The sequence below is a fragment of the Mustela nivalis genome (genome assembly GCF_964662115.1).
Source record: "Mustela nivalis genome assembly, chromosome: 4".
Lineage (NCBI taxonomy): Eukaryota > Metazoa > Chordata > Mammalia > Carnivora > Mustelidae > Mustela > Mustela nivalis.
Window position 1 is genome coordinate 147,387,076 of NC_139023.1, and position 144,179 is coordinate 147,531,254.

Here is a 144,179-nt window from a genome sequence, read left to right on the forward strand (position 1 = left end):
GCTGTGGTCAGAAGACCTTCCCAAGGAGCCAAGTGTGACCCCCAAAGCCTCTGGGGACCCATTTTAACAGGATCCAGTGCTCTGGCAGGGATGTCAGATCAGCTGTGGCCAAATGTCACCCACCGGTTGTTGCGACTCATGGCGTCAGCTGGATTGTGCTGGGAGATTTTTAGTGGGGTGAAAAGATGAAAGATCCCACCCCCACACCACCGGTGGGCTTCTGCAGCCTGCCTGTTCTACAGAACCTAGCAGTGGTAAGGGGTGGTGTGTGCTCCCCGTTTGTCCCGATGCTTGGGTAGAAAGTTACAATGAGGTACTAGAGTATGTCTTTTGGGTGAGTGGGTTATATGGAGCAGCCCCCCAACCCCGCCCCAGGTATGAACTTGTCTCTTCATCTAACAAATCAAACAGCTTGGAAATATTAATGTGGTCAAGTAGAGATGTGACAATGGCATATTTTAAAAAAGATGCTTTTAAGTTGAACACCAAAATCCACTGCTTAGCAGTTATTACTCTTATACTGTAAGCTTGAGATGGCCTAGATCAAGGATGGTGAATTAAGGCCCATGGGCTGTTTGCTTTTTTGTTTTTGTTTTTTGCTATGGCCTGTGAACTAAGAATGGATTCTACATTTTTAGAGGGTTGTCCCAAAAAATGCAAAAAATAAAACCAACAAAAAAGAATGTGTGACAGAGAGCATATGGCCCACAATGCCTCAAATATTTACTCTCTAGCCATTTACAGAAAAAGTTTGCCAACCCCAGGTGTACATTAAATAGATCTTTATTTTTTTTTTTACTTGTTTTGGGAGCACCCTTCCCCTCCCCTTTCTGTAACAATGCTTCTTGGAAAAATGTGTTCTTGACTTGGAACCCACCCAGCTCCCAAGCTGGGGACTGTCTGTGCCTCTTAGCATTTTTTGGTGCTGAATGCAGTGCCTGGTGAAGGAGAGGAAGCGAGCAGCTTGCTGACAGTGATGAAGGGGCTCACTGGAAGAGGAACCTCCCAAACTCCCTTTGCAACCTTTGCAATCCCAAGGTCCTTAAGGTGTTTACCACTTCTGGCTTTGCCTGTCCTGCCACCCTGTTGACCAAGCCAAGCGCCTGCGGCCCTGCTTACTTCTTTAGCTCTGGTGCTGCCTAACTAGGGAGAAAGAACAGAATGACATCTGTTAGTCCTTTAGCCAATGACAAAAGCACAGGCAAATATGCACTCCGAACAATCTTACATTGCCCAACGCGGGCAGGGATATAATATGAGAGAAGGTGCCAATGGAGCTGAAAATAGGGATCAAAGATGAACGAGTGACATATGAAATTCATGGTCTTAAGAAACAGTGGACCTTGGGGGTACCGTGGGTGTCACGTAAAACAGAGTCAGAGGCTGGATTTGGGGCTATCTGAAGCATCCTCCTTAAGTCTCTACATCCCCTGGTTTCTTCAGATGTTAAGAATCGATGGCACACCCTTCCTTAGCTTTGTCCCTCACAGGGACGGCTTGAGTTAGGCGAAATTACTTGGGCAAGTACAAAGTGTTCTGTAAATGGGAGGATGTGCTAAGCTCATGTTGGGACATCCTGTCTTAGCTTCCTTTCTACTGCATCTGAAGGTACTTTCTGTACTCGGGCTTCTTAATAGGTTGGCGCCTTATTTTTTTCCTATAAATACAGTAAGAATTTGCTCTTGGAATTTTTTCTCCCCTAATTAAGTCTGTATTTTTCATAGTTTAGTTCTAATCATTACCAGCTTCTAAGGGGCTCTGTTGCCTGTAATACAGAGGACAGTGCTGTAATGACTCCTGGGCCCCACGAAAAGGAAAGACAATCATTTTGTGTTTGGAAATGAAGAAGTGAGCGGCTTCACGCAGTTCCTTGCTTATCAGAGGCAGCCCAGTGCTAGGAAACCACGCATCCTGCTTTGAGCGCCGTCCAGGGTAAGCTTTCCCCTTCCTCCTCAACACCGCCCCCTGCCCACTTCCATAAACTGCCATAACCTTCCTTTTAGGTGGGAGACTCAGGAATCCATGTTGGGGTAGCACGGAAGAAATGATATTTTCTTGCACAGAGCAGATGGGCTCCACCGTCATCTGGGTCTAGGGTGAGGGGCCTGAGGGAGGCCATGCTGATGGGAATAGTGGCAAGGGGCCCGGTGTCCTCTGTCGAGATCCTAGTCTGATTTTGTCAGCCCGCCCCCAAAGTCATTTCCACTCACTCATCCTGTGGGGACTTTGGAGGCCCAGGAGGCCACGCTGTCATTGCTTTTTGAAGACGGTGGACCCCACAGCAGCCTGGGTTCAGCCCTGCTCCCCAGCATAGTGTGTAGACAAGGAGCAGGTGCCAACAGTGTTCCAACCAGGCTGGACCGGAGCCGTGTGCAGGTGGTTTCAGGGTTAAAAGTCCTAGTAGTATAAAAAGAAATCAGAGTAACAGTGAGCACACCTCTGATGCCTTCCTACTGGCCACCATTGCCTTCTTTTTGGTCACCCTATTTTTGCTTGCGGATTTTACCTTCCACGGGCTTGGGCTCCCTTCTCCCTTTGCTGACGAGCAGAGCTCTTTCCTTAATTAAGTCAACAAGTACTCATACGCAGAGGCAGCATCCCTTTTGGCAAGAGGACCTGTGCAGAACCAACCCCAGAAGCAAATGAGAATGTTTGTCAAGCTCTGATTGAGTAGCTGTGATTAAAGAATGAAATATTACCTGCCCGAGCAATGAGTTCCTAAAACCTTCTCTCTCCCAGGCCTTGACCATGGGACCCATGGAGCCAGAAGGTCTATATGACTTTGAGGGGCTGAGGCAATCCGAGATACTCAGGGCATAAAGCTCTCATTTGCAAAAAAGAAATCCAAGAACGAGAGGATACTAGCTAATCCACAGTCACAGTTGCCAACTGGTTCTTCATTTCCACAGATTGCCTACATCTCTGGCTACCCGGGGATCAATTTTGTGAGCCAATCCTCTATGGGAATGCACATGAAATTCACATGTCTGACATGCTCTCTAGGTTCGGTGTAATTCCTGGTGAAATGTCTATAATTCTTTCTTTCTCTCTCTCTTTCTAACTCAAATTAAAAAAAAAAATAGTGTTGGAGTATAGGGGAGAGTGATGTTGTATTCTTCTTTGTTTTAAAAAGGGATATACTTCCTGAAAGTGCACCAATTAACTGGTTAGTCAGTAACCCCAACATCCTACGCAACGTGTTTCATACCCACAACTGGATTTTGCATTTCTAGTCCAGTGCAGCCTCTTCTGCATTCTCTTGTATGCCCATCTGCTCCCAGTTTGATAGAATTTGTCTTTCTTGCAAGGCCTGGATAACTTTCCACATCATTGTCCTCTACAAAATGGTGCAGTCTGAAACGTAGAAGTGCAGGCACCAAACCCTTCTGATCATCATCTGTTTTGGGGATTTGGTTGGGCTGGAGTTAGGCAGCGTTTATGTACGGAGGTTGACTGGATGGCAAATCCCCAAGAAACAAAATGTTAAAATGTTGTATGGTTTCCTGTCCTCAGCATCTCCAATTCAAACTGGGGAACATCCTCCCCTCCCCACCCCCCAACTATTTAGGAAGCAGAGGAACTGGGAAAGATGTGTAGACTTTAGTATTAGGCAAATCCAGGACTGAATCATGATTCCTCACTGGCCTAGGGCGAGTCCTCCAACTATTAGATTTTTACCTTTGAGAGAGAAATGTGTAATTGCTATGAGGCTTAGAGCTAATGGGATATAAAAACGCCCTGCCGATGCACACAGAAGAACCCAACCAAAAGCCTTCCGAATGGATTTATTTAACCAAATATCACTTGTCCACCATGGCTGGACAAACCCAGGTAAGCAGTGAGAGTCTGAAGCCTTCGTGTTTTAGAGAGTGTTGGCGTACACCAAGTGGTGACAGGCAGAACGGTTTTGGACAAGACAGGAGTGAAGTCAAGTGAAAGAGAAGCGACAAGCAAAACGCTTTCCTGAAATCCTGGCAGTAGCTTGGGGCAATGTTTAAGTAGAGCGCTTCAAGGTCTCTCTGAATGCGTGCGATTTGAACTGCAGAAGAAACAAGTTTTGCCTACCCCACAACGTCAAGTTGATTTTTTTTTTTTTTTTTTTTGCAATGTTTCGACAGTCTCAAAGCAACTGCTTTTTATAACACATTAGAGAAAACATTTGGACCACTGTTGCTCTGGGTAAATTCTTCAAACTCCAAATAGAAGCAGTAAACATGTGAGTATAAATATGACAATCATTTGTTTAACTGTGACAATTTTAGAGAGTTTTTGGCATGCTCAAAGGTACAGAGATTTTTGTGGATGAGTAAAAAATAGCTCAAGTATTGTTTATCCCACTTTGACGAAGTCTTGGGTGATATTATCAATTTCTTGTAAAAATTGGCGTGTTTGTACCTAATATCACATTATGGGAAAGGAAATAAATGTTAAAGTTTGCCTCCCTGGAGGGAGTGGGGTTGGTGAATAGTATAGCAGATAATTATTTACGGACAGTCTTACATGAATAAAATTGTCATGGCTTTTATCTGATGACCAAAAGATTTTCAGTTGTTTGTTTTGATTAGAAGTGGCATCAATCCTAGCTCTTTGGTAATCCTTAACTTTCTAAAATCTAAAATTTAAATTTGTCTGGGAATGTGTTTCAAGGGAGACATATTCTATGGAAGCAAAACTATTACTATTCTTTTCACGGGGATGCCCTTCCTGTAAAGGGAAGCCTGACAAAAGGGGTTATTAAAATTCAGATCCTGAAAGAAACTCTTCTCCACAATGAAACTTATCTCTCCTCTCAAGGCAGAAGACAAGAGAGTCCTTCCCTGATGCTTACGTCCATAATAGGACACCCACATCTCGTAGAGCTGTTATGGGACATGCAGACAGAGTAGAAGAGTCCAAAAACCCAGCCAATATCTAATGCCAGAATCAAAGTTATAAGCACAAGTCACAGCGCCTGTCTGGTCAGCGAGAAGACATTCTCTAGAAAAGGCTGAAAAAGGAAAATATTCAATGGCCAAGCAGGACCAACAACAGCCTCATTCACATGCAAACAACCCCCCCTTCCCACCCCCAAAGCAGTGTGCAAAGATATTAGCCTTCAAAAAGCACTTGAAGAAATTTTCGTTTTTCTGCATGGGAAGAAGACAAGATAATGGGCCCCAACCTTGGCTGTGAAGGCTAAATAGGGGCTGCGATCTACTTTGAAATTCTTACAGGAAATTACTCAAACAGGGGGAAGAGGCTAGAGAAATGGTCAGTCAGTAGGTTTAGACCAGTGATTCTGGCCAGGAATTATGCCCAAACCACAAATCTTATTTTAAATTCTTATTGCAGAATATGAAAAATATTTTAATTTTTTACAGATAATCCTCCTCTCTTTAGTCATATACGGAGTTATATTTTAAGGTTGACCAGAATTTGGTATACAGAAAGCAAAAGTAGCACGTTCCCCAAGTTCCCACAGAAAGTGGGAACAGATGAAGTGAATGGGCTCCTGGATCTGTCACCAGAATACATGGGTTTCTGTCGAAAACTATTCGCAAATTCCGGCTTTAGATGGTTTTCTGGTGACCAGTCGGTATCCTCCCAAGCTAAGCTGGTGTATCTTTCCGAGTTCAGGAAGGATACACCCGGATCCTAAGGCTTGTTCGGCCATTGGCTACCTGTGCATTCGGGACCTTGAACCTCACTCCTCATGCAGTAGCGAAGCCGTGGAGGAAAAACAGAAGTCTAGATGCGCCTTCCAAAACATGAAAAGCTCTGGATTTTCATAACGGTGTTCTAGAAAAGGTAAGCGATTTGCCAAGAAAAGCCTTTGTAGGCCACATCGAAGCGGCTGTGCCGGAAGTCTGCAGCCTCTTAGCATGAAATTAACACCCGCCCCATACCCTTGATCTTTAAATATGTTTCACAAGAAGCCTTCCTCGATTTGATCTTGGAGCCGCTTACAGGAATTTTTTTTTTTTTTTTTTTCTGTAGAAGTAAAGTTGAAAACACGGACCTTCACCTCTAGCATCTCCCATCAGGAAAAGCCATCTTTTTCCCCAACCGTCTAGACCTAAGCATAACCTATGTGCCTCCGCTAGTCCCGAGGCTCCACGAGCACCCTTCACCCTCCTCTTTAGGGACTCGGGAGCAGGAGCCAGTGAAATTGCAGCAAAAGGTAGATCTCACTGTCGAGTTGCACCCAAGTGAAGAAACTGGATATGGTCAGAAATGGTGGAGTTTAAAACGTGCTCTAAAAATAACGTGCCTGGATAGTGGCCACCGTCTTAAGGCTCTTCCTCTCCAGGCCCTCTCCTCATAAATATCCACCATGGCTGTCATTAAGTTTAGCCTGAAAATAAAATCCCCTCACTCCATCAAGAAATAGCTCCAAACTTAGAGTGTGTGCTCAAAATATTCATGATGAAATCATAACCTTATATTTATAGTCTTTTGGATTGTGTATGACATTCTGTTTCCCATGGTGTTTTTCGTTGCGAGGGCCAGACGTGGAAAGCGGCCTCGGAGGATGACCGCGAGAGCACTAGCCTCAAGGAAATGCTGCTTATCGTCATTTAAAGCTGGATGGTCGTGTGACATCCTCCTCCTTCCCTGAGCCCTATCCCCTGCCCCAGAGTCCGGTCTCTTCCCCTACCCCATTCCCAGCTGGTTCCCCGTTTCCTGGTCCTGTTTCCTCATCCAAGAAGAGTGAACTGGACTTCCAAGTAGGAAGTGGGGTGTGTGCCTGAGATCATCCCCTCCCTCCACAACCCCTTCCTCTTTTCTGACCTTTCCTGTCCTCTAGACTTCCTCCCCATTTTCACTGAGGGAGATGGTGTGGATCTTAATGGTTGGAACTTGGTGGGTCTCTCCACCGCTGTGGGTGGAGGGCCCCGCACAGCAGCACACCTGCAGAAAGCTTTTACTTCTCACCCGGGCTGTGGTGCAGGCTGACTGGTCTTTGGACACTGTAATCCTGGCAGATTCACGGGGCATCGAAGAGAAAAATTTCCATTCACAGACCCCATCCGTCTTGGAGATCTTATAGAAGGTCTCTCCAGATCCCACTGGGATGCGAACCAGGTCCTTGTGTTGCCCCTCGAGGGCGTGGCTGGGCGGGTGCAGTGTATAGCCCAGGTTGTGTTTCGAAGACTGCTTTCGGCGGAGACATTGGATTCTCAAGACATTCTGGAAGGCCTTTTTAAACTCCTGACTGGAGCACGGGTATATAATGGGGTTGATGCAGCTGTTTAGGTATCCGAGCCAAAATGCTATTTTAAAAACGGTTTCCGAGGGCTTGAAATCAGGGAAGAAAGACCCTGGAAGAAAACACAGAGTTGGACATATTATTTGGGAGCCAACAGGCCAACTGGCTAGGAAAACAAGCAAACAAACTGACACACATATTTTTACATCTCTCAGATGTCTCATGTGATTCCGAGTGCATCTGTGTTTCTCACATCTACTGGATAGCCCGTGTGGACTGTCCTCCGAGGCCCTTCTCACCTGGTTCACACGTGCAATATCTAATATGGGAGCCAGACCCACTGGATAGGTTTGTACCAGTTCTCATCGACATCACTTGATTGCTGCGATGAAGCTTTAAATAATAAAAAAATGAAGGCTGAGTGTGCATATGTGAGTTGTTTTGACTGCATTTAAAAACAAGTTAGGGGGGTTGCATGGGTGGCTCAGTCAGTTAAGCATTTGTCTTCGGCTCAGGTCATGATCCCAGGGTCTTGGGATAGAGCCCCAGATAGGGTTCCCTGCTCGGTGGGGAGCCTGTTTCTTCCTCTCCTCCCGGCTTGTGCTCATTCTTCTCACTCATGCTCTCTGTTGCTATCTTTGTCTCTCTCTCTCTCTAAAATCAATAAATAAAAATAAAATCTTGAACAAAACAAAAAAATAGAAACCAGTTGGAATCCATTAAATAAGCGACATTAAAATGGGGTTACCTAAAAATTCGTTGTTCTTTGATATGGGGTTACATAGACACAGCCTAAGTTATTATGAATCTCTTCCCTCCCGCACATGGGAATTGTAATTTTTTTATTTTTATTTTTTAAAGATTTTATTTATTAATTTGACAGAGAGAGATATATCACAAGAAGGCAGAGAGGCAGGCAGAGAGACAGGGGGAAGCAGGCTCCCTGCTGAGCAGAGAGCCCGATTCGATTCGGGGCTTGATCCCAGGCCCTGGGATCATGACCTGAACTGAAGGCAGAGGCTTTAACCCACAGAGCCACCCAGGTGCCCCAAGAAATGCTTTTCAATATTCAATTCAAAAATATGTACCACCAACATAGAACGTAATTGTATTTCACCCTCCCAAACATGTATTTTTATATCAGCATCCTCAATTATCTATGCAAGAGACTGACATTTCAAGAATAAATGATTCATGGGGTGCCCAGCTGCCTCAGCAGATAGAGCATATGACTCTCGATCTCAGGTTATGAACTCAAGGCCCAGTTTGGGTGAAAAGCTTACTTAAAAAAAAAAAAAAGAAGGGGGGGCACCTGGGTGGCTCAGTTGATTAAGTGGCCGACTCTTGGTTTCTGTTCAGGTCATGATCTCAGGGTCCTGGGACTGAGCTTCAAGTTGAGCTCCATGCTCAGTGGTTAGTCTGCTTGAGGATTCTCTCCCTCTTCCTCTGCCCTACCCCCTCCACCAACTCTCTCTCCCAAATAAATAAGTTAATTTAAAAAATATGCATCTTACAGTGCATGAAGATTGCAATGTTTACAATGAATATCTAGAATGTGTACTATAAGTAATTAAAATAAAATTTAAAAAATTATTCTAGAACATTCTCAGTGCTTACAGTCAACAAACAGATAAGCAGAGGAAAGTCGTAGTTACATTAACTTTATAATAATGTACATATAACATAGATTAAATGATCAAAGAAAGGATTAAACTGACAAAACAATGGAAACTTACAGCATGAGCAGTTTTAGGAATTATCATTACTGAGGTTTCAAACTGAAAAAACAATGACTGAAAAGGCTGTCACAAACTTGATTGTTACGGTGAGAGATAATTACTGCCATGGTGATGGGTAAAGGCATACAGAGCTCACAGTGTTCTTTAGTCTCTGGACCCCTCTTTTCTTTGGCATCAACCTAAGGTCTTGAGTTCACATCTCTTTCTCTCTGCTCAACAGACCCATCAGAGTCATGACAAGCTGTTGAGGGGTGCTTAAGATCCACTCTCGAGAACACTGCCCTGAAACCCAGCAGGGGATCTCCAAATACAAGTGAGACTGAACTTAAATATTATAGAAGCAAATAAGACAAAATGATACAGTGGTGGCTGGGAGCATTTATTGCCTCTAAAATATGGACACACATATAGATGATTGCTGTTACATGAGAAAGTGAAATTCTTTTAACTCCAAACCATTAAATGTTTTCCTGTAATTTTAATGGAATTGACTTTGTATTGAGTGCCTGGTTTGTGGTAAATGTTTTAAATACAATTTAATCACCATTAGTAACATTGAGAATTTTGGGGTTCTTCTCCATATTCCTATTTTAGGAAGGAAGAAACGGTGATTTCATGGGGTTGAATTACTCAGGTCAGGTCACTCAGGCAGATAATTAATAACTGGTAGACTTGGGATGTGAAACTGGCCAGCATGACTTCAGGATCTGTTTCCTCAGGAAGTACCAAACTATACCGGAATAACAAATCTCTTGGGAAGGAAGGTGGTGTACGGGGAGTGATGAAGTACACAGCTGGCAAAAGTGAAAGTGGAAAGATGCTTTCTCAAACTTTGCTTGAGAGGTGGAGAAAGTGGCCAATGCCAATGTGACTGGTAGCTTCGTGTGAATATAGTCAGTTCTAGAAAAAAAATTATCTTACATTATGACGCCTATATATTGTCCACTATTTCTTTCTAATAGCGACCGTGACACAATTAAGGGACCCTGCTTCACGAAGGCATGCCTTGGCCTGGGCTTAGCAAGGATATATGAGCCAGGCACACCTCATCTGTGGATGTCACCGATCTGTAAATCAGGTAGGCAAGGGAGTGTATTTCTCTTATTTGAAGAATTGTGATAAAAAAGAAAAAAAATATATGAGTATGAATTCTGAATGCAAGTGCTAAGAAAGTGATTTGGGAACCCTGGAATTTCCCACAGTGTTTTCAAGGACATTTCAATGTTCTCACAGAGCCCAGTTTTGCATTCATGAATCTCAAGAAATCTCTTCCTTCCCCTCAAATTTCAGGTCTGGCTGACGCAGAGCTGGGCTCTTGGGTTTCTCTACACTGGCCTTCCTGCTGTGTCCACAGTTTAAGAGGTGAATACCGGTTTCCCAGTCTGTGTGCTCAAAACACCGTCTCCTGCCTGCAGCTAGGGTATGGGGGAGACAGGGAGATGGTTAAAATGAATTTACACCAAGATTGAAATGTCAGACGGTCTCCAGCTTTAATGTTCCAGGGATATTGTCTCAGGTAATCCAAGCAAATCTCTAGATGTTGACTTTTCAGACTAATCGAGAGATACTTCTGGACCACAGGCCTTCGCATAAAATGACTCCCTTTTAATTTATCCCATTAAGGGTGTGACAGCGCCTACATGTGTCAAAACCTAGCATAATCTGCCCATGTCCAGTCTGACCATCCCTAGGGGCAGGTCGTGGGATCCATTTTTCCTTCTGGCATGTTCTTCCTCCCTGGGGGGAGGGGGGGTCCCTTTCAGCAGCTGCTGGCAGATATAAGAGAGGCAGTCGCAATGATGTGTCTTTCAGGAACTTTCCAAAAAGGCGAGGAAAGCCGGCATGGGCCATTTCCCTCCTAATTCATATTCTTCGATGCCTTTTTTTTGTCTTTCATTTTCCTCCCCCAGGTCGGAGAGTTGGAGTGGAATCTGGCTTGGGAAAGCGTTGCTGCTGTCTGGTCCCCAGCAGGATTCCCTCATGCCTCCATCTCCTTCTCTGTCCCAACCTTCCCCCTCAGGCACTGTCTTCTCGACCTGCCCCACTATTTCTATCCCGGCCTCAATTTCTTCTCAGTACTTGACGACGATGATGCTTTTTAGGATGGGAGGGCTGCTGAACCATGCTTCCTCCTGCTTTCTACCAACCCCGGCATGGAGTGCCCGGGTGGAACCCACCTGTTCCAGGATGGCGCCTCTGAGCCGGTCACTGGGCCGTAAACCCCCTCTGAGCCTGCCGGGCTTCCGTGTTGCTCGCTGGCAGAGCTCTAGAACCCAGCACGATGTCGGCATCTCAGAGGCCCCTCCCAGTTACTGCTGAGTGAGGGGCCTACCCCTGACTCTGCTTCCCGACAATGTGGCCTGGCTTTTTTTTCTGCCTGACAGCTGTAGCCCCCATTTCTCTGCCTGCTAGTGCCTTCCTTCTTTTTCTGTGTGTGTGTGTGTGTGTGTGTGCGTGTGCATGTGTGTGTTTCCCTTTCCCTTTCTCTGCCCAGTTTCTGCTCAGTCCTCTGGTTTTCTCTGTGATGGTGCTTCACTGTCTTTTCTTCCTCGCTGCATTATCTGGTATCAAATGCCGATCGTTGTTCCCATCACGCTCATAGGGAGAGCCACACTTCCGAATGAACCGCAGGAGCATAGAGGCTATTTCTTTTGTCACCGTAGGCCAGCTGTGCTCTCCCACACCTCCGGCTCCCCACCCAGACTCTGCTTCAAAAGGAGCAAACAGCCCCCAGCTTAATTCTCTGAACCCCTGAGCCTGCAGGTCATGTCATCCCTTGCCTGTGAATCTGTCTGGTTAAATTCTTGGACTTTGGAAAATCCCAAGCCCCTAGGGACTCATCTCTTCACTGAGTTTCCTTCTACCACGTGTTCTGCTGCAGAATTTCTGGCTTTTTTTTTTTTTGGGACCCTCCAAAACATCTTGGCGAACTAAAACTTGGCCAGACATGGCAGGAACAACACGAGTCTATCCTTGAAGGCCATCCACGCCTTTACCCTTGGGGGTTCAGAACCCTCACCTCCACTGTCGAGGCCTCTAGATTTTGAGGGAAATTGAAACTGATAGTTTCAAATGATGTCCCTTATGTCTAATCACTCCATGTCCTCTCCATTGGAAACACGTGACCTTTCATTTCTGACCCAGGGCTCATCTGTAGGTTTATGATGGGGGCACGCCAGGAGCTACTCAAGTAAAAGCTTGGCCACCTACAGTCATATTTTAGCCACCAAGTGACTGCAGTATGTTCTCTCAATGCTCCCCACACAAGAGAACCCAGTTTTTCTGCCCATGTTGGTCTCCTAAGTGAGTTTTCTCCCCCAGGGTTTCAGTTCACTCTAAAAGGCAGGAAGGATCCTAATGGAGTTCTCAAGTTCTAACCCAGCACTGGTCATGAGAAAGTTCTTCTTCAGTCCAGCTCTCTCAGAATCAGGATGCCTTGCTATGGAAGCAGAAGGCTAGGAGTCCACATTCTTGGCTCTAGCTTTCCAGCCTCTGCTGCTTCATTTCACCCCCCTGCAACCTTCACATCTTAATGACAACTTCGAGAGACACCAGGTTATGATAAGCCTGAATTAGCCAGAATCACAGAATGCTGGAACAGTGGAGAGTGGCAGAAAGTTAGTGCCTAGGCAGCCCTGCTGTCCCTCCTTATAGATGAAGACAGTGAGACCCAGGAGGCGAACAGTTTCCACAAAATCAGCCAGTTCATTTGTGGTCCAGCCAGGCCTCGACCCGGGCTCCGCGTGGCTTCACCTATTTCCGCTCCTGATCTCATGTGCCATTTAGCCACCCCCCGCTGTGGCCCAGGAAGCATTCATGGCCGTTCTGTGCAGCTGCTATCATAGGATGATGACAGGGTTTTCAGAGATCATGAGAATCAAAGGGGAGGAGAGCGGCACCATCGATAACCACAGCACTTAAAAAGTTGTAATGTAGTATTCAGACCCTGGAAAAAAGACCCTGGAACAGCGCCCCCTGCAGGGCGTCACATTCTGAAAACTGGAGTTTAAATGACTCCAATTAAGAGAATGCGGACTCCAAAGGAGAAGCTAATGTTATGTGACAATGGGAGCAAATGACCCTGCATTGTTTCTCCCCGTCCACCCTGTGGTCTCTCTCTGTGTGTGGTACCAGGTCTAATGTGACTGTTATGCATCCAGTGAACAGAGGAGAGACACAAGCTGTTGAACAAAGAGGCGGCCAGCGCCCCAGGCCAAGGAGTTCCAGTGCCACGCAACATTCAGGCCAGATCAGTGGGAATCTTATTGCGAAGAAGAAAACTCTGGCCCACTGAACACAACTTTCCCCAAAAAGAGCTGTTGGAATTGAAAGGTAAGTGCGGGACCAAGTTTCTGGGCGCCCAGTTTGGCCATGTCTGAGTGACATCCCCGAGCCCTCCTGAGGTTCATCCAGGGGCCACCCTTGGGGGGTTCTCGGCCAGACAAGAGTCTTCGGGTTCTCCACCTGAAATCACGGGCAGGGATATTGAAGAATTCTGGCCAGACTGACCATGAGCTAGAGCACTAGGCTCTCAACTCGTGGAAAGACTTCCCATGAAATGAAATACAAGTCCGTGGACCCACAGAGATCCATTTTCCTGAGAAGACGACACCAGCTTCCATCGGCTTCCCACTGTGATCTTGGGGGCATAGCAGTTGGCTAAGCCTGGCTCTCCGATCCTGAGAAGAAGCTGTTCCCCTGGCTGGCACACTTCACTGAGTGCATCTATCTTGACAGCATCAAGCTTACAGAAGGAGCAAGGGGCTGTTATTTCCACACATCTTTAGAAGGACCTGCTCTTTAATTCTATTTATTTAACTGAGGCTTGAAATGGTGTAATTCTGGTCTTGTGCCTGTTAGGGAAGTAATGAGGTTGCTCCTTTCAGAGAGTTAACAGATTGAGTCTTTTCTGAACTTTCTGGCAGGGAGCTGGGCTAGTGGTCAAGGGGAGGAAGCCTGGAGGTGTTCGAGGGTGCAGTGAGTAGGTGGGAAGGTGCAGGCTGTGTGGCTAGGTACACAGCACCAAACAGAACAAACCTGGGCACTACGGGGACCACTCAGTGCGGATGAGAGTGCTGCCCCTTTTCCCTTTTTCGAGGGACTGGGGTTACAGGCCTATGGTTTCCAGTGTCAAGAACCACTGCTTCCTCTGACCCAGGCAAGAAAGAGGTCACATGGAGGGAACATTCTCTCATATTTCACAGTTCTGCAAGTGGGACACACTCTTTAATGGGACCCTTCTGGCTAGCCGACATGGCTCTGCAGATATTAGGGATTTTATTCCAGAAGAGTCCAGGCTGCTCAAAGTGAAGCTCTACAAAGGGTTTTTTTCACCCTTTGTATCAAAGCCCCAGCTGAATTCCTCCTTTCAGAGGGTTTCCCAGAACATGAGTGTGCAGCCCCAGTGTTCTCCATAAGCCGGAGGGAAAAGAACTCCTGCCCAGCTGGGCTAGAACTCCTGCACCTTTCACTCAAGTGAACCCTGTGTGGTATGTTTCCTTTTGAAATGAATTAGTAATTCAAATGCTTTCAAAAGACAGCAAGATTCCTCCTCCCCTTCTCCCCGCTTCCCTGCCGTAACAACGCCCCCCCCCCAACCCCGCCCCTGCTTTACTTGATTTGGGAAAATCCCAACTTGATTTGGGAAAATGCCAGCAATTAAGCCATCATGTTCTTTTACAGGTTGTTTCCTTAAAAATGCTCTCCTTTCATAAACCAGCCCATTTTCCAAACATTGCCACTTTCATCAAGGTCATCACCCTTCCATGAGTCTCCCATTTGAAACATCTTATCATCTCCATTCAAGAACTGTCTCCAGCCACCTGGTCTAAAGAAGAGCAGTCCTCAAGTCTGTGTGGCTTCTTTCCTTTGTGCTACATATCACGATCTGCAAGCTTTTGAAAAATTTTTTCTTGTGATGAGAACTTTGCAGATTTACTCTCTTAGCACCTTTCAAGTATGCAACACAGTGTTAGCTGTAGTTCCCATACTATACATTGTATCCTGTGACTTATTTGTTTTAGAACTCTAAGTGTGTACCTTTTGATCCCTTTGCTCATTTCATATACCTGCCACCCCCCCCCCCAAGTTTTCTCATTTACCACGTTTTCTTTCATCACCTCTTCCTCTAGAGTGTGCAATAAAGTTCTATGGGGCTTGGGCGGGGCGGGGGGGGAGTGGGAGGGGGGACGGGGCAGACTGTCGTTCTCACTGTAGGGCAAGCCCAGGGGTTGGCTCAGTTCTGGAAAGGAGTGTGCATATTTGACTCCTCCTCCTCTTTGTCTTAAATTCCAACCAGCCACTAAGCCTCACTGGTGTTTTCCTTCAAAATACCTTTTTAAGCCTTGCCTTCCCCCACCTCCCCCACAGCCAACCCTGCACCCCTGCATTGTGGCAGAACATGGAGGGTCTCTTCACTTCCAGCCTCACTCAGTGCTGAGCCAAGAGTGCCCGACTCATCACCCTGCAGCCTTGTCAGGATGGTGCCCCTTTCCCCCTCAGAAATCAAGGGAGTTCAGGATGGAGGACCAAGAAGGCATGGATCGTCCTTTCAAGCTGTGTGAGTCAACTGTCCCTCCTGAGCCTCAGTCTCCACATCTGTGAAATGAAAGGTTTGCACCAGGTCATGGTTACCACCCCTTGCTCCCTATAAAAGCTTTCACCTCTAGGAAAACTGAAACAGTCCAAAGTGAACATCAGGCATACGTCAGATGGGATGGTTAAGGAGCCCGGGGTGGGGGTGGGGGATGGCCAAAAGGAAAGAGGGCAGACTGGAAGGAAGGGCCCCCAAGATTTGGGGTAAGGTTTTGAGAAGGACATTCCAATGTCCTTCCTGAAGATTCGTGTCTAAACTGGAGGGGAAGAGGAATGGAGAGGAGACACCCAAGGGCTGTGGTTATGAGCCACTCCCGCACAGGGGTGCATCCAACCCCCTAGGCCCACTGACATGAGTTATGCTGAGCAGGGACAGTGTTTGCTCTTCCTCGTGGGGCATGACACACTCAGGTTTCTGGCAGAATCAGGGCTCCCATGCTCCTTGGTAATATGGGGGCTGCATACATGCACATCTAGAGCCTGAGAGGCTCAGACTCTGGTCACCTGGTCATCTCCATGGGGATAGCACAGAAAGAGAAGAAAGTGTTAGAAGACATGAGGCAACATTTTCAGAAATAACTAGAAGGGAGGGAGACTTTTCAAGGGGCTCAGTAATACAGGGAGGGGAACCTCATCATGGTGAGATCTGTCAGGATATGCGTTGTATCTTTGTGCTGCCCATAAGATAAAATTCAAGCTTATCACCTGTCAGTCCAGGCACTTCATCATTTGGCTTCCCCAGCCTTACACAACTTCCTTTCTCATTACTCATACATTCAACAAAATGATGCCCTTAGGATCTTCGGTGAGGTAGGTGCTGTTGCAGATACTGGACATAGAACGATCAGGAAAATGAGTACGTTCCTGTTCTTGGAGTTCACGTTTTGTGAGTATTTCCAGTAAGTGCCTGCGAAATGGAACTGTGGATATGCAACCCCAATTCTGTCTTTCTTCCGTGATAGACTGTTCGCCGTAACTCTGTCAATCCACCAAGGTGACCATGGCCTCAGCTCATGGGCTTCTCTCCCTCGCTCTCCTGCTCCCCTCTCCGTGACTGAGCCTCTCCCTTGTACCCATTCTAACTGGAGTCCATTCTGGTTGTTGATCTTCAAAGCTGTGTTCAAAATCCAGCTCACCCACGAACCCCTCCTGCCTGGCGGTCTATCTCACTTTCTCTCCATTCCCCCTAAGCCCTGGACCTTAGCATTTTTCTCTGTAGTACTCATCACCTCCCGTTTTCTTGAATATAAGCTCCCTGAGGGGCAGGAGTTTCCATTTTACTGCTGTATCCTCCACACCTATGACAGCATATGGCATATGGTGAGCCATGATAAACACTTCTGAATGAATGACACAGTCCATCCGTACGGTTCTAGCCTCTCCAAGGACACACAGCACTTCTCAGCCCTCACTTGCTCCTCAGTGAGGAGCATGATTCACAGTACTGAATCAGTGGATGCCATTTGTTGATGAAAGAAAATAGCATTTTGAATAAAATTCTCACTTGAAGTACTTAGAGCTGGAAACATACTCGTAAATGGGGAAAGAGGTGCTGTCTTACCTCACATTCCAACACTTTATCTTCCTGATCTATGAGACTCTCGTATTTACATAAAAACAAAACCATTCTGTAAATAATTTTGTACAGCTAAGTCACAGGTACTATCTGAAATTATTACTCCAGTGCTTATAAAAGCATTTTATAGGGTCTTACAGGAAAGGCTGAAGCCTGTAATTAAGATGAAATCATCTTAGGCATGTGGGTGGCTCAGTTGGTTAAGCCTCTGCCTTTGGCTCAGGTCATGATTCCAGGGTCCTGGGATTGAGCTCCACATTGGGTTCCCTCCTCGGCGGAGAGCCTGTTTCTCCCTCTCTTCCTCTCCCTCTCCCTACTTGTGCTCTCTTTGTCAAATAAGTAAAAATCCTAAAAAAAAAAAAAGATGAGATCATCTTCAGCAGCCTCTCCTCTTTGTGGGATGGGAATCCAAGGGCAAATGCCACAAATCCGGAGCAGTGACACAAACAATCAAAACTGGTCACCCAGGGAGGCAGTGAGGGACTTTCTCAGAAGGACGTCCCTTTGCTGTGTGCTTAAAGGTTAAGGCAGGTTTCATCCCAGAGTCTTGCCAGCAAGGACATGGGTGAGTCGGCCGGCCCTTATGTGGTAATAGGTAAACAGGCGAGCGGGCAGATGGACTTCTGGTTCTGCACTGACCATAGAGATGCCAAATCCGAGTTCTCTGGATAATTCTCTACTTGGAAATGACACACCAGGTCCTCTCACCAGGTCACCCAGAGACCTGTTCCCTCATACTATGGCCACCCTCCAGGAATATTCTCTAGTTCTGTTTGAAGTAGAATAGGAGTAGTACTTTGATCTCCACTCCCAGCTCTGGCATACCTCCTCCCCTGCCCAGGTTAAGCCAGGGACAGAGGGCATCTGTGGACTTCTGCTCACCTCACCCCAGTCCTAGGCTCAAACAGGACCAGACCAGCTGAGTGCCTCACTCAACTCCAACAAAAACAGGTGTTGTTCAACTGACAAAACAAGCATGGGAAGGCATCTTAATAGCTTGTTTTCAAAATAAAAATTGTCTTTTTGGAAGCTTGAACACGGCTTCTAAATACAGCTGGGCAAACCAGATTTCAAATGCAGAGAGGACTAGAAAAAATTTCTCCTGAGTTTTAAAAGGCAATAGAGTATGGCACTGTTTTGATTATTGACATCTTTGAAAACAGAGCTGACCCTGCTTCCATCTTTCCACATAAATGCGATATGGAGAAATCTCAGTTGGATAATTGGATGGATAACCAGTTCCCGAGGTATCTTACTGGGGACTCAAGCATCATAAAGCATCCTACTATGATATTCTTGGAGGCGCACTCAAACCCTGAAGTTTTAGATCTTCCTAAGTGAGCAAACACTACTGGGAAAGAAAAGTTGGTTCTTCTGAATGCCTTGCTTCCTTTTTAATATGGCAATAAAGAAATGGTGTGATGGAAGTATTTTTAAGAGGAAAATGCATATAAAGATATGGACATGGTACTGAATCTGACAAATGATATGCTTAGCATGACTTACCTTTTTCTGTGAGTGGGACGAGTCTACGTATAGCTCAACAATACCTCAATTTTATTCATTAAAAACACAGGATCCAACAGACACATTTTTATCCAAATTGTCATTGGAATCATTTATAACCACTCTCCTATAAACCCTCCAGGCACCAAAAACCAAGCTGACATCTGGACTAAATGGATAAGGTTGTAAAAACACAGAAAGGGTATGACACTTGCTCAGGGTTACAGAGCTGGTGAGCAGGAGGAAGAGATGAATAACTTTGGTCTTCCCTTCAAAAATCTTTCCACTATTAATCCATTAAATTTTTCAACTGCAAGAGGAGACCCAGTTATCTAGGACCTTTCAGAGAACCAACTCTTAAATAGGTATACTTTCAAGATTAATATCTGAAGCTAGCATTTAGACATCAAGTGTATAATTTGAGTCCTTGCTTGGTTTTTGAGCTCATGAGCCATATATATATTTCTACTTAGATTAACTATAGGAATTTTGATATTAATGTGTGAAAATGACACACCCTAATCTGCTTGTCTTCTCATGCTCCCGGTCTCTATAAATAATTATTAACATTCACTCACTTGTTTATGACAAAAACCTGGCAGTCAATCCCAATACTTTCTTTCTTATATTTCCAGTAGATGATATCACCTAACATTGCCCAAGCCTTTCCACATCTCTCTAGATCCACTGTCATGGGCTAATTCAAGCTGCCACCATCTGTCACTTCTAAGGTCCTTCTTGTTGGTTTCCTGCATGCATGCATAGTCCTCCCTTTTCTCTAGAATGATCTCTGTGAAATGCAACTCCAGTTCAGTGACATCTCTGTGTCAAATGCTTCCCATGCTCTTGGATGAAATCCACAATCACTAACATGGCTCATCAAACCAAATGATCTGGTCCTCCCTCCCTCCTCTGTCCTGCCTTGCATACCTTCCTTGACTCCCTCCTCTGATCACTCTGATCTTCTCTTGATTCATGCACTGCTTCTGTGCCCCAGAACCTTTGCACCTGCTGTTCCCTTTGCACGGAATGTTGTCTCCATCTCCATCCCCAGTGTGGTGCTAATTCTTCTGCATCCATTAGGTTTTTACCTAAATTCCATTTCTTCAAGGAAAACTATCTGTGACCCCCTTCTATCCATCCACCGACCCAAGATGACAGGCTAGGACAGTTTCTCTTGTTAAATGCTACCAAAGCATCCTAGGCTTTTCACTCACTGCACCTGTCATGGTTGTTTTTGTAAGTTTACATGTGCGATAATTTGCTTAGTAACTCTCCCTATGCATAAAATTTCATCAGGATAGGCATTGTACCTGATGCATTGTAGGTGTTTAATAAATAGATCTATTCATGAATAGACATTCATTGAGCACTTATTACATGCCAGACATCATGCAAATTATTTCACAAACATTATTCCATTTAATTCCCCTGTACAGCCCTATGTGAATATATTATCAACCTCATTTTACAGATGAAGAAATGGAGGCTTAGGGAGTTTAATTCACAACTAAGGGAAATGTCTGAGCTCAGATTCAAATCCAGACTTGTTTGTTGCCAAAGGTCATGCTGATTATGTTATCTAACAGTCAGTCTGTGCTTTACTGGTGAAAATAGTGCACCGTGTTAGAGTACTCAAAGTTCAGTACAAAACCAATCATCCGAGGGGCTATGAAACCTAATCACACATTCCATGTACTATTTTTCAGAAAGCAGAGAAATATATGATTCAAATCATTAAAACAGAAACAAATTCTTGAAGCATTCAAATTTTGTTTGCTCAGGATAGTTGTGATTGGCTGTGTGAAAAAACCCACAAACATTATATTCTGTCAAAGAACCTTTTGACAAAACTCCATTAATAAAATATACCTAAGAAACAATCAGGTAAGCCTACGTCAGAAGGTATGACCGATCACTTAAAAACACTAGACAAAGTCCGGACCTAAAAGGAGAACTGAGATCGGCAGCTCCTGAACATGGAGAGTAGGGGAAACGTGGAGAACAAATGGAAATCATTACCATTTGTCGTGCTGTGTGAAAATACCGATTCCTGCCACAGGCTTTTAGTTGCTCTGTGTTCCCTGGGAAGGAAATCCTGACGGCTCACTTACAAATCTGTTGATGAGAGCCAGTTTCATCCCTAGTCTGGGCCTCAGATCCCACACCCCTGTGGGCACAGTGGCCGGTTGTAAGCATTCATTCCATTTGGACTATGCCTTCTTCCATATGTTTGAGTTCCATATCCTTCAGGGTCTCCTGCTCATTCATTATTGTTCGTCTCATCTCTTTTTAACCATCAGGGATACTTTCGAAGGCCAGAAACCAAATGTTTGGACTATCTGAGTCTCTCTTCGTATTGAGATGCATCTGGAATTCTTGTTCTGGCTCTAAGGCTCTGGCCACCTGTGAGGCCTCCTGATAACCTCAATCATCTCCTTCAACAAGGGCCAGCCAGTCATTTTCTCTGAGCAGCTGCTCTGAGAGTCCTCACGTACCCTGACAGAACTCTGTTATTCAGTGTGCTGGGGAAAAATTATGTCTACCAACGGACCTATGTTCACATTTCTTGGATAGTCTGTGGCTAAAATTTTAGCTGCAAAATGAAATGGTGTAGTTTTGTCCACTTGAAGATTTTCTTGGACTCGGCTGAATTCAATTAGGCAAATGACAGGTGCTTGTCCACGTGGTGCTATGCCCAGACTGAAGCTGGGGCCGTGTAATTATTACACTGTGTTTCTCTCTGGAACTCCTGCTTCTTGAAGGCACACCTGGCCTTTCTACCACACCAGGCACTTTGTTTCTTGTTTTTGTCTGTTGCAGATGAGAAGGCCCCTAGCAGTTAGACAAGATTTTGTTTTGTTTTGCAGGTTTTATTTTTTTTTAATTTATTTATTTTTATTTTTAATTTTTTAAATTTTTTATTTTTTATAAACATATATTTTTATCCCCAGGGGTGCAGGTCTGTGAATCAGCACTCACCATAGCACATACCCTCCCCAATGTCCATAACCCCGCTCCCCTTCTCCCAACTCTCCTCCCCCCAGCAACCCTCAGTTTGTTTTGTGAGATTAAGAGTCACTTATGGTTTGTCTCCCTCCCAATCCCATCTTGTTTCATTTCTTCTTCTCCTACCCCCTTAACCCCCCATGTTGCATCTCCACTTCCTCATATCAGGGAGATCATATGATAGTTGTCTTTCTCCGCTTGACTTATTTCGCTAAGCATGATACGCTCTAGTTCCATCCATGTTGTCGCAAATGGCAAGATTTCATTTCTTTTGATGGCTGCATAGTATTCCATTGTGTATATATACCACATCTTCTTTATCCATTCATCTGTTGATGGACATCTAGGTTCTTTCCATAGTTTGGCTATTGTGGACATTGCTGCTATAAACATTCGGGTGCACGTGCCCCTTCGGTGTTTTGCAGGTTTTAAAGTTTTTAAGGTTTTGTGAGCTCATAATACCTACAAGAATTCTTCAGAATTCCATTAGGATGACAGTGGTGGTTCTAGGGGTCAGATGTAAACTATTGAGCATTTTCAAGTTTCTGGCTTCATATGTACATTACCTTACTGCCTTATCACACCTGTGAGGTATATACTGTTTCTCCCCGTTTTACAGATGATGAAAACGGTACTTACGGAGTTTCATAACTTGCCAAAGAACAGTCAGCCTGTAGGAGGGCAACTGGATTCCTACCCACCTCTGTCTGGCTCCGGATCCTGCTCGGCTCCCCCTGGTACTGAATTTGCTGAGAATGGGCCTTCCCTGCAGTCTGGTTTCTCTCCTGCAGTGCCGGGTGTTTACCGCTAAATGTCCACAGGCAAAGTGAGATCCTGATTTAGACCCCAAATAGAAAGCAGTACTGAATGGGTTAAGAAGTTCCAAGAAACTTCTTAACATAAACATGTATAGTCACTTTCTTTCTGGAAAGCATTTCTTTGTGTTTTGTAACCAAAACAGTTTGAAAAAGATCACAGCAAGTTAAGAAAAGATTGTGTTTTTCTCAACTATAAAATGAACCCCTGCAAAATGGGGATGGTCTGTATCAGCCATGACCCTGGTGCCATATACAAGCCTGTACACACATACACATGAAATAGAAGTCAAGTGTGATGCTATGGTCTCTAAATAAGGATACATTTTAAATAACTGGGATTGTATTTATAACACAAGCTTTTTATTTTTTATTAACATATCATGTTTTATTAACCTCAGGGATACAGGTCTGTGCATCATCAGGCTTCTATATTTCACAGTACTCACCATAGCACATACCTTCCCCAAAGTCCATAACCCAACCACCCTCTCCATAATCCCTACCCCTGCAGCCCTCAGTTTGTTCCGTGAGATTTAGAGTCACTTATGGTTTGTCTCCCTCCCGATCCCATCTTGTTTCATTTATTCCTTTCCTACCCCGCAAACCCACCACATTGCCTCTCAAATTCCTCACATCAGGGATATCATATGATAATTGTCTTTCTCTGATTGACTTATTTCGTTAAGCATAATACCCTCTAGTTCCATCCACATCATTGCAAGTGGCAGGATTTCATTTCTTTTGATGGCTGCATAGTATTCCATTGTATATATATACCACATCTTCTTTATCCATTCATCTGTTGATGGACATCTAGGCTTTTTCCATAGTTTGGCTATTGTGGACATTGCTGCTATAAACATTCAGGTGCATGTGCCCCTTTGGATCACTACATTTGTATCTTTAGGGTAAATAGCCAGTAGTATAGCACAAGCTTTTGTGACCAGGCTTTCTTCACTCAGTATATCATGAACATTCTTCTACTTTATTTTTACTCCAGAGCACTATTTTTCATGGCATCCTAAAGTATTTCACCACGTGAATATAATACGATTCGTTTATCTACTCTTGTTAATTTCAAATTTGGGTCTTTCCACACTTTTTCTATTATAGATAACTACAGAAGAAATTTTCATGGGGATAGATCTGCAAGCACATTATGGAGAATTTTCTCCAGATAAATTTCTAGAAAAAAGAATCTGGGTTATATGGTTGAAAGTTCTGTAAGGTTTTGTTGTTGTTGTTGTTGTTGTTGTTGCTTTTGTTTTTGATCCATTTAGTTCTCTCTGGAGAAGATATGTCTATTTGCTCTTGCACCACTACTGGGAACATAATGACAATATGGAGCTGACGGTGACTGTGAATTATGATGAGTGTCCGCTATGCGCTAAACATCGTGCTAGCTCTTTCCATGCAGGTGCTCAATGAGGACGTGTGCCGGGAAGCCTGTCTCACACAAAACATGACTTTTCCTCATAAGAGTCAAGAAATACATCCCTGCCAAGGACAACAAGGGGGCTATCAGACCTGCCCTCTGCCATTTGGTAAGAAAACATTTCATAGCTAATGCCAAACCTCTTTTTACTTCTCAAACTGCCCCACCCAAATGAGAGACAAAAGAAAAGAAAAAGAAAAAGAAAAAAAAAAGAAGAAGAAAAAAAAAGAGAGAGAGAGAGACAGGAAAGAAAGGGAAGATGAAAAAGAAGCTTCAGCCCAGATGGGCCCCAAGGTATGATTTATGAAGTAGACAAACAAAAAGAGATAAAAAGACTGATACAAGTATATGACAAGAGAAAAAAAATATATATGCAAATAAAGAAAGAACCTCATCAAAAAGAATCACAAGTGTAAAATTTATATGCTATCAGGACAAACACAAAAAACACAGAAACACTGGTGGAAGAAGATGGGAGAGTTCTTATAAATTCTCAGTGTGTGCAAGGAAGGTTGTTTTGATTCTTCCTGGATCTATCTTGATATCTTTGTTAAAGGACTCAACTTTCCTAAGATAAACGGGACTAAAAATTGGTTTACTTATAGGGTTAGTATTGATTGGGGAAAGGGGATTACTTTGAAGTTTAACTCTATATGAATATTAGAGGATAAAATTAAAAAGGAATAAACTAGACTAAACTAAACTAAAATTTAAAAAAAGGAATTCAAAAAATAAAAATGCAAAAGAAAAACATAGGTGTATGTATCAAAAAGTTCAGGTTAGAAAGGTATTATGGAATTTGATGTACTGTACAACTCTGATGGTAAATAGGCTAAAAAAATTACCTATGTGTAAAAAAAAAAAAAAATGAACCGGAATAGTGGGAACGAGTGAACAATATAAGTTTTCCTATGAATTAGTGGTTGTTCTCTTGTAGTCCTTTTTTTTTCCTCTTTTTTTTTTTCTTTCTTGGTTTGTTTTCTGGGGGAGGGGCCTGCCACGTGGGTTGTCAGTCAATGATGTTTCCTGAGTTAAGTCCACCTGCCCCCCTCAAGGGGGTGGGCTCTGAGGAAACTGGTTTTTTTCAGGCTTTTGTTCTCTGGCGGTTTTTATGCGTGTTCACTTTTTTTTTTTTCTCTCACCTTGACCACCTTTGATGGTTTTTGTAGTTTTAGAGGAAAACAAACCGCACCCTGATCTCCCTCTCAGAGAGAAGCCTCAGTCTGGGTACAGAGCCTAAATAAGTTCCCCCTTGGCCGCTGGCAGAGCAGGTTCCAAGTTGCAGACCCTGGGGGCGCAGGATCCTTTGCTTGTACCCAAAGCCAAGGCAGTGGCAGCTGTCTGGGAGCTCCGGACCGCCAGAGAGGTTCCAAGCAGCGATTGCACACTGAGATTTTGCCGCTGGCCCGGGCTGGGAGTGCCCGGCTTGCATGCACCTCTTTCAGAGGCGGCTATGGGTGGGGCGCGTGTCTTGGGCACTGAGAACGGGGTGCTGGTCTGTAAGCACCAGGCTGGGCTTTTGCGCACCTCTGTCAGGGGAGAGTTTGGGGCGCGCGGCTTAGGCTTTGAAACAATGGCGCGGGTCAAAGAGCCCGGCCGGGCCTTTGTAACTCAGGGGAGCATGAGGGATGTGCGCGGGTGTCTCAAGCTTTGTGGTAGGGCTCGCGCGTTCTGCCGACCAGCGTCGCTCCCATCCCCTCACAGGAACTAGAACCCACACATTCTGCCAAGATTTCCCAAACTCAAAGTCTTGATGCTTGGGTTTCTCTTCTTGGTATGCTCTTCCCTTGGGGTCGCGTTTCAAGATCTTTCTCTTTCTCAGTTCCAAGGCTACCTCCTCTGCGATGCCTTTTCTGCATTTAAAGATTACTTCTTTACCGAACTCCCCAACTTCCCTCATCAGCATCCCTGTCATATTACCTCACTTCATTCCTATTTATTCCCTATGAACTATTGTCAATTTGTCATTTTCTAAGACATTTTAAAATTGTCTTCCACCAATGAAATGTAATCACCCTGAATGCAAGGCACACTATGAAAAGGCCTGGTGGCCTCCCAGTGGAAGTTTACCAAAATTTTGAAGAAGAATTAGTATCATCTCTCCTGAAGCTTTTTCAAAAAACAGAGGTGGAAGGAAAACTTCCAAATTCATTCTATGAGGCCTGCATTACCTTGATCCCAAAACCAAAGACCCCACCAAAAAGAAGAATTACAGACCAATATTCCTGATGAACATGGATACAAAAGTTCTCACCAAAATTCTAGCTAATAGGATCCAACACGACATTAAAAGGATTGTTTACCACGACCAAATGGGATTTATTCCTGGGCTGCAAGGTTGGTTCAACATCTGCAAATCAATCGATGTGATACAATACATTAATAAAAAGAATGAAAGGAACCATATGGTCCTCTCATTGGAGTCAGAAAAAGCATTTGACAAAATACAGCATCCTTTCTTGATTAAAACTCTCTGCAGTGTAGGAATAGAAGGAACATACTTCAATATCATAAAAGCCATATATGAAAAACCCACAGCTACTATTATCCTTAATAAGGAAAGAACTGAGAGCTTTTCCTCTAAGGTCAGGAACATGACAGGGATGTTCACTCTCACCACTGTTGGTCAACATAGTGCTGGAAGTTCTAGCCTCAGCAATCAGACCACACAAAGAAATAAAAGGCATCCATATCAGCAGAGAAGAATTCAAACTCTCATTCTTCACAGATGATGTGATTCTCTATGTAGAGAGCCCAGAAATGGACCCTCAACTCTATGGTCAACTAATCTTTGACAAATCAGGAAAAAATATCCAATGGAAAAAAGAGTCTTTTCAATAAATGGTACTGGGAAAATTGGACAGCTATATACAGAAGAATGAAATTTGACCATTCTCTTACACCATAAATAAATATAAACTCTAAATGGATGAAAGACCTCAAAGTGAGATAGAAATACATCAAAATCCTAGAGAACATAGGCAGTAACCTCTTTGACATCAGCCACAGCAACTTCTTGCAAGACATGTCTCCAAACACAAGAAAACAAAACCAAAAATGAACTTTTGGAATTTCATCAAGATAAAAAGCTTCTGCATAGCAAAGGAAACAGTCAACAAAACTAAGTGGCAACCCACAGTATGGTAGAAGATAATTTGCAAATGACATTACAGATAAAGGGCTGGAATCCAAGATCGATAACTCAAACTCAACACCCAAAGAACAAATAATCAAGTCAAAAAATAGGCAGAGGACATGAACAGACACTTTTCCAGAGAAGACAAATGGCTAAAAGACATGAAAAAATGTTCATCATCTTTAGCCATCACGGAAATTCAAATCAAAACCATATTGAGATACCACCTTACACCAGTTAGAATAGCAAAAATTAGCAAGACAGAAAACAACAAGTGTTGGAGAGGATGTGGAAAAAGGGGAGCCCTCTTACACTGTTGGTGGGAATGCAAGTTAGGTGCAGTCACTCTGGAAAACAATATGGAGGTTCCTCAAAAAGTCAAAAACAGAGCTACTCTATGACCCAACAATTTACACTACTGGGTATTTACCCCAAAGATACAGATGTAGTGAAAAGAAGGGCCACATGCACTCCAATGTTCATAGGAGCAATAGCCACCATAGCCAAACTGTGGAAGGAGCCAAGATGTCCTTCAACAGAAGAAGATATAGTCCATATACACAGTAGAATATGATTCAGCCATCAGAAAGAATGAATACCCACCATTTGCATCAACATAGATGGAACTGGAGGGGATTATGCTGAGTGAAATAAGTCAAGGCAGAGAAAGACAATTATAATATGGTTTCACTCATATGTGAAACATAAGGAATAGCACGGAGAACATTTGGGGAAGTGGGGGGATCGGGAAGAACAAACCATGTGAGACTATGGACTCTGGAAAACAATATGAGGGTTTTGGAGGGGAGGGGGGTGAGGGTATGGGTGAGCCCGGCAATAGGTATTAAGGAGGGCACATGCTGTAAAGAGTGTAAAAGGTGTTATATGCAGATAATGAATCATGGAATACTCTATCAAAAACTAATGATGTACTGTATGGTAACTAACATAGCATAATAGTAAAAAAAAGAAATTAAAAATTGTCTTCAGGATTAAAAAAACAACAAAAACAAACAAAAAATAGTTCTAATAATAAAAAAAATGTAACTATGTGAGGTGATAGATGTTAGTTAATCTTATCATGGCAATCATTTTGCAATATATGCATATAGCAGATGGTGTTGTACACCTTAAATTTATACGATATTAACGATATTATATTATTATATGTCAGTTCTATCTCGATAAAACTGGGGTGTCTGCTTTGGAATTTCTTGCTTTTTCTTTCTTTCTTTCTTTCTTTCTTTTTTTTTTTTTGAAGATTTTAGTTATTTATTTGACAGAGAGAGAGACAACAAGAGAGGGAATACAAGCAGGGGGTAGTGGGAGAGGGAGAAGCAGGCTTCCATCTGAGCAGGGAACTTGTGGGGCTCGATCCCAGGACCCTGGGATCATGACCTGAGCTGAAGGCAGACGCTTAACAACTGAGCCACCCAGGTGCCCTGCGCTTTGGACTTCTGACCTCCAGAATTGTAAAATAATAAATATCTGTTGTTCCAAGGCAAAAAAAAAAAAAAAAAAAAAAATTCAGAAAATATAGAAAGAAAACCCAAAAGTTACCTCCAAAGGATTGCTAGAACTGATACAGGAATTCAGCAAAGTCACAGGATATAAAATGAATGCACAGAAGTCAGTCACATTTATATACACTAACAATGAGGCAGAAGAAAGAGAAACCAAGGAATTGATCCCATTTACAACTGAGCCAAAAGCCATAAACCTAGGTTTTTGTTTTAAAAAGGAATAAACCTAACCAAGAGAGGCGAAGGATCTGTACTCTGAAAACTATGGAATATTTATGAAAGAAACTGAGGAAGACACAAAGAAATGGAAAAACATTCCATGCTCATGGATCGGAAGAACAAATACCGTTAAAATGTCTATGCTGCCCAAAACAGTCTACACATTTAGTACAATCCCTATCAAAATACCATCAACATTTTTCAGAGCTGGAACAAACAACCCTCAAATTTGTATGAACCAGAAATGACCCCAAATAGAAAGGAATGTTGAAAACCAAAGCCGGAGGCATCACAATTCCAGACTTCAAGCTGAATTACAAAGCTGTTGTCATCAAGACAGTATGGTACTGGCACAAAGCAGACACATAGATCAATGGAACAGAACAGAGAACCCACAAATGAAGCCTCAACTGTGATCAACTAATTTTCGACAAGCAGGAAAGAATATCCAATGGGGAAAAAAAAATCTCTTCAACAAACGGTGTTGGGAAAATTGGACAGCCACACACAGAAGACTGAAACTAGACTATTTTCTTATACCATACACAAAAATAGACTCAAAATGCATGAAAGACCTCAATGTGAGACAGGAATCCTTCAAAATCCTAGAGGAGAACACAGGCAGGAACCTCTTTGACCTCAGCCGCAGCCAACTTCTTGCTAGACATGTCTTTGGAGGCAAGGGAAACAAAAGCAAAAATGAACTATTGGGGCCTCCTCAAGATAAAAAGCTTCTGCACAGCAAAGGAAACAGTCAACAAAATGAAAAGGTAACCTATAGAATGGTAGAAGAAATCTTCAACCAAGAGGTCCTTCAGTGGGTGAATGGATAAATTGTGCACCCAGCACAGAACATTATTCATTGCTAAAAAGAAATGAACCATCAAGCCATGAAATGATATGGAGGAACCTCAAATGCATATTGCTAAGAGAAAGAAGCCCATCTGAGAAGGCTACATGCTGTATGATTCCAGCCATATGACATTCTGGGAAAGGTAAAACTGTGGAGATAGTAGACAGATTGTGGTTGCCATGGGTTAGGGGGAAGGGAAGGATAAACAGGTGGAACACAGAGGGTGTTAGGGCAGTGAAGCTTTTCTGTATGACACTGTAATGGTGGATGCATGTCATAATTTGTCCAAACCCTACAGGATGTACGAAACCAAGACTGAACCCTCCTGTAGACTATGGGCTTTTGGTGATTCTGATGTGTCAGTGTCAGTTCATCAACTACAAAAAAATGTACCACTTATGGGGGTTGTTAATGGGGAGACTGTGCATGTGTGAGGACAGAAGGTACATGGAAAATCTCTGTATTTTCCTCTTATTTTGCTGAGAACCAAAAACTGAATAAGAAATCAAAAATTTTTTAAAAAAAGGACAAAAACTTTCAGGGTTAAAAAAAATAAGTATGTATGATTTATGAAGGAACCAAAATACAAATGAAATAAAAAACAAAATACCATTCCATGACTAAAGGGATAATATAGTTTGGTTTGGAACTATATACAAAGAAGCCTAGGCAAAAAGAATCTGGGAAAGCAATATTAATACCAAATAAAGAATTCCAGGCATAAGATATTTCTTGGTATAAAGAGGCTTATTTTATGTTGATTAAAGGCACACTTCCCAATACAGCTATATTTGTTAAATTTTATCTATGAAATAATATTGAATGCACATGTATATTTGTATATGTATGTACATTTTAAAAGCCCTTAGACAAAACTGATGAAGCTATACTAAGAGCAGGATGACTAAAATAGAGACACAGCAAAATATTGGTAATTTTTCAGTAGAAATCAAAACTGCAATGACAGGACAACTTAGAAAATACTTAAGTTTGAATTTCATGTAATTTTCATGTGTCACCACATATATTCTTGTTTTGATTTTTATTTATTTTTATTTTTATTTTTTTAAGATTTATACATTTATTTGACAGAGAGAGACAGAAAGAGGGGGTACACAGCCTGGGGAGTGCAATAGGGGGAAGTGGGCTTCCCGCCGAGCACGGAGCCTGATGCAGAGCCCGATCCCAGGACCCTGGGATCATGATCTGAGCCGAAGGAAGACACCTAATGACTGAGACACCCAGGCACTCCATCTTGTTTTGATTTTTAAAAATCATTTAAAAATGTAAAAATCTTAATTCACAGGCCTATAAAAAAAAAAAAAAAGGCAGGCTGGATTGAGGCCATGGACAGTAGTTTGCTCACAACTAAAGCAAAAAAAATTGTCTGAGAGCAGAAGTATTTGTTCTGTCCCTTGACTATTAAAAATGTTTACGATGAACAAAATGCAGATGTCTAAAATTAGAATTAATGAACAATGTTCTAGAAGACTGCATCAATGCCATGACAGAAGAAAAGAAACAGGAGCTACAAATAATGGAAAAGACCATTTATTATTATTTGAATACTATGAACTAATGATTTGTTACCTGGAAAACATATGGTGTGCTTTTATCTTTTTAAAAAAATCATATTTCCTAGTTTTGACTAATAAAAAGACCTAGGAAAAACGACCAATACAGTTTTAATTAGTACTCCACTAATTTGTATCCTCTAAACACTGTTTTCCACTAAAAACAGAATGAAGGGCTATTGTAGAAATGGCTGATTCCAGGTCTGGGCAGGTAACACAAAAATGCACACACAGAGAGTAGTCATGATAGATCATAGGACCATGCCAAAAGTACTCGGATACTAGCCTAAAAAAGTTACCACTGGCCAAAGCTGTTACTGTCTGAGACTCAGTAAGGATTTCAAAAACATTAACCATCCCAATAAGGATTAATAATGAGTTTCAACCGAGAAGTTTTAATGATGCTGGGAGTTGAGGGATCCTCACTGATTACCTTTGAAGGATGTTAAATAACCACCTTATTATTTTTAAAGTTGGTAATCAAGTAAACAATTGAGCATTTATCCTGACTTTCTTGTAACACCCATTCCTCAGTGAATCAAACAGTTGATGAGTAGGAGTTACTCTTCATAGGTGTTTTCAAGCTATAACAAGGGAAGACAGGACGACAGAGTTAGGATGTCACCATTTTACAATCCTAAATAAATAAAGCGAATTGATGGATCTAGGCTGCGGTCTTCCTTACTGAGATCTTAAGAGAGTCGATAAAATATTATGTACTTCCTGATGGAAGTATACATTCCCTAAGAATTAATTTTAAAACAAATAAACAAACATCTGATAGAGGCTTCTAGATCCAAAGCCTGACCAATTTCTATGAGCTATAAGGAGAAAAGGAACAGATTAAGGGATGCCATGGGGATGAAGTCAGCAAAATCTAGACTACGGAAAACTATCTGTTCAAATAAAATAAAAATAAGAATTTCAAGGAAAGGAAATAAAAAAGCAAGATCAAGGGGGACATGTAGGGTAAAAAAGACTTAAACATAAAACCAACCACAATATATGAACCTTTGTGGATCTCAATTTAAACAAAAAGATTCTAGAAAATTAGAGAAACGTCAGCACTAACTGGATATATTGACAATAAGAAATTATTGTTGGCTTCTGTCTTAGAGATGATAATGGTATTATGGGAATGCATTTCAAAAGAGTAATGTTTAGGGGTACATAGTAAAATATTTACAGATTAAGTGATGGGCTGTCTAGAATTTGCTTCAGAAGGATCTGTACTGAGTGCAGAATTCAATAAAACAAAACTGCCTACGTATCTTCTTAAAATTGGGTGATAGGTACACCAGCTTCGTTGCACCTTCTCTCTACTTTGTGTGTATTTGATAATATCCATAATAAAATTTTTAAAAATTAAAAAAGAATAAAAGCATTTAAATATAAAAACTGTTCACTTATTACCCGATTTTTTGGGTGCTTTCTGTCTGTATTTCTAAGTTTCTTAAAATTCTCTTAAGTGAGTTTGGTCTTTGACCCATTTTGTTTAAAGGTCTGTGAGAAACACAGTTGAGACTTTGGTCCTTATCTCCTGGATCCATTCTGAACCCAGACTCATAGAGGATCCACCAGTATTTCCTAACATACAATGCCATAAAAAATGTCAGGGATGGTCAATGAGGTTGGGAAGCCCTCATGGAGGAAAGATGGCAAGACAAACAGTCCTTTTGATTAAAATGAAGAGAGTGGGCAAAGATGAAAGGAGTTATTGGAAATTAAGCAAAGGCATTGAGATTCACACAGTGATAACCCAGCAGCCTCTCCAGTGTGTGATCACAGAGAATCCTGGCATACATACAGCCTAGATTCTATGGTAGATGTGTTCAGGATCTATGGGAGAGGTTTATTCACTCACTGATCAAATATTTGCAGGTATAGGATTTGAATCAAGTGTGAAATGAAGAGAGTCATATGCAACGATCAGTTCTCAAAGCTCTCTTCCAAAAGGGCTGCAAAGTGGGGAACAGATTTTTTAGTAATTCCAAGACATTGTTTGCTTTTTTGCTATCATCCTGCCACAAGAACACAGCAGAATGTTCTAGAGTGGTCATAACGTGTTAATTGTGACAGACTGAATGCAGAAGTGGGGATGAGGTTCCAGCTGTTTTTGAGAGCCAGATATTAAAGAGATTTGTAAAAATACAAAACAATGTTATTTTTTAATTTTTTTATTTTGGAAAATATAATTCCTTTGCACAAAAATATTATTGATAATAACATTCATGGGTTTCTTACTGTTATTTTAAAAGAATAAATATTTTAAAAATTTCTAATATGGCAACATCAACATATGTGAACTGTATAAACAAAAGCTGTTTGAGGGTTTCAATAATTTTTAACCAACTAAGGGTTTTAGAAGGGGGTGAGATTGGGGATGGGTTGGCCTGGTGATGGGTATTAAGGATGGCATGTACTGGATGGAGCCCTGGGTGTTATACACAAACAATGAATCATGGAACATTGCATCAAAAACTAATGATGTATGCTTTGAAACTGGAGCTTAATCACAAGGAAAAGTTCAGAAGGAACTCAAACACCTGGAAGCTAAAGGCCACCTTGCTTAAGAATGCTTGGATCAACCAGGAGATCAAAGAAGAACTGAAACAATTCATGAAAACCAATGAGAATGAAGACACTTCGGTCCAAAACCTATGGGATACAGCAAAGGCAGTCCTAAGGGGGAAATACATAGCCATCCAAGCCTCCCTCAAAAAACTGAAAAATCCAGAACATAGCAGCTGTCTCTACACCTTAAAGAGCTGGAGAATCAACAACAAATCAAACCAACTCCACACATAAGAAGGGAAATCATCAAGATTAGAGCTGAGATCAATGAGGTAGAAACCAAAGATAGAGTAGAACATATCAATGAAACTAGAAGTTGGTTTTTTGAAAGAATCAATAAGATCAATAAGCCACTGGTCACACTAATCCAAAAGAAAAGAGAGAAAGCCCAAATTCATAAAATTATGAATGAAAAGGGAGAGACCACAACTAACACCAAGGAAGTAGAAACAATCATCAGAAGTTATTATTAACAGTTATATGCCAATAAGCTTAGTAACCTTGATGAAATGAATTCATTCCTGGAAAACTATAAACTCCGAAAATTGAACCAGGAAGAAATCGACAACCTGAATGGACTGATATCTAGTAACGAGATTGAAGCAGTGATCAAAAACCTCCCAAAAAACAAGAGCACAGGACCTACGGAATTCTACCGAATTCTACCAAATGGGGAATTCTACCAAACTTTCAAAGAAGAATTGAAATTCTAGGGGAACTCTACCAAACTTTCAAAGAAGAAATAACACCTATTCTCCTGAGGCTGTTTCAAAAAACTGAAGCAGAAGGAAAACTTCCAGACTCTTTCTATGAAGCCAGCATTATCCTGATCCCCAAACCAGGCAAAGACCCTACTAAAAAGGAGAATTTCAGACCAATATCACTGATGAATATGGATGCTAAGAGTCTCAACAAGATCCTAGGAAACAGCACATTAAAAAGATTATCCACCATGACCAGGTGGGATTCATCCCTGGGCTACAAGGATGGTTCAACATTCGCAAATCAATCAATGTGATAGGACAAATTAATATGAGAAGAGAGAAGAACCACATGGTCCTATCAATTGATGCAGAAAAAGCATTTGACAAAATCCAGCATCCGTTCCTGATTAAAGCGCTTCAAAGTATAGGGATAGAGGGAACATTCCTGAACTTCATCAAATCTATCTATGAAAGACCCCTTGTTATAGCTTGAAAAAGCCTGCAGCCTTCCCGTTGAGATCAGGAACAAGACAAGGATGCCCACTTTCACCACTCTTGTTCAACATAGTATTGGAAGTTCTAGCAACAACAATCAGACAACAAAGAAAAATAAAAGGTATCCAAATTGGCAATGAAGAAGTCAAACTCTCTTTCTTTGCAGATGACATGATTCTTTATATGGAAAACCCAAAAGACTCCACCCCCAAACTACTAGAACTCATACAGCAATTCAGCAACGTGGCAGAATACAAAGTCAATGTACAGAAATCAGTGGCTTTCTTAAACACTAACAATGAAAATACAGAAAGGGAAATTAGAGAATCGATTCCATTTACTATAGCACCAAGAACCATAAGATACCTGGGAATAAACCTAACCAAAGAGGTAAAGAATCTGTACTTGAGGAATTACAGAACACTCATGAAGGAAATTGAAGACACAAAAAGATGGAAGACCATTCCATGCTCTTGGATCGGAAGAATAAACATTGTTAATATGTCTATACTGCCTAGAGCAATCTATACTTTTAATGCCATTCTGATCAAAATTCCACCAGTATTCTTCAAAGAGCTGTAGCAAATAATCCAGAAATTTGTATGGAATCAGAAGAGACCCCGAATCGCTAAGGAAATGTTTAAAAACAAAAATAAAACTGGGGGCATCACGTTACCTGATTTCAAGCTTTACTACAAAGCTGTGATCACCAAGACAGGATGGTACTGGCATAAAAACAGACACATAGGCCAGTGGAACAGAGTAGAGAGCCCAGATATGGACCCTCAACTCTATGGTCAATTAATCTTTGACAAAACAGGAAAAAATATACAGCGAAAAAAAGACAGTCTCTTCAATAAATGGTGCTGGGAAAACTGGGCAGCTATATGTAGAAGAATGAAACTCGACCACTCTCTTACACCGTACACAAAGATAAACTCAAAATGGACAAAAGACCTCAACGTGAGACAGGAATCCATCAGAATCCTAGAGGAGAACATAGGCAGTAATCTCTTTCGATATCAGCCACAGCAACTTCTTTCAAGATATGTCTCCAAGGGCAAAGGAAACAAAAGCGAAAATAAACTTTTGGGACTTCATCAAAATCAAAAGCTTCTGTACAGCAAAGGAAATAGTCAAAAAAACAAAGAGGCAACCCATGGAATGGGAGAAGATCTTTGCAAATGATAGTACAGACAAAAGGTTGATATCCAGGATCTATAATGAACTCCTCAAACTCAACACACACAAAACAGGCAATCATATCAAAAAATGGGCAGAAGATATGAACAGAGACTTCACCAATGAAGACATACAAATGGCTATCAGACACATGAAAAAATGTTCATCATCACTAGCCATCAGGGAGATTAAATGTGTTGGAGAGGATGTGGAGAAAGGGGAACCGTCTTCCACTGTTGGTGGGAATGCAAGTTGGTGCAGCCTCTTTGGAGAACAGTGTGGAGATTCCTCAAGAAATTAAAAATAGAACTTCCCTATGACCCTGCAATTGCACTCGTGGGTATTTACCCCAAAGATACAGATGTCGTGAAAAGAAGGGCCATCTGTACCCCAATGTTTATAGCAGCAATTGCCATGGTCCTCAAACTATGGAAAGAACCAAGACGCCCGTCAACGGATGAATGGATAAGGAAAAGGTGGTCCATATACACTATGGAGTATTATGCCTCCATCAGAAAGGACGAATACCCTACTTTTGTAGCAACATGGATGGGACTGGAAGAGGTTATGCTGAGTGAAATAAGTCAAGCAGAGAAAGTCAATTATCATATGGTTTCACTTATTTGTTTAGGATAGCAAATAGCATGGAGGACATGGGGAGTTAGAGAGGAGAAGGGAGTTGGGGTAAATTGGAAGGGGAGGTGAATCATGAGAGACTATGGACTCTGAAAAACAATCTGAGGGATTTGAAGTGGCGGGGAGGGGTGGGAGGTCAGGGTACCAGGTGGTGGGTATTATAGAGGGCACAGATTGCATGGAGCACTGGGTGTGGTGAAAAAATAATGAATACTGTTATGCTGAAAATAAATAAATTTAATTTAAAAAAAACTAATGATGTACTGTACGGTGACTAACACAACATTTAAAAAAAGAAAAAGGAGGTAAAGAAAGCCTGAGACCGAAAGTCTCAGCACCACTGTATTCAACTGTTTATTAAGAATATGGAAAAAAGAAGAGATTTGAGGGGAACTTCAAGGGAAGAGTGGTCAAGACATGATGATTACTTCAAGTAAATGGTCGTTGAGCACTCACTATGTCCAAAGAGCTGAAATGAAGCAGGGGAGTGGGGGATAAAATGTGTCTTCAGATTGTCAGGCTCATTGTCTGTGTGACTGTTTATCTGCACTGACAAATAAGTTAGCTCTGGATAGCTTCTAGTGATGCTCCAAATTATCTGCTCTTTTAGCTGAGTGAGCAAAGTTTTGGATCTCTCTCACTCAGGAAAGCACAGCTTTATTAACCCACATAGAAGTGACATGTTCTAAAAAGGAGTCCTGATATATTAAGCAGATTCTAATACACTTATCCCTCTGCTTACACGGTCATAAACACTGTCACCTCTCACCTGCCTTCTGCTTCTTCTCATTTAATTTTGCTCCAAGGACATTTTTCATTCCCAAATTATTTCCCCAGACAGAGGTAATAATTCAGTTGTCTTGACATGTCATTTAATGTGTGTGTAGAGAAAGCCGACTCATTTGACTAAAGTGTAATGAAAAATAGCAGTTGGATGGTATCTGCCTGCAGAAAAGACACACAGCTTATAAAATATTCTAAAGTTTACAAAAAGAGGGTGGGGGGGGGTTGTGGAGATTACCATCCTTCAAAAGCCAAGTGAAAAGTTACTTCTTCAAGAAACCTATCCAAAACACCACTCACCTACCACCATCCCTGTGTCAAAATTAAACATTCTCATTGCACTCCCCTGAACACTGTGATTTTCATCTTAGGTCTTATTAACTTCTTATAAATGACAGTTTGTTGTATGTTTCTTTCTGCATTGCCTCCCTGCCCAGGGAGATCCCTGGGCAAGTATTTTACTTTACTAATATTTGATTCTTGACAATGCCTTACATGGTGTCAAATTTTAGTAACGGACGTTGATTTTAATAAGCTAAAAAATTCCCGAGAGTTAGCAATATCACACTTAATTATTTTTTCCAGTATGTAGTTTTCCAACATTTTATCACTGGGGTTCCAGCCACAGCACAGTAAACACACTCTCTCACCTTAAAAAAAAATAAAAAAAGAGTTGGACACAATATATGAAGCACTTGTTTTTAGGCATTTAGGGTTTGGATCCTCAAGAGAAGGAAATACATGAGATGTGCTCCACATCCACCCTGGCTGTCTCCCTAGGGGTATTTTCTAAACTGAGGCCCAGGGAAGTGATGCTCAGGCACAGAACACCTCTCTGGGTGAGGGAAACAGAGGTTGTGGCTCCGGGATGTGGAGATGGGCGGAATCTGAAAGACAGGGTCCTAGAGAGGAGAAAGCCATGTAAACAAGTCCCCACAATCTGAAGATGGGTTCCCTTGAACGGGTCCCCAAGTATTGCACTGTGTAAGCACAGGATAGGGGTCTGTTAGAAGACCTGTCAAGCAGATCAGTGTGATTCTGTTGAGAGTTGGCTTTCGGTTTTATTATTTTTTCTAGGGCTAGAGTAGTCCTGCTTCTGAGGCATACTTTCCTGGGGTCTCAGCTAAGCCCAGAGTATGGAACAAGGTCTCCATTGTAGCTGGTTTCACCTTCAGTGTATCCACATGTGTATGATCTCTCAGACTTCTGCTGAACTCACAGCCCCTAGGGATAATAAGTAAATATTTTGGACTTCATGCCAGTGAATTCAACAACCTAGAGGAAAAAGATAAGTTACTTGATATTAATTTTTCAAAACCTGATGTAGAAAGAAATAGAACATCTCCATACATCTGTTTATATGGAAACATTAGTGATCTAAAACTTCTAATACAATTTGGAAAAGAAGAACAAAGTTGGAGGAGTTATGTTACCTAACCTTGCGACTTTTGACACAAATACAGTAATGAAAACAATTGTATCAGTGTGAGAATACAAATGAATGGAAGAGAACAGAGACTCCAGAAATAGACCCCACACATACAGTCAACCGATTTTCAACAAAGGTACAAAAGCAATTCAATGAGGGAAAGGAAAAGTCTTTGCAACAAATGGTGCAGGAACAGTTGTCTATCTGTACGGGAAAAAAAAAGATGAACTGTGACTGATACCTTACACGAGCCACAAAAAAATAATTTGATAATGATTGTGAGCCTAAACATAAAACTAAACTATAAAGTTTTGAGGGGAAAACATACAAAAACACCTTGGTGATCTTAGAGTAGGGAAAGGCTTAGACAGCAAGGCTTCAAAGTGGATAAATGAGCTTCACCAAAATGAAAACTCCTGCTCATCAAAAGATAACATCAAGAAATGAATAAACAAAAATATAGCCTGGGGGCAGTATATGCAATAGAAATATCTGAGAAAACACTTGTATCCAGAATAGAAATAGATCCTACAACTCAATAATAAAAAACAAGGTAATAAGAAATAGACAAAAGCCTTGAATAAAAAGACACAGGAAGGTATATAATGGCCAGGAAGTACATGAAAAGATTCTCAGCATAATTATTCATCAGGAACATGCAGTTTACTTATTTTTTAAAGATTTTATTTGACATAGAGAGAGAGACAGAGCGCACAAGCAGGGGGAGTGGCAGGCAGAGAGAGAAGCAAGCTTGAGCCTGATGCAGGGCTTGATCTCAGGACCCCGGGATCATGACCTGAGCCAAAGGCAGATGCTTAACCAACTGAGCCACTCACGCTCCCCCAGGAACAGGAAGTTTAAAAGCACAGTGAGATATTACTGCAGAACCACTAAAGTGGCTATAATGAAGAAGATAGACAATAGACAATACCACATTGTGGGGTAGTCACTGGAGTTCTCACACATTGCAGGTGAAATGTAAGAACATTCTGGAAAACTGACAGCTTTTTATAATATTAAATTTGTATCTATCATATGACAGCAATTCTACTCCTAGGTATTTCCTAAGAGAAATGAAAATACATATCCACAAAAAAAAAAAAAAATGCTTAGTACCTGAATGCTCAATGCAGTTTTATTCACAATAGACCCCAAACTGAAAACAACATAAATATCCATCCACAGGAGAATGGATAAATAATGACATATTCATACAATGGAAAATAATAAGATGTAAAAAGGAGCAATGATTGGTACTTGCATCCAAAGGATGGATTTCAAGAAATATGCTGAATGATATAAGCCAATCACAATATAGTACGTGCATGGTTATATTTACATGAATTTTGAGAACAGGTAAATCTAATCTATACAGGGGAAAATCCATACCATGGTTTTACTGAGAAGAGCACAGATTTATTAAGCATGGGCAGGATGTGATGATTTAGTTTTTATTTCAGTAGGGTATAGTTTATATGGGTATATACATGGGCCCAAACTCATCAGAATGTGGACTTAAGATGTGAGTATTTTATTGTTTGTAAATAATACTTCAAAAATACAGTTACTCCACAATGAAAGAATAGACAATCAAATTTAAGGATGGACAAAGGATCTAAACAGACGTTCTCCCAATAAGAACAAATGAGCAGTATGCACATCAAATGATGTTCAGGGCACCTGGGTGGCTCAGTCAGTTAAGTGTCTGCCTTCAGCGCAGGTCATGATCCCCAGGTTCTGGGATAGAGCCCCACATGTGTCTCCCTGCTCAGTGGGGAGTCTGCTTCTCCCTCTCTCTCTGCCCCTCCCCCTACACATGTTTTCTCTGGCACTCTCTCTAGTAAATAAATAAAATCTTTTAAAAAACTGAAAAAAAAAGATATGCAGCATGATTAATGATTAATCATGATTAATGATTAATGCAAGCTGAAACCACGATATACCATTTCACACCCACTGGGATAGCTTTAATGGAGAAGATGACTAAATAGAAAGTGTCAGTGAGGATGTGGAGAAACTGGAACTTTCATACATTGCTGGTGGGACTGTAAAATGGTACAACCATTTTGGATAAGAATTTGGTAGTATAAAAAAATTTAAACAGTTACCATGTGACTCTGCAATTTCACTCCTACGTGTGTGTGTGTGTGTGTGTATGTATAATAAGATAATGAGAAACATGGACACACAAAAACTTGAGTGAGAATGCTCAAGAACACCATTATTCATGATAGCCAAAAATTGTAAACAACTGATGAATGGATAAATGAAATGTGGTATATCCATGCATAGAATATTATCTGGCCAGAGAATGAATATACTGATATAAATTATACCATGGATAAACTTTGAAGGAAGCCAGACCCAGGAAGTTATCTATTGTATAAGTCCATTTATATGAAATTTCTAGAATAAGTAAATTCACAGAGACAGAAAGTAGATTAGAAGTTACCAGGATCTAGAGGAGTAGGGAATAGGGAACTATTGCTTAATGGTTACAGAGTTTCTGTTTGGAGTGATGAAAGGTTTTGGAAATAGACAGAGGTGATGGTGATACAATATTGTAAATGTAATTCATGCCACTGAATTGTACATTTAAACAGGCATGTGAATTTTACAATATGTGAATCAAAATCAATTAAAAAAAAACCAGCATGAGAAACAACACAAAAATAAAATGCGACAGAAAATAAGGTGGATTAACAGCTACATAGTGGCATGGGTAGATCTGTGGTAAGAGTAGGCATATGGGCAATCACGGTGTAGGTCTTTCAACTTTTTTCTATGTCTAAAAGTTTTCACCATAAAAGGCTGGGGCAAAAACAGAGAGTTCCTGTCCTGGCATGGCAGTGTAAACTCCTTATACTTCATCCCTCTTGCTGATCAAAACTAAAATTTCTACATAAATATTAAAAGGAAAAACTTAGCTGAAAACTCATAAAAGTAAATAAAACATTGTGGGTGGGTGCCAAAATTTAAAGAAGCAATTTTGGGGGGAAGGAGAGTGTAGGGAAAGTTTCTGATCTGTTTTGTTTTCTTCTTCCTCACTCTTCTGCCTTGAGGGTGGGTCCCAGCTGCAGAGCTGAATGGTGGCATTGCACGGGTGGTTAAATTTGCCATAAAAACCTGGTGATTCACAGACCTGTACCCCTGGGGATAAAAATATAAAAAAAAAAAAAAAAAAAAAAAAAAATTTCTGCTTTCTGGCCATGGCCATCAGAAGGAATCCTTGTGGATCACAGAATGTAGGAAATCCCAAAAAGAGATGACTGGAGAAGTACATTCTCTAATTATGTATATGAACATAGAGCAGGCTCAGGAACTTACCTGAGCCACTATGCAATGTGCACGTGTGGGATCCACCCCCAAAATACAGCAAGGTCTTGGGGAACTGAACTGAATCACTTTCCACAGAAAACATGACACAATTTGCAGTCTCAAAGAACTTGATACTCAGAAATATCAGGGCACCCAGGTGGCTCAGTTACTTACGTGTCCACCTCTTGATTTCAGCTCAGGTCATGATCTCAGGGTTATGAGATCAAGCCCCAAGCTGAGCTCTCATTGGGTATGGAGCCTAATTAAGATTCTTTCTCTCTCTCCCCTCTCTACACCACCCACCCTTAAAAAAAAAAAAAAAAAAAAAAAAAAGCTCCAACAGTTTCCAGAACATTAAAATGACCCAGTATCTATACAGAATAACTTTCACAATGTCCAGGATACAATCTAAAATTATCTAAGATGCAATGAAGAAGATGGTCAAAGGAAAAGACAATCAAAAGATGTCAACCCCGAGATGACCACCATGTTTGAGTTAGAAGAATAGCTTTAAAACTTTTATTTAAACTACTCTCTATAAGACAAAGGGAACCATTTGAAATGAATGAAAAAATATGAATTCCCAGCAGAGAAAGAGAAACTATAAAGAAGAACCAAATGGAAAATTTAGAATTGAAAAAGATGACATCTGAAATTTAAAAGTCACTGGATTAGCTCAGTAACATAACAGAGGTAATAGAAACTAAAGGTAAACCAAAAGAAATTCAATCTGAACAACAGAAAGAAAAAACATTGAAAAAAATGAATGGGAGACTCAGGGACCTGAGGACCAGTATCAAAGAATCTAACACACGTCATTGGGATTCTACAATGAGGAGAAAAACATTGGAGGAGGAAAGAATGTTTGAAGAAATAAAAGGCCAAAAAATACCTCACATTTGCAAAAGCGATAAATTTACAAATCCAAGAAGCTTAATGGACCTCAACCAGAATAAACTTGAAGAAACACATGCCAAATACCTCATTATCATACTGCTGAAAACCAAAAATAAAGACAAAAAAATCTTAAAAGAGCTAGAGAAAAAAGATTACACTAAGCGGAACAAGGATTCAAATTCTTGCAAATTTCCTATCAGAAAGCATGGATCAGAAGACAGTGAAATACCATCTTTACAATTTCTAAAGGTTTTCCAAAAAGGCTGCACCAACTTGCATTTCCACCAACAGTGTAAGAGGGTTCCCCTTTCTCCACATCTCCTCCAACACATGTTGTTTCCTGTCTTGTTAATTTTGACCATTCTAACTGGTGTAAGGTGATATCTCAATGTGGTTTTAATTTGAATCTCCCTGTGGGCTAGTGATGATGAACATTTTTTCATGTGTCTGATAGCCATTTGTATGTCTTGATTGGAGAAGTGTCTAAAGGTAAGAACAGGCAACACAGAATTTTATGTACAGTAAAGGTATCTTTCAAAAATAAAGGCAAATGAAGACATTTCCAGATGAAGAAAAAGTGAGAATATTGACTTAACTTGAGAGTGAAAAAAATAGTCATTTATAGTTACCATTTCTGTCTGCTGTTCCTTCTTTATTTCTGAAGGTTCACTTTTACCTCTGGTATCAATTTCCTTCACCCTAAGGAACCTCCTTTGGCAATTCTTACAGAGTAAGTCCATGGACTTACTCTGTAAGAATTGCCAAAATTCAATATTTGTTATTGTTGAAGACAAAAATGATAATGTCTCATGGAATTTTATGAAGATATAATAAATCTCACAGTTATAGCACAAAGCTCAGGGGTGAGGATTTAAAGACTCCTATCTGATTGCAAGATTTCTACATTTTTTCTATAATATAAACTCTAACTAGATAGTGCATGTATGTATGTGTGTAAGTATAGAGATATGTGTATTATAATCTCTGGAACAACCACTTGAAAGATAATTCAAGGACAAAAAGAAAAATATCCAATAGGTACATTGAAAAGAATACAATAAATATGCAAATAATCCAACAGAAAACAGGAAAAGGAGAAGAGAGAAACAAAAAACACAAGGGACAAACAAAAGCAAATAATAAAGTGGAAGATCTGGGGGCTCCTGGTGGCTCAGTCAGTTAAGTGTCTGACTCTTGATCTTAGCTCAGGTTTTGATCTCAGGGTTCAAGCTCCATGTTGGGCTCCAAGCTGGGTGTGGAGCTTACTTTAAAAAAAAAAAAAAAAGAATAAATAAATAGTACAGCTAAATCCAACTACATAAATAATCACTTCGGGGGTGCCTGGGTGGCTCAGTGGGTTAATCCTCTGCTCAGGTCATGATCTCAGGATCCTGGAATTGAGCCCCACATCAGGCTCTCTGCTCAGAGGGGAGCCTGCTTCCCTCTCTCTCTCTCTGCCTGCCTCTCTGCCTACTTGTAATCTCTGTCTTTCAAATAAATAAATAAAATCTTTAAAAAAACCAATAATCACTTCAGATTTTAACTAGTCTAATCATCCAATAATGAAAAGGCAGAGATTGACAGAGTAGATAAAAAAGAAAGTGCTACTGTATGCCATCTGTAAGAGTCACACCTATGACAAAAACACAGGTACTTTATATACACAGAGAGACACTTTAAATGTACACACAGACATATTTTAAAAATACATACAGAAAATTTTAAAGCAAATAGATGGAAAAAGGTTCCATGGAATCCATAAGGATAAGACTAGAGTGGCAACATAAACAGAACAAGTAGATTTCAAGACAAATACAAGAGAGAAAGGAGGGCATTTTATAGTAATGAAGAAAAATATCCATCAGAAAGTTATGCAAATTATAGATGTGTGCCAAATAACAGACCCTCAACATCCATAAACCAGAAATTGACAAATATAAAGGGAGAAAGAGACAATTCTACAACAAAAGCAGATTTAATAGTCCCCTCTTAGCAAAGAATGAGTAGACAAAACAGCAAGTCATATACACTCTGAATGTTATCAAGCCCCTTGATCTATCATCATTTATATAGAACATTACATCTGAGGGTGCAGAATACCTATTCTCTTTCAGTGCACACATTTATGTATTCCATAAGCTGCTTTTTAAAACAAGTGAATTCACTTAAAAATGTTGAAATCATATAAAATCCAAACACACACTAAATTAGTAACTGTAAGAAATGTAAATAATTCATATTACATTATAGTTTCACATTTCTGAATAATTCATGGGTTAAAGATGAAATTGGGGAGATATTAGAAAATATTTTGAGCCAATGAGTAAAGAAAATAAAGCATACCAAAATTTTAATGGACACAGCTAAAACACCCAAAGATGCAGCTAAAGCTTAGAGGGAAACTTAAGAGCTTTAAATGATATCATAAAAGAAGAAGAAGGGTCTAAATTTACACATTAAGAAGCTAGAAAAAAAAAAGAATAGTAAATTCAAAATAAGTAGAATGAAGAAAATAATAAAAAGGAGAAATCAGTAGATTAGGAAACTGACATAAGACAGAGAAAATTAAAAGTCAAAAGCTAGCTCTTTGAAAAGATCAACAGAATTGTCATATCTCTAGCTAGACTGATAGGAGAGGGGGAGGGAGCTAGGGAAGGAAGAAGAGGTGGGGAGGCAGGTAGGGAAAGAGGGAAAAAGGGGGGAAGCAGGGGGGAGAGGAAAGTAGGGAGACAGAGAGAAAAGGAATCACCAATATCATGAATGAGAATGGTGTTACCACCACATATTCTAGAGACATTAAATGGATAATAGGAGAATATTATGAGTAACTCTAGGTCAACAAATCTAACAACTTAGTTGAATTCAACATGTTACCAACCATATATGGAAAGGATAATACATTATGACCAATTAGAGTTTGTCCCCATAATACAAGATTGTTTCCATCTTTACAAAAATAAAGATAAAATTCACCATATTAATAGAATGAAGAAGGAAAATCATATAATCATTTTAACAGATAGAGAAAAATCATTTTACAAAACTAAACACTCAATCATGATAAAAACTCTCAGTAAACTAGGAATGGTAAATTGAGAAATGGCATCTATGTAAAACCTACAGCTAATGGTGAAATACTGAATTGTTTCCCCCTGATATCTGTTTAGGACACCAGAAAATAAAAGGCATAAAAGTGGAAAAGACAAAGGAAAACCATCCTTGTTTGCAGATGATGATTGTCTGTATAGAAAATTCCAGGGACTCTTAAAAAACTACCAGAACTAAGGAATGCATTTAGCAAAGTCACAGGATACAAGGCTAATATAGAAAAATCAATTGTACTCTTATATTCTGGCAGGTAACACTTGTAAAATTTAAAGTTTAAAAATTCATTTACAGTACCACTTTAAAACATAAAATACCCAGGAATACATTTTAAAAATTGTCAAGGACTTCTATGCATTTTTGTGTGTGATGAGGGCACCTAAAGTCACTTTCAGTATGTCTCCAGTGTTTAATACAGTATTACTAAGGGTAATAATGATGTCTATACATTAGATCTCTAGACTTATCTTAAAAAATTGCAAATATGTACTCTTTGGCCAACCTCTCTTCATTTCCCACTCTCACCAGCCTCCCTCATTACCTTCTGCATCTACGAGCTGGACTTTTTGTAGATTACACATATAAGTGAGGTCATACTGTATTTGTCTTTTCACATCTGGCTTGTTTCACTGAGCAGGATGTCCTCCAGTTAGGGTCATCCATGTAGTCAAAAAAGGCAGTATTTTCTTCTTTCTTGTGGAAAATAATATTTCATATATACATATTTTCATATATACATTGTAAATAATATTAGATAATATATTGCATATATATGTATACAACACACCTTCATTATCCATTCATCTGTTGATGGACTTGGCTTATTTCCTTAGCTTGGCTACTGAAAAAAACATTGCTATGAACATCAGAGTGCAGTGTAATCTTCATGATCTTGATTTCAATTCCTTTGCATAAATACCTGGAAGTGAGATTACTGGATCATATGGTAGTTCTATTTGGAAGAATTTCCAAACTGTTTTCCATAAAAGCTGTATGAGTTCACATTTCCACCAACACTGCACAAAGTTTCCCTTTTCTCCACATCTTTGCCAACACTTGTTACCTTTTTTCTTTTTGGTAACAGCCATTCTAACAGGCATGGGGTGATACCTCTTTGCAGTTTGAATCAGGATTCCCCTCATGATTAGTGATGTTGAGCACCTTTTCATCTTTGGCCATCTGGATGTCTTCTGAGAAATAACTACACAGATCCTTTGTCCATTTGTTAATCAGGTTATTTATTTTCTTGCTATTGAGCTGGGTTTCTGACATGTTTTGAATATTAACTCTGCATAATGGATAGTTTGCAAATACTATCTTCCATCCCATCAGTTGTCTCTTCACTGTGCTGATTGTTTCCTTTGCTGTACAGAAGGTTTTTAGTTTGATACAATCCCATTTGTCTATTTTTTGCTTTTGTTGCCTGTGCTTTTGGCGTTATATCCAAAAAACTATTGCCCAAACCAATGTTATATATACTTTCCTCTACATTTTCTTCTAGCGGTTTCATGGTGTCAGCTGTTACATTAAGTCTTTAACCCTTTTGAGTTGACTTTTGTATATAGAATGAAATAAGGGCTAATTTTTATTCTTCTGCACGTGGGAAGCCAGTTTTACTAACATCATTTATTGAAGAGACTATCATTTCACTATTGCAGGTTCTTGACACCTTTGTGAAAAATCAGTTGACCATAAATACATGGATTTAAGTCTGCGCTCTATTCTGTTCTCCTGGTCTATGTATGTTTTTTTATATCAGACCATATTGTTTTGATTACTATAGTTTTATAGTGTATTTTGGAATCAGGTAGTGTGATGCCTCCATCTTTACTCTTTTTGCTTAAGACTGCTTTGGCTTTTCAGAGCTTTTTGTGGTTCCATACAAATTATAAGGGTTTTTTTTTTTCCTATTTCTGTAAAAAAGTGACATAGCAATTTTGAAATTGGTTGTGTTGAATCTGTAGATAATTTTGGATACTATAGCCATTTTAATAATATTAATTCATCTAATCCATGAACACAGGATATGTTTCCATTTATTTGGTCTACTGCAATTTCTTTCATAAATATTTTATGGTTCTCCGTATGGCTTTTTACCTTCTTGGTTACATTTTATTCCTAAGTATTTTACTGACTTTGATGTTATTGTAAATGGGATTATTTCTTAATTTCTTTTTAATCTAATTCAGTTGGTGTATAGAAATGCAAATTTTGTTTGTTGATCCTGAAACTCGAGTGAATTAATTAATTAGTTCTAACAGTTTTTTGGTGCAGTTTTTCTAAAGATTTTATGTATGTATGTATGTATGTATGTATTTATTTGACAAAGAGAGAGAGCATAAGCAGGGGGAGGGTCAGGCAGAGGGAGAGGGAGAAGCAGGCTTCCAGCCTAGCAGAGAGCTTGATGCAGGGCTCGATCCTAGGATCCTGGACTCATGACCTGAGCTGAAGGCAGATGTTTAAATGATTGAGCCATCCAGGCACCCCTGGTGTAGTCTTTAGGGTTTTCTGTACATAAGATGATATCATCTGCAAGCAGAAAACTTTACTTCTTCCTTTTTTATTTAGATACGCTTTATTTCTTTTTCTTGCATAATTATTATGGCTATGCCTTCTAATACTATAATGAACAGAAGCAATGAGAGTGGGTATCCTTGTCTTTTTCCTGATGTTAGAGGGAAAGCTATCAGCTTTTCATTGCTGAGTATGGTATTAGCTCTGGCCTTCTCATATATATAGCCTTATCATGTTAAGGTATATTTTTTCTGTGACTAATTTGTTGAATGATTTTATTATGAATGCGTGCTGAATTTTGTCAGATGCTTTTCTGCATCTATTGAGATGGTCACACAGTTTCTGTTCTCCATTCTGTTAATGTGGTGCATCACATTTATTGATTTGCATATGTTGAAACACCTTACTATCCCAGATGTAAGTCACACTTGATCATGGTGTATGAGCCTTTTAATATGTTATTGAATTCAGTTCTCTAGTATTTTGTTGAGGATTTTTTCATCTATGTTCTCCAGGGATATGGATCTGTAATTTTCTTTTTCTGTGCTACCTTCATCTGGCTTTGGTATAAGGGTAATGCTGGCCTTGAGAAGACGTTGATAAGTTCCTAAAAACATACAATCTACTAAGACTGAACCATGAAGAAATAGGAAATCTGAACAGACCAAAAGTAAGTAAGGAGATTTCATGATAATCAAAAATCCCCCAACAAATAAAAATCCTTGACCTGAGGGCTTCACTGATGTTTTCTATCAAGTATTTAAAGAAGCATTAGTAGCAAACTTTCTAAGTCTTCCAAAAAACTGAAGAGGAAGAAACACTTCCAAACTCATTCCAATAGGTTTTTGTTTGTAGAAATCAAGAAGCTGACTCTAAAATTTATGTGGAAATACAAAGCATCTAGAGAGAGCAATTTTTAAAATTTTAATTCCAGTACAGTTAACATAGTGTTATATTACTTTAAGGTGTACAATATAGTGATTCAACAGTTCCATATATTACTCCATGCTCATCAAGACAAGTGTACTTTTAAGTCCCTTCATCTATTTCACCCATTCCCCCAGCCACCCCTTTCTGGTAACCATCTGTTTTCTCTACAGTTGAGAGTCTGGTTTTTCGTTCCTCCCCTCTTTTTTCCCCTTTTGTTCATTTTTGTTTCTTAAATTCCATGTATGAGTGAAATCATATGGTGTTTGTCTTTCTCTGATTGGCTTATTTCACTTAGCATTGTACACTCTAGAACCACCCATGTTGTTGCAAATGGCAAGAATTCACCATCTTTATGGGTGAATAATATTCCATTGTATACATACACTACATCTTCTTTATCCATTTGTCTATTGATGGACATTTGGGCTGATTCCATAGTTTGGTTATTGTAAATCATGTTGCAATAAACACACAGGTGCATATATCTTTTTGAATTAGTGGTTTTGTATTCTTTGGGTGAATACCCAGTAGCATGAGTACTGGATTATAGAGTAGTACTAGTTTCAATTTTTTGAGGAATCTCCATACTGTCTTCCACAGAGGCTGCATCAGTTTGCATCTCCACCAACAGTGCATGAGGGTTCCTTTTTCTTCACATCCTTACCAACACTTGTTGTTTCTTGAGTTTTTTTATTTTAGCCATGCTCACAGGTGTGAGATGATATCTCACTGTGGTTTTGATTTGCATTTCCCTGATGATGAGTTACATTGAGCATTTTTTCATGTATCTGTTGGCCATCTGTATGCCTCCTTTGGAAAAATGTCCATTCATGTCTTCTGCCCATTTTAATTGGATTATTTGTTTTTAGGTGTTGGGCTGTATAAATTCTTTATATATTTTGGATACTAGTCATATTTTGGGTAAGTCATTTGCAAATATCTTAGTTTGAAGACTCATCTTACCTGATTTCTAGACTATATTAAGCTGAGAAACTAAGTTTGGTATTGGCAAAAAATCAGATATGTAGGTCAATGATGTGTAATAGATAGCCCAGAAAGCTCCTAAATGTATACCATTGTTTGATTTTGGACAAGAATGCCAAGGCAATATGTGGTAGGCAGAATAATAGACCCCTAAAGATGTCCGTGTCCTAATCCCAGAAACCTGTGGAGTATGTTATAACTTACATGGCAAAAGAAACTATGCAGACATGATTAAGTCAAGGATATTGAGGTGGGAAGATTCAACTGGATTATCAAAGTTGGCCCAATGTAAATTACAGTCTTCATAAGTGAAAGGGAGAGGCAGGTGGGTCAGAGTCAGAGAGAGAGATGTGCTAATGGAAGGAGAAGTCAGAGTGATGAGAGTGCTGACTTTGTAGATAGAAGGGGGCAACGAGGCAAGGCTTGCAAGCAGTCTGTACAACTCTGAAAGGAAAAACACTGTTTCATCTCTAGAATCTTCATAAAGAACACAGCTCTGCTAATACCTCAATTTTAGCTCTGCAAGACCCATTTCAATCTCCTGACTTATAGAACTTGAAGACCAAGTTTTAAATTTGTACTGTTTTAAGACACAAAGCCTGTTACAGCTGCAATAGGAAACTAATACTTTACAGTATTAGTTTACTAATTTACTAAATTATGCAGTTTGCAGCTGCAATAGGAAACTAATACTTTACCTGATGGTAAAAGAACATTTATTTTCAACAATGTTTTTAGATAATCTTATTATCCATATTGAAAAAAAATGAACATTATCCTTTTCTCATACTACACACAAAAGTTAACTCAAAGTGGATCATAGGCCCAAGTGTAAAGCCTAAGCCTATGAAATTTCTAGAGGAAAACATAAGAGAAAATGCTTATGACCTTGGGTAGACAAAGGTTATTTAGATAGAACCCCAAAAGTATAAAATACAATGAAAATAATTGATACTTTATCAAAGTTAAAAACTTGTTTTTGAAAGACATTATTCAAAATATAAAAAACCAGCACAGACTAAAAATATTTGCAATGTATATATTGAAGGATATGTGTCCAAATATATGTGTCCAGAATATAAAAGAACTCCTACAACTCAATACTAAGACCATATGTATTGCAACAAAAAAGATGTGTACATGATTTAAAGATGCACTATGCCAAAAGAGGAGCAAATGGCCAATAAGTGCCTGCAAATATAATACGCATTGTTAGTCATCAAGAAAATGCAAAGTAAAATCATCATGGATACCACTGCCTACTGAGTATAATGGATAAACCTAAAACAAAAACAAAAACAAAAACAAAACTGACAACAGCACTTTATGCTGAAGAAAACAGGAAATGTCATATACTGTTGGTGGGAAAGTAAAATGGTCCAATCACTTTGCAAAAGAATATTTTGGGAGTTACAAAGCTAAAACATACATCTATTCTATGTCTGAGTCATCTCTGTCCTAAATACTTCCTGGTGTGAAATGAAAATGTAGATCCACACAAATGCTTATATACAAATGTTCAAAGCAGCTTTGTTTGTAATAGTCCCAAACTGGAAAGAGTCCATATGTTCATCAGTAGGTAGAGGTATAAACAAATTATAATATACATATTACTTAGCAATAAAAAGGAACAAACTACTGATACACACAATGTAGACACACCTCAAAATCATAGTGAATGAAAGAAAAGAGGGGAAAATGTAAATACTGTGTGTTTCCATTCATGCAAGCTTCTAGAGTTCCAAGCTAACATATAGTGACAAAAACAGACTAATGTTTGCTTGGGACAGAAGTCCATGATTTCGTGAGGGCCCAAGTTGTGTTCTGAATTACTCTAATATTTATCACAGTATAATGAACAAATGATCGGACAAACTGGAAAAATCGCTAAACTTAAAGTTTGTGGTCTAATTCCAGAATGACCACTGAAAAATCAGGTAGTCTCTGTGTGTCCCATCTGAAGAATATTTGATGCTTCGGGAGTTGATTGTATTAGAGATCAAATGAGGTGACATGTAGCATTTATAAGGTCTGATAAAAACTTAATTTATTCTTATTATTTGTCATTAACAGTTAAAGAGAAGCATGAAATTGAGATTTCACAGCTCATCATCAGTAAGCATCAATGGTATGCATTAGAATCAGTTCTAGACACACACATACACAGGTTCCACAGATAAATGGGCCATAGCTTAAAATTCTTTTTTGTGCCACTGGTAATTCAGATGTTCATTACTAGCCAAAAATCAAGTCCTACATGATCAGTTAGGTGGCACCTCATTGTGACCACTGAAAATGGGGTGGTATATACCTACGTATCTCCTTACTTTATGTCACCTTCCTAGTCTGCCCAGGGCAGTCTAGGTATTGGTATGATTATTCACAGTATTTCCTTTTGTTCTCTAAAGTGTGGGGGCTGGATGACAAATTACCAGAGTTTGTATTTACTAGTTAGGACCTCCAAGGTAGGTATAACGGCGCTCTGGTTAACCAAGACCTACATTTACTGCTGGTTCAGTATCTCCTCTGTACTTCCCACGTATTATCTCATTAATTTTCCAGAAATCTTATAAAAGTACTCTTACAGATGAAGAACCAGGCATGAGAGGGTGAGTAACTTGCCTGATACCATGGAAGAAGGAAATGGAAGAAGTGGGTTTGAACTCTTGCAACCCAGCTCTGGAGACCATACTACACCCATGGCCTTACCCCAGGTGGCCACATCCTTTTTGTTCGATGAGTTGCATGTCCACCTAACAGTTTTCTTCCTCTGAAGGAAGGAAGAAAATGTCTGTCATGCCCCTACTTCCACTCCACCTCTGCTCTCTCCCCCAACCCCAAGCATGACCCACTGTGGGGAATTATTACTGTTCTATTTTTAACTGGGTTGCAGTTCATTCAGCCTCCTGTGTTTGTATCAAAATAATTTCCTCACAGTCTTCTCTGGATGCAGTGAAACTGGCCTCCAGAGCTGGACGTTTATGCTAAAGAGTTTACTTCTTAAATTGAAAGCAGGCTACTGTTTTGCTCTCCCCTTGTAATGCAATAGATAAGAAGGTGCAAAAAGCTCTTTATCAAGTTAATATAGTGTCCCTAGGTGGGGGGGGGGGGGGGGGGAAGAGCACAATTCAAGTTTTCTGTGACTTCTGGTTCAGTTTTAACGGAATGCAAGTGCAATGCCAGAGCCTGATAAAAATAGAAGTTCTCCGGTGTCCAGGCTTTTCTCCAGATGGTGCATGGGAATCCAGATAGTAACTCATCACTGAGAAGGGTCACTATTAATTAGTGGGAATATGTCATGCCTCACATGGGGCAGTAAATGAAAATGGCTCAGGGTTTAGAGTGGAAATGCTGATGTTGCCAGAGCATCTGGGTTGCTCCCTAAGTCTTGCTGCTCTGGATTAATTGAGAGTTCAGTAATTACATAAAACATGCCTTGAAGGGTGACAGAGACAGGGCAAGTGCAGTTGGCTCTGGTTAGAAATGGCCCAAGGGAAGTTCTGTAAAAGGAAAAAGAACTGTTCATATATTCACACAAAGGATAAGTGACATTCTAGACTCCTTTTAAGAGAAGTAAATGGAGAAAGAGGGCAGAGCCCACCACCTCAAGTCACCAGAGAAAAGGTCATCTGTGGCTACCAAGAGAAGATGAATGGGAGGGGGTAGGGACGGACTCATATGTCTGACTAAGATTATCTGCTTCTTTACTGAGGGCCCCCGTAGCTTGACTTTGGCTTTGCTCATAGTGTAAAACTTACATAGCAGAAAATGCTACAAAAACGAATGTATCCAATGAATGAGTGAGACATTTTGGTCACCCTTGGCTCATCAAGGTCTTACAATGAGAAAAGAACCTAACCATGGTTTTCACAGAATTATTTAACTCCTTCCCATTAAGCATTGTTTCCTAAGAAGAATTTGCTTGTTGGTCTTGAGCGAGCCACTGACCTATCCACACCTCTCTTCTTTCTAGATACAGTAAGGATGATCACAGCAATGTCCACCAAGCTTCTTTTAGCAATTAAATTGGACATTTATGGAATAAAGGAATGAATATTTGTGTTGGTGGGAAACACTGGGAAAAATACTTTCTTTGGTGGGAATGTGGCACCAATGAAAGTGAGAACATACTTAGAATATTCAAGAAAAGATGGGGGAGACCAGGTGGTGGGTATTAGAGAGGGCATGGATTGCATGGAGCACTGGGTGTGGTGTAAAAATAATGAATACTGTTATGCTGAAAATTAAAAAAATATATATATAAGCAAAAATAAATAAATAAATAAATAAATAAATAAATAAATAAATAAATAAGATGGGGGAGGGTGGCCTGGCTAGGGAACAGAATTGGGGAGGACTAAGAAAGAGATCCACCACAGAGGCCAGAACCACCTGCTTTTGCTCCTCACTTGTAAATTCTGTTCCCTCCTGCCTTTTCAAGGACTCACAAAGTAGCTAATTGTCTCCAATGGCATCTCCTGCTCCTTTCTGGAAGAAGAACTAGTTCCTGAGTCTTTTACACTACACATAGGGCTCTCTGAACTTCCTTACTTTTTAAAGTTCTTCTTTTGAATAACAATACATTAGTTGTTTCAAAAGTCAGAACAATCTAAGAAGGTATGCATTGAAATAGCATACCCTTAGACTCCATCTCCCCAGCCTGCCCTACCCCCCTAAATCCTTATTATTTCTATTAGGAAACCATTTTTATTAGCTTCTTCCTTATTCTTCCAATGTTTTATTTAATGCAAATACACAGAAGTATTTCTACACATCCTATTTGCTTATGTTTCCTACACAAAAGATAGCATACTATTATATACTTCTACACTTGGCTTTTTAAAAATATGCAGACTTATTTATTTTTTTAAGTTTTTACTTAAATTCCAGCTAGTGAACACAGTGTAATATTAGTTTCAGGTGCAGAATTTAGTGATCCAACACTTACACTTGGCTTTTTTCACTTACTACATCTTGGTACTCACTTCCCTATCAATGTGCAAAGACATTTTCTTCCTTTTAACAACAGATTACATTCCGTTGTGTGTATTTTGCATAGTTTATTCAACCAGTCCCATATTGCTGAATACTTGACTTGATCCTTGTTTTCCCAGCTATATACACTGTGGAAATGGATAACCTAGTGATTCTGAAGAGTTTTTCAATTTTTTCTTTCTTGTTGCCTTTTGTCCCCTGGTGATCTCAGTCATTGTTAGGACCCCACAGATGATTTCCACACTGACAATAAAGCCTTCTTGCCATTGCGTGTCTTCCCCTCTGTCCACCTGCCTGTTAGTCCTAGATGTGATCTTACAAACTCAACTGCAACTCTAAAACTGGCCTCATTTCCTTTTTCTGAACCTCTTCTGCTTATAGATTTTCCTAAAAAAATGTATACACCAAGATGTCATGCTTACTCCCCTACTCACTAAGATGTGAAACTTCTGTTGCCTGTGATTTCTTCCCTTACTTGACTTCAACATCCAGGGGGGCAACAAACTCAATTTTTTCTTCTTCTATGAGATTTTGGGCATACATCCTTCTTGTTTGTTTGTTCTGATTGCTACTACCTAGTTCAGGTCATTGCTAATAATGCATACCTAGTCCATTTTTAAAAACAACATAGAATTTTTTTTTTCCTACTCTAACCACCTCGAAAACTTTGGGAGGGAAACCCCCACAATTCTGATGGGATTATTTCCTGCCATCAGTCTATCCCACTCCCGAGTGAAGAAAATTTACATCACTGTTTGTAATCGGAGATTTAGATGTCCATATATCAGTGAGCTCCCTACACGTAAGGACCTGCCTACCTATAAGCCATCTTAACCCCAGCATCTCCCACACTATATGTGGTATGCTAAGCTGCTGATTTTGTTTCTACACTGTAAATCCGGTGGGCGTTCCAATCTTATCTCTCACTAATCACACAAATGAACTTTTTACCAAATCCACCTGACCTACCATTAAGATACATTTTTTTGGACTTCATGACTTGGATTATGCCATTCTCTCTACCTGGAATGTTCCTCTCTTCATGCTGGCCACATACTGAAAACTCATTAGTCTCTAAAACCTACCATCCCTGAGAAGTGTTTTATGGAATCCCCAAAGGAATCAACTTACTCACTAAAGGATATTGAACCAGAATCCTGGTGTTTCAGCTTCCCTGAGCCAAGACACAGTAGAGACTCTGATCAGGAACTACTCATTTCTATTTCCCAGTAAACCATGTCATCCTGCCATAGAAAGCCAGACTGAAATTAGCCTTGCAACTTTTATTATTAAAGAATAGGGAGGATCCCATGGAATAATACACAGTCGTTGTAAACACAATATCTTTCTGCTTCAGTAACATACATTACACACTTAAATAAATAAATATGAGTTAAGCTTGTATCTCCATTATATACTGAACACTGTGGTATATGCATGGAATGCAGGGACGATCTCTTCCCTCAGTGGGCTGAGACACAGTCATGGCCACTGAGTTAGCCTCATAAAACGCAAAATGACATCATCTACTCAAACAAAGACAAAAGAGTGCTAATTCTGGACATGGCTTACCTCTGTGAATGACTTGTTGTATAATTTTGGCAGTCTCTTGAGCAATGTAGTCCTAGACAGTTAATAGAATTTCTTTCTTAGATTGTTACACTCTGTTCTGTGTCTCTGCTTGCAACTTTCATGACAGCAGTGGAACTCTAGTTCTAAGAGATCTTACTGTGAAACCTGGCTGCTCTTCCCCTAACTAAATTCCAATGGCTGGCACATATCTTTCGTATTAACTATTAATGCTTTAAACTCAGAGGTCAAATCAATAAAACCAAGATCTTGACCAACTTGTGGCCAAGTACCAAAGCCATTTTTACCAATGAGTATTCATGCAAGTTCTAGTAATTCAGACAAATTCTACTTTGGGTTAGTTTCCCAGTGCATTTATGAATGGGTAGTTATGAATACCCACTGCAATTTCTAGTGAATGTAGTCATGATTGTGGATTTTTTTCCTCTCTCCATCCTAAGAGTTGGTGACAGGCAATAAGCTTAAAACAGCCGCTCTGTTTCACTAGAGAGACATTCTACATGTATACTCTAAATGAAACCATCTGTTAGAATCTTCCAGCAGTGTGCTAAGGAAGGAAGTGGTAGGGAATCTTTCAAGAAACTCAGTTAAAGCTAACTAGGTATTTATGGAGTGATGTAAAACATCTCAAATAAGAAGTCAAGCCCTTATTAGCATCCTACTCCCATGTCACACTGCCAAAGTAGACCTGGCATGTTCCAGCCTAAAATATGTCTAGTGATCTTTCTTGAATAAAATCAGCTTATTTATTAGAGATTTGGTGCAAAATGTTTGGTGGAGACCAGAACCCATATTTCAGGTCCACTCTCCAAACCCAACATGATTCACTCCCATAGAATCATGCATGGCCAACACATCTTTCTTCTTTGGATGGCCCGTTCTGCAATCATATATATATATATATATATATATATATATGAATGTTTTACATATATATATGAATTGTTTTACTTTCACACTGTCTGGGGGCCAGTCAAGTAGGAAGTATACTAATTTTATGTATATATTATAAAATTAGAATACTAATTTTATAATATATATATATATTATGAAAGTAAAACAAAAGAAAGTAAAACAAAAAGAAGCTATGTTAATTTAAAATAGGATTAGTCAATTATTTGGGAAAATATCTGGAAAAAAAAAGATTTACCTGGCATGACATTTTATTCTTTCATGATTTCTTCTAAATGTGCTTCTGTGCACTCCACCACTTTTTAGAATGAACTAATACGAAATCATGGATTTAAAGGAAATGATATGAACCCAAGTGGGACATTCTATGCCAAACACGAAGTTCACTAACAAACATAGACTCACTCTGGGTGCATTTGCTTGTTCATCATTTCGTGCATGACCCTTGAGGGAGAAAAAAAGGTAGAAGGCTGAATCCTGCCTATGGGGGCTCCCCATCTAGCTGTCTAAAGACAAACTGACTGTTATCCCAATCTCTCTGCACCCATTCCCACTAAACCCCAGTCCACTCAGAGTCCACTCAAAACCCTTCAGCAACCTATGGCACCACATAAATGGGGATCACCTCTCATATTTCTTCCATATTTTTTAAAATGAGGTAAAACTTAAGACATGTAAAATTTCCAGATCTTTACTGTCCAGCTCAATGGTTTTACACAAATGTACTCACACGGGAAATTGTTTCCAGATTCAGATCCAAAACATTGCCAGCACCTCATAAGGCTTCCTCATTCCCACTTCCGGTCAATGCTCCTCATGAAGGCAATAACTGTTTTAACCTCTAACATGATAGCTTAGTTTTACCTGCTTTTGAACTTCATATAAATGGAGTCATGCACTATTGTACTCTTTTGTGTCTGACTTTGCTCACTCAACATCATGTCTGTGGGATTCCTTCATAATGTTATCAGTATCAGTAGTTTTTTTTTTTTAATGCTATAAAGAATTCTACTGTATTAATGTAACACAAGCTACTAACCTATTTAACAACTAATGGACATTTGTTTGTTTCTTGTTTAGCTGTACAAATAAAACAGCTATGGATATTCTTATACTTTGGCAGACACCAGCCTTTATAAATGTCTGATTTGATAAGCTGGATTTATTTTATATATTTTCTTTTTGGAAGAAGATGACATGGGAAGCTGAAAAAAATGAACTCTGGCCAGATGAATCTAGAGATGAATCCTCTGCAAAAGTCTATCTTCTCTGTCTTTGAAACTCCCACTCCTGACTCTTCCTCCCCTTCTGCCTCTACTCCTACCAATGGCAACTATTACTCATCCCCTTCTGTTCTGGGGCTTTCTCCATATTCTTTCAGCTTATATCTATTCAGAAAAAAGTATAATCAAGGAACTAATACTTAAGTTTAAATAATAATGACACTACTTTCCTGAGGATGCATGCCTATTAATAGGAAACAAAGGAAGCACAGTCTACAATTTTTAGGTTTTAATTGCAAACATATTCTTATAAATTTAATTACAACCATATTCTTATAAATTTCCAGCCAGGTATTGAAACAGATAATTAAAGATTATCCTTTTTAAATAGTAAAAACACACTAGAGGATGATTTTTCAGTTAGAGTTTCAGAGTAGTAAAAGTTGTCTAGCAGCTCTGAAGGAATAAAAACCGGTAAATATTGGGATGCCTGGGTGGCTCAGTCAGTTAAACGTCTACCTTCAGCTCAAGTCATCCTAGGGTCCTGGGATCAGGCCCTGCATTGGACTCTGCATCAGGAAGCCTGCTTCTCCCTCTGCCTGTTTCTGCTTGTGCAAGCTCTCTCTCTGACAAAAAATTAGAATCTTAAAAAACCAAACTTGGTAAATATTTGTTTCTTCTCATTGTATCTGAAGTAGGCTACTTATTCTAAGCCACCAAAGGAGCAGGCAAAATGGTTTTCAGTGACAAGACTAGGATGAGGACTCTCTTTTTTTTTTTTTTTTTAAGATTTTATTTATTTATTTATTTGACAGAGAGACACAGTGAGAAAGGGAACGCAAGCAGGAGGAGTGGGAGAGGGAGAAGCAGGCTTTCTGCTGAGCAGGGACCCTAATGTGGGGCTTGATCCCAGGACCCTGGGATCATGACCTGAGCTGAAGGCAGATGCTTAATGACTGAGGCACCCAGGTGCCCCTAGGATGAGGATTTTTAAGGAAAAATTGGAAATAAGGCACAACAAATACCTGGCACCCTTTTGTCTTTCTTTTCCCAACCCTAACCCTCCGAAACTTTCGGCCCCATTGATCCTGCTCCTTAAAAAGAAGTGAATTAACGAAGACTCATCCTAGGAATGGAATCTGTGGCTGAAATATCTGAACTACCCTTGCAACTATCCATCCATCCATTCACCCATCCAACCGTCCACCCACCATGCATCCTCTCACTTCACCTACCCATCCTCTCACCCATTCACTCACCCCCACCCACCAACCCAGTCACCCACCAACCCATCCATTTAGCTACCCACCCATGTACACACTCATCCACCCATCCACCCACTCACCCCACCCATCCATCTGCCTATCCACCCATCCATTCACCCATCCATCCATCAATCCAATGCTTGGATCCTAGACCAGTATTCTACACTGGACATTCAGTCTCTGTTTAATTCTTTCCAGTGATATGGGACTCATACAAGCCAAGCAGCGACTTCATTCTGATAAAGTTACAAGGTGAACAAGCAGTTTTCATGAATTAGTGTTCTTTTATTCTCATTATTTTATTCTCCATTGCTATTAACAGTTGTTTCAACCACCGGGCAATAGGGCCTTAAAAACAAAAACCAATTTCACACACAAAGATCTTTTAAGACTGCACTCTAAAACCTAGACAAATGAAGGCAATTTTGAGAGTTGATTTTTTTTCTGTGAGATTTGAAGAAGGAGAATAATTTTTCTATAAGTGACTAGGTCCTAATTCTTATTTGGTCAAATTTTGCAACCCGGGGCCCACAGATGTATTGTTTGCTCAGCACCATATTTCCAAAATAACCAATCAGCTGCTAAGTTTTAATATTAGACAATTTCACATAAACCTTGAGTCTAGCTTATCATGACAGAAAGATGGTGCTTAATGATTTTCATGCTCTTGTTTCTTTCTTTCTTTTTTATTTTTTAAGATTTTATTTATTTATTTGACAGAGATCACAAGTAGGCAGAGAGGCAGGCAGAGAGAGAGAGAGAGAGAGAGAGAGAGAGAGGGAAGCAGGCTCCCTGTGGAGCAGAGAGCCCGATGCGGGACTCGATCCCAGGACCCTGAGATCATGACCTGAGCTGAAGGCAGCGGCTTAACCCACTGAGCCACCCAGGCGCCCCGAGTCCAATAATATTCTTAAAGAGACTTAAAGATCACAGGTAGACTTCGATTTCTGGAAATAGGTAAGGCAAGATATATTGAAAAACCTCCTATAGAAGAACACCTAGACATGACAGATAAATTTAGTAAGCTCCTCCTTTAAGTACATAGCTAAATGGCAAGATGGCAAAAAAGTCTCTAAGAGCCAGCAGCAAGCAGTAGTTGAAAACTATTTACACAACACTGACCTAAACCTTCCTTATAGGCATTTGTTGTTCTTGATTATCAAGAGATGTGACTTTTATGAACCACACAAAGGCAGAAGATGAAGCCTTGAGCCTGTATAAGATTGGGTGGAATATACACTGAGATCTCTTCAGGAAACCTGAAACCCTCAGAGGCCTAGGCCTTCAGTGAAAAGGTAGATGAGTAGGAACCTTATCAGTTTCAGCTTGGATCCTACTGTGGGAGAGAAAAGTTTCTGCTGGGAACTGAAATGTAACAAAAATTAAATAGATCCAAATTTGTAGAATGCAGCCAAAGCAGTATTTAGAGGGAAATTTACAACAGTAAATACTTCCATTAGAAAAGAAGAAATTTGAAAACTAATAAACAAGGTATCTATCTCTATTATCTGTAAGATAGAGACTGGTGTAAGGATTAAGTCGTAATGCTTTATTTGGAAGGTCTACTTCCAGGGGGGAAGGAATGAGAAAAAGCAAGTGAGGAAGGAAAGGTAGAAACACAATGAAATGATTTTAAAATTCATGTGGGAAGACAAAAAATTAGGGTACTCAAAATAATTTGGAAAGAAAAAAGAATAAAGTTAGAAAACTTACATAATTTGATTTCCATATCTACTATAAAGCTACAGTAATTAAGACAGTGTCATATTGGGGTGCCTGGGTGGCTCAGTTGGTCAAGCATTTGGCTTTGCATGATCCCAGGGTCCTGGAATCCAGCCCTGCATCAGGGCGGAGCAGGAAACCCACTTCTCCCTGTCCCTCTGCCATTCCCCATGCTTGTGCTCTCTGGCCCTACTTGTCAAATAAATAAATAAAATCTTAAAAAGAAAATAAAAAAAGGGTGATGTTGAACTAAAATAGATGTAGGCCAATGCACCAGAATAGAGGATATGCAAATACTTCCATTTATATTTGGCCAATAGATTTATTTACAAAGGTTTCAAAAGAAGTTCAATAAAGAAAATATAATCATTTCAACAAATGGTATTGAAAAAACGGAATATTTATTTGCAACAACATGAACCTCAATCTTTGCCTCTTACCCTTCATAAAAAATTAACTCAAATGTAGACTCTAAAGCTATAGTACATCTATAAAACAATTTTTTTCAATCTACAAAGATATTTTTATCTATATGTTTAAAGCAATAAATTGTTTCTGTAGCATTTTGGTGCTTCCGTTTCTCTTTCTTTTTTTTTTTTTTAGAGCAACAGAAATTTATTCTCTTGTCATTGCCAGTAATCGTTGACAATTCTTGTCTTATAGCTTCATCACAGAGTCTCTACCTTGATCTTCACATAGCCTTATTCTCTGCATGTTTTTCTTTTTTTAAAAATTAATTAATTAATTTATTTTCAGCAAAACAGTATTCATTGTTTTTGCACCACACCCAGTGCTATAAAACATTTAGTAGAAAGTCTTCGTAACTTCGAGTCAGTCAAAGATTATGTGGCCAGGAAAAGATTTCTTAGATATGACCCCAAACCATGATCCATAAAACAAAAAATTGAAAATTGGGTTTCACCGAAATGAAGAGTATGTTATTTGAAAAGACACTGCTAACAGAGTTAAAGGGCAAGCCACACACTAGGAGAAAATACTTGTAAACCTCATATCTGGTAAGTGACATATACCCATAGTATTTTAAAGGCTTTAAAACAATAAAAATATGAATGGAAGACTTGAACAGACACTTCACCAAAAGAGATATACTAATGACAAATAAGTAAATGAAAAGATGCTCAACATCATTAGTCTCTAGGGAAATGCAAATTAAAACAATGAGATACCACTACACACTGATTAGAATGGCTTAATTTAAACCAAATAAATGAAAACCCCCTGACAATTGTCAAAACTTGCAGAACTACACACAAAAAAGGGTGATTTTTACTCTATATAAGTAAACTAAATGTTTAATTTAAAGGAAGGAAAAAATATTAAATAAAGAAAATCCCCTTATATCTTACTATCCAAAGATACTATTAACATGTTTTTGTCTTGAACATTTCCTGGAATCATAAAGAAAATAAACAAACAACTATACTTGCCACTTTCTATACACAAATAACAGGTTCAGAAAATTACTTACAGATGACTTTTACCAAACATTCAAGGAACTAGTAGTTTAAATGTCTTAAAGTGGTGGGGGGGGCAAATTTCTCCAGCTCATTTTATATGACTAGCATTTCCTTGGTACAAGGCCAGACAAGAAGACTATGAGAAAAGGAAATTATGAACCAAATGTACTTGCAAATATGAGGGAAAATTCCTAATCAAGGTACCAAAAACTGAATCCAGACCTACATTTAAAAAATATGAATCATTATTATAATTATACATCTAATAATATAGAATATCATTTAAAAATACATATCATTATATTACTAGTAAGTGTCATCCTAATTAAGCCAGCAATGATTTAATATTAGAGAACTGTTCTATTGGAAAATATTGGAACGATCTATGAATGCAATTCACCACATTAGCAGATTAAAGGGAAAAACAACATATGCCTGTCTCAAAAGATTCTGGAAAAGCACTAATAAAATTCAATATCCATAAATGACAAAACCTCTTAACAAACAGGAAAAAGATACATTCTTACTTTTTAGGTAGGGTACCCACCAAAAACCTATGGCTACGCTGGGCTCAATGGTGAAATTTCAGAAGCATCCTCTTTAAAGTCACAGGTAAGAAAGTCATGGCTCCTGGACACTTGTTTTCAACCCTGGAGGTCTTGGCCAGTGCAGTAGAAGAGAAAGCAACAAATTGAGAAGGAAGAAACAAGTGACCCAGATATACCAATGATGTGAATGTTACATAGAAAGTCCAAGAGAATCCACCGACAAATCATTAGAATTAATACAAACTCAACAGGTTTTCTGGGTATCAGACTAATATGCAAAAATAAATTTTATCCCCATCCTTAGCAACAAAGTAGTAAAAGCTTTATTTATTTAATTTTTTAATTATATTATGTTAGTCACCATACAGTACATCATTAGTTTTTTGAAGCAGTGTTCTGTGATTCATTTTGTTTGCTGATAACACCTAGTGCTCATTGCACTACATGCCCTCCTCAATACCAACCACCAGGTGAAAGCATGTATTTAAATAAATGCACTGCACAATAGCACTGGAAGTATAAGGCATCTAAGACAACCAATAGAAGAGTAAATCTTTCTTGAGAAAATTATAGAACTTTAAAAGACATTGAAAAACCTAAATAAATTGAGAGGTATTGTACTAATCAGGGCTTTCCAGAGAAACAGAAGTAAGAGGATAAAGATACAGAGAAAGAGGTTTACTATAAAGGACTGGCTCAAACGATTACAGAAGCGAAGTCCCACGATCTGCTGTCTCTGAGATGGGGGAACAGGAAAACAGGTGGTATAGCTCCTGTTCAAACCCAAAGGCCTTAGAACCAGGGAGCCAACGGTGTAAGCCCCAGTCGGAGTCCTAAGGCCTGAGAACCAGAGAGACACTGATACAGGAGAAGATATACAAAGCAGCTCACGAGGAGGGAGTGAATTCCCCGTTCTTCTGCCATTTTCTTCCATTTGGGCTAACAGCGGATTGGATGATGCCCATCCTAATTGGTGAGGTCAGTATTCTTCCCTTAGTTTATGACTCAAATGCTTTTCTCTTCCAGAGACATCAGACACAGCCAGAAATGATGTTTTCTCAGCTCTCTGGGAATCACATAAAATTAACCATCACAGAGATAACATGTTCTTTCATGGGAAGACTCATTATTGCAAAGATACCATTTTTCTCCAAATTAACCTATTAGGGAAATCAACAGAAGAAGGTGGGGGAACTCAATTTCCTAAATATCAACATATCATAAAGCTTTTAAAAAATAAGCTGGGGCACCTGGGTGGCTCAGTGGGTTAAAGCCTCTGCCTTTGGCTCAGGTTATGGCCTCAGGGTCCTGGGATCGAGCCCCGCATCGGGTTCTCTGCTCAGCAGGGAACCTGCTTCCCCCCTTCTCTCTCTGCCTGCCTCTCTGTCTACTTGTTATCTCTGTCTGTCAAATAAATAAAATAAAGAAAAAAAAAAAAGAAAATAAGCTGTATTACTTCAGGAGCCCATTTAGGTCTAAACAAACCAAGGAAAAGAATGGAGAGCCCAATGATAGTTCCATATACATAGAATCTTAATATATGACAGATGTTTCATTGCCGATTATTGAGGGAAAGTCAGATGGTTCAATAAATGGCCATGGTAAAGCTGGTTAACCAAGTAGGGAAAAAAAGTTACACTGAATTCCAATCTCATGTCATATGTAAAAATCCTTTCCAGGTGAATCATATACTACAATTTCATGCAATAAAATGAGTGCATCTCAAATGTGTTATGCTAAGTAAAAGAAGCCAGATTCAAATGTCAACATACCATAGAATTCCATTTATATGACAATCTTGAAGGGGCAGAACTTACAGAGACAGAAAGTAGATCAGTGGTTGCTAAGGGCTAAGGGTGGGGAGAGAGGCTAACTACAAAGGAGTTGGAAGAAAGTTTTTGGGATGATGGAACTTTTAAATACCTTAATCATGCTGATGGTTATGCAACTGTACATGTGTGTTAAATACAAGTAAGTGTGAAGCAAAAAAGAATGAATTTCGCTGTATATATATTACAACTCACAGGGAACATTCTATTAAGAACATATACTAATTAGCCATTTAATGAATCTCTTATTATGTGCAAGGCACTGGGGTTAGTGTCTCTACATGCATCCTGTCCTTTAATTCTTCACAATCACCTTATTATGAAATAGATACTATAATTATTTAAGTGAAAAAGATCTGAAGAGACAGAGTCATTCATCAGTTTCTTTTATTCTGGTAAAGTTGTTTAATTCTTTTAAAAAATTCTTTAAATCTCCTCTCAAGGAGCAATTTCTTGATTAAACATTCTTAATCTCCTTTGACCTACAACTCCACTTCCACTCAGTTGGACAGGGTAAACATTAATTTTTCTATTAGACTTTTTGCTATCTTTCCTAAAGCATATACCAAGCAATCTCCTGCTTTACTACCAACCACCCTACCAAGCCATGCTTTCGTGGGAATATGCACACCCCTATACATGAATGCTGCTACAAAAAATAATTGGCTTTGTTACACTGAGATTCTGAAAAGATGCAGCTTCTATACAGATTGGGTGAATAAAAATTGTCACATTCTTTAAAACTTAAGACTTGAGATAATTTTAGATTCACATATAGTTTTAAGAAAAAATAGAGGGGAGTCAGCCAGAAAATTAAAGAAGAGTTGAAAAATTCGTGGAAACAAATGATAATGAAAATACAACGGTTCAAAATCTGTGGGACACAACAAAGGCAGTCCTGAGAGGAAAATATATAGTGGTACAAGCCTTTCTCAAGAAACAAGAAAGGTCTCAGGTACACAACCTAACCCTACACCTAAAGGAGCTGGAGAAAGAACAAGAAAGAAACCCTAAACCCAGCAGGAGAAGAGAAATCATAAAGATCAGAGCAGAAATCAATGAAATAGAAACCAAAAAAACAATAGAACAAATCAACGAAACTAGGAGCTGGTTCTTTGAAAGAATTAATAAGATTGATAACCCCCTGGCCAGACTTACCAAAAAGAAAAGAGAAAGGACCCAAATAAATAAAATCATGAATGAAAGAGGAGAGATCACAACTAACACCAAAGAAATACAAGCAATTATAAGAACATACTATGAGCAACTCTACGCCAACAAATTTGACAATCTGGAAAAAATGGATGCATTCCTAGAGACATATAAACTACCACAACTGAGCCAGGAAGAAATAGAGAGCCTGAAGAGACCCATAACTGGTAAGGAGATTGAAACAGTCATCAAAAATCTCCAAACAAAAACCCAGGGCCAGATGGCTTCCTGGGAGAATTCTACCAAACATTTAAAGAAGAACTAATTCCTATTCTCCTGAAACTGTTCCAAAAAATAGAAATAGGTCAACTTCCAAACTCATTTTATGAGGTCAGTATCACCTTGATCCCAAAACCAGACAAGGATCCTATCATAAAAGAGAACTACAGACCAATATCCTTAATGAACACAGGTGCGAAAATTCTCACCAAAATACTAGCCAATAGGATTCAACAGTACATAATAAATCCCACGACCAAGTGGGATTTATTCCAGGGCTGCAAGGTTGGTTCAACATCCACAAATCAATCAATGTGATACAAAACATTAATAAAAGAAAGAACAAGAACCATATGATACTCTCAATAGATGCTGAAAAAGCATTTGACAAAATACACCATCCCTTCCTGATCAAGACTCTTCAAAGTGCAGGGATAGAGGGCACATGCCTCAATATCATCAAAGCCATCTATGAAAAACCCACAGAAAATACCATTCTCAATGGAGAAAAACTGAAAGCTTTTCCGCTAAGGTCAGGAACATGGCAGGATGTCCATTATCACCACTGCTATTCAACATAGTACTAGAAGTCCTAGCCTCAGCAATCAGACAACAAAAGGAAATTAAAGGCATCCAAATCGGCAAAGAAGAAGTCAAATTATCACTCTTTGCAGATGATATGATACTATATGTGGAAAACCCAAAAGACTCCACTCCAAAACTGCTAGAACTTGAACGGGAATTCAGTGAAGTGTCAGGATTTAAAATAAATGCACAGAAATCAGTTGCATTTCTCTACACCAACAACAAGACAGAAGAAAGAGAAATTAAGGAGTCAATCCCATTTACAATTGCACCCAAAACTATAAGATACCTAGGAATAAACCTAACCAAAGAGGCTAAGAATCTATACTCAGAAAACTATAATGTACTCATGAAAGAAATTGAGGAAGACACAAAGAAATGGAAAAATGTTCTATGCTCCTGGATTGGAAGAATAAATATTGTGAAAATGTCTATGCTACCTAAAGCAATCTACACATTTAATGCAATTCATATCAAAGTACCATCCATCTTTTTCAAATAAATGGAACAAATAATCCTAACATTTATATGGAACCAGAAAAGACCTCGAATAGCCAAAGGGATATTGAAAAAGAAAGCCAAAGTTGGTGGCATCACAATTCCGGACTTCAAGCTCTATTACAAAGCTGTCATCATCAAGACAGCATGGTACTGGCACAAAAACAGACACATAGATCAATGGAACAGAATAGAGAGCCCAGAAATAGACCCTCAACTCTACGGTCAACTAATCTTCGACAAAGCAGGAAAGAATGTCCAATGGAAAAAAGACAGCCTCTTCAATAAATGGTGTTGGGAAAATTGGACAGCCACATGCAGAAAAATGAAATTGGACCATTTCCTTACACCACATATGAAAATAGACTCAAAATGGATGAAGGACCTCAATGTGAGAAAGGAATCCATCAAAATCCTTGAGAAGAACACAGGCAGCAACCTCTTCGAACCTCAGCCGCAGCAACATCTTCCTAGGAACATTGCCAAAGGCAACGGAAGCAAGGGCAAAAATGAACTATTGGGATTTCATCAAGATCAAAAGCTTTTGCACAGCAAAAGAAACAGTTAACAAAAACAAAAGACAACTGACAGAATGGGAAAAGATATTTGCAAATGATATATCATATAAAGGGCTAGTGTCCAAAATGTATAAAGAACTTAGCAAACTCAACACCCAAAGAACAAATAATCCAATCAAGAAATGGGCAGAAGATATGAACAGATATTTCTGCAAAGAAGACACCCAGATGGCCAACAGACACATGAAAAAGGGCTCCACATCACTCGGCATCAGGGAAGTACAAATCAAAGCCACAATGATACCACCTCACACCAGTCAGAATGGCTAAAATTAACAAGTCAGGAATTGACAGATGCTGGCGAGGATGCGGAGAAAGGGTAACCCTCCTACACTCTTGGTGGGAATGCAAGCTGGTGCAACCACTCTGGAAAACAGCATGGAGGTTCCTCAAAATGTTGAAAATAGAACTGCCCTATGACCCAGCAATTGTACTACTGGATATTTACCCTAAAGATACAAACGTGGTGATCCGCAGGGGCACGTGCACCCAAATGTTTATATCAGCAATGCCTACAATAGCCAAACTATGGAAAGAACCTAGATGTCCATCAAAAGAAGAATGGATTAAGAAGAGGTGGTATATATACAATTGAATACTATGCAGCCATCAAAAGAAATGAAATCATGCCATTTGCGACGACATGTATGGAACTAGAGGGTATCATGCTTAGCAAAATAAGTCAATCAGAGAAAGACAACTATCATATGATCTCCCTGATATGAGGAAATGGAGATGCAACATGGGGGGTTAAGGGGGTAGAAGAAGAATAAATGAAACAAGATAGGATTGGGAGGGACACAAACCATAATTGACTCTTAATCTCACAAAAATAACTGAGGGTTGCTGGGGGGAGGGGGTTGGTAGAAGGGGGTGGGGATATGGACATTGGGGAGGGTATGTGCTATGGTGAGTGCTGTGAAGTGTGTAAACCTGGCAATTCACAGACCTGTACCCCTGGGGATAAAAATATATGTTTATTAAAAAAAAAGAAATAATAGAGGGGATCTCTTATTACTTGGTTTCCTCCAGTGGTATCATCTTGCAAATACAGTATGATATTATGTCCAGGATACTGACATTGATAGAGTCAAGATACAGGACATTTCCATCACTGCAGAGGTGGCACCCATACTTCCCTCCCAACTCCACCTCCTCCTTAATCTCTGGCCAGCACAAATCCGTTCTCCATTTGTATAATTTTGTCATTCCTATAATTTTGTCATTTCACGAATGTTAAATAAATGAAGTGATAAGGTCTGTAATCATTTTGGGATTGGCTTTTTTCTTTTTCACTCAGCATAACTATCTGTAAATTCATCCAGAGAATGTCACAGGTGTCAATAGTTCCTTTTACTGCTGAGTAGGAGTGTTATCACAGTGTGTTTGACCATTCCCTTGCTGAAGAACATCTGGATTGTTTCTGGTTGGGGCTGTTACAAATAAAGCTGTTATAAGTATTCCTGTACAGCTTTTTGTGTGAGCATAAATATCCCTCTGGGAAAAATGCCCAGGAATGCAATTACTGGGTTGTATGGTAGGTACATGTTTAGACTTTTAAGAAGTTGTCAAACTTTTCCATAGTGTATCATTTTACAACTGCCACCAAAAATGTGAGTGGTTTGGTTTCTCTTCATCATTGCAAGCATCTGATATTGTCACTATTTTTTTTACTTTAGCCATATCGATGATTGTGTAATGATATCTAATTGTGGTTTTAACTTTGCATCTCCATAAAGGATAATAATGCTGAACATCTTTTCATGTATTTGTCTGCCATCTGTATACCCTCTTCAGTGAAACGTCTGTTCATGTCTTTTGCCCATATTCTACTTGGATTGCTTGGGTGTTTTTTAATGAGTTCTTTATATAGTCTAGATACCAGTCTTTCATTGGGTATATGGCTTGCAAATAACTTCTCCCAGTCTGTAACTTATCTTTTCATTCTCTTAACAGGGTCTTTTACAGAGTAAATTTTTTTTTAATTTTTATAAAATCCAATGCATTAATTTTTCCATTAATGAATAGTGCTCTTGGTGTCACGTCTTATCTAAACCTAGAAGCTAGATTTTTCTTTTGTTTTTTTTTTCTAAAAGTTTTAGTTTCATGTTTTACATTTAAGTCCATGATCCATTTTGAGTTAATTTTTGTATAAGCTATCAGGTTTAGGTCAAGGTTTAATTTTTATCCTTAGATATTCAATTGTTCTTGCATCATTTATGGAGCAGGCTCTCTTGCTCTATTGCTTTGGCATTTTTGTCAAAAATCAGTTGGATATATTTATGTCGGTCTATTTTGGAGGTCTCCACTTTGTGTGTCTGCTCCTGTGTAGACTGCCAATCTACACAGTCTTGATTATTATTGCTAAAAAAATAAGTTTTGAGAGCAAGTAAAGTGATTCTTCTTCCTTTAAACTTCTTTCCAAATGTTTCTGGCTATTCTAGTTCTTTGACTTTCTAGAAGAGTCTTGTGCTGTATATAACTACCAAAAGGTCTTGCTAGGATTTTGGGAGCAACTACATGATAAGTGGATATGAATCTGAGGAGAATTGATAACCTTACTATCCATGACACAATATTTGAGTCCATGATACAATATTTCTCTCCATTTTTTCAGATCTGCTTTTATTTTTTTCATCAGCATTTTGTTGTAAAAACTGTACATACATTGTTAGATTTAAACATATTTCATTTTTATGAGCAATTGTAGGTGGTATTGCAGTTTTAGTTTTGGTGTCAATGTGGTCATTACTAGCATATAAATAAACAACTGCTTTTTATCTTGTATCTTGAGACTTTGCTAAATTCACATTTTACTTCTGGAATTTTTTTTTTTTAGATTCCTTGTAATGCTCAACAGAGATACTTTATGTAAAAATAATGATACTATAACATCTATAATTCATGATGATTTTATTTCTTCATATCTAATTTGTATATCTTTTCTTGCCTCATTGTATGGGCTAGACCTTCCAGCAATGTGTGGAATGAGAGTGGTGAGGGTGGGTATACCCGCAGTCAGAACCTTGTCTTGTTCCTGACTGTAGAGGGGAAACATCTACTCTTTCACTGTTGTGTTTAATGTTACCTGGCATCCTTAGTTAGTTAATACTACCTAACCTGGCACCCTTGGAATAAATTCCACTTCATAATGATATGAAATCTTTCTATATTGCTGAACTCTATTTGCTATTATTTTGTTAAGACATTTTGGAAGGATAAAGATATTAGACTGTAGTTCTTTTTCTCCTCCCTTCCTTCCTTTCTTTCATTTGCTGTCTTTCATTTTGGTACTAGCTCCAAAATCAGTGAGGGAGTATTCCATGCTCTTCCATTTGCTAGAAAATATTGTGTAGGGTTTGTCTCAATTTTTCTTTTGATAGAATTCTTCACTGGAACCGTCTAGGTCTGGAGATTTCTTTTTTGGCAGTTTTAAAGTAATGGATTCAGTTGCCTATATAGTTGTAGGGATATTTAAATGATCTATTTTATACTGGGTGAGTTGTAGTAGTTTGTACTTTTCATGAAATTAGTCTACTTCATCTAAGTTTTCAAACTGATGCGTATAGAGTTGTTCATAGTATCCCTCTCTCCTTTGACACCCGCAGGATCTACAGTGATATCCTGCTTCATTTCTGATATTGGTAACTTATGTCTTTTCACTTTTTATCTGGGTCAATTTTGCTAGATGTTTGTTAATTTTATACCTTTTCAAAGAACCAGCTCTTTGTGTTACTGATTTTTTTGGGGGGAGTGTGATTTCTGTTTTCACTTTCACAAATGGCTATTACTTTTTTCCTTCCTCTTCTTGCTTTGGGTTTATTTAGTTTTTTATTTCTTTTAATTTTTCTAGTTTCTTAAAGTAAGAATTTATATTATTTGAGACTTTTCCTTTTTAATAATGTATTTATAATGTAAGTATGTCCACCTTAGCACTACATTCACTGTGTCCCATACATTTTGATGTTTTATTTTCATTTTCATTCATTTCAATGTATTTTTTAAAGTTCTGTTGAGATTTCCTCTATTACCCATGATTATTTAAAAATGTGTTGTCTAGCTTCTAAGGGTCTGGAGTTTTCCTTGTTATTTTTCTTGTTTGATTCCAAACAAGTATGGTTTTATGTATGATTTCGATTTTACATTTGTTAAAATATGCCTTGGTCTAGAATGGTCTGTCATAGTATGTGTTCTGCAAGTACTTGAAAAGTGTGTATAATTCTGCTGTTGTTGGGTGGGCATATTCTATAAATATCAATTTGACCTTCTTGATTAGTAATGTGTTAGGTTCTACCTGCTTGCTTATTTTCTGTCTGGTTGTTCTGTCTGGTTGTTCTGTGTTGAAATTTCCAAGTTGGGGTGCCTGGGTGGCTCAGTAGGTTAAGTGTCTTCTTTTGGCTCAGGTTATGATCCTAGTTTCCTGGGATCAAGCCCCACATTGGGCTCCCTGCTTCTCCCTCTCCCTCTGTGGCTCTCCTTGTTTGTGCTCTCTCTTTCTCAAACAAATAAGCAAAATCGTAAAAAAAGAAAAGAAAAGAAATCCCCAAGTACAGCTGTGGATTTGTCTGTTTCTCATTTCAGTCAGATCAGTTTTTACTCCACATTTTGCAGCTATGTTGTTTTGTGCATATACATTTTGGACTGCTAGGTCTTCTTGTTGGATTGACCTTGCAGTTATAGTGATTTGCATACTCTGAAGACTACTTTATCTGGTGTTATGATAGCCATTCTTGCTTTCTTTTTTTTTTTTTTAATTTTTTCAATTTATTTATTTTCAGAAAAACAGTATTCATTATTTTTCACCTCACCCAGTGCTCCATGCAATCCATGCCCTCTATAATACCCACCACCTGGTATCCCAACCTCCCACACCCCCGCCACTTCAAACCCCTCAGATTGCTTTTCAGAGTCCATAGTCTCTCATGATTCACCTCCCCTTCCAATTTACCCCAACTCCCTTCTCCTCTCTAACACCCCTTGTCCTCCATGATATTTGTTATGCTCCACAAATAAGTGAAACCATATGATAATTGACTCTCTCTGCTTGACTTATTTCAGTGAGCCTAATCTCTTCCAGTCCCGTCCATGTTGCTACAAAAGTTGGGTATTCTTCCTTTCTGATGGAGGCATAATACTCCATAGTGTATATGGACCATATCTTCCTTATCCATTCATCTGTTGAAGGGCATCTTGGTTCTTTCCATAGTTTGGCGACCGTGGCCATTGCTGCTATAAACATTGGGGTACAAATGGCCCTTCTTTTCATGACATCTGTATCTTGGGGTAAATACCCAGGAGTGCAATTGCAGGGTCATAGGGAAGTTCTATTTTTAATTTCTTGAGGAATCTCCACACTGTTCTCCAAAGAGGCTGCACCAACTTGCATTCCCACCAACAGTGGAAGAGGGTTCCCCTTTCTCCACATCCTCTCCAACACATGTTGTTTCCTGTTTTGTTAATTTTGGCCATTCTAACTGGTGTAAGGTGATATCTCAATGTGGTTTTAATTTGAATCTCCCTGAGGGCTAGTGATGATGAACATTTTTTCATGTGTCTGATCTTGCTTTCCTTTTGAGTACTGTTTGCCTGATCTGTTTCTTTCTTTTTTTTTTTTTACTTTCAACTCTCATATATCACTATATTTGAAGTAAATTTCTTGTAGATGGCATTTTTTTTTTCATTCAATTCACTCTGCTAAGTGTGATATATGTGGCAAAAAAGAAAACCCAGGAAATTTATCTTTGTGGTGTTCCTTGGGTCTGAAGGACTCTACCTGGTCTGCCTTCTCTCTGTCTTTCAGAATCTTCTTATGTTTATTTCATGTATAATGCTGGGGAGTTCTAGTTGTAGTTAAGTGGGAGGATTAGGTAAAGGTGTATCTACTCCATCTTCCTAGATGTAGAAGTCACTAGTCACATTTTCTAAGTCTTTTGTTATTGTTGTTACTATTTCTCCATTAGGAGTACAGTATACTACGGTGGTTTATGGAGGAAGTTTTGGAGTTAGACCAGTCAATATCCACCACTCTTTTGCCATACGAGATCGTGGCAGGGGAACAAATTTGTCCAAGACTTACATTCTTCACCAGTAAAGCCATACTTATCTCCTAACTTGCTTTGAGCGCTAAAAAAGATTATGTGTACAAGTGCTTAGCATACGACTATTGAGAACTTGAAATATGGCCAGTAGAACTGAAGAAGTAAAGCTTTTAATTACTCAATTCTAAGTCATTTAAATTTAAATAGTCCCATGTGGCTTGTGGCTACTATATTAGACAATGCAGAGTTACAGTGTTATAAATAAGGACAGCAATAAGCCTCACAGTATTATTGCAGAGTAAAGAAAAATAAGGAAAACTGCTTTGAAGACACTAATATACAACCTAAAGTACTATTTTTAGTCAACATAATAACTAAAATATGTTTTGGGTAGGTACCAGAAAGTTATTTTTCCCCTTCCAAATGAGAACTGACCATTTTTGTTATAGACCTAAAGAGAAGGATAAATACCATCCAGAAATGAATGAAATGGAGAAGGACAGCAATAGGAAGTGAAATGTATGATTAGCCTTCCTCCAACATGCACTCCCTTCTGTGACATACTCATTCAGCCACACACTACAGCATCTGCCTTCCATACTCTGTCACCTGCTGAGCTCCATCCTACATGATGGCTATGTCCTGGGAGCTAAGCATGGGTAGCAACTTCCATCTGCTTCCTCACAGAGCATTGCTTCAGATGGAGCCCAGTCACCAAGAAGAAAGTGCTCTCTTATGAAAAACTGGTCCCCTGTTCTCAAAAAGATTCCCCTCTGATAAAAAGTCATCTAAGGGAAGTAGATGAGGTTTGTTGACAAATTATTTACTGCCCCTCCCCCAACCCCACCTAGCTACCCCAGGACCACCCACCAATCCCGGCAGCTGTGGATTCCATTGTGGAAATGAGGACAAGGGAACTGGCTTCAAGAGCACCAGGTTGGGTATTAGGTACTTGAGTTATTTACTTATGCTCGCCACCAGTGATCTATGTGGTACCAGAAAACTCCCCTCCGTTTCATCCTGTGTGACATGGATGCTCAGAACTTGATGGCCCAAGACACCCACCAGGATCATAATTCCATTATTTATACCAGACATTTTGTACGTTTCTGTGACTTCAAAGAAACAATCACCCCCTGATATATATTACTGCACAGTCATAGATCTGAGGAACCAACCAACTGAGCCACCCAGGCGTCCCAGGAGATCTGAGGAACCAGAGGTGTGATAAGGCCATGATTTGGTCAAAGCCTCAAAATAAGATGGTGGCAGAAATGGAAATGAAATCATCAAACTCCAAGCCCTTGGGTGCTTGCCCCATACCATGTTGCTCTGATCTCATTTAGAAGAAAGCATTTTTCAGGGCTGGAAAATGAAGACTAGAACTGCTTCTCTCTTCTTCCCTGCCCTCTCCTTGCTTAACCTTCACACCTATTAACACCAGCCCTAGTTTGGATGTATAGAAAAGAGAAGAAAAGCAGAACAAGAGAGATAGGGAGAACAAGAAAAAAAGGAGTGAGAGACATGTAGACAGAGAGTTTCCATCTGTCCAGATAGAAAGGCACTTGGGAGTTTCTAGAAGAGCTAGCACCTTCACAGAATCATGAACAGTTAAAGAAAGTGAAGATGGAGAGGTGATGTAGCTTTGTTCCCTTTAACAAGGTCTACTTAGAAAGCAGATACAGGGACAGCAGAGCCTGTGAGTTAAGGCCCACTGGAATTCCAATCTCTGTTCTGCTGCTTTCCATCTGGGGAAACTTGGTCAGGGCAGCCTCTCTGAACTTTATTTTTCTCATCGTTGTAAAGGGGGTTGCGATAACCACAGGGTTACTGTGAGGATTAAGTCAGAAAATGTATGTAGCACAGCTGTCCAAGATAAGAAGGCAATAGAAGAGAAAATGTATTAGTTTGTACTAGAACCAGATATTCTGTTTCAATCAAGTGATCTTCCCGTTATAACATGTTGCCCTACCTCTTCCCTCCCTCCTACCCAGTGCCAGCTCATTCTCCTAAGCCCTCTAATTAGCTAAATAAAGAGTGCAGACAGGGCCTATGTAAAAAAATGCTCTCTGAGCCAAGTAAAATCCCCAGGGAAGGAAAGAAACCCACATGGCCAATTACCATAGCATCATTTCATTTCCTCGGAGTGACTAATAACCAGAGATAGTCACTTAAACCCTAATTGCAGAAGAACAGGTAGAAATCATGTTAAATGAGCCCATCTTTATTTCTGGGGGGAAAGGCAGCAAGGCTCTCTGATCCATGAGTGTGCTCGCTTCTTAATCTTCCACAGAAAGAGAGGATATTGGACATTGCACTTTGACCGCATTCATACTTGTTTTTAAGCGAGTGGGCAGGTTTACTGGGTTGGGACTGAATTGTCAGCATAACAGTGGGCCAGCACCGTTCTGTCAGCATTTGATTTTTCTAAATTCAAGCACTGCAACAGTGATGCTTGCATGCTGCGGAGAAACCACTGACACATGTCTGGTCTTAACCTTCTAGACCTTCCAAGACATCATTCCCCATACTGTGCTGAGCAGGGGTGGGAAGAGCGCCTTCTTTAGGAGGGTTCGATGGGATCTCTTCACTAAGGGCTACTGTGAATCATCACTGCCCACCCCCAAGCTTGTTTTCTGTTTCCACCTGTAGCTTCTTTACCATCCTACTTTCAACCATTCTTCCAGCTGACACCAAAGTCACAGGTTTATTTCACAAAAGGTGGAAGGCAAGTAGGAAGATAGATGCCTTTCATTTCCTAATTCTGTCCTACTTCCTTACCTACAAAGTGACCATGAGCTCTTTTCACTGGCTATCACAGGGTCTGTCTTCGCCCAAAAGGTCATGCGTATACCACCTGCAAGCCTTTGGCCATTCCTGCCAAAATGTCCTAATCCCTCCTACTTAAATGCTACTTATTTCCTAAATCCCAAGTCATGCACCACCTCCCCTAAAAGTCTTCCTTAACTACTTCGGCCCTTATAAAACTCCTATCACTTCTTCAGAAAAAAACAACAAAGTTTGGTTCATCATAGTATACTAACTATATACAAATTATATTGTGCATGTAATTTAGACTCCTCATTCTGATTTAATGATCCTTGAGGGAGGTGACCAAATCTCTCCTCAATCTCTTACCTTCCATAGGTGTCTTGGTTGAAGGCAATGCCCAGAATTCATTGTCAATTTGATACCTGCTTAAGATGGAAAACTTACTTCCAAGTTCAGCACACTGGTGTTTGCGTGAGGGCATGAGACCAGTAAGCCACAGAAACAACTTTCCACGGTATAATGGTTTAAATCAGCATAGAACACATTTCTTGAATGCCTCCAAATTTCTAGGTACTGAGCTTGGCTGCTGGCCATACCAGAAACATGTTCTGTCCAGAACAGTCTTTACCTCTTCTTTATAAAGAGATAACCAACCCAATTACAAGCTGGTCTTATTCTCATCGTGGAGACAATAAAAACAGGGTCCATTCTCGCTGAGCGTGTACTTCATGCCTGTCAAGCTCATCTCAAGTTAAATTTCCTTCTGTGAGCTTCCTTAGACTGTGTAACTGTAAGACTGTGTTTTCTAAAAATATGAAATGAGGAACGTTAGAAGAATTGAGGGGATGATCTTTTGAATCTACTTCCATTTAGCCGCTGAGTGTTTCTGATTGGTAGGTGGGTCTATGTGCCATATTTGGAGACCCAGGCTCCTTCCGCAGGTGGCTCTGCAATGCCCCAAGACCTGGGGGTGACCTGGACCCAGGAGGAATGGCAGGGCTACATTATGGCTTTCATGGCTCTAACGACTTTGGCCGTCAGGGGCTCCTTCTTTCCTACAAAAGAGTACATACTGTATTGTATGACTCAGTATAAAATATTATGTATGACTGTATTTTCCTTGATCTAAAAGTTGATTTTTAAAATTCTGATTTAAAAAAAATTAATACATTTCCATGAGACCTGAAAAGTCTTGTGGATCCCTAAGTACTGTGCTCAGCTAGTCTGTGCTTCCATCTTCCCGGTCTAAGCCTCTTTAGTGCCAGCTGCCCCATACTGTTGCCACGCAGCTCATACTGCCTTTCTGTATCCACTTGATTCGCACCCCTCAGCCTCACCTGAGAGACAGTAGGACAGAAGGATCTGGGGCCTTTTGCTAGCTCTCTTGCATGCTGCACAGTGCTTTGCCTAGACACAGCTATCCTGGATTGGGCAATTTCCTTAACTCACTCAACCTCAGTTTCCTCATCTGCAAAATGGACTGCAAGATCTAAATCCCCCTCACAATCCTGCTGTGCAGATGAAATGAAATGATTCCTGCTTACACAACATTCGGAACATGATAAGCACTAAATAAATGGTAACTTTTTTTATCATTATGATTTCTTTAACATTTAACACTTTTTTAAAACATTATTTATCATTATGATTGACTATGACAGTAACTCATATTTATAGAATACTTGGGTGCTCAAAGAACTGCCCCAGGATGACAACATTCCTGCAGATTTTTGTCTCCTCATGGTCGAAGCTTGTTTACGTAAAACTATGATGTTCAACGGAAAGGTTCTAGAATAAGACAGATGAGGGTTTAAATCCCGCTCTGCCCCTAACCAGCTGAGTGACATATCACACACACTTGGTCTCTCTGAGAGTCTCTTTTCTCATCTGTAAAATCAAATGACAGTGGTACCTCCCTCACAAGTATGAAAAAATTATCCTGGGTCTCCCTGTCACCAGGCCACCTTCCTTTTTTGTTGAGGAAGAAGATTAGTGTCTAAACAAATACCTCTACTTGTCTGTGGTTATGAAAGCCTTTAAGGGAGGCCAGGAAGTTTGGTAGTTAAGCTCAAGAACGCTAGCTCTTTTCTCTGTCCCTAGCCCTGTGAGAATCGAACCAGGGAAGTCCTCCATCAGTCATTAACAACTTTACCTAAATGTGCTTTTTGTCTCCAAAAAGAAGGTTCCATCAGCTGAGACAAGGAGGGAGGATTTAAGAACCCAGGAGAGCTGATTTCCCTACCCCAACCCCATATATATATATATATATATATATATATATATATATATATATATATATTTTTTTTTTTTTTTTTTCCCTGCATTGCCAGAGTATGATGAAATCCTCTTGGTTTTAGAGTAACTACACTCCCTGTACACCTCTCCTCTACTAAATGAAGTCTTAGGATATGAATTACAATTCTTTCGAGTCTTTGTGATCCACTGCCTCAACCCTAAAATGGCAATCCTGCCTACTGCTTGGTGAGCTGACCATCCACTAGGGACACATTATGACCACATACAGGATGACCTGTACTTGTCTGTGGTTGAGAACCCAGGAACTGATTCCACTACTGCCTTTGCCACACACGAGCTCCATGAGCTGCATCACTTAGTCTCAGGATTCCTTGGTTTCTTTCCTTATAATGTGAATAATAATACAGTACCCACTTTGTAGGATTGTATGCATAAAGTGGTACATGTCAAGTTTACTCTGCCTGGCACATAATAATTTTGCAAAAGTATCACATCCCAGTACAACAGAGGGACACTACAGAAGTGACTGCTGGCAGCTGGGAAACACACCAGGAACGTGGGTGACAGCCTTCTAGCTGTCACCTGAGCCGGGGATGGAAGCATCACTCGCACAGACCCACAGAGCCACTGGTGGCAAGTCTGCGTTACTTGCAGGCAAAGCCAGAATCTGGATAAACACTACTGGATTTAAGACCATATGAAGAGAGGGCAAAGTAGAGGGCTGACAAAAAATGACAACAAAACAAGGCAAATTCAAATGGCTTCCAGAAGGATCCATAAAGCAGAGCTGTCTGGGAAAGGGGCAACAGGAAGATAAGATGGGTCCCGAAAAGCATTCAAAAAAATGTGAAAATGAAAATATATACACGCTCCTGAAAGCAAAGACTACTACTGCAAATATTTCAGTTCATCCTATATTTTTAATAAATCTAAAATAATCCGAATGGAATTTTCCTTGGCACTTAAAATTGTGTTCTAAATTCCACCAGTAAGAAAAACTGGCAAGGAAGAGATGGATGATTCAATAAATGGAGAAAGAAAATAACAAGAAACGAACAATAGGCAATATGATAAAATGCTTAATCACATATCAAAAAAATATGGCTAGAAGTCACATAACCCTTGATTCCACTTCTGAACACACAGAGCTTGCACCTGGAGCTCATTATGAACATGGGCAAAGAGGAAGCCACAGGACTCTGAAGAACAGCCTAGCAGAAAATTAAAACTTTGAAAAAGATCAGTAGTTCCATAACCCATCATCCCTCTGAGAGACATCTCCATGTGCACCTGGTAAGTTTCTACAGATCTGGAAATCTTGAGCCAAGGAGCTATCAGATCCATTAGGGAAACAGTGTCTGCACATCCCTAACTGCCAAGGGTGTGGAGGGAGGGTGGACTAGGATGTCGCAAACTCTGGGAGACAACAACAGGTGTGTGTGCAAAGAAGCCACTGCTCAACTCAATTCAACAATGTGCATGCGAGCCAGAAGGACCCACCCCAGCCCACAGGAGGCAGAATTTAGGGGGAAAGGCCTAGGAATCCATAAATTGAAAAGCTTTCTAGATCATTCTTAGGCTCACCAAAGTTTAAGAACCAACACTTTAGCACATCCCACACAGAGCTGTCCCTGCCACAGGGACATGGGAGATGGGAGACTAGGTTAACAACCAAGACCACTCTTACAGAAGAGGCTTCATGACTTCCTCCATCTGCACCCACCCTTGAAGCTTGGCAGCAGTCATGCACCCCCGTCCTTCAAAGACAGGGGAGGACGTGGAGAAACTTGGCTGTGAGATTATGATGCTCTCTATAATCTCATTCTCATCAACTGGGTGCTAAGCCTGACATTCTTCTGTTATCTCCCGAAAACCAAACTTAATCATCAGGACTTCCTGTTCTTGAGCGTGAGGATGATAGCCGTCTGGAACTACAAGGAAATGACCATGAAAGGATGAGGCTGCAGAGCCAGAAGATATTTTTTTTAACACCAAAAGGGGAAGACTTGACAGAAGGTAAAGCCAGAGATGGTTTGTCTGGTGGGACGGCAGAATTAAACCTTCTTATCAGTGTGGCTATGGCAAAAGTTTATAGAGATGATGGTTTACTTAAGGAATTAACTGAAAAATAAGCTATTCTGGCCACATCATCTTAGCTGCCAAAATCCCAATTATTTCTTAGCCTGAAATAATCCTAGGAAAGGAACAGTCCAAGTTCTACCAGTGTCAACTACTCCCTCTCGACTTTGTGCTAACTCTTTCACAACATTAAACTGTGATTCTTCGGCCTCTCGAACTGACCTGGGTTACTGCAGTAGCCTCCCAGATGGGGTCAGCTGGGGTCTCTCTCTTTCTTTCTCTCCCTCTATCTGCTATTCTCTCTCTTTCTGCCTCTTTCTCTCTCTCATACACACATACACATTTTTCTCCTTTTTATCTACTTCTTTTCACAAGGTTAAGGAATTTGATGAAAGCCCAAGACATTGGTCTTTATATTGGTCTCACTTTTGCAGGAACTTCTTAAAACTTCAGGAGACTGAGGTCTTCTCAAAAGAAATAGGCTCAGGGGCTCCTGGGAGGCTCAGTCAGGTGAGCATCCGACTCTTGGTTTTGGCTCAGGTCATGATCTCAGGGTCGTGGGATCGAGCCCTGGCTTGGGCTCTGCACTCTGTGAGGAGTCTGCTTGAGATTCTCTCTCTCCCTCTACCCCTCCCAACCTTGTAAATAAATAAATAAATAAATAAATAAATAAAACCTTTGATAAATAAAAAAGAAACTGAAACTGCTCAGAGAGTCAGTGGGGCTCTGGAGCATGGGTCCTTGATCATGGACCCTTGGCAGCTAAGGCAAGATCCCTGCTGACTTGTCAAACTCTCACATGGACGTTAAGAAGATTAAGATACTAGCATGCCTAACATAGCTAATAAGAACGATTTAAAACAATTGGCAAAAATAGACTGAGTTATGAAACGCTTATTATAGGATAATGGTCTGTGTCATAATAACAGCATATTGGGTCGGCTTAATTTCACACACCAAGAAGAAGAGAGACGATGCAGACGATACCAAGGCAGAAGAAGACTGAAACTGCAATGTTTGGTGGTCAGTGCCCAACCTGGCAAGCAGAGACAGCCCCACCTGGCCACAGGAACCCCTTGTCCGCCCACTGCAACACCCTCATCCCTGATCATGGCCAGTCTGGGAGAGGTGCAGAGGTCACAGAGATGTCCGTTCATACCCGATGTGTCAGATATTGGAGGAGGATTGCCTGTGTGCCCATATATCCTAAATAGATTTTCCTCAATTTAAGAAGAGTCACACCAGTCTTCCCCTTTCTAGCTTGGGCACATCACTGACATGCTGGTTCTCTTCCTGTTCCTCTTCAGGGACAAGAAGAACCTAATTCCACTCAAAGAGAGCTGGCTAAGGACCCCTTTGGGCCCAGAAGGATGGGGAGCACACCGCATGCAGCCCTTTCCCATGCCCCTCCCTGCCTCTCCTTTGCCCTGCACTGCTCCCCTCTACATCCCTAAGCTGGCAGCTGGCAGCTGTGGCTGCTCTGAGCCTGGGCTCCCCTGCCCTATGCAGCTAGAAGCTCCAGGCTTGTAGGCTGGGGCAGGAGAAGAGCCCTGCTGGTCTCTACTCTGTCTTTCTCATCCAATTAGAGGAAGCAGCCACCTGGAGGCCAAGGAACTTTCCCAAGCGTTGGCCTTGTCTTTCTCTCACCAAATTCTCTTCTCCTTTCAAAAGGGAAATGGCCGGGGCATCTGGGTGGCTCTTTAGGTTGAGCACCAACTCCTGGTTTTGGCTCAGGTTGTCATCTCATGGGTCATGGGACGGAGCTCTGAGACAGGCTCCATTGCTCAGGGGAAGTCTGCTTGAGATTCTCTCTCTCTGCTTCTCCCTTCCCTACTCTCTGCCTCAAATAAATAAACCTTTAAAAAAAAAAAAAAAGACGAAGGGAAAGGGGCCAGTTTCAGTCTACAATGAGAAATGACAGACCCAAACAAAGGCCTGATCAAAGATGAGCCCTGTGACTTTCAGGGGGATGCTCGAGTTGGGAATATAAGCAGCGGGAAACTGATACCGCTGGTGATGTCGGGTGGTATTAATGGAGTCTGAAGAGGTTATCTGCAACCTATTTTAAAACTGAAAGCATGTACGCCCTTTAAATCAGCAACCATCATCTCAGGAATCTATCTCATGGAAGCAAAAGCTTCCCACGTACATACGCACTTCTGTAAACTCTGTGCGCTATTTGGAGGCAAAAATCTGGAAACTGGGTGAGCATCCATTGATAGAGGAGCGAATGAATGTGATAGACCACAAATGGCTTTCACACAGAACTAAACAAACAGAGGAAAAACAGAGGCAAATACATGGGCGCCTGGGCGGCTCAGATGGTTAAGCAGCTGCCTTCAGCTCGGGTCATGATCTAGGGTCCTGAGATCCAGCCCCACATGGGGCTCCCTGCTCAGTGGGGAGCACTCTTCTTCCTCTTCCTCTGCCCCTCCCCTTGCTTGTATTTTTTCTCTTTTTCTCTCTCATAATAATAATATAAAAAAAACCCACAGGCAAATACAAAAACATATATAAGCATGTGATTTCTTGGGAGTATTTGGTGGGGCTGATGTTAGTGTATAGGAAAAGAGATGGGGAGGAACTGCCCCTCCCACAAAAAAAAAAAAAAAGGAAGAAAGAAAAAGAAAAAGGATGACACAAAAAATTCAAGCAGGTGGTATAGTCAGAGAAGTAGATTGAGGTTTATGGGACATGTTCTCAGCATTGCATCTGTTGGGAACAGAAGTGAGTCGGGCCTCTACAATCCCAGTGGAGCTGGTAGCGCTGGACAGTTAACCTGAATCAGGACGAAGACCAGTCACTGGACTCGGGCTGCTCCGTGGAAGGAGGTCAGAAGAGGGTGGCAACAGGAGGGGAGGCCGCTGGGAGCTGTGAGGTGTCAGTCCTCTGGCACCAGGGGGTGTGGTCACATTTGTGTGTTTGTGAAATTATAGGTAGAGTGTGCATGCTGCTGCACAAAGAAAATGAGTGAAGAGAGGAGTGGCCTCTTTGATTCTTGGATTTTAAATTTATTTCCAACACTGCCACTTCTGAAGCCTAGCCAGCATCCGTACCAAGAGGAACCAGACAAGACTCCCAGCCAAGGCAATTCTGGTGGCAATACTGCCTGATGATTTCCCCTGACCACGTCACAATGGAAACCAGGCGCCAAGCTCCCAGCCGAACTAAGGTCTGCTCCTGAGAACTCTGACTGCCTTCTATTTTTGAATGGGTTGGAAATAGCACCAAGGGATAAATTTTGTCTTCCTTTTGCTTGTCAGGGGTGGGTACCTTGAATATGGGTCCAAACTGAAATCAACCATAAAATACAAAAACCTCAGAAGGACAGGAAAGGATAGCTACATAGTGTGCTGTAAATTTGAAGCAATTGCTCTGATGCAGCCCTAACTAGGAAGCCCAGTGGTGCCTCGGTTAGGCACCCCTTGAGACCAATTAAGATGCTATGAAAAAGTCAGGACCCTCATAACTAGACATATAATCACTCCCTCAATCCCATTTTCTCTTCTTGCACCATATTACTAAGGCAAAGTGATCATGCTGCTTCCACCCTGCATATTTCTCCCAAGATTACCTTCCACAGTCATCTCAAAGATGTCACCCCTATCAGCAAGCGTTTGAGGAACAAAGGTGAGGAAGAGGAAGCTAATACAGAACTTCTAAGTTCTGTGTTTTTACTGATATGAAAAGAATGGTCCAGCAGCCTTTCAAGTTCCAACCATGTCCACTGTTCTGGGAATAACAGCTAAGGTAATCAGCCAAGAAAAAGGTGAGTTATACATATTGAAAAGGAGGATGAGAATTAGTGAATGTATTTTTGTATATCTGGATTTTTGTATCTTTGGATAACCCAAAAGAATTAGCTGCACAAAGATTTACTAGTACTATAATAAGAAAGCAGGTAGGTGGGCTGATTAAACATTAAACATAGCAGAAATCTATAGTTTTCTTATATACTAGAAATAATTAGAATTGTTAGAATATGATGGGGAGACAAGATTCCATCACAGTAACAATAAAAATATAAAGTACTTAGGTATACATTTAGCAGGGAATGTACAGAATAAACAAAGATAAAGCTACAAAAACTAACCGCCTTCAACAAAGTGATCCCTTCCTGGGTGGGAAGTTTTTATATTGCGAAGATTTCAGTTCTGTTCGTTTTGATAGACAAGTTAACAGAATTCTAACCAACAGTCTGTTTAGGACTAGGCGATTCTACACTCGAGGAATAAACATGAATGAAAAACCAACATGTAAGGGGGACTGTCCTATGGGACTCTGATTACATTAGATTAATTTATAAAATATGGATACCAAAAATGGAAAGACTGTCTGCTGGTCATTCAACCACTTCTGATGGGTCCGGGCGTGGAAACTAGCATTCTCTCTTCCCTCAGTTGACCATGGACTCTTGTGAATGTTATTTAGCTTTGTGGCTACCCTCCCCCAGGTCCCAGTGGCCCAGGAAGGGAGCCATCAGCCCCCATGGTCCTCAGTACCATCTTAAGAAAAGGTCGATGCTGTGGACCTTTGTTCCTTTTGGTGATGCTGAGTCAGTCTCCAAGGTCAGGACATGTCCTCTGATTGTCCCTCAAGGACACCAAACATCTGGGAGAGAAGTGACCCATCCACTTGGAACCAACCCTTATGTTTTCTGCTTCCTGTCGGCCTTTCACGGGATGAATAAAATACACAGACTCTTAATTTTTCACTTGTCTCCTGGACTTTTGATGCCTCACATACCAGTGTCTCAAGTCATCTGAGTGAAGGGCTAGTTTATTTTCAAATCCAGCATGTACCAGTATTTTTTTTAAATGTAAGAAAAAGAAATTACAAACAAGAAAAAGAAAGGAAAAAAAAAGTCAAGCAAATACAAGCCCCAATTTTTATTATGATATTCAATAGACCTAAAAGTTACTTTGTCATATTGCTACAAATGTCTCTGAGCACTTTTCGTGGACTGATGACAAACCATAGGCACCAGACCTCCTGCCTGCTGACTACACAGTCCTTACCTCATCATCAACAGACTGGCTATCACTTCAGCAAAGGAGTCTTCACACCCCGTGGACTGTGTAACAAGACAATCTTACCTCCTTCCAATACTTTGCTCTTATAGCACTCAAATCTTCTCCCTCAGATGATGCTGCAATAGTATCCTGAGGTAACTGGGGCACCTTTCAAAAAAAAGCCCATTTGTCAGGCCAGTAATGCAGTTCCTCACAGGGACATTCAAGGATGTGTTGACTGTGCTGAGTGATAAGGCTGGAACTCATCTGAGGTGCTCTGACTCACAATCCTGGGTTCTTTCTACCCCTTGGTGGACCCCCGTATGGACTGACCAACTGCAAACTGATGGACTCCATGAGTCTCGTCGCAGGACCCTGGCTTACCCAAAGCCTTTGAAGTGCTAATCCTGCAAACATCCCTTTCATCCCTTTCTGCCTTTCTTTACCCCATATCCTTGACAAGAAAGCACCCCCCGCCCCCGCAAACTGTCCAGAACTCCTGGGCTAATGACACATGCATCACCATGTTAGGAAAAAAATTTCTAGTGATCAAGAGTTCTCAAAAGCAATAGCAGATCTCCAATTGCAGCTATGTCACTAAAAACTCTCAGTAAAGTCCTGAAGAAGTGTAGCAAATTACTGAGGTTACCTGACCACAACCAAGGTGACATCGGTCACCTCCCACATGCTTTTCCAAATGTAGGTACAATATACCACGTAAGAGCAAGCAGGTAGCCTCTCGCATGCCAAGGCTGCACATCAGAGTATGAAGATTTGGGGAATCTTCAAACAAAAATCTCTGCTTATTACTCCAAAGGGGACGTTTTCCCCCCCGTCTTCTGCAGGACGGGCCAGCAGCAGGTTCAGGGTGGGTGAGGGCACAGAGACGTGCTCAGAGGATCCCCAGGTTAAAGGCAGTTCAAAAGAGCTTCGGGGATGCAAAGGGCCAATCCAGGAAGGCAGCATGGTGCAGGGGAAAGGCTTGGGTTCCAGAATCAGAGGGGCCCTCCTCCTATCCCAGTCTGGCCACTCCCTAAATTGGTAATGGGCCTTGACTTCGGTATGCTAACAGAACTGTGGCTAAGGAACAAGGTATATGTAAAGTGGCTTAACACACATGTGCTGGAAAAATCTTGTCTTTGTAAATAGGATGAAAGCATACAGAGTTCACTTTCCTCTACCAGGCATCTGCCTACATCTTTTCCAAAAGCCCCTCTGAGAAGGTTTTTGACTTTTGATTTATTTTTCCTCTGCACTGACCCCACTTCAGGGGAGGTGCAGAATCCACATGAAAAACCACGGTGAAAAAGAGTAGTAGGAGTCACGCTAAAGTCTACACTAGCTATTGGGTGCTCAGCTAGGTAGCCTCAGGGCTGACTAGTGTCCACGATGCAGATGTTTGATAGGACAGGACTAAAAATCTTTGCTTTATGAAACAAATTTGTGAGGGCAACTGACGCCCACCGCCAGAAGCTCATGTGTGTGGAGAAGATAAATCATGGCTCAGTGTGTTCCTACCTTTGCTGGCTTTGATCCCTGTCCTAACATAATACTTTCGGCAACTCAGAGACAGGGAAGAAGAATCATCTCTAAGAGGTGCCTGGGTGGCTCAGTTGATTGAGTATCTGCCTTTGGCTGGGGTCATGACCCCAGGGTCCTAGGATTGAGGCCCACGCTGGGCTCCCCGCTCAGCGCAGAGTCTGCTTCTCCCTCTGCTTCTGCCCAACCCCCCCACTTGTGTTCTCTCTCTCTCTCAAATAAATAAATAAAAATCTTTTAAAAAAATCACCTTTAATTCACTTGAAACATTACCACATACAATTAGGACAATTCAATTTTTTTTCTTTTTTTTTTTGGCTTGAGTTGTCCCAGTTGGCTGTGTATACCGATCACAAGACTCCTGCTTCTCAGGACTGTGTAAAGTTAAGCCAAGCAACCAAGTACAAACCAGGACAGGCGTTCAATCATACAGATGTTCCACGCCATGTTTTCTTCTCTGGCACCAAAAGACCCTTGGAGACTTTCTTAAGTTTATAAGACCACATTTTAGTACTTTGGATAACTGAATTTTTTTCCTTTTCTATTTAAAAATTTAACAACATGAGGCCCAGGCCAGTTTTTGCCTGAAGGTACCTCTGAGGAAGCAAAGCAGGCTCAGCTTGAAGATTCAAGCGAGTCACTTGATGCCATCCTCCTTCTGAGGGTCTGTGGCAGGGAGAAAACCCAAACCCTTGGTTCTGCCATTCATACAAATTTGATCAGGTTCTTTGGACTCTACATTGACAGCAGTTTCTTCACTTCACATGTAGAACTGGATTTTGAAGTAGAAGAGCACTCTACATCCTCTTTAATTTAATTCAGCGGATATTGATTCAGTACCTCGGACCTGAGGATTCAAGGATGATTAAAACTGACTCAGGTTAGGGCTGTAGAATACAACTCAAAGTCTTAGAGACGATCATCTAAGCCAAACCTACCATTCTGCTGATGAAGATTTGAGGCCTGGAAAGAAGACTCACACAGTAAGCAAGTGTGAACCCTCAAAAGCCATCCTTCTAAACCAGGGTAACTCCAAAGCCTAAAATCATATAGCTACGATGCAGGTGCCATTACTATCAAAGAAATGGAACATTACTCAGACATCAGAAAGGATGACTACCAGTTTTTGCTTCAACACAAATGGAACTAGAGGAGATTATGTCGAGTGAAATAATTCAAGCAGAGAAAGACAATTATCATATGGTTTCACTTACTTGTGGAACATAAGGAATAGCATGGAGGACATTAGGAGAAGGAAGGGGAAAAATGAAGGTGAGAAATCTGGGAGGACACGAACCATGAGAGACTATGGACTCCGAGAAACAAACTGATGGTTTTAGGGGTGGGGGGAATGGATTATCCCAGCAATGTATGTATGTATTGCATGAAGCACTGGCTGTTACACACAAACAACGAATCGTGGAACACTGCATCAAAAACTAATGCTGTACTGTATGGTGTCTAACATAACATAAAAAAATTAAAAAAAAAAAGAAATGGTGGAAAATAAGACAGATGGCTGAAGATATAAGTCTTGTGTGTCAATTCCTTATTGTGCCACTTTTGGTCTCCCATCCAAGTACTAACCAGGCCTGACCCTGCTTAGCTTCTGAGATCAAACAAGATCGGGCACATTCACAGTGGTATGGGCGTAGACTATTGCATCACTTTTAGATGTCACTGTCAATCCATTGCTCCACCTGAATGCAGCACCCAGCTGTCTGCACAAGGCCACCCACTCACATAATCCACCTCCAATCTGTTCTTTGTTTCTGAAGGCAGAGTCAAGGCCACGATGCCCCTTGCTATGCTTTCAGCTCTATTCTATGTAAGTCAGACACGGAGCCTTGTCTAATAAAGATCAGATGTTTGCACTTGAGATTTTGATGATCTAGGGAGAAATCAAGACAGACTTGCACACACACACGTTCAATAAAGCCCATGCTAGCATTATGGAATGTATGTGTTAATAGTGTGAGCAGCCTATAGTTCATGTTATCAAGTTGCTCCTTTCAGGAAGCCTTTTGACATCCTGCCCCCCAGAATGGAAAACCAACATCTTCCCATTGTGCCTGTGTATTTATCATGACCCTGTATTGGGCTCCGTGATCTATTGGTCTCCACCTTGAAATCAGGGTCCACTTGTATCTGCCACCCAGGAGGCTTCAATAAGTTTCTTGCATAAAGTAAATAAATGATATTTTGAGATCCCAGTCCACTCTGGGGTGGCTTCCCAGAAGAGGAAAGTTGGGATTTATTTTAAGAAATGGTAATGAGTTAGTGGAAGGAGCCGCATTTCTTCCTTAGTTCCCTTCACTACGCCTGGAACACAGGAGCAAGGCTTTGGTGGGGGGGGCGGGGGGGGCGGGTATAGTGAGAAGGACATGGGGGAGAGGAGAGGCACACACTGCTCCTGAGAGTCTCCCATGATTGGAGAGAAGTTCTCAGGGGCAGGCTGACCCTGCCAAAGTCAAGGGTGAGAACAGAAAAAGAAGTCCTGACCTACACCGTCACACCATATGTTCGCCACACGAGAGACACCGTTGCACTGAGCTTTGCCGTGACCTTGGGAAATCACTTCCATCTGGAAGCCTGGGTGAGTCACCGGAAGGCAAGATGCAATTTCTCCAGTTTGCATTTGGCCGGGACTGTCAAGCCTGCATTCTGACCCTTATGAAACACTATTACCCAAGAACATTCTGATGGATGCAACATTAGTAAATCAAAAGCCTGCAGTTCTAATTCCCTTCCAATGCACACAGTTAGACATCAAAGTCACAGTTGAATGCAGCCTATGGTTTGCCTCTGTGAGAATGACAGGCTTTGGGAAGCTCTGGGCATGTGATCAGGACAGTAGCGAAGTGCAAAGGTTTGGAAGGTAGCGGTTGGGTGGGAGAGATGTTGCATGGAGTTTTTCCTATCTGGTTTCTAAATGGTCCCAGGAGATCCATCTGATATTGATACCTGAACTCTGGAACATAGCCAGGTCCTGCTCCACTGGCTTCTACACACACACACACACACACACACACACACACACACCCCACGATGCAAACCAGCTGGGTTTGTTAACAGTTACCATGGAAACCCAGACTTTAGTTTGGAAAGTAAAAGTGATATTTATGATGACCACAGCTATGGTTTGTACCAGTGTGCTTCCTGGAAAGTTTCTTTTTATCCTGAACTTTAGCATTCCTTTTTTCCCCCCTGTGGAATTTGGCAAAAGAAAAAAATTTAAATCAGATTGGAAATTTTACCTTCCCAATTAAATAGCTAAAACAGGAGGTCTTGATTTATTCAAACCATATTTGTTGAAGACAAATTTAACTCTAAATGGAGAAACTGCTTAAAGGTCAAGTTTTGTCTTGGATACTTTGAAAGAGTTGCTAAAGCATCTTGTCCCCCGTGAAGGCCGGGCTGACACCAAGAGGTGTTATTTGTTACTTCCCCATGATCGTTTTCTACCTCTCCGGAACGAGAGGAGAATTATGGCTCCAGAGTGCAAACACGCCCTTATGTGGGCATGCTCACAGTTGTGGCCAAGCCGGTCACTGCAGCAGGAACAGGCGGTCACTTTAGAGTACTGGTCCGAGAATGGAGGACATTAAGGACAAGAGATTGGGTGCCGGAGAAAGCCAGGTTGCCATTTCTACTCTGCCACTCACACTTGCCACATGACCCCGGGTGACTGGCTTAACCAGCCTCTGCCATGATTGCCTCATCTCGGAAATGACAATCAGAACGCCCACCTCTCTGGTTTGCAGGGATTAAATAAGATGATGCACGCAAAGCATTTTGTATCAGCACACCGTGAACTAAAAATTAAACCCAGGAGGACGGATTATCTTGGGTCAGTGGTGTGGTCCATGCACGCAGGCACTCACAGAAACTGTACATTCAACTGTATACATCTATGTTTAAAAGCAGCTCTTCAAATATAAATATAATTACTGGTCTTTATAATGAAGCAGTACTGAATTCGCTACCCATATGTTCACAGAAATATCATGAGCCTTGTACAGCACAAGGGAAAAAGAGCCTGCCCTTGTCCGTATAATCCTAAAGAGATGACGCAGACATGGGCAAACAATACACGCTGTGTACAGCTGCAACAGTCTTAGAGAAATCTAGAAAGCTAGGTAGTAACACTATACATAAATATGAAGGTCTGATGCATTAGGAAAAAAACAAAAAAAACAAAAAAAACAAAATCAAGTCAACCAAAAGGAAGAATCCAGTAGAAGGGTGGTGAGGAAGGCGGGAGAGGAAAAGGGAACAGGTCAAGCTGATGCATTCTCTGGCTTCTAGCCACTGTTCTATCTCAGGGCAAAGTGGCCACAAGCCTGCCCATAGCTCCCCTGATGACCATCCCCGAGCCCCCTCCCCCCAACTGAACCCCTCTCTTTATAACCCCTTTCTTATGCCATCCTAAGGGCATCTGGTACCCTAAGGGCATCAGGGTACCTCAAGGGTACCCTGTTCTAATCCTCTTGACCAGCCCCGGACAATTCCCTCTTCTTTTGTCCCCATCTTCCTTTTCTTGGAGAAAAAAGCAATGATTGACCATGAAGCCCTTGGTGATGGCCCCTCAATCTCCTTCACTCCTCTCCCTTCTGCTCCCCACTCTATGTTCTTCCCCGTACTCCTCCCTTAACAAGCTCTCGTCCCTACCCCTCCACCGACACCGAGACCCAGACTGTTTCTAGGCCCCAGATGCCAGCTGCAGTCTTATAGGAAGCCAGTGACATTCCTGAGGACATCTCTGCCTCACTGTCCCTCAAGTTTCATAGGTCACCGATGACCTCAGATTACCAAACGCAATTCTTTTTCCCCTGGTTCTCTTTCTCCTTGACTTTTCTGCAGCAACTGACACTGGCACCACTCCCTCCTCACTGACATTTTCTCCCTTTCGGTTGCCAGGATTTTATGCTATGCTGCGTCTTCTGCTTTTCTGAAACCCCAGGCAATGTTTGTTTGTTCTCCTTCTGCCTCTTTCTCCCGACTTCATACATGTCCTAGAATCCAGCCCCAGGCCCTCCTCCTTGCCAGATGACCCCCCGACTTAGTGTCACCTGTTCCCTGCTCCCGTCTCCGGAGCAGCCCATGCACCCAAAGACAGATATTCACCATTGACCTCTGCATCGGTCCTGTGCAACCGAACATTCTGAGATGATGGAAATAGTTCCATGCGCACCCTGTCCAGAAGGGTGGCCATTCATTATACGTAGCTAATGAGCATCTGAAATGCTGTTAGTCTGAATGAGAAACTGGATTTATAATTCTGTGTTAGTTCCATGAATTTAACTCACATTTAATTCACCACATGTGGCTTGCATCTACCATAGTGAATATCACAGTTCTAGAAGCTTTCACTGAAGCATCATGATTTCAGGCAAAATCTGGTCACAACCGAAGGCCTTCCAGGACATGTTCTTCCTCCTAGCATCTCTGTCCACACTCAATTGCTCCATGCATGCTGGGTGGCTCAGTCCGCTAAACATCTGACTCTTGATTTTGACTCAGGGTCTTGAGACCAAGCCCTGCATCAGGCTCCGTGCTGAGTGAGGAGTCTCCTTGGGATTCTCTCTCTCTCTCTACCTCTGCTCCCTACCCCCCTGCCAACCTAGGGCACAAACTCTCTAAAATAAATAAATAAATATTTTAAAAAACCAAAAAACTCAAATGCTACATTTTGTTGATCCCAATTCCTCAAAAGCAGCCTTTGGTTCCCACTGACTCTACCTAGAAGTATCCCTGCTCTCTGCACAACCCCTGGATCACCCCTGTGTCTCGTGGCCACGCCCCGTTCAGCTCCTATTCCAACCTACAGTCAGCTGGGTCTCTCACTTCAACACATCTTGCCATCACTAACACTATTCTACCATGCCCCTTCCCTGTCTTACCAGACCCACAGGACCTCCTCACATTCTCTTGCTCCAAGACCCAAATCCTTGTCTGAAAACCACCCTGGAGAACACAGTGCCATCAAGCCTGGTCATGCTGTCATCCATGGTTCTCTCTGTAGGCACGTGAGCTAGCATGCATACGTGCACACACACACACACTGAACTACCCTTTCCAAGCGGGCCAGTTCCCTAGCGCATGAGCATGGCATGCTTACTCCTGCCTTGATGCTTGGCTTTTCAAATCCTACCTTTCATGATCCAGCTGAAGACCTCCTTCCTCTACCTTCCATTTCTCTGGAAGGCCAGAGATTCCCAAGCCCTGCCTCACACACTTTGCCCCTGACCTGGTAGGGCATTTATAAGAATGTTATCTTGTCCTGATAACTATTGTTTTGAGGTTCTATCCTCTTCTCCCCAATTAGACCTCAAGGCAGTGAGTCGTCTTCCTCAGTAACCTCCATCAGACTTAGCTCAGAACCGAGCATGCGGAAGATGCTTTGCACTTCATAAACACTTCTGGACTCATCAGCAAGTTCAGGGTAAGAACTGAACATGAAACTCCCCAAGAACTCAGTGAACATTAAACCCATTTTGTTAATAATTTACTCCGTGCTCCCCTTCCTCCTCCTCTCCTCCATTTGTCGTCACCTTTCCCAGCTTCAATTCTCTCATTTGCCTACTTCTTCCCTTCTTATCATATGAGCTAATCATGACAGGTCGTGGTACAGAGTGTAAGATTCTCTATTGTCTCCTGTAGATGGTGGCCACAGTTAATGTTTCTTATGCCACATAATCAACATGATTTTTTTTTTAAAGATTCTATTTATTTACTTGAGAAAGAGCGAGACACACACACAGAGAGAGAGAGAGAGAGAGATAGAACAAAGAGAGAGAGGGAGAAATAGACTCCCCACAGAACAAGGAGCCTGATGTGGACTTGATCCCAGGACCCTGGGACCATGATCTGAGCTGAAGGCAGACACTTAACCGACTAAGCCACCCAGGTGCCCCAATTAATGTGCTTCTATTGGGGGAAGTTATGCTATAGAATACAGAGGTAAAATCATGACAGATCTCTGTTACTTACTAGTTTGGTGTCACTGGATAGACGATTTAACCTTTATGAGCCTCATTTCCTGGGAAGGTAAAATAAGGATAGAAACACCGCATTATAACTTTACAAGGGAACTACAAAGTTAAATAAAATACCACTTGAACAATGGGCTAAGGATGTAGGGTTTGATGTACCAGACACAGAATGCATGTATGTCATGGATGACCTAACCATTTCATTTTAGAGAATGATCTTGAAGGCCAATATTTAAACCAGAAGAACTCCTAAAAGGGCAAAATTCCAGACTGTGTTAACTAATCTGAAGGAAAACAATCATCTGGAAGTCACAAACAGCCCATGATGGCTGCGCAGAGTCACACAGAGGTGAGAAGGAATCAGGGCAAGTCTGCTTTCTCTCTGGAATGATGAGGCCAAATGAAACTGTAAAAGGTTAAAAAGCAGTCCTCATACAGAGGCCAGAGCAGACAGAGGCCATCCAACCACAGGAGGAAACCACTCTTTGGTTTCCCACCAACAGGAGCTAAGCAGGACCTTGAATTCCGGACAAAGCCTCTCTTTTCACTTCCTCCTGTTAATAGAAAGAAGCTCAGAAAAACCACTCCCTACTTTTCACGGCCAAGGGTCGCTTTGTTATTTTTCCCCACAGGACCTATGCTTTGAAAAACTGTAAACGAGACAGAGTAGATAAAATGCCTAAAACACTGACTAATACAGATCTGTTGTGCCATGAATATTATTCACATAAAACACGTGCTTCTTTGTTTCTCCTCCTCTTTTTCTAAACAAAGACAGCATATCATCAGAGTTCTGAGCATCATGAGATGTTCAGAAGGAGACAGGTCTTTTCCAAAACCTTTGGAGTACGTGAGTTTTGGAATTCAGGATTTTTCAGATTTTATAAAGATTCTATGGTCTGTATATTGTGTGCCAGACACTACCACCAGAAGGGTGTGGGTCCGTATCAAAAAGAATCCACTTTTTGGATATCTACTTTGTGGATAAGATTGTCCACATCAAACACATAATCTTTATACAACTTAATGTGTGAATATAAAAATCTATAAAAAATCTGTATTCTATGTTCTATATTCTGAAATCTAGATTTTCATAGGTCTCATAAAATCTATAGATTCACACTGAGTGCAGATTGCATTCTCGCCAGATGAATTCTGATCAAGTTAGGTTTGGGGCCCCAAATTGGTTATGTAGAACGTTTGCATCTTCAGAGTTTTTGAACTTTGGTATTCCAAAGGAATTGTGTACCTCTACTAATCTGTGTAGTTCTTTTAAAAAGAGGTAGTCTTTTTGAAAGAGTTCATTAAACTTCAGAAAATGTAAAAAATAGTAGATAGCCACTTTAAAACTTAGTACAAATCTACAGCAATCGACACAGTGTGGTACTGGTATTAGGATAACAGACATGTAGAGAGTATGGAAGAGAATTAAGCGCCCAGAAAGGAGTCAAGTATCAATTATTAATTGAATGTTGACAAGGGTGCAAGGGGAAAAAGACAATCTCTTCAACAAGTGATTCTTGGGCAGCTGGATTTCCAAATACATGAGAATGACTGGAACCTTAACTCACACCAAATATAAAAATTAACTCAAAATGGGTCCAAATCCTAACGTAAGAGCTGAAATTCTTACGTTAGGTGCTCTTAGAAGAAAGCAGAAGCTCTTAGGTTACGGTGCTCTTAGAAGAAAGCAGAGTGATAATAAGTCTCTGTGACCTGGAGTTAGGAAATGTTTTCTCAGCTATGACACCAAAAATATAAACAACAAAAGAAAAAGCAGATAGACTGCACTTCATAAAAATGAAAGACATCTGTGCATCAAAGGACACTCTCAAGAAAGTGAAAGGGCAACCCACAGAGAGAATGTAAGAAAATATATACAAATCATATTAATGTGATAAGGGTCTAGTATCTTGAATATATAAATAACTCCTACAACTCAACAATAAAAAGACAACTTAATTTAGAAATGGGCAAAGGACTTGAACAAAACAGAAATTGCTTTAAAGAATATATGCAAATGGCTAGGGAGGCCTGGGTGGCTCAGTAGGTTAAGAATATAAGCAAATGGCCAAAAGGTACATGAAAAGATGTTTAACCTCAATAATTGTGAAGGAAATGCAAAATAAAACCACAAGGAGATAAGACTTTACATCCACTGGGATGGTTATAATTAAAAGGCAAAGAAAGGAAAATAAGTATTGGTCAGCATGTGAGGAAACTGGAGCCCTCATTCATTGCTGAGAGGTACACAAAATGGGGCAGAAGCTGTGGAAAACAGGTTTTTTTTTTATTCTTCAATAAGTTAAATATAGAAGTACCATATGACCCAGAGATCCTACTCTTACATATATACTGAGAAGAACTGAAAAGAGGTGTTCAAACAAAAACTTTGGCATGAATATTCATAGCAGCACTATTCACAAGAGCCAAAAGGCAGAAACGACTCAAATGTCCCTTGACTGAGGAAGGGATAAATAGAATATGGCATCCACATGATGAAATATTATTCAGTCATGAAAAGGAGTGAAAAACTGGTCTGTGCTACAACATGGAGGAAGCCTGAAAACATGCGAGGTAAAAGAAGCCAGGCAAAAAGTCCATATAGTACGTGTTTCCATTTATTTGCACTACTGAGATTTGGCAAATCCAGACAGGGGAAAGCAGATGGGCAGTTGCCAGAGGCTTGAGATGGGGGAGATGAGGAGTGACTGCTAATAGGTACAGAGTTTTGTTTTGGGGTGAAAATGTTTTGGAAGCAGATAGTGGGACAGTTGCACATTATTGTCAATGTACTAAATGTTACTGAATCATACACTGTAAAATGATTAAAATGGTGAATTTTATGTTATGTGAATTTTACCTCAGAAACAGTGGTTAGACAATTATTAGCTCCTGAGAAACCTTAGCTATATGGAAACCTTAGCGGGTTTTTTTTTGAATGACTAGCCAGGATGTAGGAAACACACTGAAAAGACTCTGAGTGATAACTGAAATTGGTGCTGTGCTTTTCTAAAGATGTGGACAGATTCTAGGAATTCCTGGAATAAAAAGCAGAGTTCCTCCGGCCTGTCACTGTTGTCATTTTGGGCTGGGTATCGCCATGTGGTGGGGCTGTCCTGGGCGCTGTGACAGGTTTAGCAGCCCACTAGATGCCAACAGCGCTTCCCAGCCCGACTGGGATACTGTGACAACCGAAAACGCCTCCACACGGTGCCACACGTCCCTAGGGAGCAAAGTTACCCCGGGCTGAGAACTGACTTCTGTGGGACAGTTTGTTCTTCTGGGATTTTACTTTCTCCCAGAGTCTCCTTTAAAAGAATCCACTTCTGAGCCTGTCCTTAAGTTATCTCTTAACGACGGTGAAATCGTTAAAAAAAAAATAATAAACCAACACAGTTGTCGATTGTAAGGAAGCTTCCAGAAACCTCTCTCGTTATAAGGGATCAACTACGTGATCAATTTGTAAACAGCAGGTTTCTCACTGGCAACTACATCGCCTGGCAATAAGCTAAATGTGGACAGCACATAAAAAAAAAAGAAAGAAAGAAAGTTAGTGTGCAACGTTCCCTTTTCAAACCCTTTTTGGGCAAAGACTACGGCTCTGCCAGCATTCCAGAATAATGACAGCTGATGTGCCCTTTGTCAACTTTCCCTCTTTCTCCTTTGAAAATGCAGACCTAACTCCTTCCAGAACCTCCTCAGACACCCTCTACTGAGTCTGGAATCAGACACTGTTAGCACAGAGAGCAACCTGCGGTCTAAATCCCCCCCACACACAATGGCCACTCTCAGGGAGGCGAGGTAGGAGGTCCAGGACCCCGGTCCCCTGGCTGCTTCGTTCCACCCGCCAGTACCACTTTGTGAAGCTGGAGTTTCATCTGATTTCATGTGAACGAAGAGTTCTGAAGCTGAGAAGTCTGAACGCCACTGGCCCTACACGAGTCCCCTTTCCTGCCGATGAGGAACTGAAACCCAGACTTTTAACTCATGGCCAGATCACTTTCCCCACTTCCGGGGCAGGCAGCCAAGGATCTCCTGCAAGACATCAGTCCATGTCTGCTGTGCCTGACTTTCTGCATCCCTACATGAGCACACAACTTCTACTGTATGGGCTTGTTCTAGGAATTAAACTGATGTAATCAATGGCATGTCAGCACCACTGCTATGAACTCAATGTGTGTGTCCTCCTCCAAATTCATATGTTAAAGTCCTAACCCCAGTGTGAAAGTCTCTGGAGGTGGGACCTTTGGGAGGTGATTTGGGTTAGATGAGGCCATGAAGGTGGGGTCCCCATGAGGAGATTGGTGCCCTTGTTAGGGGCCAAAGGGACCAGAGCTTGACCTTGGTCTGTCACATGAGGACACAGTGAGACACTGGACATCAGTGAACCAGGAGGAGGCCAAGCCCTTGACCATGCTACACCACGATCTTGAACTTCTCAGCTTCAAAAACTGTAAAAAATATCTGTCTGTTGTTTAAGACACCCAATCTGGGGGATCCTGTTACATACAGCAGCCTGGAGTGACTAAGGAAATACCTACCACGTCAGCTTCATAAACTACTTCATCTCTTTCTCTAGGAAGAGGATTGTTAACTCTCCACTTGAGTCCATCTAAACCTCATATGGTCAGGGCCACAAGAGAAGGTTCAGCTTACAGGATTATCAAGGGGCTTTGCCACTGTCCAGCCCCATGGGTATCTTCCTCCTCCTGCCTTGCCTGGAACCACAAGTTTCCATGGCACCAAAGGAAATGGTCACACATTGGGTTATTCTCATTTCTGCTTTCCATTCTGATATCAACGTGAGAGGTACCTGAGCCAAGGAGGTGACGTCAGTCAAGGTCAAGCTGAACTTCCTCATCCCCTTTCTAAGTTCTTGGTAAAGCTAAAAGAATAGAGCATAGATGACATTTTACACCACTGCTGAAAGACATGGGGGAAAGGCAACATCTAAGCCAGAACCTCTGAGAAATTTCTGGAACTACAGATTGGTCACAAGGCAGCCTGAATGAAGGACTGTTAAGTCCTCAGTTTATCTCAAGAAAAGAGGGTAAAGGTAAGATGTTTCCCAGTCGTTGCTTAGTGACACCCCCAGGGGCTTTGAATAATGACTCTGGAGACACAGGCAGACTCAGGGGTAGCTTTTCAAAGACAAATAGCAACTGTACTCAAGCTTCTGAGAAGAATACAATGCTGAGGTTCCCACAGGGTGGGAAGCCCCTTGCTTCTCTGAAGCAAGCTCCACAGACAAGTAAAGGGAGGCTTTCAGGGACGTGGATCCTCAAAAGATCCCAGATTTCTTTGTCATGCCACAAGGAGAAGACACCACCGAACCCTCTGGGCCACGGCAACAGGACGAACAAACTACTAAATAAAACTGAAACCTTTTCCTTCTATCTCCTTCTTGGCTCCCTGTGGATAGAGAGGTCTGTACCCTGGTAAACTTAAACTACAACAAAGACAATACTTTTCCTTCTCCTCTTAATCTGGGTCTGAGAGTTGGGCACAGGGACCCATCCAGTTCCAACCAGAGCTCACTTCTTATTTTATTTTCAGGTCATCCTTAATGAAGTTTAACAAAAAGAGAAGGATTACTGCTCACATGATAGATTCAGCTGTTCAGCGTATGAGGTGCCTCCGAGAAGTCCGAGCAAAAGCCCACCTTTCAGAGAGTGATATGGAAGAAAATCTCTCCGTTGTACTGCAATGGGACATAAGGAGCTTTTTGGATTATAAAGTCAGTGTAGGCAAGAATGACAAGACAACAATGTGCCAAACAAGTCAAGTGGAGCAGAGATAATGTGGAGGAGACTGGACATTCCTGAGACTAATTCAGTAAAATGGAACACAGACGTGAGAAACTTGAATGGAAGCCAGAGAAAGACAGCTGAAAAGGTGACAACATGAGAGGGGAAAGCAAAAGGAAAAGGAGGATGACACAGGAGCCACAATGAATTCCAAGGGGAAAAGCGAAGCAGAGGAAGTGAGCACTGAAGAAGCGATCTTTAAATTCAGAAGAAAAAAATGTGCAGTGGGTTCCAGGCAACAGCAATGAATATTACCCCCAAACCAGAAATTTCCAGGAGACATTTTTTAAAATTTGACTGGGAAAAAAATTCTATCCGCAACTCAAGTTGACCTCACATCGTTTATAAAGTGTATAAATACCAAGAAACAAAGGAGTACTTACAGTATTTCAAAATTAAGAAATATATGTATATAATTCAAGTTCTCTACTCAGGGAAGTTGCTGTTCGTGTGTTCAGGCTCTGGCATGTAAGGGCTTATAAAATGTGTTTTGCATATGTCTTCATGGGTAAAATTTTATTTGGTGTTATACTCTGCTTTAGGATAATAGTAAATATTTTAAACCTTGTGAACCATGTGGGCTCTGTAGCAACTCCTCAAGTTTGTCACCACTGTAGCCTAGAAGCAGGTGTGAACAATTGGTAAGCCAATGGGCATGCATGTGTTCCAATAAAACTTTATTTACAAAACAGGCCAGAGTTCCACATGGCAGACAGAGCAAAATCCTGAGCTCATGAGTAAGTAAATCACAGTATATAAGAGGAGGGCAATTGGTATTACTAGATTAAATTATAGAAAGACACAAAAGCAGGGTAGATAATACAATCATTTAATAGCAATAATCCAAATTTAAATGTAAAATTTCATTAACCCAAAGATGTGCTTCAGGAAGAAAAAAAAAATCCAAGCATGCTAAACTTGGCTTCCCTTACATGGGCAAAGGTGACTGATAGAAGTTGCGGTAAGAAATAACTGAAGGTTTAAAAAATGCTTTTGAAAAAAAAGAAAAGAAAAAAGAAAAGCTCTAAGATAACTTGTTGTAGAAATAAAACTGGGAGACAACTTTCCAAAACACTGCAGAATTAAAAAACAAAGAAAATAAATAGTACAATTTGCAAGAGACAGAAAACAAAGAAAAGGAAACAAATACAAAGCCAGAAAGCATAAAGCAAGAAGACAAACATCAAACCAAATATATCTGCTGAAATTGCTGGAAATTAGTTAAATCCTTACTGAGAGACAAATACCCAGATCAAATGCGTACACTATAAAAAAATCTATGTGATGCAAAATACACAAGCCGGTCCAGAAAAAGACAGGCAACGCTATGCGGGCAATGCAAACAAAACCAAATTAAAGATTACAGTATTAATCTTTTTAAATGTGCACATCAAGGAAAAATAAATAGGATAAAATTTTGTCTTTAATGAAGATATTAGCGACTCAGTCTTTAAAGTATCAAGCAACTGCATCAACATATATAAAGCAAACCTGTTAAAAATATGAGAATAATCGGAGAGTTATTCCCAGTAGCTGTGGGAAGCTTTAACCATACCTCCCTCAATATTTGACAAAGAAAACAGATGATGGATAAAGATAAAGAATAGTAAATTAGGAAGATCTTAAAAATGTCATTATTAAAGTTTAGTTAACAAGTACCTATTAAACAGGAATCTATTAAATATGCTGATTATTGATCATATGTTAAGGCACAAAGAAAACCTCACTGAATTCCATAAGCTAGAAATTATTTAGTTCACGTTTTCTGACCCCAATGTAGTAAATCTGAAATTGAATTTTAGAAGTGGGGCATTTAAAAACACCAATTATTTTCAAAGTAACTAACAGCAAGAACACTGCAACGAATCCTCTTACATCTACATAGGACAAAGGGAACACTGAAAGGGGAAATTGGAGCAACTAAATGAGAGCACTGCTTGGCAACACAGAGGGCAAAGAGCTCAAGCCTGCATGAAGGAAAACGTACAGCTTTTATTGTTTTGAATCTTAGACAAGAAAGAATGAAAATACACGAAGCAGACAATCTGTGCAAGGGAATTAAAAAAGGGCCAAATATAACCAGAAAAAGTAAAAGAAAGAAATGTCTAAAGATTAAATTATTGCACTTGAACACAGATTAAAAGGTTCAATATGTCCAGGACATGGGTTTCTTGAAAAAAAAAACTAGTAAAACAGACAATCTTCTGAGATATCTTAATGAAGACAGAAAGAAGAAAACATAAGCACATGATGTGGGAAATGAGAAAGATAGAAATGAAAAATTAAAGAATTTCCTGTAGAATTCTATGTGAAAATGTTAAGCCTCAAGAAGAAGGAAAATGGAAAATAAGAAAACAAAAATTATCAAATCTGACAATCAGAATAGACCACTATCCATGGAAGAAATAGAAACCAGTCTCCAAGAATCGCATCCATAAAAGGAGCTGTGCCCAAATGTTTTATGGGCAAGTTCTTTCAAACCTTCAAAGAACACATAATTCTTATGCTATTTAAACTGTTATGGATTGTACAAAAAAATGGGAAGTGTCACAGTTGACTTTATGATGTTAACATAAACTTGATACCAAAATGTGACAAACACACCACAATAAAATAAAATACATTTGCTTCACATAGAAATACAGATGCAATCCAGAAATAAGACATTTAGTATAATACAGCAGAATAAAAAAGGAAAATGCCACGGATCAAGATAGAATTTAATCCAAGAATACACAGATAGGTTAATATTATGAAATAAAATTTATCAGAACAGTGTCAAAGAAAAAAGGGGGTAGTGATGGGTAGCAAAAAAGAAGCATTTGATAAAATTAAAATTTAGTTTTGATAAGATGTTTCTATAAACTTCAGAAAGATACTGCCTTGATATGATGACGTGTGTTGATCTAAAACCAACAACGAGTGCCAAATCTAATGTTGAACCACCAAAGCAGTATTTCCCAAATCTACTATCATAGTTTTCTAGGACATGTTAGTAAGTGTGATGAAAAGTAAAGTGTAAACAATAGTTCAAAAAGTAGCCAGGGAAATGAATGGGGTGACATGTCATAAGTCTTAACAGGAGGACTCAGCATGATAAAAATGTCACTTTTCAAATTAATCTATACATCCTAAAAATCTATGATTAACATGTGACAGGATTTGTGTGTGGTGTGGGCTGGTGGGGGACGGGGTTTTTCTGGAAAAAGGAATGCGCAACGATGGACAAGATAATTTTGAAAAAGAATTTTCATCCGGGGCCTTAAACCAAAAAATGTTAAAATGTATTATGAAACCATAATAACTAAAATAGTGTACAGAACTGTCAAGTTACTGTGATGTACATCTGAAATATACATAATATTTACTATAATCTAATATATATTAAATTATGTTCTATATTATACATAAAAATATAGATATACTATATGATAAGTATGATATTTATGTCATAAATACAAATATTACATGTTATATGTGAGCCATACTACAATAAAAAAAAGAGTAAAAATTTTTAAATGAAAAAAAAATAGTGTGGCTCCAATACTAGAGCAGAGAAATGTAAATTATGGAACAGAAGTGGGAGTCCCAAGATTCTTTTTAATATAATAAAGGTGGTTTTCCAAGTAAGATAGGAAAGGATAGATTATTCACTAAATCTTTTAAGAACATCTCGCTTAGGGGCACCTGGGTGCTTAGTTGGTTGAGCGTCTGCCTTCAGCTCAGGTCATGTTCCAAGGGTCTTGGGATCAAGCCCCGCATCGGGCTCCTTGCTCAGCAGAAAGCCTGCTTCTCTCTCTCCCTCTGCCTGCCGCTCTGCTTACTAGTGTTCTCTCTCTATCTCTTTGTCAAATAAATAAATAAAATCTTTAAAAAAGAAAGAACAAAAACAAAAAAAAGAACATCAGGCTTAAAAAATAAAAGAATATCTGGCTAACCATCAAAATCAATACAGTTAGACATCACTGACCAAAGTACAAAAATAAATTCCAGTTGGATGACAAATGATGCCCTAAAAGAACAGGGGAAAACAGAGGTTATCTAACTGGCACTGGGGAACATCTCTCCAAGCATCCTCAGGAAGGCACAATTCATAAAGAATTAGATTAAAATATGTGACCACATAAAAAATGTTAAATGTCCATATATTCGCAAAAACCACAAAAACAATAAAATGTGAAAAAAAAAACCCAATGGAAAGCATAGTTGCTAAATACGTGCAAGAATTATATTATTAAGTACTCCTCATCTTTATTCCCTTTTTAGTAAACCTCTCTGTCTCTCTGTCTGAAATCCATCTGCCATTCCACAGAAGGGAGATGCCACCCAGGGAAGGCAGAAGACATGGTTCAGAGGAATGTCCTATTTAACCAGAAAAAGGAAGGGAATGTCTTCCCCATCTACCTTCTACAGGTGGACTGTGGGGGGAAAAGGGGAAGAAGGTAGTGAAAAGAGGCAGCTGGGTATTCTGAGCTCCCCTCTCAACAAGGACCTCGAGGCATTTACGATAAAGGTGGGAGTGAAGGTGATTTTTCCCACTCTCCATTCTGGGTATCTGGGAGATGTCACATGACAGCTACTGCACCGTGAAAGCTATAGCCGGCACAGCTGGGCAGAGAGCAAACCTGGTCAACACGCTAGTGTGGTGTGGTGCAGTGTGTGTGCTGTGTGTGGCATGGTATGTTATGTGTGGTATCTATGGTGGGTGTGGTATGTGCGGTATGGTGTGGTACGGTACAGTATGGTATGGTATGTGTGGTGTGGTGTATGTGGTATGTGTGGGGTGTGGGGTGTGGTATGGTGTGGTGTGTGTATGGTGTGGTATAGTGTGTGTGGTGTGATGTGGTATGGTGTGTGGTGGTGTGTGGTACAGTGTGGTATGGCGTGGTATGGTGTGTGTGATGTGTGTGGTGCGGTGTGGTATTTATTTGTGGTGTGTGTAATGTGGTGTGCTGTGGTGTGTAGGGCGTGTGGGGTGTGGTGTGTGTGGTGTGGTGTCCTGTAGTGTGTGTGGTATGGAAGGAACTCACGGGGATCTCCATGTCTCTCAAGGGATCAGGGGTGAAACATTGTGGAGGACTTTAGCTCAGGAGCAAGAGATGATCACGGGGGGCTCTAGGGACAAAATGATTCCCTGGGTCATCAAGTGGGACAATGGACCACAATGAACAGCCTCAGACTCATCAGAGGACAACTAGTGCTTAGTCACTATACTACACCATCCTCCCCAAAGCAGGACACAAAAAATCACACTTAAGTGTCAGCCAAGTGTCCTAATTTCCTCTCCACATACCCAGGAGATCATGTGAGCCCCTCGACCTGGTCAACAACTTAGCGGACAAATCTGTATGGCTTGTGTTACTTCAAAGAGACTAAGGATATAAAGACGCTGCTTAAACGAAGGGATCAGGCTGAGCTTATTGGATTTGACTAAAAGTGTGTGTGGGTGTGTGTGTGTGTGTGTGTGTGTGTATTTCCATGGAGTTCATGAAAAAGATCACATCACTTCGTGGAAAATAAAGAAGCTACATTTTCTCAGCAATATCTGGTTATAGCATGAGAAAAAAATTGGCAACCCAGTATATACTATAAATAAGTGATTAATATCTTCAATGTATAAAAATGAGCTTACAAATAGAAAAGAAATAAAAATAAATGGCTTTATAAAAAGCAGCAAAAAAGCAGACAAGCAATTTTGCATTACAAAAGTCGAAATACAAATGACTATAAGAATACAGGGGGGACATTTTTCAAATAGCAAAGAAATATACAACTTAAAAATGAGAAGCTGTGATGCAAGCCTCCAGCTAGCAAACCAAAGGGCACTAAAATACAGGGAACCTGTTGGACAAGGAAGGTGGGTCTTCCCATCCGAACCTGAAACCACGAGGCAAGAAAACATAGCAAAGCCTTCCTCCTTAAATGCTGTCTCCTTCAAAGTAATGACTTGCCTGTCTGTAGCCTAATTTGAAAGAGTCGGCTATTGTTCAAAGCATTGTTGGAACTCATTCTAGATGTTTTCTGAGCCTGCAGCACATTCTTCTGAATATGACAGTAAATCTTCATTGACAGTTTCGTCTCGTGGAAAGAGCCAGAATTAATTTAAAGCCAAGTCTGCTTATACTATTTGTGATCAGAGAAAGGCTTTCTCATAAATCTGTGCCAGAGGCAATGACAAGGAGGAATTCCAGAACTATGTAGCAGCTCACGAAAATAACTATTTGCCACCGCAGGTGGGAAGGATGGCGCCTGGTAAGACATGGCTCACCTGTCCCGTGTAAAGGTCTCCCACTGGCCTTTCCAGAGTCCTCTTTCCACGAAGCCTTTGACAGTCTGAAATATAGGCTTGGTCATGTCACCCTTGTTCCTGGTTAAAAACTCATAAAATGGCTCGAAGAGCGTATCTGGTCTGGTTCCTTTCTCTCCAGCTTCATTTGTTACCAGCTATCTCACACGCCTTTGTTCTGGTCACACCAGCCAACAGTCTTATCTTTTGTGTGTTCGTTTGTTTTTTCAGTACATGAAGGGGACAGTCTGTGTCTATCCAGTGGCAAAGGAAGGATAAAGGATTTTGGACTTGTTCACTGAATGCAACCCCTTTACCCCCACTGCCTCAGAGCTTGGGAGAACATTTGTGGGTCATACGCCCACAAGATAGAGCAGAGGCTGACTGAGAGAGAAAATGCAAGTGTGAGCAAATGTTAAGTGGTGAATCTAGTGAAGGACAGAGAAGTGGCCATCGTACTTTCTTGCCATTTTTCTGTGTGTTTGAGATTTTTCAGCATCAAGTTTGGGAAGAAGGGAGGAGTCTCAAATATTCTTAACAATTTGTTCTGAAATTAGGGGAAAGAAAACATCAGTGGAAAGTAAACTCATGCTACAGATCTCACCAGGCTATTGAGAACCTTTCCATTCTGTGTCTTGAAGAATAAGATCTACATGGCCCCCGTGCTCAACATACAGCAAAAATGATAAGTTTTCTAGAAAAGGCATCACAAAACCATGGGCAGAAAGAATTAACACACAGCAGATGGGGGAATGTCCATGAGGACTTTCCAGACAGCTAACCTTGTTGGGGTCCTGACCCATTCTGGACCCCCCAATCCACCCCATCACCCTTGCAGCCACGGAGCATCTCCCCATGCTGCACATCTTGGCTCAAAGGTCAAGCCCTCCTTTGCAGCAAGTCTTTTCTGCCCTCCCTGCTCAGGGTCATTCTTATCCACAGTATATGTTTTCATGGTACCACCTACATTCTCTGCACTGTACACAGTTTGGTTTTTTTAATCAGACATTATCTGATCCAAAGAGATTAGAAGCCTGCGGGAAGGCGAGGACCCAGACTCTTCTTACCTGGCGCATGGCATAAAGCCCAGCATATCGGAAATTCTCAATAAAAAACTAGCAGATAAAAGAGAAATGCTATTTGATATGCTTGTGAGAGAGATGTGCTGCAAGGTGGTCAAAATAACCCTCCCTCCCTCTGTGCATTCACCAGTCGCTCATCAGGACATCAAGCTATGTCCTTCCCCCCTGCACCTGTGTGGGCCTTATAACTTGCTTTCACTGCAGAGTGAGACAGCAGTGACACTGGGCCAGTTCTAGCTCTTCAAAGGCCTGGCAGTGTCTGTCCTGGCTCTCTTGGAAAGAATTACCAGGCTATAAGAAAGCTGGTCTAATCCAAATGGCCAACAGACACATGAAAAAGCGCTCCACATCACTCGGAATCACTTGGAATCAGGGAAATACAAATCGAAACCACAGTAAGATACCACCTCACACCAGTCAGAATGGCTAAAATCAACAAGTCAGGAAACGAGAGGTGTAGGAGAGGATGCCTACACTATATGGAGTGCAAGCTGGTGCAGCCACTCTGGAAAACAGCATGGCAGATCCTCAAAAGTTGAAAATAGAGCTACCCTACGACCCAGCAATTGCACTACTGGGTATTTACCCTAAAGATACAAATGTAGTGATCTGAAGGGGCATGTGCACCTGAATGTCTATAGCAGCAATGTCCACAATGGCCAAATTGTGGAAAGAACCTAGATGTCCATTGACAGATGAATAAAGAAGGTGTGGTGTGTGTACACACACACACACACACACACACACACACACACAATGGAATACTATGTAGCCATCAAAAGAAACGAAATCTTGCCATTTGCAACAATGTGGATGGAACCAGAGGGTATTATGCTGAGGAAAAGAAGTCAATCAGAGAAAGACAATTATCATATGATCTCCCTGATATGAGGAATCTGAAAGGCAGGGCAAGGGATCGTGGGTGGAAGGGAGGGAAAAATGAAACAAGATGGGACCGGGGAGGAAGACAAGCCATAAGAGACTCTTAATCTCAGGGGAAAAAATGAGGATTGCTAGAGGGGAGAGATGGGGTGGCTGGGTTAAGGACATCATGGAGAGTACGTGCTATGGTGAGAGCTATGAACTGTGTAAGCCTGATGATTCACAGACCTATACCCCTGAAGAAAATAATACATTATATGTTAATGAAAAAAAGAAAGAAAGAAAGAAAGAAAGAAAGAAAGAAAGAAAGAAAGAAAGAAAGAAAGAGAGAAAGAGAGAAAGGAAGAAAGATGGTCAAGGGGTGCCTTGGTGGCTCCGTCACTTAAGTGTTTCGCTCTTGGTTTGGCTCAGGTCCTGATCTCAGGGTCGTGGGATCGAGCGCTGTGTCAGGCTCTGTGCTCCGCAGGGAGTGTGTTGGAGATTCTCTCTCCCTTTCTGTCTCCCTCTACTCCTCTCGCTCATGTTCATGCTCTCGCTCTCTCTCTCTCCCTCTAAAATAAATACTAAGTCTTGAAAGGAAGGAAGGAAAAGGGGAAAGAAAAAGGGAAGGGAAGACAAGGGAAGGGAGGAAGGGAGGGAGGGGAGAAACGTGGGTGTATAACCACTGGAGGAAGAGACGGCTGCCAATTCTGAGAGGCAGCCCCAATGGTCAGATAGATGTACTGGGCTTTGACTCATCCCTGTCCCACAGAATCGTGAGCTATAAAACATTTGTTGTTTTAGGCTGCTATGTTTTGGGATGGTTTGTGGTAGAGCCAGAGTAACTGAGAAACTGGCCTCCTATCTCAAAATTGTAGCAACTCTTAGATTATCTTCACACCGTTATCTCTAAGAGGTCAACCTTCCCCATGGAGAATCAGGGCCTGACCTCTTCCCGTCTATAGCCAAGCAACCCGATGTCTGGTTATTTGGGGCATCCACAAGAGTCGTTATATGTCATTTATCTGTCATTACCTACACTTGCCCATCTTCCTTGCCCTGTCTCACGCATCACCATCTGGAACTTAGTGATGCATTTCATTGTGCAGATTTTCAGCTTCACTAGAGCAGGGATTTCGTTCTTGTCTTTTTCTGCAGCGATTCTCTAGCTGCCTGGCCCAGCGGGTGCTCCATGAAATTTTGCTGAACAAATGAATCTTTCTTTGCCTCACTGCTTCTACCCAGTAAGCCCCTTGCCAGCTCTGCCTCCCCTCAAACACCCCATTTTATTTTTTTTTCTTTTTTTTTAAATTTTATTTATTTATTTGACAGAGAGAATTCACAAGTAGATGGAGAGGCAGGCAGAGAGAGAGAGAGGGAAGCAGGCTCCCTGCTGAGCAGAGAGCCCGATGCGGGACTCGATCCCAGGACCCTGAGATCATGACCTGAGCCGAAGGCAGTGGCTTAACCCACTGAGCCACCCAGGCGCCCCAAACACCCCATTTTAAAACACATTCTTCCTCCTTACTGCAACATGGTCCACTATCTTTTTAAATTTTAACATAAATATCAAATAGTCTATGTCCACAGGAGCCACAACTCAGCCCAACACTGCCTCCTTTGACTCAGAGGTCACAGCAATGAATAGGTCCAGCAATAATGCCCACTTTGTCCTGAAATCAGAGATCCAGAGTCCTGACACACCAATACGTTCAGTAAATGTCCCCATCTTTTCTTTCTTTTCTACTTTTCCCACCCGGCCCAATGACTCTGGAACTGGCAGGCTCTAGACCAAGGGATGAAACAAGCAAAGACGATACCCGCTCTAGAAAAGCTGGAGCTCTCCAGAAGATGTATTTTTCACCCTTCCTTCTTTCGCCTTCCTATTCTCCCTATTCAGCTCCATGACCAAAACCTGGCTTTTCCACACAGTCACTGATAACCGCCTCAGAGGTGACGTCCCTCCTTACAAGGGGTTCTGACTCAACATTTTCACCAAACACTGAGGCGGCAAAAAGAAAACAAGACTTGAGGGTGGGCAAGTCCATCTCTACCGGCAATCACGCTTCTCAGTCCAGTCCGACACCTAGCCTGTCCTTGATGGCTGGAGCTGGGAAGGAGGGAAGTGTGGAGGTGCTGGGGAGCCCTCTCACAGGGTAGAGGAGCGGCCTTCGGCCACGGAAGAGTGCTTACTCACTATCCTGGGCCGCTTCCCGCACCTGTGGGCACTTTGCTCCTTGGTTTTGTACACCTCGTGTGTCCCTGCCTGCCTTCGTATTGGACCCCGCTCTCCTCTGACAGCCTAGCTCGGACTGATAATCTCTGCTTCCCAAGAGAGCACTTGTCATACTTAAGAACTTGTGTCCATTGTGTCTGAAAATCTCATGGCATGTTTATTCTTCGGTTCACGTTTTGCATGAAAAATGTCCTTAAAACAGCTACTAAAAACAAATAACATCTCACTGATGGCCCAGCAGAAGTAGTGTAGGCTTCAAGTCCCTGCTCAGTCAACAGTGGCACTTCTAGAAGTCTCCTCAGTGACCTCCAGACACAGTTCACGGTGATATTCTTTTGCACTTCGAATACCACTTCATAGGCTTGTGGTAATTGTTCCTAATTTGTTTCCTTAACTAGACTGTGCTTCCCTTGAGGGTTGGGAATGTGCTTTATTCATCTTTTTGCTCTAACTCAGTGCCTGGTACTTACTATACAGTCAATCCATCCTGGAAGAAATAGTCTCTCGCTCAGACGGTAGCATGGAGAAACTCTGGACCACAGATCCTGGTAGGTTCAGGGACCTCCTTCCGACTGAACAGCCCGGTCAGACTGCCAACTGTACGTTTTCAATTTCCTTCCTGCCACACTGCATTATTGGGATTTAAAGGAGGCCCAGTGATTCTGGGTGCTGCTGTCTTACCACGGCTTCCTGACACTGTAACCCCTCACCTCAAAGTCCCTAATTCCCCAAGAGAGCAGATCCAAGAGGGAGGCCATGGTTAGACTAGAGTTCTCTCTGGTTCACTCTCTGAATCTGTGTGACTCCTAATCTGTTCCAGTTCATGCCCTTACTGTGGTTCCTGACCCTCTGCCTCTTAGCTATTGGGGAGGGACACCAGCCTTCTTGACTGGTCTTCCTTTCAATTTATGACTATAAATCTCATATATGTCCGTAGGACTTTCTGGGAATGCTACGAAATTTCCGTCATCTATTTGCACCCTTGCCTCAAAGATTAATATTTCACATCTTCTTTTGCTCCTCAAACCAACGTCACGTTCTATGCCTTCTTCACCTGTAGCTGATGATCTTGCTTTTGTTTAGGTCAAGGGCATGAATACACTCTGAAGAGCTGATTACGCTTCTCCTACGCGTCTGCTCGTCTCTGTGCTTACAGACCCCGGCTTCTCCCTCGCTTCTCAACACTCCACTTGGGCACTGAATCCCACCTCCTCCCTCAACTACACCATCAGCAACTCTACTCCATCGTTCCGTCAGAATATACACATGGTATCCTATCCCCCACCTTTTGAAATTCTCTCCAGATCCTTCCGGCTCTCTTCCTCTATTTCCCCACTCCACTGTCTAGAAAAGACTTTCCCAAGAGTTGTCTCTTTTCACTGCTCTCACTTCATCTCTCATTCTCTCTGGGAAGCACAAAGTCAGGCTTTTGTCTCCCTCACTCTACTGAGACTGTTATCCTCAAAGGATGTCCTCATATCTCCAAGGACCTCCTCCACATGGCCAAGTCCAATGTTGATTCCCAGCCCTCCTCTGACTTGGCCGAGCAGCTGCCTGTGACACAGCTCAATACTTTTGCCTTCTTGAAACATTTCCATTTGGCTTTGGGAACAATGCAGTCTCCTGGTTTTCCTCCTACCTCCCTGCCCACTCTTTCTCAACTTCTTCTGCTAGTTGGTTCTCCTCCTCTTCCAGGTCCTCAAATACCAGAATGCCATGGGTTCTGTTCTTATTTCTTCTTTCTCTCCATATGTCCTCCCTTGTAGACCCGTCCACTTCTGTGGCTTTAAGTATGTTGCTGTGTCCCCAGTTTACAGGGTGCCCCAGCTGCCCCTCTCAGCTTGGAGCTCATGTATGCAACTGCCGGCCACTTGGCCTCTCTACTTAGATGGTGAACAGACACTTCTCAGCAGGGCTACACAGAATAAACACTTGTGTTTCCCATTCCTGCCAGCCCCTAACAACTCCATCATTCTCTAGTTTTCAACCAGATGCACTATTGTTTACCCCAGTGCTTATGCCCCAGAACCAGAAGTTATCTTTAATTCCTCTCTTTTTTCTTATACCCTATGTCCAAACTTGTCAGCTCCACCTGCGAAATAAGTCCTGAATGTAATCACATCTCACACCCCACCTGTTCTCCCCCAAGCGCTAGGCATCACGACTTCTCCACCCTTGGCCGCTCTAACAGCCTCCCACCCAGTCTCCCTGCTTCCACAGTTGGCCCCCAAACAGCCCACTCTCGACCCAACAACCCGAATGATCCTTTAAAAATCTAAAACCAGCCACCCCCCTGCTAAAACCTGTCTGAGGGGATGGCATCCCAACGCAATTGGAATAATAGGCAAATTCCACTAGGGCCTAAAAGATCCACAGCGCTCTGACCTCGTCTCCACAACGCGTTTTTGAACTTGTCTGCCCACACGTTCTCTGTCGTTCAGCCACTCTGGCCTCTCTGATCTCCCTTGAATAGGTCAGGCTACTTTCCAAACTTGCCGTCCCTCTGCCCAAAAGGCCCTTCCGGACTTGGCAATGTTTGCTCCTCCATATCATTCCTCCGAGAGGACTCCTCTGATGACCCACCCCATTGCCCTACAAATCTTTATGCTCTTATCCTGCCCTTTTTTTTTTTTTTTTTTTTTTTTTTTTTTTTTACTGCTTAGTAATCCTTGACTTCTTAAGGTGCATTCATTTGTTTGTCTACCTCCCTTAAGAGAATGCAAACATTTTACTGCCAAGGAATTTGTCGCCTTGTTCAAACTACCCATCGAGAACCAGTGCTCAGTGTAACAAATGCCGTATGAGCACACAGATACACGAATAAACTTCAGGGGGAAGAGATGGGAGGCAGAAAGGCAGGGAAACCGTGGCTCAGGCAGGGTGTTATTTAAATAAACTCAAAGCTGTGATGTACTTCCAGGAACAGAGTCAGCAATCGTGATAGGCAGGCACCATGGAGAGCCAGCGAGAGGACTCAGGAGGGCCTCTTAAGCAGCCCCTCTAGAGAGAAATTTCTGCAACCATCAAAATGTTCAATATCTCTGCTGTCCCCAACAGGAGCCACTGGCCATGTGTGGCTATTGAGCACTTGAACTTTGGCTAGTGAGAATGAGGGACTGAATATTAATTATCTCTAATTTTAATTCATATTAAACAGCCACATGCAGCTGGTGGCTATGCTATTAGCAAAGCTCTAGAACTTGAAGAATCGCTTCACTCCACTTGGGATTTCAGAATAATAATTGGAGAAGGAGAATGAAATAAAGATCCTGGACAAATGAAGTTTTGAGTTGGCCTCAGAAACAAATAGCTGCTATTACAACACAGAGTTGCAAGTTAAAGTACTTTGAATGCATGCCACTTAAATTTACCTCTAGAGTGCCAGAAACAAACTTTTACTAATTTTTATCTTTTTTTTTTTTTTCTAGAGTTAGTGGACAAGCAATGCGTGGGTCTATATTTGAGCTCACAAACTAAAAATAGCAAACAACCATTTTGGGATCTCATGAAGGCCTCTCAGATATAGATGACTAGTCCAAGTGGATCAGCTTGCTGATACTTACAATGTGCTAATTAGTTTTGACAATAGCTAATATGGCATTTGCAAAAATTGGATTTGTAACATTACTGTATTATTTTCAAACAGTGTCATCTGCAACTTTCAGAATGATCTTGGACAAGACTACTGTTCGTTTTAATACTACTAAAATAAAGGGGTAAGTATTCATTTATTGGAAACATTATGTTGAATTCTTTAAAGCTTAAATTCGTGTGGACACAAAATCATCTTTTTTTTCCCCTTGCCAGTGGCTGGCCACACTTTCTTCCATACTGAGTCCAGAAAATAAAATTAACACAGATATAGAACATAAGCAGACCATTATGACTAACCCTTAGGAGTAATCTAATCTAATAATAAAATTACACATTTGTTCAGAATAAGTATGGTGCTTATTTTTAGGCCAAGAGAATTTGCAGTCCAAGCGGCAGAGGTGAAAGTGGCATTCCACAGCCCCTGCCTAAGTGTGTGCCCAAGACTCTGAGACTCCAAAGAAGAGGGATCTATTTAAATTAAACCAATGCTTAAAGGCATTAAGAAAAGTTGACGTTCTTATTAAGGAGACCAATTAATCTGCTGGAAGCCACTTTACACTAGTTGAAAAAGTGCTCTAGGACATAATCATATAAATGAGACTGCGAGAAGAAAGGGAACTAAAATTCACTTTTCTACAAGGGAGCATTTTCCAAACTGCCCCCCACCCCCACCTCGGGCTTTGCTGTTTGAAATGCAGATTCTTTTACTTTCCCCCGCCCCCCGACCCCCGCCCTTGACTGTGAGTCTGGGGGAAACAGAGGGGAGCAATTTAACAGGGTGTTTAAAGACTTACCAATGGGCATCACTAGGAAAAAAGGCAGCCAGCAGAGGACGAAGCAGCCCACCACGATGCCCAGTGTTTTGGCCGCTTTCTTCTCCCGGGAAAACTTGAGGAGCCTCACTGAGAAGTGCGTCTTGCTCTTGGCGCTGGACACCCCGGTGCCTCCTACTGGGGCATTTTTCCGATGGATGCGGAGCGTCACCTGCTCTGAGTCCGACTTGTCGGTCTTGAGGCCAGACTTGAGGCCCCTGCTTTCCCTCTTGGCCACCACGTACACCCGACAATACATGACCAGGATGATGGTCAGAGGCACGTAGAAAGAGCCCAGTGCCGAGAAGAGCACGTAGCCGGGCTCCTCGGTGATCTGGCAGATGGTCTCGTCCTCCGGGGCAGGCTGCCTCCAGCCGAAGAGCGGCCCGATGGAGATGACGAGGGAGAGCGCCCAGACACAGAGCAGAGCCATTAGACCCCTCTTCTGGGTGACGATGGTGGGGTAGCGCAGCGGGTAGCTCACACCTATGTAGCGGTCGATGGAGATGATGCAGAGTCCCATGATGGACGCGGTGCAGCACAGGACGTCCACCGCAGCCCAGATATTGCAGAAAACCCTGCCAAAGGCCCAGTAGCCCAGGATCTCGAAGATAGCTGAGAAGGGCAGCACGGTGGAGGTGAGCAGGAGGTCGGCCACCGCCAGGTTGACGATGTAGTAGTGAGTGACCGAGTGCAGATGCCGGTGGCAGGCCACGGAGAGGATGACGAGGATGTTGCCCAGCACACCGAAAATGATGAGGCCCCCCAAGATCACTCCAAGCAGAATGGCCTTGGATATGTTCACCGGTGCCGACGGGTGGGTGCAGTTGGAACTGTCCGAGGCATTTCCAGAGAGAAACACCATGGTCCCAGCCGGGGCCGGCGAGGTCCGGCTCTCAAGAGCCACCCCCGGGCGAGGGCGGAGGCGGAAGCGGGGGAGCAGAGTCAAAAGGTCTCGGCTCAGGGGAGCCCTGCCCGTTGGGGTTAGCTGGGGGTGAGAAGCAACCCCGGCCTGCCGCGCAAACCCTCAGAAGGCCACGCAAAGGGGCAGGACGTTAAAGGTGACATGGCCGGGGGCGCGCGGGGCTACCCGCGGACCCTGTCCTCCCGGAGCGCTGGCCTCCGGCCCCAGCTCCCTTCCTACCCGAGGCTTGGCGCGAAGCTCGAGGAGGCACGTTGCAAAGTGCAGTCGCCGAATTACAGGGGCCCGCTTTTAAGTGCTGTCTGATCCGTCCTGGTTAGAAGATTCAGCATTTTGCACGTTATTTAGAATTCAATAGTCCAGCGCCAGTCTCCCCGCAAACCACAATCAAGAACGGGTTTGCCGTCGACTCTCAAAGGCGGGGATCGCCAGCATCTGGGCGCTTCTGCCGGCCCGCAGTTACCCACAGGGTGACTGGACCGCGGTGGACTCGGGCTACAGATGCAGCTTCTCCGCGCGCAGGCCGGGGGAAGTGGATTTGAGATGTTGGCCAAGAGCGAGGCGACTGCGGGTCGTTGTTTGCTCTCGTTCTCCTGAAAGAGCGCAAAGAGAAGGGCGGCGTGTGTACCAGGCGCCCCGGGAAGCGAGGCCAAACCCGGGCTCGACGGACCGTGGGCGGCGGCTGGGAGCCCCGCCGGCTCTGCGGTCCCGGAGCGGCGTGCCCTGCTGCAGCAGAGGCGGCGCGCTAGAGGACCGCGCGCTGTGCCCCCGCCGCTGGGAACCTGCCCTGGCGCGCGGCCCGAGGCCTCCGAGATCCGAAGCAAACCAACCCAAAGCCGCCGCGGCCAATGATGAGCGGTCGCACAGCGAAATTAAAACCCCGCGAAGCTCGCGAGGCGGGACTGCGGCTGATGTGTGTGTGTGTGTGTGTGTGTGTGTGTGTGTGTGTGTGTGTGTACGCGAGTGTGTGTAGCGTGGAGCCGAGTCGGTGAAAACTGGCGGTTGCCGTTTAAACAGGTTGCTTCGCAGCCACCTGGAGGGGGCGGCCTGGGAGAGGGAACCGCAGCTGCCCGGGCACCGCAGGCCAGCCAGAGCCGCGCGCACGTTCACGCCCGAGTTACTCGCACTTGGGTGTGCTGTGCGCGCGGGTCTGTGGAGCAGCCCCGCCGGCTCGAGAGCCAGGTCCCGAGCACAGCCTGTCGGGCCCGAGGGCTGAACGCGACCCGGGTCGGTCCAGGAGCCCTTTTCAAGCCGCAGGATCGGCCGGGCGGGAGGACTCGAGCCACACCCGGACCGGCCGCGCGGGTGCAGGCGAAGTGGTGGGGAGGGCAGGCGCCCCTCTGCAGAAGGGGCTTTACAAGTGGCGGTCACTGCGGACTGGGTAGGCTAAAAAATCAGGAGGAAAAGTGGGCGCTTCGCGGTTTTCTGGGCTGAGGCCACGGTCTGTGTGAGAAACTTAGGTTTCCACGACTGCGAGCCGACCCCAGGGACTCAGGCAGGAATGTGAGGGGTGGGTGGGGGGGAACGCATCTTCCCTTCGAAGGACTCTGGCTGGGGGCAGGCCCTGAGGCGGGACCCCAGGGGCAAAGACTATTGAGAATAAAATCACAAGTTCAGGAGCTCACAGGTGGTACTAAAAAAGCAAGCAACTGCAGAAAGCCTCTTGCCTCTACCTCGGGGCGATAAATACGGGCTGAAAAGCACACTTGTTAACTAGGAGGTAACTTTCTAAAATATATAAGGGAATCAGGGTGGGGTGGAATGGTGGTGTCACAGCGGGTGAAAAAAGCGGGATGGGGGCGCTTAGGTAAAGTGCGGGTTCGGGCTCACCGGGAAACTAGGGAGCTGGGCCCTCACCCACCCCGCCCTCCTGGACGCCCGCGTCCTGCTTTGCCGCGCACTCACCTGGAACGGAGTGAGGACCGGGGATTCGGTCCCACGAGCAGCCCTGCCTCTCTGGGGGAAGAGGCGACCGTCTCACCAAGGAACCAATTCTTAGTTCTTCTGCACCCGCTGACTCACCCCTCCACCACAGAGGTCTTTAAGCTCCCAGCTCACTATCGCTTTACCTGCAGAATTTAAAATAAAGAGTGAAAATAGAAAAAAAAATAGCCAAGCAATAACTCCACATTTACCCTTTAAATATTCATCTCCCCGACATCAGCAAAGAATGGCAAGCAACTTTGCAGCTAGATCTTGCTGACGTCACACAGGCAGTAGCCCCGGCGAGTACCGTAATCGGCTGTTTACCGTATTACTCTGCGGCAACAGGCAAAATGCGCACAGCCGTATTTTTTTCCCCTCCCGCCTCTCCTGAGTGTATTAAGTTTTCGCTTTACTTTAAAAAGGTTTGTGTGGGTGGGTGGCTGTGGGTGTGAGTGTGGGTGTGACTTTTATTTATAGTAAGTAACTTCTTTAAATGATAGGATTTTTAAATAAAAGAAAAATTGACACTTGCCGCACAGATGTTATTGCATGTATGGTGTGTTCAAAGGAATGACCCAAAAGTTACATTTGAACAGCTTTATTCAATTAACACTTGGACTAGTTTCTGTTAAAATCAAGAAAAGCATGTTGTTATACCAAATACGCAGGTAAATTATATTATTTGCAGATGTTTTAAGATGAGAGTAAAATCAGATAACATTTAATAAATCTGATTGTAATAAAATTGTGATTCTGAGAAGATAAGGTGAGCATATCTAAACTTTATTAAATATGATCCATCTCTTATTTCTTTAAACAAATGAATTTAAAAAGCATTGTAGTGCCGGTGTAGTTTCCAAACACGGTTTGGTGTTGGTAAAGTGCCACAGATTCTCTTGCAGTTCTTAGAAGAAAATGTATTTTTTTAAAGGAATGTTAATTCTGTTACTTCTCTTTTAATTCTTGTTGATTCACTAAATAGTTGGCATATGACAAGCTGACATCACCAATTTTATTTGCCTTTTTTTCTGGTAAATTCCGTGTTCTGTTTACCTTGCAACTGGATAAAGCCATATGTGTTTTTGGAATATTGGGAAAATACTAAAATTTTCTGTACTCTGATTCCCACCTCCTACATCATCTGCTTTCATCTTTATTGATTTAGACAAAATACACTGTTCTTAGAATATTTACAGGTACCCCTAAACCTAGTAACAGAGAACTTTGACCCATGGTATGCATTGGAATTCTCTCCCTTGAACAAAAGTTAATTGATATTGTTTTTTCCAAGGGGATGTTTGGGAGGCTCTTTTATAGCAAAATACCTCTAATGCCTTGGAGGAATGCCCATGGAAAGATCAGAGAGCACTACCTCATTAAAAACCCAATATTTAGACTTCCTTTTCTCTTACACAAAATGACACCCACCTCCCCCATCTCTAGGGCTAGTATGTATACCTATCACATTTGATTAGACTTTAATATCATTTGATTGGACTCTAATATTATTTTAAAAATATATACAAAAATGGCTTGCTCATCCATAAACTGAATTTAAGGTTGTAGAAGAATAGTGGATAAGGATACAGGAAATCTGGCTTCACTCTAAGTAACTAAGTCTCTTTGGGACTCAGTCCCCTCAGGTAGGGAGCACTGGACTATAATTCCCTGTAACCCTTGTATCTCATCCTCAAAGATGTATATAATGTATGTTCCTTAGGAATCCCATCCACCAGACAGAGATTGTTATTGTTTAATTTCATATTCATTAACCTTATACCATTGAGGGCGAGCTTTCTATTAAGATCTGTTCTAGGTAGATAAGGGAAGTAGTGTTATCAGCAAGAAAAGCAACCCCAAATTGCTCAACTCTGCAAGGTTAGAATGTAACAAAGTCTTTGGAACTCCCAGTCCTCCAGCCCCCTATAAATAAGCATGCAAACCCTCCTTTCCCTCACCAGCTGGAGCCAAGGCTAAGGAAAGCTGCCTGTCTTTCTTTCTTTCTTTCTTTCTTTCTTTCTTTCTTTCTTTCTTTCTTTCTTTTCTGGGTAGCTTGGTCCTTACACATTGCCTGGTAAGTCTTTCAAATCTGCCTGTTAGCCAGTGACATCAGTGTTTATGACACTAACTCTCTGGAACCAATTCTTCCTGGCTAACCATAGACCCACAAGCAGGGAACTATCCATCTATGGGTTATTATTATTTTTTTAAGATTTTATTTATTTACTTATTTGAGAGAGAGAGAGAATGAGAGGGGAGAAGGTCTTAGGGAGAACCAGACTCCCCGCGGAGCTGGGCTCAGGACCTGAGCCAAAGACAGTGGCTTAACCAACTGAGCCACCCAGGTGCCCCTGTGGGTTACTCTTTAAAAACTAGTTGAGGTGCATGTCCCAGAAGGTGTTGAGTTAGACACATGGGGATGTAGGGTGAAGATAGAGTAGGCTCTAGAGTCATAAAGATGCTTCCCTGCACTCCTATAAGACCAGGGGTAAAACCCAGCTTTTCGGAACCTAGACTTACTAATTTTTAAAGGGGCACAATCAGACCCCCCAAGGTTGTTATGAGGACTGACTGAAATTATATCTCACAGAGTTTATCCACCCTCTTGTTAGGAATCTCATTAACCCTTACCTTTTCTGTTCATTTTGTGTGCTACTTTACACTGAAACATACTTCTAAACCAGAGTGGTCCCAATCTCACATTTAGCATGAGCATGATTCACTCAGCTGGAGAAACTTGTGCCATGACCTGAGAATTATGCTCAAGCCCACTGCTATAAGCAAAGTGGCCCAACAAGGGGCCTCCAAGGCTACTCCCCCTTTCTTCCCACTCCACCTTGTCCCACATCTTGAAGGGCCATGAAAATGTGTGCAAATACTACAGCTGTCCCTTGGCCTTTGGCCATGGTCTGTTCCATGACCTGCCTTTGAGAAAATGGGTCCAGGAGAAAAGGCCTAAGGCCCTGAAAGTGGTTTTATGGCCATTTGGAGCAGAAGATTCTGGGTCTCAGAGCATAATCTAGAAAGAAGTGTGTGGGCTCCATTCAGAGATATTAACCTTTGTCCTGTAGTCTTATGGATTCTGGGATCTCTAAATCCCCAAACTCAAGTTAGGGGTCCTCTTGCCTTAACCTAAGGGTGCTACTCTCTAGACTTCGGGTGTAGTGGAAGCTGAGAAATTCACTGCAGGGGAGATTCGGGAAGGCTCATGGGAGGATACGGCTTGATGTAGGGCTTGCAGGATAAACAGGAGTCAGATTGGTAGGCACTGAGGAAGGCAAGTCAACAACAGCTGTACAACAGACTGCGTGTGCATGTGTGTGTGTGTGTAGGTTTGCGCACTTGTGCATGTGTGTGCTTGTGTGTGTGCATTCAGAGACACTGGTGTCTAACTGGAGAAGAAGAACTTGCAATCAATATACACCCCATACCTTTGGTTGGCAGAACTCTGTTAGTGACTCGTGAGAAACTCAGCAAGTATAGCAGACTTTAAGAAGAAGAAAAAAAATCTGTCAATCATTATTTTAGAAGACAAGGCACCATGGAATTATGAGCTGGCTTTCCAGGCTTATGATTCCAAGTGACAAAGTAGAGGGCTTAATGTTAATATCTACCCCAAAGACCTGGCTTTTCAACTAATTCTCTTAAGGCTTAAAAAGTTAGAGTGGGAGGAAAATGAAAAACATTGCTCAGAATGATATTGATGCAGTATCAAGTCACAATTCTCTAAACAAGCATTGTGTTCTAATCCTTTATCGAACTGAGAAAACTGCACAGGGCACAGACACTACTGGGGGAAGCCTTGGATGGGATCATAATTCTGCCCTTGTCATCATCCTGCTGCTCACTGTTGTCCCTGGGAAAACGACTTGTTCCAAGTCTCATATGAGTCGTGGATCCCATCCCTAATGGTAGATTACGGTGGTAAGAGGAGGTCAAATCAGTCTGTAGCTGGTCTGGGTAAATTATTTCTTTAAAATGATAAATCATTGCGCTTGCATAGCGAAATGTGAGTTATCAATCAAATTTGTCAAATATCCTCTAAAAGGAAGGCGAAACACCAAAATCAATATTTGTACCAAATGTGGAAATGCTTCATCTCATTTCTCTACCCTCTGGTGAACTTCTGTAGGCACATTAACATGCTTACTGACCTGTATTTCATTATAAAATACATGCTGATAAGAACACATTTTATAAATGATTAAAATAAGACTTATCTGTAGTTCTGCCCCTGGAGAAATAGTTACTGTTCAATATTTTATATTTTCCCATTTTTCCATGTGTGTGCATAATATAATACATATACGAAATTGATTACATACATATAATTATGATGTATATATAATGTGTATATATTTGCATTATATACAAAACTGTGATCATGTTGTATCTACCATTATATATCCTGCTTTTTCATTTAGTGTTATTTTATGGACACAAACTCATATTATTAAATTTTTGCAAGAATATGATTTATAGTAACTGCATAGCAATTCCACTAGTATATATGTCATGATAAACTTAACTCTTTGGATATTTAGGTTTCCCAAAGATGTCTGATTTAAACTTGTACTCTGATAAATACTCCTCTATAATGTTTTACTCTAATTTTTCTTCAGATTAACTCTCATAAGTGAAATCAGAAGATCAAAATTTATGAACATTTAAGAGATTATAATCTATCACCTTCCAGAAAGTTTTACAGATGTAAATACAAAATGTAAACTCATAGCAGTAGTGTGTGACAGAAAGTGTTTTCTGTTTTTTGTTTTTTTCTTTTTACTTCTGGCCAATCTTGAGTATTTATAATAAAATAGACAAGTACATAAATATATAAATGAAATAAATTTAGCCAATTGGACAAGTAAGAAATATCTCATTTAAAAGTTCTTATTCTTGGGGTGCCTGGGTGGTTCAGTGGCTTAAAGACTCTGCCTTTGGCTCAGGTCATAATCCCGGGGTCCTGGGATTGAGCCCCACAATAGGCTCTCTGCTCAGAGGGGAGCCTGCTTCCTCCTCTCTCTCTACCTGCCTCTCTGCCTACTTGTGATCTCCGCCTGTCAAATACATAAATAAAATCTTTAAAAAAATTAAAAGTTCTTATTCTTTAATTGTGAGCATATGTTCATACATTTATTTGACATTTCCATTTATTTTGTGATCGGCTTGTCCATGTTTCTATCGGTCAGGAGTTAGTCAGAAACGGATGTAGATATTTCAGGCAGGCAGTGATTTAACACAAGGAATTAGAGGCTTATAAGACAGTTGGAAAAGATTAAGAAGCACACCAGGGAAAACTGATATTTGCTTTCAGGAAATCTGGAAGGACAGGAGTATCAGGAAACCACAATGATGAGCTCAGCTGCCTGAAGCATCAAGAACGTGCCGGATACCCAGAAGCTCCTGGCAAAACCTCCCAGGAGCTGTTGGCTGAAGCCTTCCTTCCCAGACTACACTGTCACGGGACAAACAGTGGCTTCTGCTTCACTTTTACTTTGAAAACCTGGTAGGCATTCCTCTCTTTGGTGGATTGTAACCAGAATCCTCCTGACAGAGATGCTTCCAGCCACTGAAATGCAGAGAAGAGCACAGAATGGGGAAACGGGTCTGAGTGGACAATTCAGTATAAGGTCCATTGCCCACTATTGTATTGATATTTTCCCCTTTTATCTTACACGTTTGTAAAAACTCTTTATATATCATGGTGACAGTAATAATGTACCCTCAGATCTCCTGCTGCATAACTGGGCAGAACTGAATGACATTCTCAGATTTTGTCCTTCTGGATCCATCCCTGTGCTCATGCCATGCTTCTCTACCGGCTGCTCCCAACCAATGATTTGGCATGGCAAGGGTTCTAACACAGGCCCATTATCACTAGACAGGCGATTTGTCAAATGGGAGGCTGTCTCAGGGACTTTCCATCAATCAGCCACAACTTCCTTATAACTGGGCAACAGTCTAACACTTTTCTTTCCCCATCCTCCTCTCCTCCCCTCTGCTTTACAGGATTCTGACTTGGATTGTATTCTGAAGGATCTCCTTCTTCAACTCCTCCTTTTTCCTTCACAGGACTTTTCTCCAACAAATCTTTTGTATAATTAATAGTGGCCTCTGTTTTGTTTTGTTTTGTTTTGTTTGTTTTTAAAAATTTTATTTATTTATTTGACAGACAGAGATTACAAGTAGGCAGAGAGGCAGTCAGAGAGAGGAGGAAGCAGGCTCCCCGCCAAGCAGAGAGCACGATGTGGGACTCCATCCCAAGACCCTGAGATTGTGACCTGAGCCAAAGGCAGAGTCTTTAAGCCACTGAGCCACCCAGGCGCCCCTGGCCTCTGTTTTTTGAAGGACCTAAAATACACATTAAAGATTTCAGTCCTTGGGATATTTGTTGTCATTTCTTCCTGTCACATATATTTAAGGTAAAAGACTTTATAAATTTCTATAAAGAGGGCGCCTGGGTGGCTCAGTGGGTTGGGCCGCTGCCTTTGGCTCGGGTCATGATCTCGGGGTCCTGGGATCGAGTCCCACATTGGGCTCTCTGCCCAGCAGGGGGCCTGCTTCCCTTCCTCTCTCTCTGTGATCTCTTCCCTTCCTCTCTCCTACTGTGATCTCTCTCTGTCAAATAAATAAATAAAATCTTTAAAAAAATAAAATAAAATAAATTTCTATAAAGAGAGAGGCTGTCCACGTAAGTTTTCTCATAATCAACAGAAAGTGACATATTTATAGGTTGGCAATCTATGAATGTAAGCTGCCCAGTATTTTGTACATATTTTATGGGCGTTTAATGATCAATGATTTTTCTTCATGGTCAGAGTGGTTGACCTCATGAAAGGACCTAAAGGAGCTTCCTTACTCCTATCGACTCAAGGAATTTTCCTTCCATACTTAGGACTTCTGATAAGACTGAATTTAACCCATATGAAGCATATGGGAGTTTGCATTAATTTTAAAAATTATTCTAAAATGAAAATTTTGTATGTGATAAGCATTGAGGAGGAGAGTGCCCTTAATTTCCTTTGGCTGAACTTGAACAGAAAATACATGATAATTCTCGTCTGAAAAGGAGTGTCTCTTCTCTCTTATGTAAGGATAAGATTAAGTTATGGATAAGTAATTAGAGGCTTTTTATCTAGTCTTTTTAATTTAACTGCTTTAATGAAGATTTGTTTTTGTTTTTTGTTTTGTTTTTGCCTTCTATAAGTCATGCCACATAAATTGACAACATGGTCATATTCCTCTGTTCAGCATCAGAAAAAGCAAAACAAAACAAGTTTTACTGTTCTTTTCTTCACTTTCTGAACCCACTATCATCATTTTTGTTTACTTCCTTATAGTAATCAAATGAACCCAGTTAAGAAAGCTAAAACGAGCCATTAGGAAAAAAAAAATCAGAAGTCAGGCTAATTTGATGTTATCAGAAATGCCAGCTATAAATGGGAAATTCTTGGAAAGAAGAGTTAAGTTCCCAACACAGAGAAGTTTAGGGGCCGGGGGGGTGGGGGAATACCTAGCAAGCCAAGGATCCTGAGCATCTATTTCATGTTTTCAGTGACAAGTGAGTTTCCAAATATGAGAAAGTAAATTTTTAATGAATCAAACTAAATATCAATTTAGAATGGTGTAGAAAATTTGGTGTTCCTTACCCTTCTCCTCATGGCTTCCTGAAAAAAAAAAATCTAGGGGCGCCTGGGTGGCTCAGTGGTTAAGCCGCTGCCTTCGGCTCCAGGTCATGATCTCAGGGTCCTGGGATCGAGTCCCACATCGGGCTCTCTGCTCAGCAGGGAGCCTGCTTCCTCCTCTCTCTCTGCCTGCCTCTCTGCCTACTTGTAATTTCTCTCTGTCAAATAAATAAATAAAATCTTTAAAAAAAAATCTAAATTAAAAAATGCACTTGCTATATAAACTCAACTTCAAGGAAAAACCCCAGCCTTTCCTTCCAACCAGATTAGAATGTCTCAGTTCCCATAGATAGAAATCATGTAATGACCAATAGTCTATGTCAGAAAAAGTAAAATGAGGGGCCTGTGTGATACAGTTTGTTGAGTGTCTGATTTTGTTTTGGCTCGGGTAATGCATGATCTCGGGGTTGTGAGATCAAGCCCCAGATCAAGCTCTTTCCTCAGTGTGGAGTCTTCTTGAGATTCTCTTTCTTTGGATCTATAAATTTAGGTTTTTCCCTACCCTTCAGAAAACTTCTTCAGAGACATTTTTCTGCCTCATTTTCTCTTTCTTCTTTTCTGGGATTTCCATCACATGTAGGTCAGACCACTTGGTGTTGTCTCACTAGTCCCCAAGGTTATGTTTATTTTCCTCAATGTTTTTCTCCCTGTTTTTCAGATTGGAAATTTTCTACTGATCTATATTCAAGTTAACCGACTCTTCTTTTCTGCCATCTCCAATATACTGTTAGGCCATCCAGCAATTTAAAATTTGTTAGTATATTTTTTTTATTTTTAGAATTACCATTTGTATATTTTTTATAGTCTTAATTTCTTTGTTAAGATTCCTCATAGGTTAGGGCAACTGGATGGCTCAGTCGATTAAGTGACTAACTGTTGATTTCAGCTCAAGTCATGATCTCAGGATGGTAAGTCCAAGCCCAGGTTGGAACCCCGGGTTGGCGCTCCTCCCAGTATGGAACCTACTTAAAAAAAAAAAAAAGATTCCTCACATGTTTATTCACTGTAATTATATTTTCCTTTAAGCACTTTAATATAGTTTTTATAAATCTTTTTTTTTGCTAATTTCAACATTTGAGTCATTATGAAATTAGTTTTTATTTCCTGTCTCCCTCCCCTGAACACAGATCAAATTTTCATATTTCTTCAAATGTCTATACTGGACATTGTGTAAATACCTTTTAGGGACTAGATTTAGCTATGTTGTTCCAAAGAGTATTGATTTTTGTTTCATTAGGCAATTAATTTGCCAGGATTACAACTCTAAACTCTGTCTTCCTTGTGGAAGGCAGGAGCTAAAATTCTATCTCATTTATTTTAGATTCTTCTTAGTTTTCACAGAGTTCTATGGAGTCTTCCCTATACAGCAATAGGTCAGCATTCAGCCAAAGATTTAAGGGGATTTTATATGTAGATTTTGTGGCTCATGTCCTTCATACCGTCCTCCTTTTGGGGATTTCTCCTGTTAATTTTTCAACTGCTCCACCAGCTTTGAATTCTATATTCTAACACATCAAGCAAGGAAAACTGGAGACTTCCATCACTGTCCTCACCAAGGACTGGGAAGTGCCTTAAGACAACAGCAAAGAAAAAAAGAAAAATAAAAAAAAAGACAACAGCAAAGATAAACAATCTTTCCTGAGCAATTACTTTAAAACATGGATTTTCCTCCATTTTCTGCCTTATTGGGGTCACTTTCTATGGAGTATCTTCATATAATTTGTAGACATACAGGCAATCCTCATTACTTGCAAATTTCACATTTACAAATTCAGTTACTTATTAAATGTATTAGTAACCCTTAAATTTACTAGTAACCGTTATGTTTTTGCAGTCATTCACAGACTTGTACAGAACAGCAAAAAATCTGAGTCACCAGTTGAGTTCAAACAGGGTGATGCCCTACCATCTTGTTTCAGTTCCATACTATAAATAAGTGCTCCTTTTGTGGTTCCACTTAGGGCCACATTTCCACATTTTTGTGCCTTTTGGTGGTGATTACATTGTTTAAAATGTAGTGCCAACATGCTCTAGTGTTCCTGAGTATGATAAAGCTGTGATGTGCCTTATGGACAAAAGCATGTGTTAGATTAGCTTTGCTCAAGTATTATACACACACACACACACACACACACACTATATAATATTTATTATACATATACATATTTATATATATAAATAAAATAAGCCATCTATAAACAGAAATACACATATAACAAAATTATGTATCAATCAATTGATGGAAATGTTGTGACCAGAGAACCTAACCCTGTATTGTCCATAGGAACAATGGTTCAGTACTCAGTAATTCAGTGTTTGTGGTGACTTTGTAGAATATAACTGCCACAATTGAGAAAAAACTGGGTGTCTGTATCACACACACATACATCCACACACACATGTAATCTAGGATTTATAATTGTTATATGCAGAAAGATTACTATGACAAATATGCTCTACCATTTCCAGAAGCTAGAAATGTCATTCAAATTTTAATGACTTTGTTGGATTCCAATCAATATTTAATTGAAACAAGAATTAATCTGTGGAGAATTAACATTTTATGATAGTCCTATCACCTACAATGATATATTTTTCCTTTAACTTATAATATATTCTTCAATAATATTTAAATAATTTTCCATAAGCGTCTTGCATAAGTTTGGTTATTTTAGATACTTATATTTCTTTTTACTATTATAATCAGTGTCTTTTCCCTCTTAAATTTTAAAAATTTCCTTTGTTGACATATAGGAATGGTATTAATTTTGTATACTAATCTTATCTGCTGAATTGCTTCTATTATTTTCTTTAAAAAATTAATATATTTTTTAAATTTTTTATTTTTTATAAACATATATTTTTATCCCCAGGGGTACAGGTCTGTGAATCACCAGGTTTACACACTTCACAGCACTCACCAAAGCACATACCCTCCCCAATGTCCATAATCCCACCCCCTTCTCCCAACCCCCCTCCCCCAGCAACCCTCAGTTTGTTTTGTGAGATTAAGAGTCACTTATGGTTTGTCTCCCTCCCAAGATGGGATTGGGGGGGATACCTTAGGTATTTATTGAAGTGGTTGCATGTAACAAGAATTCATTCCTCTTTATTGCTGAAAGGTGTTCCATGGTATGGATGTCCTACAATTAGTTTTAACCATTTACCTTTTGAAGGACATATAGGTTGTTTTTTGTGTGGGGCCATTACAAATAAAGATGCTATAACCATTTGTTATCGGTTTTTATGTGAATGTGAGTTTTCCCATTTCTGAGATAAATGCTGAAGAGTGCAATTGCTGATTTGTATGGTAAGTAGACATTTAGGTTTTTCTCTTTTTCATTTATTTAAATTCAATTAATTAAGATGTAATGTATTATTAGTATGAGAAATAGAGTTCAGTGATTCATCAGTCCTATGTAACACCTACCACATTACATCCTTAATGCCCATCACCCAGTTATCCTATCTTCCCTGCCCCCTTCCCCTCCAGCAACACTCAGTTTGCTTCCTATGATTAAGAGTCTCTTATGGTTTGTTTGACTCCCTCTCTGATTTTGTCTTGTTTTATTTTTCCTTCTCTTCCCCTATGCTCCTCTGTTTTGTTTCTTGAATTCCATACATAAATGAAATCATATAATTGTCAGTCTCTAACTGACTTATTTCACTTAACATAATACTCTCTAGTTCCATCCACATCATTGCCAATGGCAAGATTTCATTTTTGTGATGGCTGAGTAATATTCCATTGTATATACATACCACATCTTCTTTATCTATTCATCTGTTGATGGACATCTGGGCTCTTTCCATACTTTGGCTGTTGTGGACATTGCTGCTATAAACATTGGGGTGCAGGTGACCCCTTGGGTCACTATATTTGTATCTTTGGGGTAAATACCCAGTAGTACAATTGCTGGTTTGTAAGGTAGCTCTATTTTCTTTTCTTTTCTTTTTTAGGATTTTATTTATTTATTTGACAGAGATCACAAGTAGGCAGAGAGGCAGGCAGATAGAGTGAGAAGGAAGCAGGCTCCCCACTGAGCAGAGAGCCTGATGTGGGGCTCGATCCCGGGACCCTAGGATCATGACCTGAGCCAAAGGCAGAGGCCCCAACCCACTGAGCCACCCAGGTTCCCAGGTAGCTCTGTTTTCAACTTTTTGAGGAACATCCATGCTGTTTTCCAGAGTGGTTGCACCAGCTTGCATTCCCACCAACAGTGTAGGAGGGTTTCCTTTTCTCTGCATCCTCATCAACATCTGTCATTTCCTGACTTGTTAATTTTAGCCATTCTGACTGGTGTGAGGTGGTATCTCATTGTGCTTTTGATTTATATTTCCCTGATGACAGGTGATGTTGAATACTTTTTGTGTGTGTCTGTTGGCCATTTGTATGTCGTCTTTGGAGATAAGTCTGTTTGTGTCTTATGCCCATTTCTTCATTGGATTATTTGTTCTTTGGGTGTTGAGTTTGATAAGTTCTTTATAGATTTTGGATACAAGCCCTTTATTTGATTTTTCATTTGCAAATATCTTCCCCATTCTGTCAGTTGTCTTTTGGTTTTGTGGACTGTTTCCTTTGCTGTGCAGAAATTTTGATCTTGATGAAGTCCCAATAGTTCATTTTGCCTTTGTATCCCTTGCCTTTGGAGATGTATCTAGCAAGCAGTTGCTGCGGCCAAGGTCAAAGAGATTGCTGCATGTGTTCTCCTCTAGTATACACTGAAGTTTATTTAAAAAAAATTGTCAAACTATTTTCCAGAGTGGCAGTACCATTTTACATTACCATCAGCTAACACATGAATGATCCATTTTCTCTATATTTTGCCATATTCAACCAGTACTTCTGATATTGTCACTTCTTTTTTTATTTCAGATGCCCTGTGTAGTGATACCTCATCATGGTTTTATTTTGCATTTCCTTAATGGTTAGTGATGTTAAACATCTTTTTGTGTGCTCATGTGCCATCTGCAAACCTTCTTTAATGATTTTACTGAATATCTCTTCTTCTCTTTTGCCCATTTTCTATTTAGATTGGATTGTGTTTTGTTTCTTGTATTTTTTTTTACTATTGAGTTTTGAGATATGAAGATAGATAAATAGATAGATGATAGGTAGATAGATATAGATACTATTTCTCTGTTGGATGTGTGGTTTATAAATGATTTTTCCCATTTTCTAAAAACTTGGTACATTTATAATGCAAATGAATGCCCTAGTAGCATTAGTTAATGTCTCTGTCACATTACATAATTATCATTTCTTCTAGTTGTGTGAACAACTAAGATCTAGCCTCTTAACATGTTTAATATTCATAATACACTTTTGTGGCCTATAATCACTGCATTGTGTATTAGACTTCCAGGACTTATTTATCTACCAGTTTCAAGTATGGAACCTTAAAAATTTCTCCCATTTCCCCATCGCCCCAACCATTCCACTCTGTATTTTCTAATTCTTTTTTCCTAGATTCCACATATAAGCAATATCATACAGTACTTGCCTTTCTCTGTCTTATTTTACTTAACATAATGTCCTCAAGGTCCGTCTGTGTTGCTGCAAATGGCAGGATTTCCTTCTTTCTCATGGCTGGATAGTATTTCAGATATATACCAAATCTTCTCTACACCCTCATCCACTGATAGATACTTAGGTTGTCTTCATATCTTCGCTATTGTGAATACTGCTGCCATAAACATGGGAATGCCGATACATTTTTGATCACCTGTTTTTATTTCCATTGTATATATATATACACACACAGAAATGAGATTGCTAGATTCTTTGGTAGTTCATAATAATTTTTTGAGGAATTTCCATACTGTTCTTCAATAGTGGCTGAACCCGTTTACAATCCCATGAGCAGGGCACAAGGGACCCTTGGCTCCACATCCTCCTACCAACACCTGTTGTCTTCTTCATGTTAACTATTCTCAGAGGCGTAAAGTGGTATCTGTGGTTTTAATTTGCGTTTCCTTGATGAGTAGTAATGTTGAGCACCTTTGAATGTAACTTTTGGCTATTTGGTTGTGTTCTTTGGAAAAATGTTCACTTAGTTCATCTGCCCATTGTTTAATCAGACAGTTTGGTTTTCTTGTTATCAAGTTGCATGAGTTCTTTGGTTTGCAAGTATTTTCTCCTATTCCATAGGTTGCTTTTTCACTCTGTTCATTGTCTCTTTTGCAGTGCAAAAGCTTTTAAGCTTGATGGAATCCCACTTACTGATTTTGTTGTGGTTGCTTCTTTTGGTTTCATACCCCAAAACTCATTGCCAAGACAAATGTCAGGGAGATTCTATTCTTCTCTACGATTTCTTCTAGAAGTTTTATGGTTTCAGGTCTTATGTTTAAGTCTTTGATCCTTTTTTAATTTCTCCAGTTTTTAGCTTTTGTTTTTGTGCCTTTACTAAGAGCAAAATTCTTCTCATTGGTCAAATCCGATTTATCAATTTTTCCTATTACGGATTGTGCTTTCGGCATCAAGTCTAAGAACTCTGCTTACCTCCGAGTTATTTTCCTGATTTTCCCCTTAAGTTTCATAGTTTCAACTTATTAGTTTTTCAATATCTGCTTTTTAGTTTCTATTAATATTGGTTTTGTCTTTTTAAAGAAATCCATGTTTTTATTGTTAATTTCAAGTTAAATTGTTTGGGGATCATGACACATTTTACTATGCTTTCTCTTCCATTAATTTTTGATCTTTTTCCTTTAGATTTCCCTTTTTTCCTACTTTATTCAGTTTTAGCCTGATGTTATTATTCTGGCATGTTAGAAACACACACATGGAACATCTTTTTCATTTATTTTCAAAACAAAGGCAATTATGGTAATAATTTACCTCCAGATTCCACTAAACATGCCCACAAATTTTGATTTGTTATGTAGTGCTTTCATAGTCATGCAGATCCAAATATTTCGCACATTCCAATGTTTTTCTTCCTTATCCATTAATTAATTAGGAGTGTGATTTTTTTAGAATCAAAAGTTTAAGGTATTGTTTTAATATTGAAATGAATTTGATTACATGGAAGTCTAGGAAAATCATCTATACAATACTGACTCTTTGGAATTTTTCAGACTTTATAATTTAGTATATGGTCATTTTTTTAAATGTTTCATATCTGCTTGAAAAAGATGCATATTCTTGAGGTGCCTGGGTGGCTCCATGATTAAGCATCTGTCTTCGACTCAGATCATGATCCCTGGGATGAGTCAAACATTGGGCTCCCTGCTCAGCGGGGAGTCTGCTTCTCCCTCTCCCACTCTCCCTGCTTGTGTTTCCTCTCTCTGCTGTGGCTCTGTCAAATAAATAAATAAAATCTTAAAAAACAAAACAAAACAAAAATGCATATTTTTTTATTTATAGGCAGAGGGGTCCCTATACACTCATTACATCAAATACAATTTTATTATGAACATTTTACCTCTCCTTACTAATATTAGGCCTGATGTTTGGTCTACTAGTTTCTGATATAAGTGACTTAATGTCTTCTACTGCCACTATGGATATAACATTTTCTCCTTATAATTCTGACAGTTATTGTACTACATCTGTTAATATTATAGCCAAGTTCATTCCAATGTATGATTATTTATTAGACAGTATTCATAGTGTTGAGGAGTAGACCAAGAAAAAGTCCCTGCCACATCATAATGTAATGTCCCTTCATTTTTTCTATTAAGGTTCTTTACCTGAAATTATATTCAGTCTGATACTAATATTGCAACACCAGCTTTGTTTTAGGCAGCGTATTTTGGTTTATGACTTTCTAGCCCTTTATTTTCAACTTTTATGGTCATTTTGTAATAGGACTGTTCTGTATAGATACTACAAAACTTCATCTTTTTTTTTTTTCTAAGTATAATCTGACGGTTCTGTATTTTAATAGGTCAGTTTTATCTGTTCTCATGCATTATGATTACACATTGTTAGGGTTTATTTGTATGTTCTCAAAAGCGGATTTATTTTAATCATATATGGCTTTCTTATAATCATCATTTTTCTCTGCTTCTCCTTCCCTCCTTTCTACTGTATCGACCAAGTTATTTTGTATTCTTCTCTTCACTTAATTTTTGTTTGGATATTGGTATATATTAATTACTTCCTATTCTGCAAGAAGTAACTAACAAATTTTTGTTATTTGTACTTAAATATGTTTCTCAAACAAAAACATGACTTAACCTTCTGTTTCTCTTTCCTCTCCTAAAACTAATCATTTTAACAGACTCTAATTACCCATTGAAACACACTTCCAATTTTCTCCTTACTGCTAATTATCCACTGATTAAAAACAAAAATTTTACAATTAATAGTTATAATTAAACCAACTGGAGTATTTTCTAATTTTTCCTCATTTTACTTGTATCTACCTATTCTTTCCCTCTGATTTCACTTTCCTTCTTCATTCAATAAATTATTAAGAACTTCCTCTTGTGCTAGACACAGTTTTAGGCAGTTGAAATACGTTGATGAGCAAAGGAGACAAAAAGCTCTTCTTTTATGAATTTTTAAATTCTTGTTAAAACATAATCTTTAATAATTCTTTTATATACATTTTGTATGTCATATAAAACTTTTTAAATCTGTGTATATCTGAAAACATGTTTATTTCATATTTACTCTTATAAGATAGTGCTGTCGGTGATAAAATTAACGTTGGTGATAAAAGTTAACATTATTTTCTTTATGGTTTCTTACTCTTGAGTCATAAAAGAGGTCCCTATCCGGATAGTGAGATAGTTCATGTTGGAGCTTGACGTAATCTTTGTTCTATTGGGAATATTCCTTCTTAATAAAAATGTTTTTATTAAAAAAAAAAGTTAACATTTATTTTCTCTTTCCTATTTAGATTACTCCTATTTTCTATTGTATTTATTTTTGCTGATGATAATGTTGCTATCATTCTAATTGACATTTATTTGTAAGTAATCTTTTATCTCCTCAGTAGCTTTTATTTTTATCTTTTATGTTCTGCAGTTTCATTAAGTGTGAATTTGTTTTCATTCTGTTGGGGATTATGTCCTTTCAAGTGAAGATTCATGCAACTTTTTATTTCTCATCTATTATTCTTTGTTTAAACTCTTAAAATTAAATAAAACACATATGCAGAAAAATGTACCAGTTGTAAATGTATAGTTTGTTAGATCATCACACCTGCCCAGGTTTTGATATTATCTAATTGATATCTAATTATTTACTTATGTCTATTTTTGAAATTTAGATAAGTCCTATGATAAATATTCCATCATATCTGGCTTCTTGAGTTCAAGATTATGTTTGTGAGATTCCATCATCCTGTTCCATACAAATTATGTAGATCATTTATTGGCATTGCTTTATAGTATTTCAGGGTTGAATAAGCCAATATTCATTTATCTCTTCTTTGTCCAGTGTTTAGCTATTATAGATAATATCTCTATCCATTGTGTAAAAGGCTCTTGGTGTACATATGCAGAATTTCAACTGGGTATATTTCACAGAAATAAACTTCTTGGTTCATAAGGCAAATTGTAAATTCTAAATGCTCTACTTCAGTAAATATTGACACATACTTTTCCAAAGTTGCTGTACCAATTACACTCCATCAAAGATACAAGAGTATCCATTGTCAGTTTTTTTTAATTTTAGCTATTTTGGTTTATGTGCATGTAGAGATAGTTTATTGTATTTTAGTTTGCATTTTCTGATTAGTAATTGACGTTGAGCCAGTTTTTATATGTTTATTGGTCTTTTAACTGTCATTTTTGTGAAGCCTTTATTCAGGTCTCTTTCTGAAATTTTCTATTGAGATTCTATTTATTTCCTTATTTAATTTTATTTTTAAAAAGACTTTATTTATTTATTTGACAGACAGAGATCACAAGTAGGCAGAGGGGCAGGCAGAGAGGGGGCTGGGGGAAGCAGGCTCCCCGCCGAGCAGAGAGCCCGATGTGGGGCTCGATCCCAGGACCCGAGATCATGACCTGAGCTGAAGGAAGAGGCTTAACCCACTGAGCTTTACCCAGGTGCCCCTCCTTATTTAGTTTTATTTTTAAATAAATTTTTTGTGAAGGGGTAACCTGTGTAAAACAACAACAATGACAACACCAACAGTAGAATCGTATGTGTACAGCTAGTTAGATTTTCACAAAGTAAATTCCCCCATTAAGAAATACAATCCTACTAGAATCCTATAGGAGCTTTTATGCCCACTTCCAATTATTAATATCTTCTTTCTCCTCAAAAATAATGACTATATGACTTCTAAGACTATAGGTTAACTGCTTTCTTTTTTCAATGTAAGAGAATGAAACTCGACCACTCTCTTACACCATACACAAAGATTAAAGACCTCAACGTGAGACAGGAATCCATCAGAATCCTAGAGGAGAACATAGGTAGTAATCTCTTCCATATCAGCCACAGCAACTTCTTTCAAGATATGTCTCCAAAGGCAAAGGAAACAAAAGCAAAAATAAACTTTTGAGACTTCATCAAAATCAAAAGCTTCTGCACAGCAAAAGAAACAGTCAAAAAAACAAAGAGGCAACCCACGGGAATGGGAGAAGGTATTCGCAAATGACAGAACAGACAAAAGGTTGATATCCAGGATCTATAATGAACTCCTCAAACTCAACACACACAAAACAGGCAATCATATCAAAAAAATGGGCAGAAGATATGAACAGACACTTCTCCAATGAAGACATACAAATGGCTATCAGACACATGAAAAAATGTTCATCATCACTAGCCCTCAGGGAGATTCAAATTAAAACCACATTGAGATATCACCTTACACCAGTTAGAATGGCCAAAATTAACAAGACAGGAAACAACATGTGTTGGAGGGGATGTGGAGAAAGGGGAACCCTCTTCCACTGTTGGTGGGAATGCAAGTTGGTGCAGCCTCTTTGGAGAACAGTGTGGAGATTCCTCAAGAAATTAAAAATAGAACTTCCCTATGACCCTGCAATTGCACTCCTGGGTATTTACCCCAAAGATACAGATGTCGTGAAAAGAAGGGCCATCTGTACCCCAATGTTTATAGCAGCAATGGCCACGGTCGCCAAATTGTGGAAAGAACCAATATGCCCTTCAATGGACGAATGGATAAGGAAAATGTGGTCCATAAACACTATGGAGTATTATGCCTCCATCAGAAAGGATGAATACCCAACTTTTGTAGCAACATGGACAGGACTGGGAGAGATTATGCTGAGTGAAATCAGTCAAGCAGAGAGAGTCAATTATCAAATGGTTTCACTTATTTGTGGAGCATAACAAATAGCATGGAGGACATGGGGAGATAGGAGAAGGGAGTTGGGGGAAATTGGAAGGGGAGGTGAACCATGAGAGACTATGGACTCTGAAAAACAATCTGAGGGGTTTGAAGTGGCGGGTGGGGGGAGGTTGGGGTACCAGGTGGTGGGTATTATAGAGGGCATAAATTGCATGGAGCACTGGGTGAGGTGTAAAAATAATGAATACTGTTATGCTGAAAATAAAAAAATAAAATTAAATTAAAAAAAGAGTAAATATCCCATTTTATTTTTAAATTTTATTTATTTATTTTTTGTTAGGTTATGTTGGTCACCATGCAGTATATCATTAGTTTCTGATGTAGCATTTCATGATTCATTGTTTGTGTATAACCCCCAGTTCTCCATGCAACACATGCTCTCCTTAATACCCATCACTGGGCTAGCGTATCCCCCACCCCAAAACCCTCAGTTTGTTTCCTGAAGTCCATAGTCTCTCATGGTTTTTCTCCCCCTCCAATACCCCCCCCCCACCCAGCTTCATTTTTCCCTTCCTTCTCCTAATATCCTCCATGCTATTCCTTCTGTTCCCCAAATAAGTGAATCCATATGGTAATTGACTTTTTCTTTCTTTCTCTTTTTTTTAAACCTAAAACTCAATTTTTAAAAATTAACATAGAATGTATTATTTACTTCAGGAGCACATGTCTATGAATCATCAGCGTTACACACTTCACAGCACTCACCATAGCACATACCCTCCCCAATGTCCATACCGAACCACCCTATCCCTCCCCTGACCCCCAACAATACTCAGTTTGTTTCCTGAGATTAAGAGACTCTTATGGTTTGTCTCCCTCGGGGTCCCATCTTGTTTCATTTTTATCCTCCCTTCCACCCATGATCCCCTGCCCTGCCTCTCAAATTCCTCATATCAGAGAGATCATATGATAATTGTCTTTCTCTGATTGACATATTTTGCTCAACATAATACCCTCTAGTTCCATCCATGTCACTGCAAATGCCAAGATTTTGGGGTTTTGATGGCTGCATAGTATTCCACTGTATATATACACACCATATCTTCTTTATCCATTTGTCTGTTGATGTACATGTAGGTTGTTTCCATAGCTTGGCTATTGTGGACACTGCTGCTATAAACATTTGGTGCATGTGCCCCTTCAGATTACTACATTTATATCTTTAGGGTAAATACCCAGTAGTGTGATTGCTGGGTCATAGGGTAACTCTATTTTCAACTTTTTGAAGAACCTCAACACTGTTTTCAAAAGTGGCTGTACCTGCATGCATTCCCACCACCAATGGGAGAAGGTTGTCCTTTCTCCACAACCTCTCCAACATTTGTTGTTTCTTGCCTTGTCAGTTTTGGCCATTCTAACTAGTGTAAGGTGGTATCTCAATGTTTTGATTTGAATCTCCCATAATGATGATGAATATTTTTTTCATGTATCTGTTAGCCATTTGTATGTCTTCTTTGGAGAAGTGTCTGTTCATGTCTTCTGCCCATTTTTTGCTGTGATTATTTGTTTTTTGGGGGGGGGTATTGAGTTTGAAAAGTTCTTTATAGACCTTGGATATCAGCCCTTTGTCTTTAGTGTCATTTACAAACGTCTTCTCCCATTCTGTGGGTTGCCTCTTTGTTTTGTTGACTGTTATCTTTGCTGTGCAGAAGCTTTTGATCCTGATGAAGTCCCAAAAGTTCATTTTTGCCTTTGTTTCCTTTGCCTTTGGAGACGTGTCTTGAAAGAAGTTGCTGTGGCCAATGTTGAAGAGGCTACTGCCTATGTTTTCTAGGATTTGCTGGATTCCTATCTCACATTCAGGTCTTTCATCCCTTAGAGTTTATCTTTGTGTATGGTGTAAGAGAGTGGCTGAGTTTCCTTCTTCTGTATATAGCTGTCCAATTTCCCTAGCACCATTTATTGAAGAAATTGTCTTTATATGTGTGTTTTTGTGCCAGTACCATGCTGTCTTGGTGATCACAGCTTTGTAGTATAGCTCAAAGTCAGGCAACATGATGCTCCTAGTTTTGTTTTTCTTTTTCAACATTTCCTTGGTTACTGCTTTTTTAAATTTTTATTTTATTTTATTATTTTTAAGTTTTTATTTATTTATTTGACAGAAAGAGAGAGGGAACACAAGCAGGGGGAGTGGGAGAGGGAGAAGCAGGCCTCTCGCTGAGCAGGGAACCCAATGCAGTGCTCAATCCCAGGACCCTGACATCTAGAGTAGCACTTTCCAATAAACCTGTGTAATGATATAAATTTTTTATATTCTGCACTATCTGATATGGTAGACACTAGCCACATATGACCACTGAGAACTTGAAATGTGGTTAGTGTGGCTGAGTAACAGAAATTTTTCTTTTACTTAATCTCAAATGATTTAAATTTTAATAGCCACGTGTGGCTAGTGGTTACTGTGTTAGACATCACACCTCTAGAATAATCCATGTATGAATATGCCATAAACTATCTATCAGATTTATTGTAGATTGTTGTTACAGTTAGTTTAATGAATAAAGCTACCATCAACATCTATGTGCAAGGCTCTTAGCATACGTATGTATACATTTTGTTGAATGTACACCTAGGAATGGAATTGCTGAATACTAGCATACATGTATATTAACCATTAACAGATAAATGCCAAATGGTTTTCAAAAAAAGATTATACCAATTTATTTTTCTATGTCCATATATTTGTAATTACAGCTCCACCACCTTTTCAAATATCTTTTTCATTTTAGTCATTCTAGTAGATGGGTGTTTTATCTCACAGCAATTTTAATTTGCATTTAACCAGTGGAAAATGAGATTGGACATCTTTTAAAATGTTTGTTAATTGTTTGGAACGTTCTACTTTTTGAAGTATTTTTTCCATTTTTCCAATAGATTTGTAGGAGTTCTTTGTTTATTTTCTTATTGATTTGTAGGAGTTCTTCATATATTCTGAATACTTGTGCTTTGGCAATTAAAAGTATTGCACCTTCAACAGATGAATGGATAAGGAAGATGTGGTCCATATACACTATGGAGTATTATGCCTCCATCAGAAAAGATGAACACCCAACTTTTGTAGCAACATGGACGGGACTGGAAGAGATTATGCTGAGTGAAATCAGTCACGCAGAGAGAGTCAATTATCATATGGTTTCACTTATTTGTGGAGCATAACAAATATCATGGAGGACAAGGGGTGTTAGAGAGGAGAAGGGAGTTGGGGTAAATTGGAAGTGGAGGTGAATCATGAGAGACTATGAACTCTGAAAAACAATCTGAGGGGTTTGAAGTGGAGGGGGGGTGGGAGGTTGGGGTACCAGGTGGTGGGTATTATAGAGGGCACAGATTGCATGGAGAACTGGGTGTGGTGAAAAAATAATGAATATTGTTTTTCTAAAAATAAATAAATCAATTTAATAAAAAAATAAATAAATAAAACTACCTTGTACATTAAAATATATATATATATTGCAGCTCTCTTCTCCTAATCACCATGGCTTGTCTTTTCACTCTTTTAATGGTGTTCTTTGATGTACAGAAATTTCTATTTTCATGTAACAGATATATTCATCTCTTCTTGCATGTTTAATGTGTTTTATACCCTAAGGCCATGAAGATAATACCCTATGTTATTGTTCTTCAATCCTAGTTAGAATGGATTTTGTGTGCCATGTGAGGTGGGGATCAATGTGAATTATTTTTCATGTGATCCAAATTACTTTTTATTATTCAAGGACCCAGAATTATTTATTTAAAAGATCATCTTTCCCCCCACTACTGTGCAGTGTCATTTTGGTCTTAAATGAATTGAGTATATGGGGTTGGTTTCTGGCCTTATTCTGTTCTGCTGATCTACTTATCTGTCACTGTGCCAATACCAAACTATTCAATTCTGCTATCTTTCCGATAACTTTAATATCCATTAGTGAAAGTCCTACAATCTTGTTCTTCAATATTTTGTTAGCTATATTTGGCTCCTTCACTCCTACATATATATTATAGAATCTCTTGTTAATTTCTGAAAAAAAAAATCAAGTGGTGAACTTGGCTTTGGTGAATTTTATTTCTCATTCTTCAGAGTCGCAAAAGATTTGCCTTTTTCTATCTCTATAATCCAAGCCCAGAAACCTGTTTCAAGCTTACCCACTCCTTTGACTGTGCCTGTTGTTTAGATCCATAGAGATATTTATCTTATTCTAGAGTATGTCTTCATATTTTTAGACTTTTAAAATGGTTGAATGCTTTGTATATGTTATAATTTATAAGAGTGGGAGAGAGCAAAGTAAGACAAAAGCTGAAATACAGTGCCAGTCTGACATGAAATTCCCCAAATATTTTCCCAAACCTGTTTCTCACTATTGTTCCTTTTTAAGCCAGCTCTATTGAATTATTTGCTATTCACAAAGCTTTGTTCTTACTACTCATTCAGCCTGATTTTCTTCCATGTCTTCGTGTGCAAATCATAACTATTTTTTTAAAACTATTCAAATGTTACACCTTTCAGGATATTTTCTCAAATATATTCACCCAAAATGAACTCTCTCTTAAATTTCCAAATTTTATCTATATTATTTGTTTATAATATAAATTTTTTACTTAATTTCATAGTTATTTGTGTTTATTTTCTCTTTTGTAATAAGGCTTAAATCCTGTGAGACAGGAACTATACATTATACATAACTTTGCACTATGTATAATTTCTAGCCCAGGTTTAGGTTACTGTCCTGATGACCAAGCTAGTTAGCCCTCCTACTTTCAACACTGTCCTGGTTTATATGTGATCTTATTTGGCCATCCTACCCATATTTGAAGCTCAAAATAATAATAATAATAATAATAATAATAATAACAACCACCACCAAGCAATTGAATTGATGGTTGATGAGGGGAGATACTTCCAAATGATTGCGAAAATAGTTTGTGACTTTCGTGGAAGGTAGGCAGGAGCAGGGGATCTGTGGAGTGTTTAGTTTAATAAGAGTGCTAAGTGTGGCTTGGCTATGTTGAGTTTGAGGTAGTGGAATCCAGAATTTTACAGAGAATGTTGGATATAGAGCATTGATTAAAGCACAGGGAGTTACAAGTAGGGGAATTAAAGCGGCACTGGGATCACTAGGATACTGAAGCCAGGTTCCATATTTCTTACATAAGGATTTAGCAGGGAACAAAATAAAGCCCCTCTTCTAATGGAGCTTAAAATATAATGGCAATGGTTGCATGAGACAACTGCTTGCTTGTAAGTATGATTTGTTGCCTAAAGGATGAAACTGAGGAGGGGGGGGTCAATCAAAAAATATTTGGGGGGTGCCTGGGTGGTTCAGTGGGTTAAAGCCTCTGCCTTCGGCTCAGGTCTTGATCTCAGGGTCCTGGGATCGAGCCCTACATTGGGCTTTCTGCTCAGCGGGGAGCCTACTTCCTCCTCTTCTCTTTCTGCCTGCCTCTCTGCCTTCTTGTGATCTCTCTTTGTCAAATACATAAATAAAATATTTAAAAAAAATTGGAAATTCTCATGTTTTGAGAGCAGGATAAAGAAGAGGATCCAGAGAATAAAGGACTGGAAGGTTAAATGTCAAAAATGTCAGGCTATGAAGAAAAAAAATTGTGATCTGATGTCAAATGTTAAGGATTATT

General features: G+C 40.5%; 1 protein-coding gene across 10 annotated transcripts; it reads right to left on the reverse strand.

Moving 5' to 3' along the window:
- Window positions 1-767: 767 nt before the first annotated feature.
- ADRA1A (adrenoceptor alpha 1A) lies at window positions 768-120,703 on the reverse strand. Of its 10 annotated transcripts, none has more exons than XR_014310652.1 (5): window positions 119,576-120,699; window positions 116,731-118,263; window positions 6,892-7,301; window positions 2,507-2,616; window positions 768-2,397 (listed from the first exon to the last, which is right to left on the reverse strand). XR_014310652.1 is itself a non-coding variant. In XM_082726824.1 (4 exons), exons 2-3 carry the CDS (start codon window positions 117,611-117,613, stop codon window positions 6,784-6,786), a joined length of 1,401 nt encoding a protein of 466 aa, XP_082582950.1. In that variant the 5' UTR covers window positions 117,614-118,263; window positions 119,576-120,699; the 3' UTR covers window positions 768-2,397; window positions 6,772-6,783. The 10 variants fall into 10 exon arrangements, 8 of the variants coding, with proteins under 8 accessions (XP_082582950.1, XP_082582953.1, XP_082582954.1 ...); XR_014310653.1 differs by having other exon boundaries at window positions 6,916-7,301; window positions 119,576-120,698; XM_082726824.1 differs by lacking the exon at window positions 2,507-2,616 and having other exon boundaries at window positions 6,772-7,301.
- Between the last annotated feature and the right edge of the window lie 23,476 nt (window positions 120,704-144,179).

Excerpts from the sequence above, each read along its gene's own strand:
- ADRA1A (XM_082726824.1), bottom strand. The coding sequence starts at position 117,613 with ATGGTGTTTCTCTCTGGAAATGCCTCGGACAGTTCCAACTGCACCCAC. Across the intron at positions 7,302-116,730 it reads TTTCCTAGTGATGCCCATTG|GGTCTTTCTTCCCTGATTTC; the intron begins GTAAGTCTTTAA and ends GTTTTCTTCCAG.